This window comes from Python bivittatus, unplaced genomic scaffold (genome assembly GCF_059951505.1).
Source record: "Python bivittatus isolate LINGU-HERP-01145 unplaced genomic scaffold, Pbiv_v1 ctg000850_np1212, whole genome shotgun sequence".
NCBI classification, from domain to species: domain Eukaryota; kingdom Metazoa; phylum Chordata; class Lepidosauria; order Squamata; family Pythonidae; genus Python; species Python bivittatus.
Genome location: NW_028277112.1, coordinates 9280399 through 9424577, shown reverse-complemented (window position 1 = coordinate 9424577; position 144179 = coordinate 9280399). Strand labels below are relative to the sequence as shown.

The window sequence follows — 144179 nt, the reverse complement described above, 5'->3', positions numbered from 1 at the left end:
CTCTGGAATCCCATTTCCATACTCTTCTGAAGGGGATCTGAAACATACCCTATCTGGTAGAATGCACAGAACAGGCAGGCTCTATTCAGAAAGGATGCCCCCCAACATAATAAGGATCCAAGCCATACAGGTTCATGTATAGATCATTGTCAGTACCTTGAAGTGCAGTCAGAAATTGGAAGCCAAGGCAACACAGATGTTATCCTACTGAAATATCTCTCACCTGCCAGCAGGTGGAGTGCTGGGTTCTGCCCCAACTCAAGCTTCCAAATATTCAAGTAATCCAACCTTAGGTAATGAGGTCATGAGTTACTGTTGACAGGGCTTCCTGCTCCAAAAAGTGCACTAGCCAAATCTGGACCAAGACAGCCCTGGCCATAGCTTCCACTTGCTGATCAAGCAGAAGCTGGAAATCCATATTAACCCCCACTTGCTCCCTTATGGGGAATATGACTTCTAGGACCAGGTATAATGCCTAGTGGCTATGGGACAAACATCTTTTTCAGATTCATCATGACTTGTTTTGTCCCATCTCATAATCACCTCATGATTATCAAATATCAGATACAAATACCCATAATATCTCTTGCTTAACCCAGACTGTAGATTGTTTGTTTCTTTGCAGGGCTTAAAGGCCACACAGGCCACTCCAATCAGCCAACTTTGAGTGATGTAAATTCCCTAAATCCATACTTGGGGTTAAAACAAATAGATGGTAGTCAAACGTTGAAACCAAAAACATGCAATACAGTTATGTGCTCTGGGAATCAAATAATCCAAAAAACACCATTAAAAACTTAACAAAGATCACCACACCATTCCATCTTCTAAAAATGTACACAGTGAACCACCAAATGCAATCTAAAAACTATTGGACTGAGATTACTAAATGTTCATAGAAGCTTATTTAAGCATATTAAATGGCTTCTTTAAAAAGCGTTTGATTTCCATAAATATATATTTAAATTAGACTCTAAAGAAAATTATGAAAAGAGGAGAAATAGAATGTGGCAGCTTAGAAGACTTTGCCTGGCCATTTTATCCTTTTGCCAATCATGGAAAAATAAACTGCAAATAAAACTTACAGAAACAATTATGTAAAATAGCTTGATCAATTGATTATGTGCAATCAAGATGGTGTCAACTCTTACTGTAGATAGATTCTCTCCAGGAAGATCTGTCCCCAACCTGGTTCTCTGGGTCTGTCAACAATGCACCCATCACGGCTGTAATTGACTCCATCCACCTCATCCTCTTCTCTTTCCTTTCACCTTTCCTAGCATAATAGAATCCTTCAGAGGGCAAGGTCTTCCCATAGTGGGTCCAAAGTATAATCCTGGTCATTTGGGCTTTGAATGAGAAGTCTGGCTTGATCTGTTTGACAATCCATTAGTTTGTTCTTTTCACTATCCATGGTATTCTCGGGAATCTTCTCCAACATCAAAGTTCAAAAGTATAAATATTCTTCCTATCCTTCCTCTAGAAAGTCCAACTTTCATTTCCCTAGAGTGTCACGGAGAAAACTATTGTCTGCACAGTTCTGATCTTTGCTGGTATAGACACATCCCTATATCTGAGTATCTTTTCCAAGGCCTTCATTTTTACTCTTCTGAGTGCTAATCTGCAGTGTATTTCTTGACTGCTCATTCCTTTACTGATGATAATCAATCCTAAAAGGCAGAGGTTATCCACCATTTCAGTCTTCATTGTCAATTCTAAGGTTGGTTGCTATTGTCATTAGTTTGGTCTACTTTACATTTAATCTTAATCATATTTTTCACTGTGCACCTTGACTTTCATTACTATAGCTAGCAGATCATTTGCATTTTCATCAAAATGGTATCATTAACATAGTGCAGGTTATTGACATTTCTTCTTCCAATTTTGAAATCATGATCATCTTCTTCCAGTCCAGCTTCCCTCAATATATATTCCACAAACAGGTTGAATAACTAAGAGAAAGTATACAGACTTGTCTTACACCTCTGTCAAGCTTAAACTAGTCTGTTTTGCTATGTTCTGTCTGTTCTGTAGCTTCCTAACTTGTGTATAAATTGTGTATGAGGACAATAAGATGTTCTGGAATTCCCATTTTTCTAAGCACATTATACAGCTTGATATAATCAACACAATTGAAGGCCTTTTTATAATAAATAAAGTCCATACTGACTTCTTTTTGGTATTCTTTGGCTTTCTCAATTATTCAGAGTGCATCAGCAATAAGATATCATGTTTCTTGGCATTTTCTAAAGCCAGCTTGAACATTTGGTATCTACCTTTCCATGTAGGGCTCTAATCTGCTTTGGATAATCCATAATTTTGCTAGCATGTGAAATTAAGGATATTGTACAATAGTTTGCACACTCTGTTAATTCACATTTCTATGGTATTAGTATGTAGATTGACCTCTTCCAATCTGTTGGACCCTGTGTCATTCTCCAGATTTGCTAGCATAGCTTGATTAGAACTTTTACTGATTTCTTTTACTTGCCATATTTCTATAGATATTCCATCAATTCCTGTAGCCTTCCAAGCTGGTAATAACAGAGAGCTGATCTAACTTCATCTTGTATTATTAGAAGTTCTTGTAAGTAGGGAATATTTTCTAAGTTTTCTTGAATGTTGACATCTCTACTGTACTTTCAGTATATTCCTTTCATCTTTCTTTGAAATTCTTTGAATCAGTTGCTATCTGTCCATTGGCATTCTTTAGCACACCAATTCAAGATTAGAATCTCCTTCTGAGTTTGGAAATCTTTAGAAAGACTTTCCTTGTTTTTCCCTGTTTGTTTTCATCTTCAGTGTCATTACAGATGCTGTTGTAATGCTGCTTTTTGTCTGTTCTAAGACCTTTCTGAAATTCTTTATTAAGTTCCCTCCTGAGACCTTTAATTTCTTGATTTGGCTTCTCATCTTGACAATTTCCATGATTTGTTCTGACATCCCATTTGCTTTCTTCTGTTTCTTTGTCTTTGGTGGTCCCAGTTCACATTCTTCCTTAATAATTTATTTGATTTCATTCCACACTTTGTCTGCTTCCCAGTTAGAAAGGTTCAGGACTTAAAAGTGATGTCTAATGTTCTCCTTGAAAATGTATATACTCACATTCATATAGTAGAAACTTGTTGGCTTTCTTCTTCCACTTTACCTTAACTTGGAACTTGCACATAAGTAATTTGTGACCTGGTCCACAGTTAGACCCTGGCCATGTCACCATCCAGCACTATATCATCAATCATTTTATATTTTCTATCCATGTGGCATTCTTGGTGAAATACAGAAGCATTTTAACATTGTTTCCTTCAGCACAATATAAAACTATGCCTTGGCTGTTGTCAATAAAGTGATCTTCCACTCCCAACATCTTTCTATATTGTTGCTATCCAATATAGGTGCCTTCTTGCTTTAGCTTGGATCACCTTTATGCCCTGAATCACCATCCAGAAATTATGTACTCTTGGCATACATTCCTAACGTTCTTTGCTGAACCCTTTAAGGAACACATATGTGCCCACACAATCCACCACGATGAGGCAGCTCAGCAAGATTTGGGGGAAAGTAACTTAATGATTCCTCCCTCCCTCCCTCCCTCCCTCCCTTGGCAGGCAATAAAGTAGCCTTAAAATCTGTGTGGTACTAGATGCACGATGTCTGTTTTATTAAAAAGTTATTCAAGACACTCTCACTCAGAATATAGCCAGTGACTAAAGAAAATCCCAGTAGGATTTTCACTCACATGCTTGGCCTTCCTGCTTGGCCCTCAATTCTCTGGATAGATTTTGAGAATGGGCAAGAGATGAAAGGAAAGGGAAATTTCTCTTTCCTGTTCTTTTGATGGAACCAGTCCTTAATTGGATGCTGTAATCTTACTGGACATACCATACATAATGGGGCTTGGCAAATAGACTTCCTGTGACAACAAGCTAAAAGCATGTAGATAGAGAGACAGTGTGTGGCTGTGTGTGGCATACAGTATATATTTTTTCTTATCAAATAAATTACAGAGCTCAATCATGTCTCACATTCAAATCTGTCATCGAAGAATTAGGTTTATTTCTTGTATCTACTTTATAAAAAAATAATGATTGCCTAGAAATCTCTATTCTCACAAATCTCATTAATAGTCTGAGCACTGTGCACAATCTAAAAGGACTGAAAAAAGTTCAACAAAGGTCATTGTAAAATAAATATTGAGAAAACTGGAGATATCAAGGGCATTTTCAGTTGGTGATAGGTAGGTTTTCCTATCAGAAACAGATTCAAGCATTTCAACTGAATTATGCCTACAGTTTGCTTTTGTTTCTGTTTCCTTTGTTTTTGAAAAGTAAAGCTAAATAACTGAAATGAAATAATAAAATGTGCATTGATACCATCCAAGTTCAATTTTCAGGAGTTTCAGCTGATACTTACATTTCTGCCAATAGGAAGTGCTTAATTTTAGATGCTTAACTAAATCTTTAGCTTTTATCATCTAATATTATTTTTGGTCTCCTCGACACAAATAAAAATTCTTCTAATAGGGAATGTGGTAGAATGGGAGTGCCTTAAGGACAAATAACATCAAGATATGGCTTCCATCTAAACTTAATCTAAAGCATATTTACAGATTGCTCACTTAATGGTGGCATATAATGATCAATCACATCTGGTGGTTCTTGAATTCACATGATAAAGCACTGTCAGTTATAGGCAATTATGATACATGTATACTCCTCTGGGCTTGCATGAGTTTCAGACCTTTAAATGGTTTTTTTTAGCAAGTAGACCTGCAACATTAGTAATAATTTTAAAAACTTGTTGATTTAAACCATGAAAAATCAGAATATGCTTTAGGTAGATCCTAACTCATTCTGACTTTAAAATGGAGTGGAGCCATGACTTACTTTTGTCAGGCCATTCTCTACAAGCTAAGCCATGTGAAGAAATGTCCCCTTTCACATTGATGTATGAAAGTAAAACAGCTAAAACAAATGTTTCTCTTCACTTCAGTGGATACTTCAGGTTCAGCTTGCTTAGCTTTCGACAAGGGTATTTATTGTGGTATTCTTAAAATGCTTTTCCAGGATGTTCTGTACATCATTTGAAGCTATCACAAATCTACCACCACTGAACAAAGGATTGCTGCACTGAAAGACAGGAAGAATCTACGAACAAGTGCAAAATATTGCGGAATCAGCATGAAGTATGAATAGAATTCCAAGAAAAGACTTGAAGAATAATTGCGAAGAGGTTTGAAGGCTCTTTTGCAGGTGCTGAACACATTTTATGCTTGCTGATGTCAACTTCTGTGAGAGTTGTTTTCTCTGGGGCTTCCTGAAAAAAAGGATCCATATTTGGTTACAAGTCGGACTCATTAATTTTTTCAGTAGAATGTATTCTCAGACAGCAGATAAATGGCTTCCAGATTAAAGAATAAATGTCAGGTCCTGATGTTTTTATTGAATTCTTCATTAAGTGAATATGTTACTAAGAAGAAGCAGTAAAAGGAAACTTCTTCATTGTCTTTTATTTTTATCTCATGAAGATAATGATCAATAGTGATTAAGTCACAGTTGTCACAACTAATGCTATATAAGAGCTCTGCTGACAAAGAAACTATTCTATTATTTTTCAAATTTTTGGGGGGGGGGGATGATAAAAGTCATGTAAGAGAAAAGAGTGCAACATGTCTTTTCTGAAATGTTCACAACCATCAGTTTCTATTGTAGCTTAACTGACTGCTCAAGTCACCTGAATGGCTCACAGTGTTTGGCTGTTTATTCCAGCTTTTCTTCTTAAGCTATAAATAACTCATTTATTTCAGCTACCATTTTTATATGCTAAAAATAATTATAGGAATGACAAATTGTTTCTCTGCGTAGGTATTTTTTTTTTTTATAGGTGGTACAATGTACTTCTGGAACACTGGAAATTGTTTCATGTGTCGCCCCCAAATTGTTCTGGGTATTGAGCCTCTTTGTACATAAGTTCACTATATTAGGCCAATGTAGACTAGGAATCATTAACACAGTTTGAAAAAGTGGCATCGTACATTTTCTCCAAAGTATCCAGATAGTAATAGAGAGGAGATCACTGGTACTATCTTATGATATTAAGATTCAAGAAGTTATGTTTACTCTGTGAATTATGTTAATGATTCACATTAACTTCTGCCAGGCAAGGGCTGAGTAGCGCATGATCAGCACTGTAATCCCACTGTTTCTCTTTCAGATGCCACACTATGGCAGCAGAGATTTTTATACATCCTGTGCCTATTTGTTTCTTTCTTTCTTTCTTTCTTTCTTTCTTTCTTTCTTTCTTTCTTTCTTTCTTTCTTTCTTTCTTTCTTTCTTTCTTTCTTTCTTTAATAATGCTTCTTTTCCAAATATTAGATGAGCTTCCATTGTAAGGCCCAGGAAATCCAGATTTTTTGTCCTTGCTTTGGTCAAAAGTAGATTCAGTTAGTGGCTGTTGCAAAACGGGATAAGGTAGTTAGTACTGAATACTCTTAGTGTAAAGGGCTTTATGTTTTAAGTTAAAACTAGTGTGATATTGATTATGAAATTAACCATATAATTCAAGTAAGGTGTTACTGTGTTTTCCAAAGTACTGAGAAGTGCAATTAAAGCTTTCATTGCAACAGCACAGCAAATTACTTTTAGATTACAATATTGATGGGGGGGGGGGGCGCTATGAGTCATGCTGCTTTGGATAGCAGCTGCAAAACAGGGTTTAGTGTAGAACATATTGGCTATTTTACTCTGATTCAGCATAGTTACATAAGTATTTTACTGAACTGGCTTCAGATGGCTATAATAAAACAACATGGAAATTCCATCTATATTTCCTATAAAAGAAAAATGAGGCTTGGATCTATAGAACTTTATATTACATTGTTTAAGGAAGTAATCACATGGAACTTCAAGTTGAACAGCTTTGCTTTCAAGAAAAAATAAGAAATTCAGTAACTTGCTCAGTATGGCATAGGACTTTTAATTCCTCTAGATATAATGATGGACAAAAATAAGGTTTTCATTAAGATAACTATTTATAATAGGAAATAAAGCATTGGTATTCTACTGGAAATACAACATTAGGGCTGTGAAAAGCAACAAAGTGATTCAGCATGTGAAGTTGACATGATTTGCTTTTCCAGGCTGAAGCGGCCATCTGTTTTGCCTCAATAAAGCAATTTGGATGGCCTCAAAAAGCTTTGGATTAATACAGTGCCAGCAATACTGTAGCATCAGCTGAAACCTCTCATCCTGGAAGTATTCCAGGCAGCACAACAGGAGAAGATTCTTCTTTGTATTTTTCCAAAGTCCTCACCAAAGAAGGTTGAGAGAAGCTCCAAAGCTGAATGAAATGAGCCACCATGGTCAGTGGTGTCCACAGGAATTCATAGCTTTTATCAGAATGACAAAAACAATGTTGCACCTTAGCTCTCTCCATTTGGGGTGAACATGAGACAGCACAATGCATAGCAAAAGGACAGGTCTGGCACTGCAGCACTATGGATGTCAGTCTGTCATTGTTCTTTTCCACTTTGCTTCACTCTTAGACGCTGAGAGGTGAGTTGCTTCATGAGACAGCTTCTACCAGAGGCTTTATCTGAAGTTTCAGAGAAACAAAACTCCTTTCAAACTGTCACATGGTCCTAGAATATCACTGTTTACATGTACAACTTGACTGTGAAATATGCTGCTATAATTTCTAACATGTGAGGGAATCTAAACAAATTCAGAACTATTTTTCCGCCAATATATTTCCCTAATGTTAACTCCCCTAAGCCTTTATAGCCAAATGCAAATGTTTTACCTCTGTTTCAAGTTTCTGTTTCCAGGATAAATCAGGCCTCTTGAAAGGAAGGATAGGCAATAGTGTGCCTTTGGGCATCAGTGAATCCTAGGTATATTGATACTGTCAGACTCCCAGTTTCAGGTTTTAATTTAAATTCCCTTTAACTAGTACTTTTTTTGTTACTAACCATGCCCATAGAAGTAAATAATGTGTGCACAAGTTTTCTATGGCAGTCATTTGGAGAATGCATTCAACACATATTCTCAAAATAACCAAACCAGAAAGCTTGACTACTCCTGTCTTAAGAACTTGTTTCAGTTATGTCTAGTTAGACTTCTGACTGAAACTTTCTAGTGTTGGCTATCTTACTGGATTTTAGACTTCACTACAACCATAAGGAAAGCATGTCTTCCTGCTTTTCTCACTCACATACTCCAATTTGAAAATATTTTCCCAGTAGAAATCTGTCAAACAGCAAATCTTGAACCTTGTCTACCACCAGCATTGAAGGACTGACTCTGGTTATATTTTAATGAACTGTCACAAATTAATCTCCCCCTACTCAATTTTTAAAGCTGGCACCTTTAAGTTTCCCTACCATAGCAACCATACCTAAGCCAATCATAACTGGATTAAGCCTAATAAAGAATATTGAACATGGTAGGCCTGTATGGATCAGCAATGATCCATCCAAGAAGGTGCTTCATCTCATCAAAGAGAGATGAGAGGAAGGTATTCTACCTCAATTGGCTACTTCACAAGGAGGGCAAAATGACATGACTGCTTGTGTGGCTGATTAGGAATGTGGCATGGCTTCCCTCACTGCTATCACTTTGAATTGGTGCTTCACTCAAATATTTAACAAAGTGAACTACTGCTTCAAAAATCTGTACAGCCCTAAAAGGCAAGTACTAGACCTATCCGAATGTACTATATGCTCACATAGATTACTCACAGAAATATATATATATATATATATATATATATATATATATATATTTGTTTATATATTTATTTACAAGACTTCTATGATCTCATACAGTGACTCTAGGCAGCTCACAACAGTCCATAAAACATAGTTAAAAAGAAAGGTACCCTTCACCCCAGGCCCCAGACCAAACATCCTCACAGCTCAACCGCCATCCTAGCCCAATGCTTGGGGGAAGAGCCAGGCTTTCACAGCCCTCCAGAAGGCTAAAAGGGTGGGGGTCCAAAGGGCTGGGATGACCACCAAGAAGGCATACCCCTGAGATCCTATCAGGTGGCAACATTTAAAGGAGGGGACTTGGAGTGTACCCACCCTATCTAACCTAGTAGGATGGACAGATACCCTCAGGGAGAGACAATCCTGCAAGTAACCTGGCCCTGTGCCATGTGGGGATTTAAAGATGACACCTTGAATTGCACCTGGAAAGCAACTGGAAGCCAGTGCAGCTCACATAGCAGATGAACCGCAGGGCAACCAAAACTGCACATGCTGCTGCATTCTGGGCTAGTTACACTTTCAGATGGTCTTCAAGGGGAGCCCCATGTAGAATGCCTTGCAGTAATTCAAACAGTAGGTGACCAAGGTATGGGTGACTGTGAGCAAGGCTACCCGGTCCAGGAATGGGTGCAATTGGAGCATAAGATGGACTTGTGCAATGGCCCCCTGACTATGGCTGCCACTTGCTCTTTCAGCAAGAACTGTGAATACCAGAGAACCCCAAACTGCACACTGGATCTGTACGGGGAAGTGTTACCTGGTCCAGAGTCAGAGATGTCAACTCTTCTGCCATGAGAGGCCAAAGACCCACAACCACTCCATCTTGCTCAGTTGGGACACAGCCAGTTTCTCCCCAGCCAGGCCCTTAATGTAATGGTATGTGGGAATGACCTTGGGAGACAGGGCAACAATGCACAGCCAAGGTAATAGTCAGATAAAAGGCAGCTTAGCCCACAGCAGGAATGTGAATGGGGCAAGAGGCCCAGAAGAGACCAGCCCTAGTTTCTTGGGCTGTAAAGGAGAAAGGGAGAAAGAAGTACTTGCAAGTACTTTCAGACTTGCAAGATTCTGTTAATGTAACCTTACAATAAAGTACAGTTAGCTCATCTGGTTGTGTTTCCTGTCTGGTCTACCTCGTAAGACTGACACTTACAGCCTCCAGGCACTAAGCCAGCTCCTGAACAGAATCACTTCCCCAGCATGGGATAGAGATGTATAACTGGATATCGTCAGCATACTGATGATACTGAACCCCATGCCAGCGGATGACATCTCCCAGTGGGTAAAAGGAAAGGAGGCTTTCAGTCTTACAAGATTGATATTAGCCCTGCAAAGTACTCCAGAAAAGAAGCACAACCAGGAGTACTAGCTCTATCTTTACTGTAAGGTTACAATAACAAAATCTTGCAAGACTGAAAATATTTCTCCCCTCCATTCTTTTTACTCTTTGGAAAACTAGGGATGGACTCTTCTGAAACATTTCCCACACCCTCCCTCCTTCTATTGGCTGAGATATCTTTTACATGCTGGTTGTCCAATCTGCAGCATTCCCTCCTATCTCCCAAGGTCATTCCCACATACCATTACACAAACACAGAAAGAAGACAAGTACTATTTCTGATATGCATAACTAGGAAAGAACTCAGAACACCAAAACAGGCTTGTGATACATTATTTCAATACATTTTCCCCAAAGCATTGTATCTGGGCAATACCAATAAAATCATTTATTGTAATCAATCTGTTCTCTTTGTCACGGACTACTCTAATAAAATTTAGGTCCTGGAAAAGACGACATCAGCTTCCCAGATTTGCTCTCTATTTTATGGGGATGTTGAATCAAAGGGTGAGGGACCTGATCCATCAGGTTGTCAGCCTCAGGAGTCTGCAGACAATCAGTCACCTGAGGCTGAGACAGCAAGAGCAGGTGCAGGACTCAAGTGATGAGTGGCCAGATCCTGGCAGGGTGCCTAATCTAATGATTTATTAACAGCTTTGGAGAGCCAAACAGAGATAGTCTGTTCAGCTCCTGGAAAAAGAAAGATTCCAACACCTGTAACTGAGCCACACCTGAATCTGGTCTACTTAAAACCAACTGCCAATGTGTGCCCCTTTGCTGGAAATAACCTGCCAATCTCGGATCTAAATTGCTGTGTCCTTTCTTCCTGCTGTGTTCTTTGACTTGGACCGGCTAAATTTCTGATACTTGATCCCTGGGCTGTTGTGGCCATGTTTGCCTCTTTGTCACTGGCATGCCTCTTTTCTGTGGACATGTGCTCCATTTGTTTCCTACAGCTTGAGTCTTGACTGAACTCCAAGCCACCCATGCTATGCCTGGCTATCAGGTGAGACCTCCCTTCCCTGTTTTTTCTGGAGCATCTACACAGCCATTTCTCTGCCTCCTTTTGTAATTAACTGCTACACTACTCATCAGTAAATCACAAGGAAACTTGAGATGGTATGTTTGCTTAGCCTGCAGCAGGGCAGTAGTTTGCTTACATAAAAGGCTTTGGAAGAAAGCCTAAAAGTTTACAATCTCCTTTCTGTAATACTAATGGAGCTTTGGAAGGGTTCAGATAGGGCCTTGCTCTACTACGAAGAAGTCGGTTTTAATTCACAAATTCCCTGAATCAGTCTGATTTTGTAAGGTTAATTTAACATTCCAAGCTTAAAAAAAAGTTGTTTTAATTGAATCTGAAAATATGATAATTAATTAAACTCATATGCCACCTGACTCTCAACGATTCTAAGAGCTTTGGCTTCTTTGGCACATACAGGGTAACTTATTTCCTTCTTCTTCCTTGCTTCTTTTTTCATATGGCACTCATACTGTTTGACTCATATAAAACATAATACAGTTTCCAGGGGAAAGGCAAGGTATAATCTCCAGAAACAAACAGTAATCTTAAAGTAACTGTGGTATCTCCAGAGATATTTTAAGTTTATTGTTTGTTTATTTGCAACAGCACTTATGGGATCAACTGTCACCCTTGGACCTTATTCTTTATGCTTGCAGTGATCCTTTACTTCCTCCAGTTCTTCATTACACACTTTTTTTCACCCACAACTGTAGCAGGTCACACTGAAAAGGAAAACATTGACTTCCCACCTCTTGTTTTATGCTTCTGTAGAATGCCTCTGATCCAAGGAAGAAGGTAAGGACAATGGGAAGGCATTTTCCCCAATCAGCTTAAATTCTTCCAGAGGAAAGAAGAGATCCCAGTATGGCCTAATCAACTTTAGGCCCTGGAGAAGACTTTGCCAACTTCCCAGATTTGCTCTCTATTTTATGGGGATGTTGCCTAACGTGTATGAGTGTTTCCTGGCTTTTGTCTATTTGCTTGGGGTGGACAGAATTGCCCAGATTATGTCTATATGCTTAACTGAAGGGATCTGCTGGGTTTAAGAGAGGCTTGTAAGAGTTTTTTTTTTAATTACTTGTTACTAAAGATTTTAACAATAGTAAAAGATAAGACAATCTGAAATCAAAGAGAAAGAAAAGAATAGAAAGAAAAGAAAAAGTGGAAGGAAGGAAGGAAGGAAGGAAGGAAGGAAGGAAGGAAGGAAGGAAGGAAGGAAGGAAGGAAGGAAGGGAAGATTTAAAGAAGTGACTTCCAATCTTCTTTATAAGTATAAGCAAATTTAGTATTTCTCTATCCGCTTTGATACTACATTACATAAACTTCTTCCTATATCTCTACCCTTTTCCATTCACAAATCAAAAAATCATTAATGTTTCTGTCTAGCATCAGCAAAAATCCATAATTGGTTCCAGAACTTTATAAAAGTATTTTTAATCTTCAATCTGGTATTAAAATATTGTTGCAAATCCTGGTCTCTGGTCTTCTTCCTGACAAAGTGCACAAGAATATCCCTTGGCATTCTTGTCTCCTTTCTCTAAGTTTTGCTGCTTTCCTAATAGTCACCATTCTTTTATTTGTAATCCAGAAAGTGAAAGTGAGCAATTACAAAGGTGAAAGTAAAAGGGAGGCTTTCTCTCTCTTCCTCTCTGTTTTGCCTTTTCTGTATCCTTAAGGCTTTAGTTCTTTCTAGTACTCCATAGTTCTGGTCACATAGTCTGTCTCAAATTTCCTTTATCTCTTTATTTTATAAAATCCACCAATTGTCTTTTCACTGTAATTCTAAACAATCAACATTCCCATAAAGATATGGTTTATGTATGTAATTATTTCAAAAGTATGCCAAAAGCAGACTTCCTGGTGAGGAAATGGCAAATTAGATGACTCTGAAAGAGCAGAGATGACATGGCAACAACCGATGGACTGGCAACAGAACCTCTCCAGATAAGGAAAAGAGATTGCCCACTTGTGCTCCAGTCAGCTGTTTCTTGCAAAGAGATCATAGAAAGTGGTTGTCCCACAGGTCTGAGTACTAGGAGTTGAGAGAAGCCATCAAACTGTCAACTGCATCAGAGCCTTTAAAGGACACTGGGTTCATCTAATCTCACTTTCTAATTACTTTTGGATTTACAATTATTTCAAAGTTAAAAGAGATCTTCCAAATAACAAGTTTGAAAAGTAATCTGTGAGTAAAACTTCATCCCCAAAGGGAAGAAAAATTAACAGTTTAAAAAATTTAAAGAATATAAAATAAATGGCAAAAAGCTAAATAAGAATTTAAGAAAGTTTTAAGCAAATTAAGGGATCAGACAAATTTGGAATATTAGGGCTTTTGATAAGACTTTTGAAAAATTGAGTAAACAAAATATATTTGTGGAAGCGTGAATTGTTTAGTCTGTTAGGAAAGGAATCATTGGCTGAAAGTTGAAATTAGGAATAAAGAAACTTTGTGAATACAGAAATGGGACACCAGAGGGGACTAAAGCTCCAGACTGGGGGGCAGGGGGAGTGAAATTTACAAAATAATAAAGGTATGATGCTTGAGACATTTCAAAGGATCTTTGACAAACTGGGAGAAAAAGTTATAATTAAACTGACAGCAATAATTTCTGCACCTGTAAGTGCATTTTTGAATAAGAAAGATGTGACAGGCAACATCATGGAAGAATTTATAGACAGACAGGATGAAGAGGTGAAACAAATCCCAGCTGATATAGAAATATTGGAAAATAAATTGTGGATTATAAAACACAGATGATAATTAGAGTGGAATTACAAATAATAAACCAAGAGATGTAAATCCTGCTGGTCTGAAGATCTCTCTTTAACTTTAAAATTATTATATCCAGATGTGTTTAAGAAAGTGAGGTTTTGGTCAAACCCAGTGTCCTTAAAGGCTCTGCTGAGGCTGCATGATAGTTGTCTCTTCCTTGTCTCCAAGCCGCTTGACTCGTGATTCGATCACAAGAACCTTCAAATCCTGCAGTCTTCTCATGAGGAGCAGCCATCTGGAGTGCAGGTGGGCAATCTCTTGGTCTCTCCTTATCCAGAGAGGCTCTGCTAGCCCAGACTTATCACCTGGCCACTGGTCTGTGCTGCAATGTAGTCTCTGCTCCCTTGGAAACATTTTAGTTTGCTATAGTCCTCATCTGGAAACCAAGAGGCTTGCAAGCCTAATTTTTTTGGGAAGTGCATGTATTTTGTTTCTTCCTTTGGAAGATGTCTCAATGTACTTGTGTCTCCATGATCTGATGAGTTTGGGCTTGTAATTCTACACACACACACACACACACACACACACACACACACTCACTCACCTAGAAAGAAGTCCCACCAATATTAGAGGATTTTGTTTTTGAATAGACATGCACAGAATTGCATTCTAAACTGGAAATATATTGAAGGGTTTAATGTTACTGATGAACTGATATAATGCAATGGAATCAAATGTCTAATGGCTGATCTCCCTGAGTCCTTAATGCAAATCTAGTAGTCAGTTTAACTTTAATGATGTTGTTGTTGTTATTCAGTCGTTAAGTTGTGTCCGACTCTTCGTGACCCCATGAACCACATTGCGCCAGGCCTTCCTGTCCTTCACTGCCTCCCTGAGTTTGCTCAGTTTCATGCTCATTGCTTCAGTGATGCTATCTAACCATCTCATCCTCTGCTGTCCTCTTCTCCTTTTGCCTTCAATCTTTCCCAGCATCAGGGTCTTTTCCAAAGACTCCTCTCTTCGCATTAGGTGACCAAAGTATCTGAGCTTGAGCTTCATTATCAGTCCTTCCAATGAACAATCAGGGTTGATTTCCTTTAAGATTGACTGGTTTGACCTCCTAGCAGTCCAGGGGACTCTTAAGCGTCTTCTCCAGCACCACAGTTCAAAGGCATCAATTCTTCGGCGCTCAGCCTTCTTTATGGTCCAGCTCTCACAGCCATACATTACTACTGGAAAAACCATAGCTTTGACTATGCAGATCTTTGTTGGCAAGGTGACGTCTCTGCTTTTTAATATGCTATCTAGGTTTGCCATAGCTTTCCTCCCAAGGAGCAAGCGTCTTTTAATTTCATGGCTGCAGTCTCCGTATGCAGTGATCTTGGAGCCCAAATAAATGAAGTCTGTTACTGCTTCCATTTCTACTCCTTCTATTTGCCAGGAATTGATGGGTCCAGAGGCCATGATCTTAGTTTTTTTAATGTTGAGTTTCAAGCCAGCTTTCGCACTCTCCTCTTTCACCCTCATCAAGAGGCTCTTTAGTTCTTCTTCACTTTCTGCCATTAGGGTGGTATCGTCTGCATATCTTAGGTTATTGATGATTCTCCCTGCAATCTTAATTCCGGCTTGTGATTCTTCCAGCCTGGCATTTCTCATGATGTACTCTACATATAGGCTAAATAAGCAGGGTGACAGTATACAGCCTTGTCGTACTCCTTTCCCTATTTTGAACCAATCGGTTGTTCCGTGACTGGTTCTAACTGTTGCTTCTTGGCCCGCATACAGATTTCTCAGGAGACAGGTAAGGTGGTCTGGTATCCCCATCTCTTTAAGAATTTGCCACAGTTTGTTGTGATCCACACAATCAAAGGGTTTTGCAGAGTCAATGAAGCAGAAGTAGATGTTTTTCTGGAACTCTCGTGCTTTCTCCATGATCCAGCGAATGTTGGCAATTTGATCTCTAGTTCCTCTGCCTCTTTGAAACCCAGCTTGTACATCCGGTAGTTCTCGGTTCATGTACTGCTGAAGCCTAGCTTGTAGGATTTTGAGCATAACCTTGCTAGCTTGTGAAATGAGTGTAATTGTGCGATAGTTTGAGCATTCTTTGGCATTGCCCTTCTTTGGAATTGGAACGTAAACTGACCTTTTCCAATCCCGTGGCCACTGTTGCGTTTTCCAAACTTGCTGGCATATTGAGTGCAGCACTTTAACAGCATCATCTTTTAGTATTTTAAATAGCTCAGCTGGAATACTGTCATCTCCACTAGCTTTGTTGTTAGCAATGCTTCCTAAGGCCCACTTGACTTCACTCTTTAGGATGTCTGGCTCAAGGTCAGTGACCACACCAGAATGGACATCAGGGACATTAAGAACTTTCTTGTATAGTTCTTCTGTGTATTCTTGCCACCTCTTCTTAATCTCTTCTGCTTCTGTTAGGTCCCTGCCTTTTTTGTCCTTTATCATGCTCATCTTTGCACTAAAAGTTCCTTTGATATCTCCAATTTCCTTGAAGAGATCTCTAGTCTTCCCCATTCTATTGTTTTCCTCAATTTCTTTGCACTGTTCATTTAAGAAGGCCTTCTTATCTCTCCTTGCTATTCTCTGGAAATCTGCATTCAGTTGCTTATATCTTTCCCTTTCACCCTTGCTTTTCACATTCCTTCTTTCCACAGCTATTTGTAATGCCTCATCAGGCAGCCATTTTGCTTTCTTGCATTTCTTTTTCCTTGGGATGGTTTTAGTTGCTGCCTCCTGTACAATGTTACAGACCTCTGTCCATAGTTCTGTAGACAAAAATCTACATGAGGAAACAAAGTTTGGAGAGGAGGATTTTATTTTTTAATTGATGATTATATGGTTGTTTTTAACTAAATAATTGACAGTTTTATTCAAACAAATTGTTTGCAGTATAAATTGCTTTGGCAATTTGCAGTGTTTGAGGTATGATTAATTTACTATTTAAATTTAAAGAAACCTATGCCTATACAATGTATACAAATATAAATATGAAAATGAAAATAGAAATATTTCTTTCCTCTGGTGTCATATCAGAAATTCATTTTAGCAATAAAAAGCACATGAGGAAAATGACCATATTTTAAAGTTATACTGTCCTAGTAATTTTCATTCTGCTTAACTGTATGGAACAAGTTTTACTATTCACGATAAATAACTCTACCAAACTGTGAAAATGAATTCTATTTCCTTGGCAATTTGTTTTCTGAGATTATATCACCCCCATCTTTTTTTTTTTTTTTAATGTAGACAACTAGTTGCTCTATATTTCTGCTGGGATGAACAGAGAAGTCTCTACAAATCTAATGCAATAGCTGATATATGTAGCAAGATGAAAAATATTCCAACACTACATGAGTTACACGTTGATTTTTTAAAAAAAAAAATATTTCTCACATCCTTTAAAATAAATATACAGTTGGGCTTTGACTTTCTAGTCCTTATGAGGCTAAAGTTCATGACTATATAGTCCTTGTTTTGACTGATGGGATGCTGCTCATAAACATCAGATGTGTTTGAACACAAATGTAGAATTCAATGAATGTTAATGCTCAGCGAAAATAGGAATATTTTATTTTATGTATACAATAAATTCCATTTCCAAATGGAATCTTTAGGATGGTTCAGATCTTAGTTTAAAAATAACCTAAAAACAATATCTCTCTCTAAAAGAAACAATACCCATAACAAGTAATTCACACTTAATTCAACAGCACACATTATTAGTTCTAGGCAAAGAAAATTCAAGAGGGCTAAACAGTGTGTTAAGTATTGCAACCTATGACAAAACTATATTTGTCTAAAAAATTTCTCCAGCAAGGAAATATTAGAGAGAAAAATACAGTTTCTCTGTTTTGCTCAGTTTCTTTGCTTCATCAGTTAGGGTTGAAAAGTCCCACTGAAATTGTTTCCTCCAAAAAATGTGTGAATGTTATACATTGTATGTGTTTATGTATATGTTTATATGTGCGTTGGCCAGAGATCACATTCCAAAAAATGGTAGAGACCAGTGCAAAACTGTATGCAATGTTATAATAACTATTGATTAAATGCCTCCAAAGCAAGGCAACCAATTTGTAAAACTGCTCCCCTCATTTATAAATATGCCCCCAAACCATATTCTCACACAAATTACTCTCTTGCCTATACTCCATACAAGTGCATATGGATGAACACAGAGACTGCAAAAGCTCTACGTATACTTACACTGAGGTAAACATTTAGAGCCTCTTCCTCCCAGAAAAGTGTTTTTCTGAGAAAATAGTCTTCAAGCTCAAAGTGGCATTGGTAGGATTCCCTCCTCCAATTTTAATTTACAGCCCCTCTGTGAGGTAGGTTGGGCTGAGAGAAAGAGAGGCTGCCCAAAGCTAAACTGGGGAATACCTCTGTTTTGCCAAGCTTACTCTCAGTAATATGTGGATAGAAACTGAGGAAGTAGCCATTGATGAATTGAGGCTTGTTTGTTTAATTGTGTCAGCAAGCAAAGAGGCCTTTGTGCTGGCCTGCAATTACGAGATAGCCTATGTGTGCATGTTTACTCTGTAGTAAGACCCACTAACTCATTCCCAGATAAATATATTTCAGGCTAGTAGTCTTGTTCAATCAGTATGCCAGCCTCATTCTCAGAGGTGCCTACAGCAAGCTGAGATTTTGTCAAAATGGCAAAGGGTTCATCCTAATACCACAAGGCAAGCTCCACCCCTTATGTGCTTCTGTGTGACTGCCCCCATGCCCCCCCCCCATAATTACCCTTATTCCCCTCAATGTATTGAGTGGGTTTACAATGGATAGGTAATTATTTAGACCGGTGTTTCTCAGCCTTAGCCATTTCAAGATGTGTGGACTTGAAGTCCACACATGTTAAGTTGCTGACGTTGAGAAACGCTGATTTAGAGGAGAAAGAATTGTCTACCTTTCAGGTGAATGGGGTCTTTTATTAGATGCTGGTTTCTCCTCAGACAATGCCACCTGAGCCCTGATAAAATGGTTACTCATTTTGAACAATTGTTTTTTCTTGTTTATTGGATCAGGATCCATGCTTTGGCATGTCTACCTGTTCTTCCATATGTGGGTTTAGCAAATTTTAGGGCTTCCATGTAAAGATTATCTTACACATGTCAGTATAAAAACAGACATTCTGAAGTAGAATCTTAGAAAGTAGAAATTCCAACAAAAGGTTTTTCTTGCATAATTTTCTCAGCATTTCACTAGCTAACACTATAGAATATTACACTGAATCACTGGAGATCTACTTTGTTGCATATATATTTAACACTACTGGGAACTGGCTTAATTAAAAAAAAAAAACCAAGGTGATTCAATGTTTAATTATTATTGGGTTTCATGCCTTACCTGATAAGTCATCAAAACCAAGTAAATATGTACAGTACGTGGTTCTGTTTTCATTAGAAGATGCCTGACAAAGTAAGAGATGCCTTGTGCTTGGCTTCTAGCTTCTTCTGGAAGCATGGTGGCCCAGCCTGCATAGTATTAGGAAAATGTTAAAACACATGTTAAATGTTAATTCTCAATTTTACTGTTTTTAATCTTTTCAACCTTATATATTAATTTTAATAATAGTCATATTGAATGTACAAGGCCATTACATCCAAAGACACAACATAGTGGAGAGAGTTAAAACATCTTACAAATACACAAATATAATGCATTGGGAGAAAAAATGCAAATAGAGTTCCATCCACCCATCATCCGCCAGTTAGACTCACAAGACACTCTCATTTCTTGCCTTTTTAAAAAGCTAGGAAGTTAGAGTTTATTTGAAGGGCAGCATAGTCAACCCAGGGGATGATACTGCCGAGGGTGGGAGCCTCAACAGAGAAGACACAATTCCAGGGTCCCATACAATGGCAGTGTTCAACTGATATGTCCATCCTGTCCAATCTTATAAGATGGGAAATAAAGTGGAGGGAGGCAGTCCCATAAATAATGACCTAAATGTTGTCCACCTTGATGACTTATGTAAGAAGGAAGGAATAGTATGCATCTAATTAATTAAGCTATCTCTAAATTGCCAGCAGTATGAAAATACAGTAGCTGTATTTAGTAGGCACTCACTGTGATGTTAAAATAGCTAGACTAATTAACTTTTGAAATATTTCTGTTCTCTATTAACTGAATTCTTATGGGACAAAATGTAGACACTAAAAGAAGTTAATTTTAAACAATTATGGGTACAAACTGCAATTACTTGTTAGCAGAGATGGTGTATTTAATCTGATGTTGCCAGAAAAGAAATGTATCTCTGTACATTTCACTTCAGCAATCAAACAAAAATAGACATTTTTGTATTGTTTTTAGTTCCTTTGTTTACTGTCTAATTTGGAACTACCTTGACAGGAATGGACAGAGTCATCAGTTACAGTTTCTTTGCCTTTTTCAGGGGCTTTGTTCTTAATTTTTGGCTCTTTTTTATTTTATTTTATTTTATTTTATTAACTCATTGTTGTGTCTATTTCTTTAAATGGATGCATATTGAAAACAACTTTGGCTGATATTCAGGGATATCCATGGGGGAGTGAAAAATGTCAAGATGATGGCCTTAGCCATGCAACCAAAGCCCCACTCCATCATAATGCATGTGAAAAGGGATGGGGCTTCAATCACACAATTGTAGTTCCATCTTGATGTTTGGTCACCTTCCTGAAGACTCTTCTGCTGATATTCATATTTTCTGCCTATTTTCCCAGTATAATATTTTTTTATAACATATTTTGGTATCTTATTTTTTTATTGACACATTTTTGTTGCACTGCATTGTAAAATTTGGAGAATTGTGAATTTCTGGAAAGAGAACAATATTTCACATTGTATATTACAGGTAGTCCTTGCTTAATGAGCATACTCAGGACTGGGAACTCCATTGCTGAGCAACACAGTTGTTAAGTGAGATATCACAGGACAGCGATGGACTTACAGTCACATTTCCACTGTGGTCCTCCTTAAGTGAATCACCCGCAAATGTTAAGCAGGACATCATGTGACCATGACTTGTGATTTTACTGCTGGCTTCTCCATTGACTCTGCTTGTTGGATGCTGGCCGTGAAGGTCGCAAATGGTCATAAGTGCAAGGACTGGTTGTAAAGTTACTTTTTCAGGACTGTTGTAACTTCAAATAGTCACTAAACAGGGCAGTCATTAAGTGAGGACTACCTGTATTTGAAAGTGTAAAACTGGGTAAATATACATCAAATTGTTAAGCAGGTGATTTTCTTCCTCATACTTATGCTGGGCTATCAGTCACAGGTAGAACTTTCAAATCTTGTGTGTCCCAAAGAACCAGTCAGCTTGACTCATTGGTTGAGTCATTTGTCTTTCTTTAAAGCATATGGTTCGACTTCCTTTGCTCTTCTCTTCTTAATTTGTAGTGTGTTGCTGGGTGGGGACCTTGCCAAAAGCAGGCTCTGGGTCAGCTGACTCAACCTGCACCTATGTCCCATTGGGTTTACTTTCTTCAGCTAATTACTATGGTGCAGGAGGCTCAGACAGGGTCAAGCTCTACTGTTGCTGAATCTCAAGACTCAGACTGATCCCTAACATTTTTGCATGGGCAAATATAGGTAGTCTTAGACTTACAACAACAATTGGCAGTGGAATTTCCATCACTAAGGAATGCAGTCATAAAGCATGACCACATAGCTTAGCGATGGCAATCCCTGCAGTCCTGGTTGCTGTTGTTAACTGAATCTCACAGTTGCCGGTGAGACAACTTCCTTCTGGCTTCCCACAACCAAAGTCAGCGGGAAAGCCATCAGGAAGTTGCAAGTCCCACGCCGGCAGGCAGGTAAGTGGCTGCAGCCCAGTGGGGGAGTGTGGGTTGGCAAGGGTGTGTGGGGGTATGGGTGATGTGTGTGAAGTGCCATGCAGGTCAGGAAGGGTACCCAGGGTTGCGTGAATGGTCGATGCAGTGCAAATGCAAGGGGGCTCGGGAGGGTGAACAGGTGGGAAAACTTATCTCAGTGACTTGCGACCTTCCCTGCTGGCTTCCCCATTAAGTTTCTGAGGAAGCCGACAGGGAAGGTTGTAAATGGCATTCATAAGATTGTGGGGTGCTTGGCAACTGGTTGTAAGTGTGAACGGGTTGCCAAGCACCCAAATTGTGATCATATGACCATGGGGGCACTGCAATGGCAGTAACTTTGGGGACCGGTCATAAGTCCCTTGGTTCAGCACCATCATAACTGTGAATGGTCACTGAACAAATGGTCATAAGCTGAGGACTACCTGTAAGAATGCTTGCTAACAAATCACTGGGCTATACACTACTTTTATTTTTGCTGAATATATTGGGTTCAGAGGCATCCTTGAAAATAAAAATTCTTTCTTTGGCTGCAAGCTAATTTTAATTCAGAAAAAGCAATAATAATGTTCTGGATGATATTGTCATCATCATCATCATCATCATCATCATCATCAAACACTTTATTGCCATTGTGATGCAATCCCCCTAAACTTCCAAAAATAAGGAGTGTCTTTATAAAACAAAAATTAATTTCTTCAATTTAGCCTTAATTCAGAACTATCTTCTGCATAATTGTATTTATATTCCTCAAGTTCCTAGGAAAGGGAGAGGGAATGATGGAAACTAGATATTACACGAAGCTATCCTACCATGATTTTCCTTTTATAATCTAGCAGCATTCCTCTACACCAGCCTTTCTCTACTGGGGTTCGCTAGGCTTCCACAAGAGGTGGCTAGGGGTTATGCAAGTGAAAAAAAAATTTTTTGGGCTTCATGTGTGCCATGCAACGTTAGTGCTTGCTGTGGTAGGAATTTTTATCTTCTGTGATTCAGCTCCTGGCCTGCCACTTTGCAGTTCTAAATGTTAGAAGTGAATTGTATAGTGAAGTTTTTATATGTTTTGCAATTTTTATGCAGGGATTCCCTGAGACCTGAAAATTATTTCAAGGGCTCCTCCAGGGTAAAAAGATTGAAAAAGGCTGCTCTACACATTTGCCTCCAGTATACAATAAACTGCATTCACTCAGTTTCATTACATTAAACACACACACGCGCACACACACACAAACAAAAGCACTTGGAGCTATAGTTTGTGACTGAAAGCAATTAGCAAACCTCTACCCAATTTTGGTACACAAACATTAAAGCTGTGAAATAGCGTATGAATAAATGTATTTTAAAAAGCAATTCTAAGCTATGAGAAGATATATTTCCATTCATCCAGTACATATTATAATTACTCATATGGGCATTCTAGGAATTCAAGTATCCAAACAGATTAGAGAACTAGTTACCATGGAATTATCTGAGATGGAATTATACATAGGGCATCACACATTTTAATAACTTGAGGGCAAGTTATTATATTAGAAAGGCATACTGCAACTGTAGTAGGGAAAAAAAAGCCTAAATATTTTAAAGAAAAAACCAAAACAATGATTTCAAATAACAATAGCAAAATCTATAATTCTGACTGTTTGATGAAACTGATGTATGAGAAGATAGAGCGTTAACCCTCAGTGTTTCTTTTGTTATCAAGGGATGGTAAAAATAAACATTTATTTTTGTTCAGATTCTCAGTTTCCAACCACAAGTTTGTTTGAGATTTAGTTGTGCATCGGCTTCAGAATTTGGCAGAAAAAAACAACAAAAGTCTAGTTAAAAGTTTGTATTATATTTGTCTTCACCTCTTATATATACATTTTTGTATATGCTTTTCTTCACATGTATGCTTTTTTCAAGCAGCTTTCCCTCATATGATGCATTTATTTGCATTTTGTTAGGGTAGGTTGTACTTTCTCATAACATATGTACTTTTAGGCATATTGTTGAGTTACGGACAGTATCATAACATTTTGGAATTCCTAGAGTCCCTAAATGTGGGCTGAAGACGCTGAGATCACAGCTCTTGAAGCCTTTATTGAGGCAATAATGAAAAGTTACCTAGGAATTTCTGAACATACAAAATGAACATACCAAAGCCTGATGGCATCATTACAGACAGGCTTTGCTTTCTATTTTGCTTTAGTTACTATGGGAAAGGGGGAGGGTGACTTGCAGTCCTAGAGTTATACAGAGCTCTTGACTATTTCATGTGGGCTTTGGCATGATTTGAAAAACTTTCTGAAAGTCATCAGTTTATATCCTTCCATATGGTGTTGAACCAAAAATAGCTTTTACCCTAAGTCAATTTTTTGTTGAATTTTTCCCTCAGCCAAATTCAGTTTGATTGAATTTGCTTTCAAACTTTGCTTCAAGAGAGAAAAAGAACTTCAGTGGGGTGGATGTTCTTGCACACATTTAGTTAGGAGGTGCGCAAGAGATATCCGTAGGTCTTCTGCTTTGTTTTGTATAATCATGTCTCTGCCATCTCCTTCTTACACATGAATTAAATCATAAAGGAGCTCATCCCATTAGGGGTTTTCAGACTGGCAGGCGTGGACATCCAGGGAGATAAATGGAAAATGGTAGCAATGGTAGTAGGACTCTTTGCCATCTCCAGGTGGAAAGCAAAAGAAATTCAAATCACATTCTCTAGCACTGAGAATAAGGGAGGAAAACAGAAGAGGAAGAAAATTATGAGGCAGAGCATTATTTGCATGGATGCCAGAGAGAGAAGAAGTAGATGCTACCATCTGAGCCCCACCCCACAAATCACTTGCTTTGGTCTTAAGCACTGACTGGCAGGTGGTTTCCTACAGTTTGTTCCAGACAGAATGCAGCCATCGAAATAAAAAGACAATTTCCCAAAGTCCCCGCTTAAGAAGTTGTTTCTCTTTGCTGCCTTATTTTTTTGTTGTCCTATTTCAGCTGCAGCTCACTTGCCCTGTTGATAAAAGCAACAATTTTTGTTGTGATACTAAAGCAAACAATTTCTGAAGTCATTTCCAGAACAATTATTTGCTTTAGTATCATAACAAGCAATTGTTGCCAACTGGACAGAATCTGCATGTATGAAAATGGTTATTCTTTCCTGAGAATATAAACTGAATAAATGTTCTCTATTAAAATTCCTATCTATCTATCTATCTATCTATCTATCTATCTATCTATCTATCTATCTATCTATCTATCTAATTGCTAGGAGTTGAAAATGACTTGATGGCACATCATCAATCAAACAATTAAAATTCCTAATATTCAAAGTCTATAAGTTCCAAAATAAGAATATCAATGATGCAAAATATTAAACCACAAAAAATTGGGAAAAATATGAAACACAAAATAATTTGAAAATCCTTTAGATTTATGAAGCAAATGACAGTTGAAAGAAAAAGGAAATGAAATAAAAAGTTGAATCTATGTTCAGCCATGCATGCTTGGCAATAAGTGAAAATGAATGAACTATTCTTGCTTGTACACATTGATGTATGAATATGAAAAAAAGGAGTGGAACATCATTTGAATAAAAAGCAAGACTATTAAGTCATCCCAGGGTAGATTGTCCCTATGTATGCATAAGTGTGTGCACACAGACACAGACACAACAGCCATGCCAATATGAAGGACATAAGAGAGTCTGTATCCTACTTGATAGAGAATAGTCCTCTTCATAAGAAAATGCCCATTCTAAGTTTGGTTGAAAGAAAAAGAACTGTAAGTAAGAAAATAAAAAGGCACGGAGTTGCCATAACTAGCACATACGTTGGTTGATCTTTATCTTTTCAGTGGGCAGAACATAGGACAGAACAGTTCAGAGGAGCAGATAGGGAATAGAACAGGAAAAAAAACACTTATTTTACATTTTAATTTTCATTATATAATTTGCTCCATAAACTTCACAGCCTTTGTGCCATCCGTACCACAAATACTTCCTTTTTTGCACACACTCCTGTATTACAACCCATAATTATTCCCTCTCATTCTCTCCCCTTTCTTTTTTGATATGACACCACTGTTGTACTCAGTCTTCTTATTTTGGATTCTGCAGGAAGCAGGGCTATTCTACAGGCAAGAAAATTTCTCCTCCTTTGCAAGGTCCTGTCTAAAATTCTCTTTTTACCTAACTGGAAAAGGACACAATCTGTATTTTAAAAAACCTGGTGGCATAAATATTAATATATGGAAAGTATGAAGAAGTAAGTATAAGGCCATCATTTGTAAAAAAAAAAAAAAAAAGTCTGTCACAATAAATATGAAGCTTTATCCTGATATCTTTTTAGGTCAGTTGAAATTCTTTGTTGCTTGGAGCTTTGCCTCTAGTTTAAATCTGAGCCAGTGGGCTAAAGCTTATGATTCCTGCCATTACTGAGTTTTCCCGCAGCTGAAATCTGGCTCTGACCAGCTAGTTTCAAAGAAGGGATTTTCATGGCTGAAAAGAAAAAGAAGGGGGGTGGGGGTGGGGAAGAAAGATTACAGTTGAGCTTTCCTTTACTGGAAATAGGTACAAAGTGGATTTTACAGTTTCTGAATAGAGTAGCGCAATATGTATTACACTTGTTTTCTAGATAATTATCTTTACTGTAATTCAGTCTTTCTTGTTTTCATACTCACTTAAAAAATATATATATATAAGATTTAGATGTGTTTGAAATTATATCAATGAAGCAGATTTTTACTTGTCACTAAATAATTAATAGTGCTTTGGATGTGATTTATTGCAGAAATGTGAGGTAATTGAGGTATAACTAGAAATTATATTGACATTTCTGAAATATTTTGAAGTACTTATTTTCACCAGATATGAAAAAGAGGGCAACTGTATTCTAAATATTAGAGTTATGGAAAAATGCAAAGGAGAAAGCATTGCTAAGTGCCCCTTTTCAAAGTGTTAAGTAATTTCTACCTTGGGGCTGGCTGCATTGACCTTTCCCATCATCTCTGCATATGTGTCTGAATGCACACCTACTTTGTTTCACCAGCTGCCCGACACTTGTACGGCAATCTGGGGAAATCCTTGGAGCACCCCATCATGTCTTTCAGAGGACACATCTGCTTTAATGCTTCAAGGAGAAGGACTCTTAAAGCTTTGCACAGCCCTTCTGATTGTTCATCTCTGTGTGGGGCTCTGTGGGATGCCATTGAATGCCATCTCAACAATGTTCTAGAAGAGAGAAAATATGGGGCACTGTGATGGGTACAAAGCAAAAAATAGTACCAAAAAATACCAAAATGTACCCAACTGAAATGGAAAGGAAAAAACAGAATATAACATACAATAACAATCAAACAAAATAAAATCCTAGAGATGAAGAGAATAGCAGGAAATCATGCTAATAATGGGTTCAATCCATGATAAACAGAGAATTTCTCCACCTGGGAAAAGTCAGTAAAATAATCTCTTCCTACCCCCACCCGCACCTACCCCCAAAAATACTATAGAGAAATTTAACTGGCAGGTGGACATAATACCCTCCGATTTTGTACTGGGTAGCCGTTTCTAGATATTTCTTAGTATATTCAAGAAATTTAACAGACTGATTAGAACATTCTTTCTGAACATTCTAGAGTATGAGGCATTGTGGATGGAGTTTGTGATGGGTGTTTTACACATTATATGATAAAACCAGAGACACACCAGAAATCTGCTTTCAATCAGCATTCTTTGTGACATATAACTCTATTTTTAAGTACATCTTTCAAATGTTAATTTTGTAAAAATCACTCACTACTAGCCATGCTAATTAAGGCTCTGGGAACTTGTAGTTTAATAATATCTGAAGGGCTATATATGTTCTCCTCTCTGCTCTAAATTATTGTGACTGCCAACATTTGTGACAACTTCTAGGCCCCTGTATTATGACATATCTAATCTGAACTTTTTTGAGTCTAAGCATATGCCTTTTTTCATATAAGCCATTTCATTCCAGTCCTATGCATGTTTCCTTCTAAGCAAATCATGTTGTGTTCAACTGAGTTTATTCCCAGGTCAATGAAAACAATTGCAGCCCTAATTTTCCTATATATTTAAGCAATGCAATCTGAAATGTGCTTGCCTATTCTTTACATAGGATAATTACATGGCTTATGAGGTAGACAAACATTTTGTTTTTCATAGGCTTGTAAAGCAATTCTAATTAAAATCTTGTCAATTTGAACCATTTACTAAATATTCTTCAGTATCCCCAAGACTTAATTTAGAGCTCCAGCAATCTTCATGAAATAAACATGTGGAGTCTGCAACTATTCACATCTGGGCAGCTTACATTCTGAGCCTTCCAGTGTAATCACATCCAATATGTCTGATTCGAAGGCAGGGACTAATCTAAAATAAATGCCACAAAAGGAACAACATGATTATCTCTGAAAGGGGCCTTGGTTCCCTCCTCAAGAAGCCATTGCTGGACCCCACTATACTGGGCAATTTTCATCCAGTATCTAAGCTCCCCTTTTTGGGGAAGGTGATTGAGAAGGTGGTTGTGCAGCAGCTTCAGAGGACCTTGGATGAAGCAGATTCTCTGGATTCCTTTCAGTCAGGATTCAGGCCTGGGTATGGGACGGAAACAGCATTGGTCATGCTTTTGTATGATCTCTGGTGAGGGCAGGATGGCTTGTGCATCCATCCTTGCCCTACTTGACCTCTTGGTGGCTTTCAATACCACTGACCATGGTATCCGTTTGGATCAACTCAGACGATTGGGGGTGGGTGGCACTGTGTTATGTTCACCTCTTTACTCCGGGGTTGATTCCAGTCGGTGGTACCTGGGAACAGAAATCCCACCCTCAGCCCTTACTATGCAGGGCGCCACAGGATTTGGTGTTCTCTCTGCTCCTATTTAACATCTACATGAGGCCGCTGGATGATCTCTTCTGTTGCAGTTGGGTGAGGTATCATCAGTATGCTGATGATACCCAACTATATATCTCTGCCTCTGGTGAATTAAGCAATGCTGTGAATGTCCTATACCAGTGTCTGGAGGCTATAAGGGTTTGGATGGGGAACGGCTGAATGGCTTTGGGGTTTGGGACCTACTTGATGGGGTTGCACTGCCCAGACAGAGCTGATGTGCAATGGACTCATGACTCTTGCTCTAAGAGCGGGGGGCAGTCATGGCTAGGAGGGCCTTTGCTCAGCTTTGTGTTGTGTACCAGTTGCGCTCATTCCTGTATTGGAGGGCTCTACTCACAGTCACTCATGCCCTGGTCACGTCCCGATTTTATTATTGTGATGCACTCTACATAGGACTGCCCTTGAAGAGTATCAGGAAGCTTCAGCTGGTGTACAATGCAGTGGCACAAACAGTTGTGTGTACTTTTAGAACAGCACATGTTACACTTCTGCTCCATGAGCTGCATTGGTTGCCAGTCTGCTTCCAGGTCCAATTTAAGGTGCTGGTTTTGATCTTTAAAGACCTTCATGGCATGGGGCCAGATTATTTAAGAGGCCGCCTCTCCACAATTACATCTGCCCACCCCATCAGATCCAGTAGAAGAGGCTTGCTGTGGGTCCCATCTGTTAGAAAAACACACTTGGCAGGTCTAAGGAGGTAGTCCTTCTCTGCCATGGCACCTGCCTTATGGAACATTCTCCTACCCGAAGTAAGGTCATCTCAATCCCTACTTATTTTCTGGAAGTCCCTCTAGTCCTGGCTATGCCATCAGGCCTGGAGTCTCAGGGGACTGGTGAGATCTTGAGGTGGCTCCCTTGCTAATCTAATCACGTGTGTATTTTATGCTTTTTTAAACTGTTTAATAATGACTGTTTTTTGACATGTTTATTGTTTTATATGTATGTTGTATGCCCTCCAGAGTCACTTCTTGTGAGATGGGGGGCCATATAAATTTAACATATAAATAAATAAATAAATAAATAAATAATCAGAATTCCACTGTAAAATACGAAGTGATAGAATATCAAGCCCAGTTGAGGGAAAGCTGGTTTTGTATATAGTATATATGGATGTTTAATATGCTGCCAGCTCAGACAGCCATCACAGTCAATAATATAAGCTTTTATTAATTAAATATTAATTCACTATTGTTTGTATTCCATGCTATTATAGCAATTAATTGCTATAATACAATTTTACATTACTGTATGTAAAACAACAGTAGTTACATTTTATTATATGCACGCACCACAAAGAATAATCTAATTCTTAGCTTAAATTATATAAAATAAACATCAGAGACTTCATTGTTTAATTGCATCTTATAAAAATTCCTGCATGTGCTCAATATAAAATTTCCTCAATGACCATTCTTTAGGAAGTCTTACAATGTAGCATTTATATTTCCAGTATTTATCCAACATTCTGTTTCTTTTCAAGTTCTTTTTTCATTAAGAACTGTGTGATCAAATTAGTTGATTGAAGTATGCGAAAGACTAATCAGCATTGGATGAAGTAGACTGGCATTGTGATATTGCTCAGGACGTATGCTACTGAGCAGTGTAATGGTGATGCCAGTTTCACGAGTAAACTGAGGCAAGTTTGTAGTTTACCATGCCTAACTCTGGAGTTGGCAGCCTTCAGAACTCCAAAGCCTTTACCAGTTATAAGAAGTTGAGAGCTGCACACATGCACTTACCCCTCCAGCACATTTTCACACATATATCACCTAATCATGTGTAACAAATATATGCACTTTACATTCTAGACCACATGATAGTTGGAAAAATGCAGAAAACGTGGAGGAAATCGAAAACCAATCTTCTCCCTTTCTATGGCCATGTTCAGCTCCCACTTGACATATAACATCTAGCAAACCTTGAGCAGGGTTGCTGCGACAGTGATTTTCTTCTTTATCTTAGCAACCCTGTTTCAGATTCCTCTGCTTATGATGGTCCCCTGAAGTCTATCAATCCATCAGCACAAATGCTGGGTTGAATGAATTGGACCTTAGCTTCTAAAAATGACTGAATCCTCAAAATAACTATTATAGTAAATTAATTTTTAGAGAGAAGTATATTCAATTCGTCAAAATCTGAAGTGTGAAGAATAGATAATTAGACCATCAATTATAACTAAATAGGATGTATTTCTGCATCCTAAAGTTAGGATGCAGAAATACATTGCACACATACACACAAAACTGATTGAATTTCCTTGGTTGGGTTTCAGGTATAAATCGGTTTTTCTACTATAATTGAAGATGGTTTGTATGAATGATGCTAAATATATTTTAAATCAAAAGTAATCAGGCCTAATCTTTGCTTGATTATTTTATCACTGGTTTTTCTTTTAGTTGATAATGGAAAATATATTTAATATATCACCTCCTTTGCCTGAATGAGCTTATCACTATCTTTTCATTTGCTTCTGTGTGTATTTATAATTTAAGGTTCTCTTTAGGGAACATGGGATTTTTTTTTTTAATTTACACATACCTGTACACAGACAATATATTTCTTAGCTATTCTTAATCAAAGTAAATTCGTCCGTATATATATTTTAAAACATAACATAAAAATGCTATTTAAGTAAGTGTTTATTTAATATATATATTTATACAGAAGACTAAAAAATGTTTTTCAGATTAAAAGATAGGGGGGACATGATCTGGTCTGATTCCTACCCATTCAAGTTAACCTACTATGCTATGTCTCTGAAAAAGGATGGTGTGTTAGATCCCTCTACATCAGGGTTAGCTAGATCTCCTACTGTGAACAGAAAGGAACATAAAGCCCAGCTAAGAACAAGCAGGAATGTCTCAGTTCTTTTGAGTAGAAATGGTTGCGATTGCCCATATTGGGAAGAAAGTCATTGTTCTTTTGAGTTTTAACTACTGAACTATCAAAATAATCTTTTATTGCTGGCATAATATGAAATAGGCTCCAGAATTTGGGGTCAATTTAATTTGGAAGAGCTATGGGTAAACCCTTCATTTGCAGCAGAACAAATGTTCTAATTAAATTCTTTAAACTGTTAACAGACAGTCTAAACTCTGTTTTAATGGTTTTAAAGCAAAGCAGAGAGTTTGAAAGATGAGTTAATTATGTCTCAAAAATCGGAAATTACCCACAATTTCTTTAAAAGAAAGGTGTATTAAAAGGGATCAAATTAGTACAAAGTCAAACTATTAGAAGGAAATTATTTTTAAAAACCTGAAAGTTATAATTAAATAGAAAGTTACCTTTAAAAAGTTAATATCCTCAATGTTAAACTGCATAATAATTGTTAGACTGAGTTAAAATGGGAAAGGGTAGAAAAAGGTGTTTCATGGGGAAAAAAAATCCCTTTATAAAATAGTTTGATTTTGGCTATTGTGCAACTGTGGATTCCCTTTGAGGCCAAAAAAGTGAGATAACAACAATTTGCCCTTACCTGAATGTGATTTAAAGATATTATTTCAGAGTTAAACTTGATTGGGTGTTTCCTCACTAGCTAAAATTGCCCTGGGAAGAAGCTTCTATTGAAATAATTCTGATTATGAGATTCCCAAATGAGTTTGATCAAAGCAACACAGACCACAAGGTTTTAGAAAAAATAAACCAAGATACATGTTGCCCACCCCACAATGTAGGAATGGTTCAGTCCAGGAAAATCCACAGGAAGAGTAAAAAAAAGTCAAGATAGGATTCTTGTTCCTTTTTTGCCCCCAAAAAAGATTTTGCTCTCCAGTGAGTTTTGTGCACCAAATGATTATGTCCCCTTTTTTTCAGATGTTTTGTTTTTTGTTTTTTCCCTGCCAAATGGTTTAGGATTATTAATTGCTGGTTGATAATTATCTCTGTGAATTTAAGTGTCCATGCCTTAATCACAACACCAATCAATTATGTCTACGGCAAGCAAAACAATTTCAGACATGAGATTTTAACACTAGTGGTGGGCAAAAAAGGAACAAGAACCCAGGATGGTGGGTGCAACTGCATAATCCAAACTTCACCCCTTGTTTAATGTATGTTGCACATGCAACACATGGAGATCACACACACACACACACACACACACACACACAGAAGAGACTCCTGATTCAATTTGTTTTGAACCAGTTGTTGATCCATATGTTTATTTCCATCCCATTTCCATATGTGTCTTTGTTATATTTTTAAAATCTGCATGACATTTTTAGTGCTTTTTAGTTTATCTCAAAGCATTTTCAAATTCTATTCTGTCAGAATAGAGACACTGTTATATTTTTGTACTTTAAAAAAAAATTGAGAACATATGGTAGAACATTCAGGAAATGTAAAACTAGGGAATAAGTTGTGATCTATATATTTGAGCAGGAAACAAAGATATGTTTATACTGGAATCTGGCAAAGACTAACCCCTCAAACCTCCCTATTTGGAAGCATTACTCTTTTACTGAAAATATTCACAAGGCTATGATTATCTGATCCATTTGCAATAATAATATTTCCCTGCAGAATAACATTTCCCGTGGCATGCTTGAACAGTGAGATTTCATGCTAGCTATCCATATAAGTCCATTAGAAGGAATAGCTACTGGGGAATGAGTGATAGGCTAACCATGTTCTCTGTACTACGGGACTGATCCTGCTCATACAGTTCCCTCCAGGCATGAGCCTGAAAAAACGGTGCTGCTATTTTAAGAAAACAATTTCTTAAAAGTAATGAGAGTTAATTCATTAAAGTTAATGTGGTATCTGGTTTTCAGGCTTGGTCAGAAGCCTGAAAAAATTAGGCTGCAATAATGAATAGCAGACAGGTGCTGTGCTTGCAGAAGATCCAAAGCACTGCTTCCAAATAAAGTTTTAAGTAGGCTAGGTCTGTAGTCTGTCTCTCCCTCTTTCACACACACACTCACAGATATAGAAATCTATCTTATCTTTCTCTTCAAAACACTTTCAGATGAGGTCATGGAGAAAAAATCAAATATACTAAAGAGAAATACTTTAAAAAACTCTGTCGTATTGTACACATTCCATTATAATATATTTTACTGAGAATTGAACAGTGAAAATAAAAAAGCCTGGCTATTTCTAATCTTAAAATACATTTCATTTTATACAGAATTAGGTACTAAATTAAAGTTCTATTTCAGATTGCAGACGGAGAATCATATGCAAATGAATATGAGAGAAAGATACAGTATGAGTTGTTGTTTTCAGTAGAAGCAGCAGCATGATTAGAACCCCCCAATCTGCAATTTGAAGTTATATAATTCCAAAATGTCCCACTTCTGTTTCCAGACTCAGTCTGTAGAAACTAGTAAATTAGCTCTTAGGGCCTGTATGTAATTAGAGAGAATGAAGCGGTTGGGTTTTCAAGGTGACTGAAGGTCCTGGTGTGCCTTGTAGGAAGTCATTTAGCTGAAAGTTCTTCATGTGAAATACACATCTTCCACATTTGTGTTGGAAGCACAACTGCATATGAAGATGTCAGAGTTTAGCATGATGGAGTTCAATCTAGCTGACCCCCTTTCCATCAACTCATTTCAACTTTTACTTACTTTTTCTTTCAGGTTAATATTGTCCTTCTGTTACCAGGTATAAATTAAAATTAATTTAGGTACTGACCTACATTTATGTTAATATCTGACATATGATGATTAAGGGTTTATCTCAAGACATTCAATACATTACTATGAACATTTGTCCCGTAGTATATATCAGAAAAAAGTTCATCAGTATTGGAAATAGGCTTCTAGGAAAGTCTACTTTCAAGCACTTTGCTTCCAAAATTGATATGTTCATGAGTTCTCTGCTACTTTAAAGTTAATATTTTAAATACAATAAAGTTGATATTTATATAATATATTATATACATATAACAAAAATGTAGAACAATAAAAATATTACATGTATGCAAATATACATAAGAACAATATGAGGTGGACTCTAACAGAAGTTATAATTCATTTGGAATGTACCAAGGATGGAGAATTTCTCCAGAGAACAACAATAAAACAGTGAGACAAGCAGATGTGGGCATGAGGCAGTGTTTAATGGCAGATTAAATAGGCAAAAACACATTTTGATTATTTGATACATGTTACAATTCCTGGAAACATCTAAAAGTGCTGAGTGCATCTATTTATTCTGGATCCAATGAAGCCTGGGGTGAAGCACCTCTCCAGGGAATATTGCCAGAGAATTTCTGTACCCAGCTGTATAGTAAAAGGTTTGCTTAGACATTTCAATTTTTCAAGGCTGAGTAACAGCTGCCCAAGCAAGCAAGGAAGGAGTATCACTTAAACATAGGTTTTCCTGCCACCAGTGAATGCTGGCTAGGCTATTTCATTTTTCCTGTCCAGGCTTCTAGCACTCTTGGGTTCAAACATAACCTCACACTAGTTGAGTTAGCATCTAATGTGCAATTTGCTGGTTTTTAATACATATGCACCAGCTTCTCAGAAACCCTTTATCAAAGCAAAACACCCCTTCAAACTTTGCACAGCCCTGCAATTTAATAGTCAATGTGTCTGATGAGAATCACCTCCCTATTGTGTTGATCAATAAAGCCACTATAGACTATCATTAGGAAGATCCTCACAGCCAATTTGTCAATCCAGCAGTCATCTAAATTACCCCCTCGTTTTTCCTAAGCACATCTGCTACCATATTAAAGACAGCTGAGCTCACATCTGTGTTTTTGATTAGCAGAAATAGAAGGCATGGATCCCAAATTAAGCACTTACCTATCAAACAAATTATCAGTGCCAGCTGATTCTATCATATTTGTTTAAAGCTTTTTGATTGCATGGTTGCACTGAAATGGAGAAAAACATATATCCAACCTTTTTGCTCATATGCTTACATCTAAAACTATGAAAAAAGCTACTTGGAGAATGCCGACCTATCAGCAGCCATGGAGAAAGAAGAAAGGAAAAAGCTGTCATGGATCTACTTATGTGTTTCCCGTAAAATTGAGAACTCTGCACTGTTTTCTGGACTGCCTCCCTAACTCAGTGCCAGAACTAAATGCATGCTTGGGACTGTTTAGCAGGGTCTAGCCCTTCACATAGGATCCATTTTTCATCAACTCTTTCAAACTGCCTTAGGTCAAATTCAGCCCAGGCTCTTCATAATACATCCACTCTAGAGGAGATCACTAGACTGGGAGAATTTTAATGCAATAGCCTTGTGAACTGGACAAGCTGACTTGTTTCCCTTTGATGTACAGGCAGCTTGGAGGCACCAAGAGGGGAGGGAGTTATTTTATGCATCTACATAGCTTTGTAAGTTATGGCCAACAGCCAAGAATTTTGCTTGTACATCAGGCTCTATTAGTGATAAAATGTCATTCTTGGTTCTCCTTTTAAAAGTATTTCTTAACATAATTCTCCTTCAATAAGTATTAATTCACTAGCGGGCAAATAAGAAAATCTTTATTATGTCTTTGCTATTCTATATTTAGTGCAGAACTGTTGGTTCAGACTTAATCCTTCCTAGCTATGAGTGACTCTAGAAAGTAGGTGGGGTTACAAAAATGAATGTCTGTGTGTATGAATACATATGTAATCTCAAGGAGAGATATAAAAAACATGTAAATATTCATCCTCAAATTTCTATTCAGAACATTTTTACAAAGGAAGATAGAGAAATCAGAGTTAACATGGCTAAGAAATAGAGACCATTAATTAAAGCATGATCAAATCTCTTACACTGTTGTGTTTTGTTTGGCCAAATCTATTTTTCTCCATTTTGAAATGTTAACTGCACAGCCGCAGCTTGCTGCATTACAGCTTCAACACACCTTCATCTTTGGCTGTGCTGGTTGAGAAGATAGGAACTGGAGTCTAAGAACAAGGACTCATTATTTCTCTGGAGGGCAATAGTATGAAGAAGCCATGTAATCAGAGAGAGAGAGAGCATTTCAAAATGGGAGTTAAGTCTATGTGTGTAAGTTGTACGTTATACCAGTACATTATTTTATTTACTTCAGAAAGTAGTAAGTCAGCCCTGCTGCATCTGGAAGTTTTCTTCATCCTTCTGTTGAATGAGAAATTTAATTTCTGCCTTAAAATTTTGTCCTTATGGCAGAAGTATTGAGCAGCCCAACACAGCAAGTTACAGAGTAGGAAGTGTAGGTTTCATTTCTTTTCTTGTACAGAAAGTTCAACTCCACTTCTGCTTTGTATTAGAAAAAGAAATATGAGGGGTTAATAAAATTGCAGTCCGCTTGATTTAGTTCTCAAGATAGTCTTCAAGTATATGCAAGAGCAGTTTCAGCTTCTTTGACAATGATCTGCAGTCCCTTGGGAGACTAGCCTTAACCCTTGAAAATTACTGGTACAAAACACACAGCTTCTAATCATTTTGCAAAACAGCCAGTCACACCTACCAGGTAAATGTCATTTTTCCCTTACTCTGGTTCTGATTGTATAAAACTTTTCACAAAGACATCTCTCCTCAGAAAACTTTGTGTTAGGTGACACACTCCATTGTGACAACTATTTAAAGTATTTCTGTAATTTGTCATGAACAGTAAGAAAAATGTTCCAGGTGACATTCTGATAATCTTGAGTCCCTATGAAGCATGTTGCATAAATATGCATAATAGTAAAAGACAATTCTCTATCTCCCATCTTTTCTCAGAAATCCTACTGATCCTGCCCCAATTTATGCAGTTTTATCTCTTCTTCCTGCTTCCCCTATGGAGTGCATGCATGAGTTTATTTTGTTGTTTACTTTACATAGCAACATCAAACTGCTTAGAATTACATATTTTAATCAGTTGATGTGATCACTGTAGCTTCCCACTTTCTGTCACTCTCTTTGCTTCATTTGGTGAGCAACGGGAAAATGCCTGCATTGATTTTACATAGCAAGTATAATGCCCCTAAAAAGTGTGGAGTTTGTTCCTGTAAAATGAGTAGCGTCTATCAAAAGAAAATAATACATCAGTATTTATGCTACAGTGATAAAAACTAAAGATTAGGGGTGTGTAAAGCTTCAAAGGGGTGATTTGTTTTGATGATGCTTTGAGCAAAGCACCCTTTCCAAGCTGTTTAGAAAAGCAATAATTTCTACTTCAAGAAAATAGTTGTGTTGCTTTCTTTATGGTGTTCCAGTTGTATCAGTAGCCAGAGAAGGCATATGCGGAAGGAAGCACTCAGAGTGACACACAACATCTTGATGAGGCAACCAGCATCAACTCTGCAATGTTAAATACCTCACTGAGACAAACTACTACTACCTCACACAGGCCTACTAAATAGTAACCAGAGTTTCCAATCTATAAAAGCAAGTGAAATGATGCAATGATATGATATTACTATTACTTAGAGCCAGTTTGGTGTAGAGGTTAAGGCACCAGGCTAGAACCTGGGAGACTGTGTCTAGTCCCACCTTAGGCATAAAGCCACCTAGGTGACCATGGGCCAGTCACACCCTCTCAGCCATAGGAAGCAGGCAATGGCAAACCACTTCTGAAAACCTTGCCAAAAAAACCTTCAGGGCCTTGTCCAGGCAGTAACCAGGAGCCAAAAACTGACTTGAAGGCGTGCGCGCACACACACACACACACAAAATAAATAGCCACAATAAACAGAATGGTAATCATTCACTATTTCTTTTAGAGTCAGATCAGGCATGGAAATTCATTGGCTAACTTTGGCCTCTCTTTTTCATCCCAACCTACCTCACAGGAGTGATATTCTGAAGTAGTGATAAAATGGAGATCCCACATAAGATACCTCATGCTCTTGGAAGAAAAATGAGATACAAATCTAACTTGTAAATAAATGCATTTTTCTTCTTAATGCAGCCATAGAAAATTCCTATAGATTGAAGTATCGTGATTCTACTGTACTATTAAATAAGCAAAGCTGCTTTTTATGAATTTGTAAACTTAGTGGAAGAAGCCCTATATTTGGGCTGAAGTACACAAAAAGAACATTTTGTCATGAAACAGCAGAACGACAGTAGCAAAGAAGGATTTGCTGTTTTAGTTTCCAGCCTTGGATATATTGCCTCTTGACTTGAGGGTTGGTATTTGGAGTTGTCATTCTACCTTTTTCACCAAAATGACTTGAACTAGCCTGGTATTTATTTTGTAGTTTAGTAATTTTATTTGTATTTTACTCAAACAGAAGTAAAAAGAAAAAAAGGGAAGATAAAATCCACAAAGGCACTCATCTTTGTGTGTAATAATCAAAGAAATATAACTAAAAACTAAAATTATTTAGTTCACTTTTCATAGAAGAAAAAAGAAATGTAAGCCTAAGGAACAGGCTTTGCAATCCGAATTTGCAGTTTTCCAAATGGGATTCCTAGCAGTTAAATGCTTATAGTAAATGTAGTAAATGTAGTAAAATACTACACTCTTTAAACGATTGTATAATTGGTGGAGAAAGAATGTCTTTCCAACCTTATAATAGTAGTGAGCATTATCTATTTCTGTTGTCTGTATGATAGCTTCCAAACTGCCAATATGAAATGTTTAAAAAGTAGCATCTACAAAAACCAATGAATATTCCAGAACTAGTCTGCACTTAGACAAGAATTACCTATTCTTCCTGGGCTCTTCTCCATGTTTACCACTATGAGAAGATGAGTTATGGGGCCTTCTCAGTTTCTACTTGATGGGATTTGTTTTTCCTTCTATGCACAGACATCTTTGTTGTTTCAATTTTACATTGTTCTGTGGCTAACTTGCATTTGATCTAGTTTAGACTGTGGGAAAAAAATAGCCCATGTTTCATAAAAAGTAGTTGATTTACCATGGTAAGAACACTGAAACACTGAAATATCACAACATTCTAAAAGAATAAATGAATTTGTATAACATCCCCACCCCTTGAATAAAATGAATAGTCTCATTGGGGTTAGGGTAGGTCAAAAATAAATATACCATTTAACTTAATTATAAAATTTTAATCTATATATCGCAGTTTCCCAAACTTTTTCTTTTAAAAGAAAAAACTTCTTAAAAGAAGTTTCTTTTAAAACAAAATCTGTATTCTCCCAAGTTACTGTGATCCCAAACCATAGTTTGCGAAACCCCATAGTATGGCAAAAGCTTGGATGTGCTATATGGTGCACTGTGATAAACGACACTACAACCTTCAGAATAATCATGATGGCTATGAATTCAGCTGTGAAACAAGAGCTTTAAATGTGAAATAACTTGTTGTACAACTCATTGTACATAACAGTTTTCATTGCCCCAAAGTCTTTGAGCAAATTTTGCATGGACTGTGGTTAAACATCAAAGAAATGTTAATTATACTCAAATAACCAAACCCCATGCCATGAAGGGCTTTAGAGGTCATCACCAGCACCTTGAATTGAACCTGGCAGCATATTGGTAACCAGTGCAGCTCCTGGAGCAGAGTTGCAACTTGTGCTGATCAAGGAACACATATAATTGCCCATGCCATTGCATTCTGCACCAGCTGTAACTTACTCATGCTCTTCAAGGGCAGCCCTGTGTAAACCACATTGCAGTAGTAAATTTGGGAGGTGACCAAGGCAAGAATTACCATAAACAGAGCCTCCTGGACCAGGAATAGGCCCACTGGCATCCAACATGAAGTTGTGCAAAGGGTCTCCTGGCCATGGCTGCTACCTCTCAAACAGGAGCTGTGAGTCCAGAAGGACACCCAAATTGTGCACAGGTTCTATTTGGGATAGTGCACTTCATCTAGAACAAGACATAATAAGTCCCTGGAACCAGGAGGCTCAGCTTTGATCAGCCACTCAGTCTTGCTAAGGTTGAGCTGAAGTCTATTGTTCTCTATCCAAACCCATGCAGCCTCCAGACACTGTGACAGAATCTCCACAGCATCACTTAGTTGTGCCGATGATACCTCACTACATGCCATCAGATGACATCACCCAGTGGTTTTATGTAGATGTTAAACAGGAGCTGAGAGAGTACTGAACCCTTCTTCTTCTTCTTCTTCTTCTTCTTCTTCTTCTTCTTCTTCTTCTTCTTCTTCTTCTTCTTCTTCTTCTTCTTCTTCTTCTTCTTCTTCTTCTTCTTCTTCTTCTTCTTCTTCTTCTTCTTCTTCTTCTTCTTCTTCTTCTTCTTCTTCTGTCCAGGGCAAGCTTTTGGGCCTTTGGGGAGACAGATGGCAGGTGTTTACAAAAGGAAGAGACAATGGCAGGTGTTTACACTAACAAGGCAAAGACGACTTTGTTGGACTGACTACAGCAGGTTTGGAAGCAACACCATCCAAAATGTACATCAGCATTCAAATGGGCCATTCATAGTTCAAGTACCTGCTTGTAGCATCTCTTATATTTCTCTAGGTCTGCCATTCAGCTAAAGCAATCTGGGAATGTAATTCCATGCATGTCTACAAAGAATTAAATTCCAGTGAGTTCAACAGTAAATATGTATAGAATTAGAAGCTTTGTTGTTGAATTGTCTAACTCTGGGATGTCAGTGCTGATATTTTTAAAGCTTAACTTGATGAAAAACTAAGTCAGAATGGGATTACATTATTTTAATCCACATGCATTTGAATATACAAAAGTGAAATACTTATTTTCATATTTTTCTTTAAATGTTACATAACACATTCTAGCAGTCAGCTTATTAAAAAGTTGTTCTCATTAAGACAGAAGGAAAAATGACTCTTCAGGTGACAGGGACAACATTTGAAAGTCATACATTCTCCATATCTCAAGCACTTATAAAAATGATATTTTATAACAGCTTTTTGTTTGTTTGTTTGTTTGTTTGTTTGGTCAGCAGGGATAGACAAATTCAGTTGGTACTTTATAAAAATCACTCTCACATTCAGCTTGTTGCTTTAAAAGATCTCCCAGATTTACAAAGAAAATTGAAAATTTTCATAAGTTTTTTTATTTTTTTTATTTTAAACCCCATTACTTTCTGGACTATCCAGATAGGCACAATTATTCTCCCTAGGAAGAAAACTGAGTTTTAATCTGACTTTCATGAAGCTGTGAAAGATGAAAAACCTGTCAGAGAAAGAGGTGATAGCCATAATTCATCATTTCAAATCTGGCTGAAAACATGGAGATTCAAGGTGAGACTTCTAAGAACTAAGCCAGGCTTCCCCAATTTTCTGCCCTCCAGACATGTCTCGTAATCCCTTGGCAGGCATGGCCAATGACCATTGATAGTTACAGATTATGCAACCTGAAGCACCAATCCGAGGAAGACAGAGCTAAGCAGTCAAAACCTGGATAGAAGATTGATTGATAGATTGCTTTCACCTCCATTCTGTTCTTAATATGAATGATATCCATCTCATTTATGATGAAATTAGGATAAATCCTTAAAAAAAAAAAAAAGGAATTAGTGAAATTCTTACTTATCTCCATTCCTCGGAAACAGAGCAAACATTGCATAACATGACTTTTTTCTAATAGCATGTATAATGAATAACTTCTATCTAACATCAAATCTCTCCAGTGGTGATGCTCCTATTTCTTTTCTTCCTTTTTCTGATTGACTGAAGGGGCAATTGCTCCCTTTTAATTATTCCACAGTTGGAACTCAAGCAGTAATAAGTGATTATTGATTCAGCTGTCCTCTTTAACTAGCCTCAAATGTGGCAACAAGAGGTAATGCCGTTGCCCACCCTGTTGTTATTTGCAGCACCATAGTTGCAGCTTATGCAGAAGACCCACCATTGAATTTCATGAAGTTCTCATATATTTCAAACCATCACAGTATGAAATACTAACCATGACAACAGTTAAGGTACATACTGCTTTGATCCTCAAGGTAGGTTATTTGGAGGATGTTGCCTTACACTAAATTTGAGCATTTGTACATCTCTCAATATTGTCTACATTAGCCTTTGCAACCTGGCACCCTTCATAGCCCCAAAGAAGCATGTTGAGGAAGGCAGGTTTACTCTAACTTGCCCTCCAGGAGTCTTTCTAACTTTATCTGAAAGTGCAAGGCTTTCAGCTTGAAATGTCTTGCACTCTTTATTTTACTTCCCCTAAGAAATATAACTGTCTATTTTCATATTATGATATTGGTCAGAACAGGAAAATTTAGGGGATCAGCAAACTTTTCAATATATTTCTTTCAATTACTTTTTTAAAAGGAATATATTGCATGCTGAGTGTCTGCCAGTATACTGCATATAGCATACAGCACCTAGCTGGTTGAATGTGGCTACCGTGTGCTGGCTTGCAAGGTACTTCTGAGAATCATATCTTGCATAAAATAAAGTTAGCATACTTAGGAAAAAACTGAGCTTTGGTTACACTTGTTGCATACAGGTTAAAATGTATGCCAAAACTGACCAGTTGTGTCCTTACTTTCACAAGAAATGATGTGTTGTCACGGGTATGACTAAAACTCATAATAGAACCTAACCTTCACCTTCACTATCTTATTAAAAGCCTCGACTGACCTAAACCATGATCTGTGGGTTCATCTGTTCATGACCGTGGCATAAGAAAAATTGTGACTTGGAACATAAGAGGAATAATGGTAAAGAGCATGAATTAATCATTAGGAATAGGGAAGGAGGGAAGAAGAAGTTGTGTGTCTATAAAACTATAAGAAATGGGAAGGCTGTAAAATATGTTTGAATATTTCTGATCTGGTGGAGTGCAACTGAATACAAGGAAGCAGAACTATTGCTTTAATTATGATTGTTGTGGGTATGTATGAATCCATAGGTTAGTGTTAGTTGCATGTTATGTTCCAGTTAATGGTGATAATGAAAGAACCAGAGGTCAGTTCCGGTAAAAAAAAAAAAAAAGGAATATTCTGAATGATTTGGTTCATTGGGAACAAATGAATAAAAAGTATTGTATGAGTGGTAGACATGGTGGAAGTAAGACTAGTTTGTATGGACAGGTAGTACAAACATGTACAGTGAATGGGATTGAATTTAAAATATTTCCTTTCCTCATGCCATGCCTTTAATTTATTTAACTTACTATTTCTTGCTTCTTTTCTGTGCGCCACCTTGTTATTGTTGTTACCTACCTTGAAAAGAAGTGATATTATGAGCATTATATAGATGTAAATATTTAAAAATTATATGCCACCCACTCCTGCTTGTAACCCTAACTGGCTCACGTATATTTGTGACCATTAACATGATTAAAAGTTGTCTAAAAACTCTTAAATATTTCTACATAGAACTTAAATGTTTTAAGGCCCCATCTCAAGAATAACATCACACTGTTTTATACTCTAGATCTCATCAAGAAAAAGGCAGGTTTTACCCAATGGTGTTAATGCTGAAGGAGAAGGAGAATGCTGTCAGATTTTGGCATTCTAATCTGAAAACATGTAAGATCATATACAAGAATAGCAAAAATCACATGAGAGGGCAGTGCTTCTTTTTTGAAGAAATAACTTTGGATTCCAAGAACAACATTTAGGTGTCTTGAAATACTTTGATTCCTGCAGGTACTTTGTTGCCAATCTTTGATTCAGAAGCAAAGGCATAGTTCCCTTTTCAGAGTTCTCTATGGGTAAACCAATGAAAACACTTATAAAACATTGAGCAATATCCACGGTCATCTTGTGTGGACTTCCACTGATGTGATGAGATTTTTTTTCCTTGTTTCTTCTTTCATGTAGAGTTGAGCTTTTCATTCCCAGCAGATCAGTTGTGAGACAAAAGCAAGCAGGAATTTAATTCTAGGTGTCCTTTGTCCTTTTCTATTTCATGCGGTCATTCTGTAGCAGAAGTGACCTCTACAGAAATATGCCTGCTAATGTGAACATGTTCTGCAATGTTGTTGTTGTTGTTCCAAAAAAAGGAAAGGTCAATGAGACTTCCTTTAAGTATTTCAAAACTGAAATATACTACCCCATATTTTGGGAGCAATCAACATATGTATATCTGAATATTTTATGAAAAAGGCAGAAATACATCAGGCAAAGTGGAAAGTAAAGTAGTTTGGATTCTATAGTGATCCTCCCAGCTTCTCATGTTCTGATCTTCCAGGATGAGGGAGGAACAAAGAGTAAGATTTATTTACTTATTTATTGCAATATATTGTCTCTTGGCTGAGATTGAAACAGTTTTATACCTATAACAGAAAGTAGATTTATTTAAAGAAATATGTTATAGAGATAACAAAGCCTACCATTTCCTGTATCAGTAAGAGAGTCAGAAAAATGTGTTCCTATGTATGTGGGTGTGCCTGAGAACAAAGGCAGAAGGAAGTGACTGAGATTAGCAATCTCTCATACAAAGAGAAGGCAATGACAAAGAGAGAACATAGAGTAAACTCATAGCTCTATATACCCCTGCTGTCCCTTGTGGTCAGTAGGTCATGAGGTGCTAGTGCCACTGAAGTCACACTTGGTCCTTGGCTTTTCAGTATCTTTGTGACATTATGACACCTAATCCAGTGGCAATCTCAGTAGTTATGTGACGGGGGTGGAGAGAGAGAGAGAAAGAGAGAGCATGAGATTCATATGGTAGGGTTGCCAACTCTGGCCTGCAAAAATCAGTTATGAGTTTGACTTTCTTGTATCTCTTACCTAGTGGTCATCTGGATATTTTAAACCCATATCTGGAAGTCCTATATATAGGCTACAGATGTCTTGCATACATACATCTATACATACATGCATACATACATACATATTCTTCTCACAATAGAAAATAGATTAATTTTCTAACTAGAATTTGTAAGATTGCCTCTCAGTATTTGAATACCAATTAAGTTCAGGAAAAGGGCAAGTTTGTTAAATACTCTTTGTTGGTTTATGTTGCTGTGAAGCTTCAAGTGTTGCTGTTATCTGAATTCCACATTTCTCACCTTCTTAATCACTAGCTAACCACTAAACACCATATATAACGTTGGTTTGCTTTTTTCAAGTCTTTAGTGAAATGAATGATGGTCACTCTGACATGAATTGCAATCAGTTTTTCAAACAGAAGCATTTAGAAGAAATATGTGCTAAAACCCACATTTCTCCAATTGACCATAGAGCTGACATTTACACCAAATATAGCAAAGATGATTACAGAACCTATCAAGTATGGATTGAAGCATAAATAAAGGAATATATTAAATATACAGGCTTAAAAAATAAATTACAGGTGAGGTCCTTCTTTATTTCCAAGTAATAGAAAATCTCTCCCTTAAATTGTACGTTGCATCTATGCCTGGGTCCATGTAGTTATCTTGGCAACAGTATGGAAGTAGTTTGAGCGTTAACCCTGTCTGATCTTGCTTAGCTTTTTCAGGTCAGGTGGGTGCTGTCTGCTGTCAACTCTTTTCTGTTTCTTCTCCTTAAAAGAAAATACAGGCAGAAGTATTTGCAGCTTTAGCCAGATTTTGTTGGCCATTACCAACATATTATTAGAGAAAAGAGCTAAAACTGTCAGTAAAGAGTCCATGACAGACTTTCACAATACAATTCAGTGCATTACTATTCAGAAGTCATTTGCTAATCTCACTCAATGAACCAAAGTTAGTCTCCCTCAAGTTCAACTAATTTCCTGGCAAATATACTGAAACATTCATGTTGAGGTATCTTTGGGGAGGGGGGAGGGGAGGGAGCAGGGGGCATCAATATGGGCATGTTTTGCCATTTTGTTCTACTTTTTTAAAAAAAAAAAATTATTTCCCAGTCTAGTCCACAGTGCTGGGATTTCCTGGGGCCTCCCATCCAAGTATTAGCCAGGTCCAACCCTGCTTAAGGTTTTTGGTGTCAGTTAAGACCATCCAGGTGCTCTGGCTGTCCAGGTACTGCTGAACTGTAACTCCTTCACTTTTGGCCAGCATAGCCAATGGTGAGGAATACTGGGAGTTGTACTTGAACAGATGTTGTACTTGGAAGCTCAGTCCCAATGTATAGCCTTATCATTTCTTTCACCTGCTTACTAGAAGGTCCTACCAAAGTGCAGCCTTGATCTGCTTGCTTTGAACTTATTCATCATATATTCATCAAAACAGCATGCTTTTCATTATGGGCAACAGATCACAAATCCAAAAACCTTGCAAATATCAAAAATGTTGTTCAAAATGTTATGCATGGAACTGGAACGAAATGGATGTAAAAATAAAAAAAAAAAACCTGAGTGAAATATGAGTTTATAATTTGTAACTTAAAGTCACAAGATTCTGAATGAATGAATTCTGACTTCCAAGTATGAATTTGTCAGCTGCCAGTTCATTTAGGATTTATTTTTTGTTCCATTTACATCTCATTTTCTCAGGATCGTAAGGCAGCAGACATAGCATTCTCTTCTCTGTTTTTTTTCCCCAACAACAAGAAGAACCCAGTAAGGTAATTTGGGCTCAATAAAAATGACTGGCCCAAAAACTCCCACTGAGCTTTCACAGCTGAGTATAAACTTAAATATGGTAATCCTTAGTCCTAATTCAACAGTTTCACCAGTAATCAGACAGTTTGATGGATTCATAAGTAAATTCTTTCTTTCTCTTTGTTCATACAGTGTCTACTTAATCAAAGCTTTTAGGTTCTTTATATGACCCTGGCTGGCTTTTAAGATCAGCATTAGAGATCTATTACTTGGTGTCCCCAGCTTTTTGAGATACCCAGACAGAATCAGCTTTGGTACTTTTTCCTCTTATTGCTTCTCTTAATGGAAAAGAGCATGATGTAAGATGGTTGGTAAATACAATTTGGGGCCCTCGTTCACTCTTCACACTTAAAATAATCTAAAATTTAGTTTTGAAGATCATCTGCTGTTTCATATCAGCCACTCAATTCTCTATGGGGATATGTCCTTGCTGTGGATATTCAAATGGTGCCTTGAGCCCAGCATTGGGTTCACTCAACCCTAACATGGTATGTTTGGTTTTGGCCTAATGTGTAGTGTGAACCCTTTTAACTGGGGCTTTTTCAGCAACCATGGTCAAGCAAACCATGACTTAATGCAATGTCTCCAGATGCTGACTAACTGAAGCTGAATCCAGATAAGATTAAAGACTTGATGAATGAGAGCACTTTAACTGAGCACGGAAGTGGTATTCAACTTGAAATAGAAGGGATTGCCCTGTCTTTTAAAGGTCTGATTAGCAGCCTGGGGTTATTCCTAAATTCAGCATGACTTATGGATAGAAAAAGAAAAAAAAAGTACCTGTAGATCATAGAGCTTTTTTCCTAACATTTAATTGGTTGCAAATCAAAAGTATCCTTGCTGGCATGAAATGTTATTCCCAACATTATTTAATGCCTTTGTAACCTTCACATTTTAGAAAGTCATTGCATTTTACCTGGAGGTACCACCGAACCATATTTTGAATGCCCTAATTCAATATATGGCAGCCAAGTTGTTTACCAGGACCTACTGGAATAAGCATGTGATATGTATAACTTAACTGGCTTCCAGATTTGGGGTGCAGTTCAAGGTGTTGGCTTTAAAATAGAAAGTTATTCACAGGTTTCGTAACTGCCTGCCAAGGGAGGCCCGGCTAACTCCATTCTCCTTCCCTAGCAAACAAAGATGTTTTTATTCAGACAGACTTTTGGCATGGTAGCTGGCTTCTCTGCTGAGTTAGGCTTTAATTGGTTGGATGCTGTTTGCTTCTTCTTGATGGATTTTTAATTGTGTTTTGATTATGTTTTAATTGTGTGCTTAATTAATTGTTTTTATATTTAATTATAATTAAGTAAGCTCACGCAATGGGACTTCCTTCCTTGCTCTTCCCTTCTACAGTTCTCCCAGCCCCATGCCCCCTGAAATCACGCTCCAGAAGAATGGAGGATATGCCTGAGTGCTCTCCCCACCATTGTATTGGCAGAAATCACTTCTACTGGTATGAACATATCACTGGATTCAATCCTCTGTTACTCATTGCTGTTAGCCAGCTTAAGCATCACTTTTAGCAGAAAGGTGGGGCTTTAAAGTCTGTAAGTATAAATAAAACTCTAAACAATATGAGGCAAAAGTATCAAACAGGGTCCCATTCTTCCATAGCAGCTATTCTGGAGTGGAAATCATAATTGATGAGAATGCTCCAGCTGCCTCTGTTTTATGAGTTGGCCGCCGAAAGAGGCTCTTTTTAATGGTGAACCCCCACTATGAAACTCTATCTGAAGAAATAGTTTGCTCCTTCTGACCTCTTTTGTTGTGGGTAAGGAACAAGGAGCTGTCAAAACTTGAAGTATGATTTTGTTCTCTTTCAATTTTATTTTTTGCTTTGTGAAGTTAGTGTTATGTTTGCACTGTTTCATTAATATTTGTTCAGTTTCATCATTCTTTGCCTGCTAGAACAGTTTGTACTTGTTTTTATATACTATTTAAATGCTATGCTGTTCCCTATTTTTATTTGCTGTGTTTTTATTGAGAGTGTATTTACCATGTTACAACTGAAGGGTTTTTGAGAGCTGCCTTGAATATCATTCTTTCAGCAGAAAGTTATAAATAAATCAATCTTATGACTATTCCACAAAATAGGGAATATATTGTATTCCCAGTTTTGAGTGGATAATCTTTTCTTATTTGTTCTTATTTGCCATAACACACACACACACGCACAATATTGCTATGTTACTGTTATGTTTCCATCAGCAATTTAACTGGTGGTTGTGGAGAGGTGAAACGAGGTCAATATAGAACTTTTTGTTTTTTTTTGTTTTTGGTTTTGCCATCACAGACTATTTAATAACCCTAACCCTCCATTTAAATAATACTTTGATTGCTCTTGGCATGTATCCTGAATATGTGTGGTTCCACAGATAAACATATTCTTTAAAGCAGGGTTCCTCAACATTGGCAACTTTAAGATGGGTGGACTTCAACTCCCAGAATTCCCCAGCCAGCCTAACCCTAACCCTTCCTGGCTGCAGAATTCTGGAAGCTGAAGTCCACCCGTCTTAAAGTTGCCAAGGTTGAGGAACCCTGCTTTAAAGGGTGCCACATTTTACACCTAACACTGAATTTGCCACAGAACATTCCCAGCAAACTCAGTTGACAAATCAGTTTTTTTCCACACTGCTAACACTGTAAGCTCAACATAGTGTGTAAAAATCAAGCTGTGTCCTTTCTGCATCATATAATCTGCACAGTAAAGAATGTATTTTAATCAACACTCAGCAAGCTATTTTACTAATATTGGATATACAAAGTCAAAAAGACAATAGTGGTAATGATTCTGTTGGGCCATGCCACATCTTTTGGGTTTTATTATAAGCTATCAGACCGCTTCATCTGTTGAGCAGTTTGTTTTTTAAAAAATAATAAGCAAATAAATAAATGACAATTTGAGTCATATGGGCCTCTGTTGTTGCGACCATGACTTAGAAAGATTTGACCAAGATTTTCAATGTCTTTCTGTTCATCAACTATTCTAGCTTCCTTTGGGTAAGAAAAATCCCATAATCGTATTTACATGTTTCATATGTATATTATTCCAGTTAACATTGTGCAATACTAATTGAAAACTGAACTGGATGCCACATTCTGGAGAAAATCTATCTATGTGGTCGCTAAAAGTCAATACTGACTTAATGGCACATAACTGATCAATCAATCTGCCACAAGTTCAATCACTCAGTTCTGCATACCATTTATAGGTGCTCACAATATGTCAGATGATTTTTTTTAAAAAAAAAAATCATGCATGGAAAGATCCTGAATGCATAGAGCTGAGCTTCATTGTTAACTTTCCTAGATAAAAGGTGATACACATTTGGTTTGCTTTTACTTCAGCTTCATTTGATGTGGGAGGATATTTTCTTCTTAGAGCTTTCAAGATGTTGTCACAAGCTGACAGTCACTTTGACTGTGTTTGAAACTGACTAGTAACTTCCACTACATGAAATGGGTTAATGCCAGTGGGCAAAGCTTGCTACATTGTTCCCAATGTGCAAGTGCTTCCTATGTATGCTGAACAGCTTTGATGGTACTGTATAGATAACTGAAGAATGAGAGGCTGATTGGAAGAACATTGGGTTGTGGTGCAAAAGGCTGAAAGATGGGAGTGAAAATTGCATAATCCTGATGTACAGGCAAATGAACAGAGCACACATTTTAATTAATGCTCCCCCAGTTTTGAGGGAGAGAAGAAAAAAAAAAAGGATCTGTCTATGCTGTATTTGTGATTTTCTATTCAATTCATGATTATGTTTATCTCTGACATGTTTTCCCTTACTTCTATTTGCTCTAAGCTAAAAACTCCTAGAAATAAAGACTTTCTTGAAATCATTCCGAGCGACCATGTCCGCACTTTTCTTTCAATTTTCTATTATCCATTTTGAAGTATAGAGGGGAAGCTTGAGTCAGTTAGCTACTTGTAAATGCATGTTTTTGTTAGGAATCTGAATAAACTTTCTAGCAAATTTTCCAGTTCTGATTTGTACTGCATACATGATATATTTCAGCCTTTTAGTGAAAAATGTCAGGTTCTAAGTGCAAGTTATTCTGATATTATTCCCCTAGTTATTTGTCACAAGATACATGTTTTTTGATATATTTGTGTTTCCCTAAAAAGTCTTAGAACTTTTTCAGGAATTAGTGTTGTTCTGTAACACCCCCAGGTATTTCAGGAAACCTGAACATCTGTGTCTTTACACATTGTCAACTTTTTGAATCTTTCAAACTCCATTTTCATTTTCCAGGTATATAAACCTCAAATTGGGAATATTAAGTTTGCATGTGGGAGAAAAGTTACAGAGGTATGTTTTAAAGCATGGTCTTCTGTTACTTTGATAATCTTTTTGTGAAGCATGCCTTGGATCAAAACATCATCATCATCATCATCATCATCATCATCATCATCAATATTTAGTTTATTATCAGTATATTATCATCTCATAATTAATAGCAGTTTCAAGCTAAGAAATTATTGTTAGATACATAAGTTATTGAAGATCCTGATGTAAGGCAGAAGGACATTATACTGTATGTAGGATAACCTAACAAAAGACCCCGGCATATGATGTCAGATTGGAGAGTCTCTGGCCAATCATATCACTAATACAATCTGTAGCAAGGCTTCCAGGAACAGAGCACTTAATGGGATCTCTCTTCACTCCTAGGAAATGTAAGGCAAGCAGTAGATTCATTTTACAGGGAAGTAGGGATTGTACTGTCTGCTTGTCCACCCCCCCCAAAAAAAAACCCTTCCTCCCAGTAAGGTATTAGTATAGTTCAGACACTTTGCAATGTGGCTAGAAAAGCATACACTATCAACTCATGTCAAGATAGGTCATATATGATAATCTGGCTTGGAAAACTGTGTGTTAAACTAGGTCCCAAAGTGGGTGACCAAATGACTGGATTCAGCTGAATGCATCATGAAATCTTTGTTAGCTTTTTTGGGGGAGGGGAATTGTTGTTTTTAAGGCTGTAACTATTTAAAAACCATCACTTTGTCTTTTCTCTTCCATCTGCAGTAAGTGCTATTCATGCAAGAACATTGTTGCTTCCTTCTGGAAAATCTCCTTTTGCAAAACAGTTTTAAAGCTGGTCTGAACAATTTCATATTTGAAAATGGATGGTTATGCTAAAACATTTTTGCAACAGATGTTTATTCCCTATATACAAAATGTTAACCCTTTGACAAGTGTTATCTGAATTATTTAAAATGAACTCTGAAGATTTCCCGGTATCATGAATAATCCATTTCTATTTCCTAGAATAATCTTGGATGTTGTCCCCATGGTAAGTGCCAAAAATTCTAGGTGCTTAAGCATTTACTAATTGACATATGTATATCACCTCCAAATGTGATTGTAAATGATCCTTAAATGCTGTCTTTTCTGAGCATAATCAGCTTATGTCAAAAAGGATTTCATGTTTTCTCTTGCACTGTCCTCAGATCTGTCAAGGTCAATAATGCCAAAGCTGTACATTTGAGGTGGTTGTTCCAGAATATTTTACTTCTGAAAAAGAACAGGTATATGAGTGTGGAAGCAATCAGACAGCTTTTCAGCATGTTGTGTAATTAATCTTGAAAATGCTCTGTGTATCACATCAACTTTGAACCAATTTAAGTATGTACTTCACTAATGATTTGTAAGGAGAGGAAATAAAAATGAGAAAACATCAGCCGCAAGACCAGAGTTTGAGATAGTACTATAACACATGTGATTTTACTACAGTGTATTACAGTGCCTATTTGTGTTTCATTTCATTCCCTTCTCTTGATGAATACTAAGAGGGTTGGGTCTCTAGAGACTTTAAATTCAATCACACTACACATAAGAAGTAATTATTTGGGTTATTGTTGAAGAAAATAAGACTGAGATGGAGAGACAGCACATGCATTTGGTCTTTGTTTTCTGATTTTTGAAAATAGAGATATAATCACAGAAAGCTGCTTTTTATTGAGACAGTCTCCATTGACTAGCAATAAATCTCTTGCATTTCAAGCAGGATACTGTTTAGACTTACCTTCAGCTCAAAATATTTGACACCAAGTGTACTGTTCCAAAACTAAACAAAACTTGTTGATGATGTAAAATACCAGGGTGGAAAAGAGGGACAAGAGAGAATATTGTTCAATGGACTGGTAGATCTGCTGTCAGATCAAAGTGATCTGTGTGATCAAATCACTATTTGTGGTTTAGATGTTGACATTTGAAAGAGATCCTAAGTTTTAAGATTGTTTAACGTGATCTCATATTCTGAACAATTCTGTTAAGGTGTTTTGTAAGTTGTGTCAACTAGCTGACCTGGCCTAAATACCTGATAGTTTTTTTACAAAATATCCGTAGCTCATCTGCAACGTTTCTGCCTCAGCTCCCAACTGTCAGCTTCATGGCATTCAGACACAAGCATTGTTATTCCTTATAAGCATCCGTTCTGTTTAAAACCTCCTCAACTCCTGTTTTGGCATAAGTGCTTACCACTATAGTGGCTATGATTGCTTCAAATTTCATCATGCCATGTCCCAAAACAACAAAGTTGCAACATATATTGAAACAAGACTTTAAAAGAGTAAAGCACAAAAACTGCACTGGCTTATATGAAATTTGACAGACTATCCCAACTAATGTTGTAGCTTGCCTACACCAGTGAAAAAAGTCAACTGTTTGTGATGTCTGTTGGTGATTTTTTTCTATGCTAGGCTATAGGAGGATGGAAGTCTATCTCATCCCTTCCCCCCACACCCATATCTCAATCAATAACCAGTCATTAAGTCAGATTGAACTACCTCTACAGGGGGTAAACTGATCTAATCATTTCTAGAAGTCCAGATCAAGTACTAACTAGATTGTTTTCTGCAAAGACTTAGTTCCTATTTTATTATCCACTGTTAGCACTATATGAATCTTCAGCAGTGAAATGAATTACTATTTTAAAAAGTGTTGGAATTAATTGGCCTATGCTATCAACATCTCAGTTAGTAGTCAATGTACAACTAACAACTACAATTACAGATAACTAATAATAATTTGAAACTCTTTTTATCTAGTTGATTCTAATGGGAGGAAAACATAAGTCTACTAGTAACCTTTCCCTGTTTTGTCAAGAAATAAACTTGCTGTCATTTTAATAATCTCTCTGTTAAATTTGGTATTGTATATATGTCCTTGGCTCCCCTTAACACTCATAAAGTCATGTGCTATGGAGGAATACCTTCTGTGCTTCCCTTGGAATTTCTGGAATGGAGGGCAGGTGAGCAAAGAGAAGCACCTTTCCTTTGCAACTTGTACAGAGAATTCTGGTCCTTGAAAGCCAGTATTAGGTAAATCTTCCAACAGTTGGAAGGGTAGGGAATGTAAAGAAATTTAGAGATGACCTTAGTATGAAAGAACTGTTCAGGAGGGACTTGGAGAACCAATTACATAGTCCAGCAGTTGAAGCAAGTGGAGAAAGAAACTCAGAATAATCCTGCTTTGACTTTCTTTGTATAACCATCTTATGCAAGTTTTCAAGATTCTATTATTATACCTACAGTACAATAATAAAGCAGTATTCCTTGAATCCCTGAGGTGTCTGTGTCTTGACCTAGCCTACCTTAAAGGACTGACTTCAGTCTTGAAAGCCTCACTACTCTCTAATTAGAGAGGCATCTTACCTTTTGATCTTGGAGATGGCAACAGGTCCTCAGGGCACACCGCTGTGGGCAAAACAAGTTGCCAGCATTAACAGTAAGTGAAACTGGATCCACCCAACTCTAGCGTGCAACTTCCACAGAAATTGGGGCAAGGCTTGCTTCAGCCAAGAGCAGCTCAACAACTTGCAGCCCAATGGGTATTGCCTAGTTCTCATGGAAATTGGAGCAGAGTGGAAGCTCAGGAACAATTTCTGATTTTTATAACCCAATGTAAATTATTTTTGGCAGGCTAGCCAGATAAATTTTCTACAAATCACTGCACGGTTGCCATTCTTCTTACTCAGCTGAAAGAAGGGGCTGCCATTGGACAATGCTCCTCATTAAGGGCAATAATCCATGGTTGGATAATTACCAGAACTTCATGTAAAGGTTTAGAGCACCTTTTGATGATTTGGACAGGAAAGCAACAGCAAATCCATTATCATATAGTCCAGAGATTGAAAAATCTTGTTTTTGTTAGTATAAGAGGGGACAGGAAGCAACTTGGATGGGCTTTCAAGATTCTACTATTATACCCTACAGCAACCTGGCCTTTCTCAAAGAAGGATGAAGAGAGGGATGGGGTCCCTAAATAACTGCTTTGCAAGAGTTCTTTGGCTGGGTTGCTAATATGCTCCTTGACTGCCTAGAACCACAGTTATCCTGAAACTAGGAACTCATACCTGTTCAAAGAGTATTGGTAGACCACTCCTTTGTTTGATTAGAAAGACACAGCAATCAGTATTGAAAATTGGAAGAGTTGAACAGGATGTCTGCACAACATTACTTTGGAAAAATAATCCTTGGGCTCTTTGTAGTATCATTTTCATTACCCATTTCTACTAGAATTGTTATACCAGCGGCTCATGAAAGGGGCTATTGAAAGTGCTTTGAGTTTCTATTTTAATTCAAATTTACACAATATGCATGTTCTGAATGATTTATGATTTTGATTGTGTTTTTATAACATAAATTCTACTTTTTTCTGATTTTTACAATGGAATTCATAACCTAAAAGTATGAAAATATAAATATGTACATTAAAAGAGTATATTAGAAGAAAGGTACCAAAATAGTATTGAATAATATGTAAATTTTTAAAATTATGTACAAGAATATTTGAAAGCATCCTTATAGTAGCCATATCCAGTAGTCTTTTGTTGCAGAACACACTGGATTTATGACTCAAGTCTGACAGGTGAACATGTAACAAATATTGTCTAAAATCCTTTTAGAAGACTTACAATTTATTTAGGAATTTGTTATTATTAATTCTTATCAGACACCATGCTTCATTTTAAAAATTATTGAAAACCAACTTTAAAACCTTAATTACCAGAGACAGGTAACAATTTAAATTAGTAACAGCCAACTACAAATAAATTATAAATTAGGAATATATGTTTCTTACATTCCTGACACTAGTGCATAATTCATCAAAACTCAACGGCATCTCAAATGTTATTTTTCTGTACCTATTCAGGAGAGGAATAATTTCAAGTCATCCATCTTTGCTATTTGGTGGAATGCTTTCAGTATGACTGTTTGTTGCGTATGCAGACAACCAGCACTATTCATTCTGTGCCTGACAGGTTGAAAACTATGTTTACAGACTGTTCAATCATTTGGACCAACAAATGTAAGTATCAGGGAAAATTCTGGAGCATAAAACAACCATTTGGTGAAAGAGAATTTATCCATTTTTAGAAATGTGAGTAGTGTGAACAAATGTAGGTAAAACAAAGCTATTTATCATCCAATTAGCAAAATACCTCATCCAACCATTGTTAAGGACTCAAACCAATTGGTTTTAATTTCTGTTTCGGAGTGTATGTAGCTCATTGGCAGAGCTCTTATTTTTTCAGCTCACATTCTGTGCTTAATATCTCCAGGGAAGAGGATCATTTAACACCCTGGCAATATTTCTACCTAAAACCATGTGAAGAGCCACTACCGATTCAAAGAGCCAGTGCTGGGCTAAATGAATCAATGGTCTGCTTCAGTATAAACCAACTTCATATTTTCTTGCACTCTTTTTAACTTTCTCAGCAAAATCAAAGGGATGAATAGATGCAAATGAAATCAATGGGCTTACAAAGGAAATTAATTCAGTAGATTTTAAACAATGTAATTGTCAGAAAAAGTGCAGCTTTGGCAACTAAGATTTATGAACTGCAGTCATTTGTTGAAATATACCCTTAGCATTGTATAGATTTGCAAGTCCTAGTATACCATTTGATTTTGTTGCTACCAGAATCAACACAAAATTAAAACTGAGGATGAAATGTGAGGAAAAACAGAATTTGCTTTTCAGATACAGTAATTGCTGTGTTTAACACATTTTGCTTTAACAAAACTGCCTAGCGTACTATATCCTGTCTTAATCATTTTATATAATTTGTTAAGCAATTTATTTTTATACCTGGTATTTTAAACATTTGGCAAAATAATGAATTAGTGTATAGGTGATCAAGGCAAGAAGTTCATTTTATCTGACAGTAACACAAGTGCATTACCATGAAATTATGTGTGAAATAATTGGGCCACAACTTACACTGTGCCATGGATGAAAATACACTCAGCACTCTTATTAACTCAACCAGTTAATAAGCAGAGGATTTCGGTTTTATTCTGTGGATGGAAATTACACAATCCTATTTATGCTCAAAATCCAGAAGTTGTTTTAACAGCAAAAGTGAATATTTGATATTCAATTAAATATTTTAAGGAAATAGAGAAGAAAGCCATTAGTGAGATCTTACCATATTGTGACATTTTACATATGAAATTATATTCTCAATTATAATGGTGCTGAGATTAAGTTCTTGGTCAGGCATCATTGATGACTCATACCTATCCTGCATTTATAATGACATTCATTAGAGAGGAGCTTCCATTAATGAATTAATGAACCTAGCTAAACTTTTATTAAAGTGCTGACTGATAGTTTTCACCTTTCTGAAAACTACATATACTTATTGAAGATGATACTTAATTTTATTCACAATGTTATAATGCCTTTCCCCCCTACTCAGATCAAGGGACACGCTGCATACTTCATTTTGTAAAGTGCTTTGCCCTAAACGGTAAAAGAAATTTATATTCTAACACCATTTCTCTTCTCTGACCAAACCCCTAACTTAAAATATATGTATTGTTTATCAGATAATCAGTATGTGACCCAAAGTTCTTAATTAGTGACTATCCAGCTATCAATTTTATAAAACTGCATGCATGCACACACCCTACAAATATGCCTGCTGCCTATTTTGCAGTTCAGGCAAACCTGAACAGCAAACCAGCATAACTAATTAATAGTCTGACACCAGCTATCAGTGATATACTACTACTTCTGAAATAATAGGTAGTTAGATTCAAATTTCTTAAAGAAAAAAAAATGGAGGTATATCATGGCTTGGCAATCTTTTCAGGAACTAGATGTTACTATGTGATCATAGGTGCCACTTTTCTTTAAAAAAAAATGCTGAAAATCTCACAAGATCACCAACTTTCATGAGATTCTAAAATCCCTGAAATCCCATACGATCATATGTGAATGTTAAAAGTCAGTAAGAACTGGGCCATTTTAAAATTGTTTTTATTTAATGTTGGGGTTTTGTGGACAGTCTCTAGGGATGTCCTGAGTACCGTTGTGCCTGTAAGCCCATCTTTGAGAGTTATAAATGCCACATTTGTTTAACTCCCATTTTGAATTATGCGGATATATATATAAGCAGATCTGTCATGTTTACTGCTGATGAATCATTGGATGAGGATTAGAACAACTGCTGGACTGGAGCCAAGAAAAGCCACCTGGGAACAGCTTCCTGGCTAAGGTGAAATATCCAGTATATAGTACAATAATGTAAAATGATGTTTTTGTATATTTATTGATACTTCAAATTTAGACACCGCCCATCTCACGAGGAAGTGACTCTGGGTGGTTTACAATAAAAACAACAAATAAATATTAGTTAAAATACAATAAAAACAGTATAAAAGTACAATGAAATGAAATACGTGCATAAATAATAATATCATCCGAGATGCTGATGATCGAAAAGATATTAACTTGGCTTTCCTATTCCTACATTTATGAGAATGTTGAGAATGTTCTCAACTAGGCATAAGAATCACATAGTACTGGTGACTTAATTCCTGGATTTGTCAAAGGTGGCTGTGCTGAGCTCATTGCTGCATGCAAATCTATACAGTCTATTTCCAAAACAGAAAACTTTGCGTCAGCCTTCTTCTTTCATGCATGCTTTATTGTATGTTAGTCTCTGCCAGCATAGGACATGACAGCCACAGGCTACATATAGTATATGAGTATAAAGCCAGTTAGTACACTGTAGCAGGTCTCTATGCTACATGTATAGCAATCCATTTGACATTCTCAGGGCAGGTTGGGTGTTTTCGTTTTGTTTTCATTTGTCAGGGTAGTGCTTCATTAAACCCAAATTGCCTTGATGATGGATATAACACAGCATTATATTCCTGCTCATGTTCACACACCTGCTGTATTTGGCACTGAAGACCAGACATCATCTAGCAATCTATCCTACAGCAAACATCTAGACTTTATTCACTAGATTTTATAACACAGGCAAAACTGTATATATGTTGACAAGCATCTGCTCTTTTCCCTAAAATTGTCAGTAAATTGAGAAGATGTTGCCAGTACAATGGCACTGCTAGTGTCATTACTTTGCTAGATATTACAAAGACTACACTTGAACATCCAGTGCCAATAGATCACTATGCTAACACTATATTTTTCATTCTACAAATGGAAGAAGAAAGAGAGGCCCAGCATGGCTGATTCATCTTTCAAGAAAGCAGAGCTTTCTCCTTCAGGCAATAGAGTAAACTTATCTCAATTCAAATACATTTCAAGTTGTAAATCATTCATCCCCAAGATTTTCTACATTTTCTGCTAAATGTCAAAATGTTGTGTAATTTTGCATAAGTTGTGAGATTTTTTTTTAAATAAAACTTTGGGCTCCTATGGATGCCGTGTAGGGTACTTGCTTAACCTATAAAGATGACATATGCAAAGGCATATAAATATCAGTAGAGCATCAAGTCATACTAGAAATTTGGCTCCCTTATTATCAACAATAATTTAGAATTCTAATTGTATGTCATGTAAAGCCAGGGTGACCCATCGTGTAATACATTCAAGTTCAGTGGAATTACTTTTAGTGAATGTCACTCACTAGCCAAACTGATTCTGAAAGTAATTCCAATGAGCTCATAGAATGAATGATGGCTATATCTGAGCAGTAAGTCTTCAGAACTGATCTTTTTCATCTCACAGACATGTTGTACTTCAAAGGTCCGTTTTGAGTTATATAGCATTAGCAAGAATTTTGTTTCAAAGTGAACTTTTTAATCTGTTTATATTTGCTCAATCTTCTTGTGAACAACAGTGAACATCTATAATATTAATTTAGAGGATAATGATTTAAACTGATATGGAAGTGAAATACATTCTTTGGGCTCATCTATTTTTACATGACATATCCACATGGCATTGCCTTGCTCTTATCCTTAGCCCAAAGATGAAGCAGTTGTCCTTAGCTGTTCCAGTTTTAAACTACAGTTTTCCCTCTTCTCCTCATGCTATCTTTACCTTGATAAAATGCATACAGTTATCACATTTCATCAAAATGTATACATTTGTCACGTGGTTGTTGATGTGGTCAAAGCTGGAATCTGGGCACTGCATTCCGTGGCCATTTTGGCTTGGATTGCAAGAGATCTAGACATTGGCTTCCACACAGATATCTCCCTTCATACTTCCTTACTGCTGCTTCCTTGTCAGATCTTATGCAAGCTTCTTATATACACAGGTTTAGCATTCTTTTGAAAGAAGTAGACATTTTTTTCCCTAAAAAAGACATTCTTTGAGCATTAGATCTGTGTTTATGAAGCAGGACCCATGTTCTTTTGGAAGAGACCTGCATGGAGGATTGATTTCAATGGGAAAGAGAACTGGTCTCTGGCAGCGGTGTGTGGCTTGATTTGTCACCAGTGGGTCCATTTCTGGTTTTCTGTTGCTGCTGCCAACAAATGGTTTTTCATGGCCTTACTTTCTTTTGTTTTTATTACATTTATGAAGGAACCAGCCCTATTTTGCCTCCTCCATAGGCTACTTCCTTAATGGTGCCAGCCACAGCCACTATCAGCACTGCCTTTCCCTTGCAGCGCTAACAAAGAACCAAGCATGCTCACTATGTGCCTTACTACCTTACTGTGTCTGGTATTGGGTGATTTTGGAACACAGCTTGAGGGCTCATTTGAAAGTCCACCAAATATGAATCCAAAAATAGCTTGCCTGGCAGGCACAGAAGGGTACAGGATGAAGTGGGAGAGAGTTCTCCCAATGTTCTTGCAACCTGTCACTTGTGCTACTTGAAAGATGACTAAACCTTCCAGCCAAGCAGCTCATGCTAAATCCTGGTGATTCACAGACTGGAGGATAAAATGTTAATCTGGTTGTGAATATTGACTGTGAACATAAATTCTATGGTGGAGAATATACAGAATATCAGAGTAATAAACTTCATTTATTACTCTGAAGTTAATGAAGTTAAACAGAGTAATGAATTAAGTTTGGGGGCATATTTAGAAATGACACTTATATTAGTTTGTAATTTAAGGAATCTGTAATGTCCCTTGTAAACATCTACTAGCTGGTCTGTTTCTTATATCTTCTCTGATCAATCACATAGTAACAACACTTTCACATATAACATATTCTTTGGGCCCAGTAGTTGTCACTATGATCAGATTTCCTAGAGTCTTTTTTAGTGCAAAGGTGAGAGAGGGCTTGGGACTATTGTGTGTAAAAAAGGATGCCCTTCCACATAATTCTTACTTAATTTGCCTCCCATCCAAAGCTGCTGCAGAGGGCAAAACAAATAATGATATCTTAGTTAACATGTGTTGCTAGTAACAACTTTGGGCTGGTGAAATTGAATTGAAATTGAGATCAGTTGGAGAGAGAGACAGTTGTGCTGAAGTCCCCTTTCCCCCAAGTAGCCAAGCAATATCTGTGGAAATCCACACTATCAGAAGTACAAAAAGCTTCCTTTTGCAAAGTTAAATCATTAGTTTATAGGTCTAGTGCTATCAACACTAATTACCAAAGTCTCTCCAAGCTTTTAGACTGTCTGCTTTCTAAACCTCCTTGGAGCTGTGGAAATAAAACCTCTCACTTGGTTGTAGAGAATGAAGGGAACAGTCCCATATTGTTTCCCAGAACCTCAGATACATACTCATAGGCATCCAGAGAAACAACTGGTCCCTCAGTAGCACCACAGGACCAATTCAATGGCTTCAGAAATGGAAAATAAGTGAGAGAAGGAAAAAAAAGAAGCCTGCAAAACAGAATTGGAGAATATTTTGGCCCTAAGCATCATATGGAGTTCTGATGCTGGGTTATAGCCATATGTATGCAGACACAAATACACAAACTTTTTCTCTCTTTTTTGGTGATATGGTAGAGAAAGAAATCTTCATCTGCCCAGCACAGAGAGATTATGCTTCTGCCACCCCACCAACTAGAAGAAGTCTGATGGGCTTTAGATGGGATTGCTGATAGGGCTGGGGTTATTACTGAATGTTTCTTTCTCTATATGCCAGGGATTTGATCCAGATTATTTTTCTCGTGCTTACTTATGAACACAAACTACTATACTTAATTCAGGAGTGTCCAACATTTTCAGGCTAAGAGCTGAAGGCTAAAAGGCTGAAATCAATTTTTGAGCAATATACTAGGGCTATACTCTAAAAAGTAGTAAGCGGAGACCAAACTAAAACTAATTTGATCTGATTTTAATTTGAGTTAAAATTAATGTCAATTGAATTAAAGTTAAATATAACTAATATGATTATTTTTAGCCTATATTTAATAATTTCCCTTTCTGTACCATTAAGTATTATAATTTGATATTTCAGTCTTTGCATGGTACATCCAAAGGTTTTGATTGCTTCATGTCTCCTGTGGCCTCCTCAGATACGGATGTTAAGTTTTGGATGTGAAGCCAAAAAGGAAATATCCACAGGATACAACAAGGTGCTGGAGAAGGCATGTTAGGAATGCTTCCTTAACTCAAATGCTTCTTTTCCTAGGATTGCACAGCTAATAAATAACCTCAGAAAAAGATGTAGATTCTATGAACAGATGCCAACAGTATAGGATACATGTACTGTACACCCACTCTGAAATATCTTTTCTGTTTTGGATCTGAAGGGCTGCACATCCTAAGCTTCAGGCTGTGTACCTCTGACTCAATGGATTGTTTAAAGTGAACCAATGAGAACAAAGCATCAATTTCCCAACCCAAGCATCTGAAGGATGACTTTCTCTACTTCAGTGTTTTTCAAACTTGGCCGCTTTAAGACGTGTGCACTTCAACTCCCAGAATTCCCAGCTGGCTAGGGAATTCTGGGAGATGAAGTCCACACATCTTAAGGCAGCCAAGTTTGAAAAACATTGTTCTACTTCATAGCTAAACATATACAACCTGAAAGTAAACTACCCCTACATTTACTCTATTAATCTACCCTAGGTTTTTATGTCACCTCTGAAAGATACCATATTTTTCCATATATAAGACGGTACTTTTTTATAAAATCATTACACTAAAAATTGAAGGGTGTCTTATGCAAGGAAGTAAGCTGAGGAGAGAACCGCATGGTTGCAAAACTGCCCATACTTTGTCTCTGCAAACAGGCTTCCTCCTATCACTAGCCTCCAATCACAAGTGAAATAGCTTGTCTCCCAAACAGACTTCCTCCAATCACGAGCCTGATGTAACTGACATCAGCTGATGGTGAACAAACCAATTGGAGGAAGTCTGTTTGCAGAGACAAACTATCGGCAGTTTCACTCGTGATTGAATGTAATCAGTTATGCAAAAGAGCCTGGAAATAGAGCTGCAGAGAGACGGTTTGGACCTCCTCCCACCGAGTGTATCAGGTCAATGTTACCTAGTTACTAAATAAAAATGTGTTCTGCTTTATCTTTAAAATATTGATTTCTTAATTTTGGTTGGAAAAGTGGGGGTCATCTTATACATGGGGACGTCTTATAGATGGAAAAATACAGTAACTACTCTGCTGTCAAGAGTGGTGATGGGTACATTAATATGCAAGTCTAAACTCTGCACTAGTGGTTTGACTTTTAGGTATATAATTTATATCAGATTTATACAGACAGCCCATGTTTATTAGCACTAAGCTAAGAAGAACTAATGAGAAAACAATATTGGAAAAGAAAATTAAAGTTAAACAAGACAAGCCTGAAATCAAATTAAGTGTAACTGAAAGCAAAGCAAACCAGATTCAAAGATAACTAAAGGCTACAGCAATCCACCTGGAAAAGAGAAATCCAGGAGTACATCCAAGGTAAAGTAGGAAATAAGTTGCAACTTTTAATTAATTCCCTTTTCATCTTCATTCATTTGTATCTGTCAGAACTATCCTAATCAGGGTTCCTGTAGTGACCAAGCCAAAAACATACAGTACATCTGAGCCAAATCTTCTCCAGCAAATATTTTCTCTGCAGATCAGCAGGGAGAAAGGTGGATCTACTCCGACTCTCCTAAAGCTTATTTTTAATGCCAATTGACTGATATTTATAGACTCAGTTAACTATAATTCCTGTGCATGCCTTCATGTGCTAAAAATAGTCATTCATAGGACTAACACAGTTCCTAATATGCTTCCTGGAATGTTTGTAAGCTTATAACAGATCCCATACCTTATAAGCAGGTGATCTCAAGTCTGATACTAAGCACCTTTTAAAGAAGCAGATGGTTGGAAAGGGCTCTCTCTTCATGAAAACCTGAAAAGCCACTGTCAGCCAGTATAGACTAGCACCTCTCAACCTTGGCAACTTTAAGATGTGTGGACTTCAACTCCCAGAATCATGCTGGCTGGGGAATTCTAGGAGTTGAAGTCCACACATCTTAAAGTTGCCAAGGCTGAGAAACTCTGGTATAGACAATCCTAACTAGATAGAGAAATAGAGCATATTTGCTTGTCACATTAAGCCATACTATTTTTAGGCTTAGCATATTGGCTGAAGTCAGACTATGGTTGAGGTTTTGGGAAAAGCAGAAAGCTTTAAGCACAGACTGAAAACATGATTTGCAGTATTGCTGTTATTTACATTTATTACCTGCCTTTCCTTCCATTTCCTTCACCACAAAAGCAACCTAAGGTGGGTTTAGCTGAGAGGTAGTGACTGTTCAAATCTCTTAAATGAATTCCAGGCTGCAGGTAGAATTTATCTAGAACTTCCTATTCCTAATACCATTTTCAAGCTGCTTAGATTCACCTGGTTGAAGCAGCATAAAACTGCTTATAAATAAATTCCTTAACCATTACATGCTGTCTTCTTCAACCATAGTAGGTCACTTGAGCTTCTATGACAGTTGAACTCTTTTAGTCTCTGGACATACAGCCATTTGATTTCAAGCCCTTCTGCTCCAGTCTATTTTGCAACCCTTGTGGTTGTGCTGGTAAAGGCCCACTCCTCCTAAAAAGAAAGCCTTTTTTCACATTGCACCCAGTTATTCCAGTCAGATAGAAACAGAAGTTTTGCACAGTGAGAAATCTATGTACTCCTGAAGGGAAAAGTCTTCCTATCCAAAACACAGACTCTTTTCTAATCAATCTTAGCTTTGTTATCTTCAGCTGGGCCACTGAATGGGGGGTGAGTTTGGTTAATGTCAGAATTTCAACAATCTATTCACTGCTTTAATTGTAAATTAGTGACTCCATCACTAAGCCTGGATTAAAGAGCAACCACTTTGATCAAAGAGGGGGGAAAATCCTATTGCTCCCTAATGAATGTAATTTGTTCTAATCAAGTTGATTTGTATTATTCAGGGAATTGCAATTTTAACCATTGTTACCACAAGTGATGTATTTCCTTACTGCTTCAACCAGGCTTCAAAGATAAGAGACTTTAAAAGTTTAATTAGAGGTGTGGGGATTTTTTTTTAATTATTATTATTCTTAAAAGTACACAAAGAAGATTGCTACCTGAAGGCTTGATAGATAAATGTGAACTGTGACAACAACTTCTACCTTCAGGCTGGATACTTGTCTTCCAACTCAAATGAACAATGTTCAAAGAATTTGGAAATAACTTTTCCATGATTTCTCAAAGAACATTAATGCCAATTTATTTGGCACACATTCTATATTGTGGATATTGCTCAGGTTATACGTCTTTGAGTTACAGCCAGTTCCAAGTGTAAGTTCAGCAGAAGAAGGTGGGTGGCATGGACTGCTGGATAAAGTGCAACAAGGGAAATGGCAGTGCTAAAAGCAGCAATGTGCAGCTGCAATAAATACGGGAAAGAAGAGACATTTCAGTCTTCTATCACTATTGACAAGGGGCCATGGCTCATTGTTAGGGCACATGTTTTGTATACAAAAGGCTGGAAAGAAACTTCTGTTTAAGCTTTTGTGAATCAGGACCAACAGAACTGTGTTGAATAGACCAACAATCTGACTCAGTATGATGTTGTTTCCTGTTCCAAAATGGTAGCTCCCTCCTTTCCTTAAAAATTGCTTGTTGTCCTCTCAGAACTTGGCAATTTTTGCTTCAACCATCCAGATGGCAAGGGGGGGTGGTGGTTTCAAAGTATACCATCTGGCCCACAATTGGATGGACTGGTTGGGTCCCCCCCCCCCTTTCTCTCTTACTACCCATCTGGGGCTGAGAAAAATAATGGAATGGTAGTAGGGAGTGAGCAAGGGAGACATCATTGAATGCTTCCCAGTATTTCTAATGTGGATGCATTTTGAGATTTATCAGGAAGGATGATTATGTTGTACATTTTGGGGTTGAATTGAAAATGACATTTCTTTTTGTTTTCTTTCTTTTCTTTCACCACAGCTGCTTGTTTCTGTTGGTGCTAGGCAGCAAGTAACTTTTTTAAAAAGGTAGGGAGCACCCAGATGATTGTTCAGGTTGGTATAAGTGAAGCTGGGCTTTACTGAGGCCTCTGGATTTGTTGAAGAAGACCATTTGTTGATGCCAGGTACATCTCTATCACAGCACATTTTTCACTAGATGCAAGCAATGAAAACTAAGCATCTTACATAAAATCTTACTGTGGAAGAGCCACAATCATGTTAGCTGGAATTATCACTGATACTGTCCAAAACTCAGAAATTCAATCAGCAGAGAGCTAGCCACTATTATGCATGGCGAAAAGCCAGCTGAAATAGGAGAACAAAGAAGGCAATCCCATAGCTAGGACTACATTTTAAGACCAACTTCAATGCCTGAGTCAAATTCTATTAAGCAAAACCACCTTTACCCAATGAAGTTCATGCTTCAGAGATATCTCTAGTTCATGCTTCAGAAATACCTCTTAGCAATGCAACCATATGTCCAGTGAAACATTTTTCTGTTAAGGAACTTCACTCCCTCAACAAAAAGAGCCTGAGACTTGCAAGTAGGGACAGGAACTTCATAATGATTCAGTTGACTAAAGTCCTTGACAGAGTTGGGTCTTCATAGATCTCCAAAGTTTTGTTGCCCATCCACTAGCTCTGTAAGGTGCTTCTGCTTATGGTCAGGACAGATAAAGGGAGCAAGTGAAAACTGGACATATTGGAGACCACAGATCGTTATTTCGTTAGGGTTGCTAACTCTTAAGAGAAAACTGGCCAAGAGATGTGGCCAGGGGAGAAAGGTAGAACCCAGATATTGGAGTAGGAGAGCAGAGTCCATTGTACAGGCAGAGGGATGATTTCCAATATTTGTTAAACTTAATTTGTTGATAATTTCAGAGGCAGTCAGTGAATATTTGGAGCTAAATCCCAATGTAAATGAGAGGAAGCCCTTAGATCAGGGATTCTCAAACTATGGCCCGTGGGCTGAATACGGCCCGCCAGGGTCATTTATCTGGCCTGCCCGCCTGATTGGCCACCGCTGCTGTCTCTCAGAAGCGGAAGTGTCGGGGCTGTATCGGGAGCTGCAGGCGAGGCACGAGGAGGGAGATCGCAGAGCTGGACTCTTCTACATTACAGGTATACCGGGCCGTCCGGTGGCTCTCCTCCTCTCCTCGTACTCCGCGGGAGGGATCCTCCGTGCAGGGTGATTGGTGTGTCGTTCTCCAAGCTGCTTGTGTCATTCTGTATCCCAATTGCCCACCCCGTTCTTGCAATCCCTCGGAAACCATCTGGTCTTCCGCAGCTCTCATGAGTACAGGCGCCTTATTTGGAGATAGGCAGGAGCCCCGTTCTCATGGTGCTTCATGTTTGCATTTTATGTTCCTTCCTGTTTTACCCACACAATGGATTTCATTGGGAATGTCATTAAAATATTCCCAATAACCTGCTGCCATGACTAGGTTTTAGTCAACTGAAGGCACTATCAGTGCCTGAAACTTATTTCCAAGATTAAATTCCAGTTTTACAGGGACAGTCCTGATTTTGGGGAAGGCATCCTCGAACTAATGGGAGGGCTCAAGGTAGAGCAGGCAGAACAGTATGGGAACAAGTAGCCAAAGAAATGATGTCTTTCCATTACTCATCAAGTCTCGGGGTACCTTATGATGGAAGGGAACATGGGAATGAAGCTATTCCATTATCCATTTTACTGGCTGCTTGATTAGTACTAGTCTGCAGAAATCCAGAATAAGAAGCAAAGTTAGTGTTTCCTGTATCTCTTTGCTGACAACTAATGGATTTTTGCAGATCAGGTCTGATAGCCTTATGATAGAGAGAGTGGTCAATTGATTGTTAGCCATTTATTAAATTAATTTGGCCTGTAAATAATGTTTCACAGAGTGTAAAAGCACAACAGGGAACAGGAATGTTTGGAACTGCTTAAAGTTGCTTCATTCTAGAGAAGCTCTTCTAAACATCTTTGTGTCCTTTTTTTTCTGGTAAGTTTTGCCTGTGTCTTTGGGGAAATTGACTTGTAGATTTGTATACATGTATGTATTTTTTAATATTCGTATATCCAAGTTTTTATTTTTGGAAATCAGGTCAGCCTACTTCTTTGCAAATTATCAGGACTGCAGAAAGCATTGTACTCTGTTTCTGTTTCACTTTTTCTTCTCTTCTGTTCCTTGCATTTATATCCAAACTCCTCTTCCTTGCCTAGACCTGTTCCATCATCTCAAATTCTTTATACAGGTAGTCATCACTTAGCAACCATTCATTCAGTAGTTATGCTCAGTCCCCAAAGTTACAGCTGTTGCAGCAACCCTGCAGTCACATGATCAAAATTTGGGCACTTGGCAGCCCGTCCACACTTACAACCACAGGGGCACTTCAACTCATACTTCCTCATACTCCGTGGGAGGGATCCTCTGTGGAGGGTGATCGGTGGGGTCCAGGGCGCCCTATTACTTTCTCCATTTGGACTGTGTGGTTGCTCCTCAAGTAGGAGAATGGCCACTGGCACTGACCAATAATGTGGGGGCAGGGGGCAGAGGGATGGGATGGGGGGAGGATAACATTTACTGACACTGACCAGCAATGCAGGGTGGGGTTTATGTTGGTTAAAATTGTTCTTTATTTTAATTATTGTATTGTTTTTTTCCTGTGTTTTTTTTTTTTTGTACTACAAATAAAATATGTGCAGTGTGCATAAGAATTTATTCATGTTTTTTTCAAACTATTATTGTGAGCCGCCCAGAGTCACCCATTGGGGGAGATAGGCAGCATACAAGCTTAATAATACATAAATAAACAAACAAACAAATAAATAGTCCGCCCCCCCAACATTCTGAGGGACTGTGAACTGGCCCCCTGTTTAAAAAGTTTGAGGACCCCTGCCTTACATAAACACTTGGTGAAAATTGGAGGACAGTTTGGGGCAAATCTTAATTTACAAAAGGAAAAGAAAAAAAAAATAACTGTACTGGCCACATACATGAGATCAAGTATATCAGCACATCCGGTGGAGGGTCATGTGTATCAGCAACCAGATGGAAGACAGTGACTATGGGGAAAATTAACGTTTTGGTAAAATAAACAATAATATTCCATGGAAGAGTTTGGACTTTGTTTTCTAATGGAAAAAATAGGATATGAAAGAGCACAAGGAGTCTGTTCCACTAAACATTTACTTTCCGAAAGAAGAATGTTCTGAAACAAGCCTTTGTTTTCTGTTCTACATGCAGAAGGAGAGTAGGCAATCCTTTTGAATGGTGAGAGATAACTACCAAGGAAATGGTCGCTTCACAAGGCATCACAGAAGTTATTTTGCAGTGATGTTTTTAAAAAGCTGCCCAAACTGAGTGGCTATGCAGTAAAGAAACACATTTTCTTGTCCTGTTTTTCACCAGCCAGTTCTCTTTTCATTCATTTTCAGCTTCAGTTGCTTTCCTTTTTCAACTTGCATGAGAAATACTTTTCCACTGTTTGTTTGCTGTCTAATAGCTATTAAATTCAGTTTTGAAAATCTGCAATAGAAACAAAGGATTGGCATGGGGAATTCAGGACAGAGGCTCAATGAAATATGCATAGTGTATGAAAAAGATCAATATTTTCTTCCTTGATGTAAGATGAAACTTGCAGGAAAAGGCTACAGCAGGGCTTCTCAACATTGACAATTTTAAGATGTGTGGACTTCAACTTCCCCAGCCAGCATAATTTGAGAAACCCTGGGCTACAGTGATCCTTTAGAGCAGGGGTATTCAAATTTTTCAGGCAATGGAACCTGTCAGGTTTTTTTTTTTTTTTTAAGTCCTGGAACCTCTGATTAAGAGGTAAATCACTAATGATAATAAATCGGTCAGAAAACAAAAGCAAATTAACATTTTCAAGGTACAAAAACAAACAAACTTGAATTTCACAATTATTTGGGAGATTAATGTTTTAACCAATAAGTCACTGTTCAATGACTGAAATGTGATTGCTTGCCTTTGAAACAGTTAATATTACTGATAAGCACTGTTCTGGTCCAAGACTGGAGATCAAGAGAGGATTAGGAATCTCTGTCAGAAGACAATTACAGTTAGGTGTGAGACAATCAACTTGATTACCCTGAAATCTCCGCTATCAGAAATCTCCAGAGCTGCACCAAAGTGTCTAATTAACACAGCTTTGCTGTCCCTGCCCTACAAACTGTTGCTTCTGCAACAAACTGCCGTGTTGTTCTGTGTGCTGCAGCACAGTCTTCCTATCCCTTGTCTCAAGTCCATCTAAACAGTGGAACTCTCTGCTTCAGAAATCCAGGTTGATACCCTCTTTAGTGATATTTGGCCAATGGGACAAGACTGTTAGCAGCTCCTTAAAGCAACTGTGATTTTTTCCAGGGATTGTCCCGCACGGCTGCAGTGCAATCCTTGGAAAAGATGCATGTAATTTAAGAATTTGGCCACTGATGCTACACACACCTACTGTATTCTGAAGCATCTTTTTCTCTTCAAATCTGAAATTCTGCAGAGCATTGGTAATTGTTCCATAGGCCGTATAACTAAACACTGTCTGCTGTCTATCAATTTTATTTACATGGTTCATAGGCCACTCCAATCAACTGTTTTCATTGGATTTCTTTGGTAATTATGTTTACTCTTCTTGCTTTTCTCCAATGAGCTTAATTTTGAAATTTTGCTTATTCTTTTTGTACAACATATATGGACTAAGTGAGCAGGCCACCTCACTCTCCAGTTCAGCTTGCATAACAAAAAGGAATCTCCAGGACCTGGGCAAAGAAGGGGAAGAACAGAGTTAGGGTGGGGACATCTGTGTTTGTATCAGTTTAGTCTGATAGATTCAAGCATGATAAGAAGCATCTCAGTGAGGAAAGGGAGGAAGGCAGGAAGAATTTTATTTAGAGAAAGGGGAATAATGAACAATGGGAAACTTTCCATTTTAGGAATGGATCAAATCTGTTTAGAGATGAGTAGATGAAAAAGGAAGAAATTTCATATGGGAATAGATTTTGTGTAAGTCTGGTCTGTATAGAATATGCCATAGAAAACACAATTCCACCTTAATGCTTCTTGAATTTTCTTTCCAAGAAAAATAATTGGAGAAATGCCTCCCATAGTAATAACTATATTACTCATCCTTGTTCGGAAAATAAATTAGCACTGATTATTTTATATTACTATTAAAATCTATTATTATACACTATTAGAATAATCCAGACAGGTAAATTAAAATAATATAGATAGCATTTAATAAACAGTATTAATTATTTAGCTAAAATATTTCAGCCTTGCTCATTCCTCTTTAAAACAATTGTATTTAGAACACTATTATAAGGAAAATAAGAGGATTAAAGCTGCCCTTAACTGTTTACAAAATGACTATTTTGGGGGGCAATACTAGCCAAAGAAGCACTTGTGCAGTCTCCGTGGCAACAGAGCCTGGTTCAGACAATTATCTAAAATGGTGTAGAACTTCTCTGGAAGCCAAGGGTCACACTTAGCTTTTGAGTAGCTTGTTCCACGCTGCACTCTAAGAAGTGGGAGGGCAAAATGTAAGGGAGAGAAAAAAAAGTGATATTATACAGCAGAGAACATCCATAGGCACCTGGTATAACCTGCAGTGTCATAAAAATTGTGTTGTGTGCATCATGACATCATCATTCAAATGACATACTTGCATTATTTGGCAATTAGAAGCTAGGGGCATCTTGTGTCTCGGTTCCCACATATGCCCTTGGGCATATCTTAGCATCCAAATGTCTGTTTCAGTAGAACTTGAATGACATGAAATGTTGTTCATCCATCATTGTCAATGAAGACCTCAACACCATTAGTCACATTAAAACTAAATGTGGTGTGTCTGAAGATGACTAGTCAGGCCAATTTGGGCATGGGATGCCCTGGCACATGTTGGACAAACGTGTAGATAATGCAGCTGTTGCACTGATGACTCTAGACTTGTGCAGATCATGCTTATATTGTGCTTCCACAGTGGGCCTTACTTTGTAAGCTTGACAGCACTTATGGATGAAGCCATGCCAGCTAGAGGGATTTTGTGCCAATATTTCTCAGGTGGTCGTGTCTATGTCAGGCAACTTCAGGGAGGCCTTTAATGTATCTTTATAATATTTGTTCTGCCCTTCATGCAAGTGTTTTCCAGCAAAGAGTTCCCCAAAAACGAGCTGCTTCGGCATACATATGACATGACCTGTCCACAGGTCTGTACTCACATAAGCAGTGTGTGGACTGATGGTAGACTTCCTTTAGAGAGATCTTCAGGGTCTGGTGCTTTATCAAGCCATCTGATGCCTAATATTCTGTGAAGACAAGCCAAGTGGAAATGGTTGAGCTGTCTTGCTGCCTTCGATACACAGTCCATGTTTCACAGGCATACAGTAGGATAGTGAGTACTACAGCTCTGTAGACCTTCAGTTTTGTTGCTGGACTAATTCCTTGACATTCCCACACAGTGGAGCACAGTCTACCGAAACCAGAACTTGCCTTTGCTATTCTGCAGTTAACTTCTATATCAATGGTTACTCCTCAGGAGAGGGTATTACCAAGGTAATTGAACTGGTCCACTGCCTGTACTTTCTGCCTTTTGATTGTGATTTTGGGTCCTATGTATGGTGCATGAGGAGCAGGCTGGTGCATGACTTCAGTCTTTTGAATATTTATGGTGAATCCAAAGTTGTTACAAGCTGTAGAGAATTTGTCTGTACTGACTTGTATCTCTGGCTCTGAGCCAGCATTCAGGGCACAGTTATTGGCAAAGAGGAAGTCTCTCAGAACAGTTTCCTTCACTTTGGTAACAGCTTGAAGCCTCTTCAGGTTGAACAGCTTCCATCCACTGTATATGAGGCTAATTCTAGCATCACTGTCCTGAAAGGCATCATTCATCATGGCAGTAAACATCATGCTGAACAGTGTGGATACAAGCACACACCCCTCTTTAACATCATTGGTGACTGGGAATGCCTTAGAGGATTCTCCGCTGTCCAGCACTCTGGCCATCATGCCATCATGTACTTACCATCTGAATGAATTTGGTGGGGCAGCCAAATTTTGACATGATCCTCCACAGGTCTTGTTGGCTGACAGTACTGAAGGCTTTTGTGAGGTCAACAAAGGTTGTATAGAGCTCACAATTCTGTGCCTGACATTTCTACTGAAGTTGGCACATGGCAAAAATCATGTCAGTAGTCCCACAACCTTTGCAGAAGCCACACTGTGACTCTGGCAGCAAGCCCAGCTCCGCATTTGTTTTTTGTTTTGTTTTTAAAAATTACTGAACTATAGTTTTGTTGAGTAGGATGAAACATTATTGCTATTTTATTTATTATTATTGTCATTCATATCCTGTCTTAAATCATTTGTAGGTAGTTTACATAGTTGTGCTGCTTAGCTATGAATTAAACTAGTGTTTGTTAACCTTGGCAACTTTAAGATGCTTGGACTTCAACTCCCAGAATTCCAACAACGTTTTAAAGTTGCCAAGGTTCAGAAACACTGAGTTAAACACTGTTATGCCTGTGAAAGCAGAGGGGAGGGAAGTAGGAAGAGCTGAGGATTCCTGGTATAATTTATTGCATTTATTATAGAAAGATTCAATATGCAAAGTAAATGGGGGATTCTCCATAGCAATAGTTTCCAAGTTGGGTTATGCAAATATTGTATGATGTTATAAAAGATTCAGAATATTCTTAAAATCCTTCTTATCAATGTATACTGTGTACAGTATACAATGCTGATAGAATACCGAGAAAATAAATGAGATATTCCCATAGTAAACATAGGCTAGTGGTTCTCAAATTGTATGCAATCATAGACCATTAAATGTTCAGAGAAATACATGGGAATTATTCAGTTAAATGAGCATCCTACTTCCTATGTTTCTTTAAAAGCATGGCAGTATACCTTTTTCAGCAACCATATTAATGACTGTAGTTGCAATTGTGCATGCTTTCCAATACCCTCTGTTTTTAAGGCCTGTGAAGATGGGTGCATGGCAGCAGAAATGTCAGCACCCTTCCTGTCACTTAAGGGCCTTGGCCTTCAAAAAATGAAGCTTCCTGATTGAGTCTGTTGTCATCCCCAAAGTGAACCTGCAACAAGGCCTTTTTAAACAAAATTTTATACCAAAAAATTCAATCCCAAATTAAATACTAATTGGATTCTTATTTGTACCATAAGATGTCTTAGCACAAATTTGCTGATCAAGAATGTTCTTCAGAAAAAGTCTCTGAATGCTGAGCACATAGGGAAGAATTCTCCAATGAAATCCAATTTTTATATATCATCATTGTATTCTCTGTTTGCACTTTTCTTTTGGGGATGCTTCTGCAAAATTATTGTTCCACTAAGCATAGCATAGGAGAACTCACTGTAAATAATTGCATTCAAGATCTGTTCATTATGGTCCATTTTCACAGTATAGAATACACTTTTCCTCATCTCCTCAGGGGGCAAGGCAACTGGAAATAGAACTCCTAAACAGACCTATATTCTAAGTCAGTGTTTGTCAACCTCAGCAACTTTAAGATGTATAGACTCCAACTCCCAGAATTTCCCAGCCAGCTGGCTGGGGAATTCTGGGAGTTGAAATCCACACATCTTAAAGTTGCTGAGGTTGACAAACACTGTTCTAAGAGACTTCTGCTACTTTCTTCTTAAAAGATTAAAAAAAAAAATCTTTCAGCAGATCCTCACTTCCATCTTACCCCAACTCAAGCAGAAGCCATCATTTCTGTGGGACAGGAATATATGATATCATCTTCAGCTGACCTCCAGCCAGCTGCTAAGGCAACTTCTGATTATTTTTCTGGCTCCTGCCAAAAGTAGCGGTTTCTAACTTTTAGCTCAACCAGTTATGTTGCACTTCAATTCCTTGTAAGCTGCAATTCTTTGTAAGCAAAGACCTTTGCCCCAATTCTAATTGACTACTGTAGTCTATTGTGAGAAGTCTCCTCCCTACCAGTTACTGGTCACTGCCCTCCATTGCCTTTACTTTTTGAACATTGAAACTGTGAAAAGCTCGCTTTAAAAAACAACAACAACAATTTCATTGATGGAACAGTGTGATGCACAGTCTTTTTGGTCTCTTTTTTAAGCAAGTAAAATTTATAGGAATTCTTCCACTTTCCCCTTTTAGCCCAAATGATAGAAAAATGATAAAAATGTTGAATGTGGCATTTCCTTTTTCTTTTTTACCAATCTAGGAAGGGAATAAAGCAGGGGAGTCCATCAATCAGGGGTGATGGTAAACACAATCTGGACAGAACATCAAACCATTACAATGGCCAAAATGAAGGAAAAACTTGAAATCTGGAAAAGGATTTTTTAAAAATGGCTTTGTTTCCAGATGTTTTATATAAAGGAGATAAGCAGCTGAAGGCTACAGTGTGGAAAAGCCCTTACTTTGTGTTGTCTTGGTGTGATTCCCTACTATTGATCAATGCACAAGGTTCATCTCTTTCAAGAGTTGAGTTGTAGTTGGAGTTACTTGGAATGCAGCAATATAGTCAACAATTCTCTCTTTGGGTTCAGAATTATATACATGCTGATTGAGTCTGACTTTGCATGATGTGTTACAGGAGTCTAGCCTATTTGTTGTCCAAAAAGAACTGCTGAGAATGTATAGCACCGAATCTTGTAGCCATTTTATGGTATCACCCAAGATAGTTTTTCAAAATTCCAAAGGTACCCACTAGCCTAAAAAGGTTACAGACACCTTGATTGTACCATAGTAGCCATTAGTTTTCTGAGGATCTTAGGTGGAAAGTATTGTTTTATCATTCCTTTATTGTTTTGTATTGATTTTAAAACACAGTTAGCCACCTAGAGTCATACTTTCAAGAGAGGCAGCCATGTAAATCTACTGAAATAAATAAGTGTTAGATGAGGGTTTTGTTTAGTTCATCTTTTTAGATCTACTTTCTCAAAAAAGTGTACTTTTGGGACATTCAAAGAACTCAAGGATTGTTAAAAGTGTAATATGCAAGTAAGCAAAACAGACAGATTCTGTCCCTCCCCAGTTAACAGTGGGAATTACTTTACCTGAGAATAATCCCACTGCCTACTTTCTGAGCAATTCACTTATGGCCCTGTGACTGAAAAGAAACAAGTTCAAAGGACTGAGTCATTCGCAGATGGGGAACAAACAAACAAAGGAAGCATTCTCTGAGAATTGGAGTAATTCTACTGCATAGGCCATAGCTTGACTGGAGTTTATTGAATGCTGCTGACACACTTGGTGAAGAGAAAAAGCAGAATTATCCACTTCCAATGAAAACAGTGTTGGTCAAAGAGAGATGTAGTATAGAGACTCCTTTGGAGAGTTTATAAATGTATAATTACTTCATTTTTCCTGAAAGACTATCAGTTCTGCCAGGGCACATTGATTTACCACAGCACACAGTTGATGATAATACTATATCAGAGTATATAATAATCCTTAAAAAGGCAACCAGCAGGATTTTCTTAAAAAAACAAACAAACCATCATACACTGGGGTAAATTTGAATGTTTGACCTCTGGTGTGTTTTATCTTTATTTCTGAAAGTCAAGATATGAATTTACACAATGTTTATAAACAAGCACTACACCAGCTGAGCTGGTAGATAAATCTTGTCTGAGATTTGAACTATTTATCAAAGACATAGTTGGACTGAAAGCAGTTGACAGTTGCCAAGCAATTAATATTTCAAAGCAATCCTCTGGAAATTGCAGACGCCCGAGCCTCTCTAGTATCTTTGTTTAGGAGAAAAGCATCTGTCTCTTGGAAAAGTCACTTTTCTGTTTAGATATTCTGCCACATCTGAAAAAGGATGAAGAACAATATATTCCTCAATATTTATTCAACCGTTCCAAATTATTTTGCAACCAAAGTTAGCATGAAATAGACATTACATAAATCTGGATCTTTAACAGAGTGTTCTGGAACTTTGAAACACCTTGAAATTTTCAGAGGTGGCTGGGTGGGGAATTCTGGGAGTTGAAGTCCACTCATCTTAAAGTGGCCAAGTTTGGACAACACTGCCCTAAGGCAAGAGACCAGCAAAAGGAACATTATGAGCTTGAAGCTTGGATTTCTAGGCTTCCTAGTAGTAGAAATTCTAAGACAAGGAAATATGGTCCAGGAGTAGGAGGTAGAAAGAGAATCTGACATCACTTTCTTTCTTCTGACACCAGAGTTCTGCATAGGACCTACTATGAGAAAAATAAGCCAGTCCCAAGGACCTTGGGACTGCACCTAAAACTGGAACAGAATCAGCCCATTCTTAGTGTTATATTCATATTCATGACCATGGGAAAGAACTTCTGGGTTTTGTTGTTTTCCTCACTGCACCATTAAAATGCACATAGGATGTATCAACATCTATCCTATCGGATTTCAAGATAGCACACAACCTGCTGTATCACCGTCTACATTTCTACAAGATTATTTAAATTATAAGTTATATGCATCAGCAACGATTTTTGCCTGATAGTAAAAAGATTACAGTGTAGGCACCAAATGGCTTTCTTTAGATGGGTAATTATGCATTTCCTTCCTAATGTAATTAATGTGTAGTTCCAGTATGTAGGAACTACACATTAACTACCTAATGCTCTTTAATTAACTGATGTTCATTAATAGAGTTCAAGGAAGAATAGGGAGATTTAATTCTGCTTTGTCCTTCCCTACAATGATTCTTGAGGGCAGATACCAACAAAACAAAACAAAAAATCCCATATGAGCTAAGATTGTGCCCCTGTGGCAAAGGATCTATGGAAACCATCGCCCATGTCCTGCTGTATTATATTCTTGATAAGGATGCAGGGTCCATCTTATCACTCCTTATTTAAAAAGTACCAAGGCAATTCTGAATAATTCTATGTACATCTGTTATTATCAGAACAATATGGTTCAGTTTCTATGATCATGGCCAAATGTTGCTATACTGCTTTGTAAAACTAGACACAGTTTGATTGCATCAATGATCTAGTCGTAAACTCTACTATTTCATTCTGTTCCATCTGCTATTGATTGTTGTACTCTGGTTAGTGACCGTAATAAAGAACTGAAATTCTGTTTTGTTTTGAGGGTTTTTACTACATTTTTTACACAGATTAATAAAGGGGAAATATTTGGCTCTAGTTTTCATTATTATTCTAAATATATATTTCCAATAAAATGTCAGTATCTAAACATGTTTGCTAAGAAGCAATATTACTTACATATGATCATTCCTATATGATCTTAATAGTTCAGTAGAAGAGGCGTTCTGTTTTGCTTTTTTCAAATCAAGTATTATTATCTCAGCCATATGCAAAGGACAATTACTAGGTACATAGACAGGAACTTATACATTTTTACTTTAGTTTATCCATATGCTGCCTTTCTGCCAAATGTTAATGTCTCCTATTATCTCCAAATGCCCATAAATTAGGTCCACATTCAAACTATATTAGCACTTAACATATTAACATATTAAATGGACCCATTAAATAAAGTGTTTATCCATTTTTTAAACTTTTAACTCTACTTGAATATAGGTATATCAAGATTATACATATTCCTTAAAACAAAATTGATTGGCTGTCAATTATTAACCATTACATTAATGGAAGCAAAAGTTAGGCTTTGAAGAAGCAGGATAGGGATAGTATTGATGCTTTTGAACTTTGGTGCTAGAGGAGTTTCCTGAGAATACCACGGACACCTAAGAATACAAACAAATGGATCATCGACCAAATCAACCCACTTGAGGCACAAATGACCAGGCTCCAATAATCCTACTTGAGCTATATTATGTGAAGTCCTAACTCTGGAGATAGTTTTAATGCCAGGAAAGGTGGAGGAAAAGGGAAGAAGAGGATAAGTAGCAGCAAGGTGGATGGATTCAGTTACAGTGGTGATGGGTGCATGTTTGGAAGATCTGAAAGACCGGGTTAAGGACAGATCATCATGGAGAAAATTTGTGTGGTTGCCAGGAGTCAACAATGACATGATGGCACATAATCAATCAATCAATCAATTTGAATTATATATTGACAATCTAACAAATGTTTTTCCTCAAATTACTTTTTGACCCAGTGGATTTAATTTTAGCTCAACACTCTTTCTGTAAATTATTTGAACTATATCATTAATTTGTATTATATTAGTTATACAGAAGTCACTGTGAACTTCTGTCTTTCTAAACAATCACTATAGTTTTATCTCTCAAATGTTAATTATTTCTTATTAAGATTCTTCAAATTTTCCTCACTTGACATTTCATAACAAAGCAGATGATAACATTTTGAGAGAACTCAATAATTCTCCAGTAACTTCAATAACACTCATCAACTCAGACAGAAACACAAATTAAAGGTTAGTCTTCACCCTATATAGAAACCTAGTTAAAACTAGTTTCTCATGATTCATGTCAGGGCATTTCATTTCTAAGGTACAGTTGCTGATAGTCCTTTCCTTTGCAGTTAAAGTGTGCAGCAATAATATAGAAGCTACCTGAAGAAGCAGTTCATCAACAGGTCTTAAGGTTCAAAAGTGGTACTCTTTCAGGATTTAAATCCCAAGATAATCCAGGTATTAAAGGTAAGTATCAATGTCCTATGAAGGTAAATATGCCACCAATGAAATTATTTTAAATTTGGTAGGAGCAAAAAAGTGGTCATAACAGTCCAAACATTGGTGAATGTAGGCTTCATCAATTAAAGCTTTTGAGTTATCTTAAATGGTACCTACATCTACATAGTATATATTGAAATAATACATCTCAGTGAATAACAACATGAATCAACATGCCAGAAAATTATTGTTAGAAAGAATCATATTTGAGAAACTTGCAGAAACTGGTGAAAGGCAGTGATGCTACCTGAACTTCTGACAGTAATGCTTGATATAATGTAATTTGTAGACTGCCCATGACTTTTTTCCCTCTTTAAACACATTTTCCCAGACCTAGAACTATCTACTGAATAGGAATCAATGTATGCAGACACTAGTTCAGCAGTTTTTCATTATCACCTGAGTCAGGTGACAAGGAGATTTTATGTAATATTTGGTTCCCTCTCTAAAGGACAGAAGTTGGGAATCACTTGCTCATAGATTGGATCCAGTGCACAGAGCCCCTCCATCCTGCCTTGCCATTACATGTTTTTTTTTTAGATTTTTTATCGCGCCTTTAGTATTTTTATAAATAACTCGAGGCGACAAACATACCTAATACTTCCTCCTCCTCCTGTTTGCCCCACAACAACAAACTTGTGAGGTGAGTTGGACTGAGAGAGACTGACTGGCCCAAAGTCACTCAGCTGGCTTTCATGCCTAAGGTGGGACTAGAACTCACAGTCTTCTGGTTTCTAGCCTGGTGCCTTAACCACTAGACCTAAACTGGCTCTCATTTAACACCAAAAAGGGTCCTTGGTTATTTGTGAAGAGGCAACTATGAGAAAACTGAGGTGTATATCCTGCCTCCAAATTTCCCATCCGATGCTGCAGTTATGTTTGAGAGAAAAAAAAGTGAATCTATGTGATACATGAGAATAGATGTAGGTAAGAGCAAGAAAGCAGAGGAATGGTCTAGCCACTTGGAATTGGCCCCATTCATTTTTGAAGGTGAATTCTCCATTTCAATCATGCATACCCATGTTCTTTTCCAAAATATAAGCTCAGGTCAGAGCATTCCAACTCCGTTCTCAAAGAAAGAATGGGAAAGGGAAGGGAAGGGAAGGGAAGGGAAGGGAAGGGAAGGGAAGGGAAGGGAAAGGAAAGGAACGGAAAGGAAAGGAAAGGAAAGGAAAGGAAAGGAAAGGAAAGGAAAGGAAAGGAAAGGAAAGGAAAGGAAAGGAAAGGAAAGGAAAGGAAAGGAAAGGAAAGGCTGATCTAGCTTAAGAGAAATAGTTCCTGGAATCTTATAGACTTGGAGAGAAATGACCAAATGATGAACTTGTTTCATCATCCTCCCTGTAAATTCAGTGTAAATAATTTGCATCCTGTATTCCTCAGCAGTAGGCACTAGCTTATCATGGGAGCTTATCAATCATTTTGATCAGTGGCAATCATCAAAATAAAAAAACCCAAACCCATGTAGTGTGGATGGAACTAGGTCATGGGATATGAACCCAACCCTCAGGATATTAACCCAACCCTCTAGCAAGCAAGAAAAAAATTAACATACCAAGCAAACCCTATTTGGAGCCTTTGTCTTTAAGGCAAAATAAGTAGGCAGAGCTTTAAAAGTTCTTTTTTTCCTCTGCATTTAATTCAGTGTATGTGTTTGAGTGTTTCCAATTAAACTTTGCAAAAATATATGTCTGTATTTAACTTTCAGAAAAGACAGAAAAGGAGATTGCAACTATTAAGGTGCTACTTTAAAAACTCAACAAAAAAAATTAAAAAATGATTAGAGCTTTATTTATTTCAATAGTCAAAATAGGCTTAGCTTCAAAATAGGAGTTTTCAACATAGTCTAGCCCTAGAGTTACCAGAAGTCAGTGCAATTAAGGGGAGGGTTATGGTAATCATTAGCTTTAGGGCTGGAAATCAGACTTTACTGGTGGATTTTTGTTGTATGTCACATCTGGTAGGTTCATGAACTGATGACATCTGCACCATGTGGGTTTTGTCTACTCTGATGAGGTCACTAATTAGAACTATGAGCTCTCAATATAGTTTAGTATAACTACTGCCAACTATTCCATTCTTTCAGATAAAGCATGGCTTCCAGTGATACTTGCCATAGGATTGCCCAGCAAGGTGGATCTCAACATGCTGGGCCTGGAAACATAAGTCAGCAGTTAATATAATTTACAAGCCTGGGTGTACTTTATACCATTTTGTCTAAGGTGCCATTATTGGCAAAAAGCAGATAAGTAATTTCTCTGCAATTTGCTTAGCTGCATGAAGATTTCCACATATTTTCCTCCCTCCCTTCCTCCCTCCTAAAGGCTGCCTCACTCAGGATGACTTACACTTTAAGCAGTAAAGTGGCTGTGGGTTTCAGTCTCACAAGTCCTGGATCTGGAGAGATTTTGTCTGACTCTGAGTGGGGTTGCCCTACTCTGCTCAGTGTGCAATTTGGGGCTCCTCCTGGGTCATGAATGCAGGGCATGGAGCAGTTATGGATGTTTCTCATTACTCCCCTGTAACAGTTCTCCACAAGCTAAATTGACTCCCTATAGGCTTCCTGGCACAATTCAAGATGCTAGTTATCACACATAAAACCCTGCATGGCATAGGGCTGGGTTATTTGCAGGACCGCTTTCTCCCAAGGATATATGCCTTGATGTGCTTCAACAGGGAGGGCATATTCTAGGTGCCTTCTCTAAAACCATGTCACCCTGTGGAATCCAGAAAGCATGCCTTCTCAGTGGTGGTCCCTGCCCTTTGAAACAATCTCTCCCCTGATATATGGTTGGCTGTGACCCTGCAGGCCTTTAGAAAGGGAGTTGAGACCTGGGGTATTGGGTCATGATAACTGGAGTTCCCAGTTGGTGAAATATAGTACATTTTAGTCCTGATTGCCATTTAATTGTTTAAGTTTGCTTTAGCGATATGTGTTATTCTTCTGTGGTACGTTTGTTTAATGATTTTGTATGCTACAAAGAGTCATGTTGTTGGAGTTCAGCAGCCATATAAATGTCCTAAAGAAATTAAAAGACAGACACCCTACTCCAAGATGTAAGAGAACAGTCAGGTTTTCAAGGACTTTCAGTATATCATCAGGTTGGGAGCCATACGGATCTCTGGGAGGATGATTTTCCAGAAGGCAGGTGCCATAAAAATTCATCTCACTTTAAAACTCTACTTTTCTTCCATATTATTGTTTTTTGGTAAGTAGACAAAAATCCTTTGACTTTGAACTGTATCTTTCAATAGAATATTTGTTAAATCATAGCATCTTTTTACTGTGATTTCTTTTTATTATAGCAAAATATTTGCCATATTAGCCCATTGTGTCATGTACATCTAAGAAAGAATTTCACTTCCTGGTTTCCTTTTTTTTGGTTTCCTATGCTCATTGGCCTTGCTTAAAAGGCTCTTTTCTTCAAAGGTTAGACTATTGAATAGTACAACTAAGTATATATTAAAAAAAGCAAGATTTATCATTCTGATCCCCTGGCAATTGTGCTGTAAGTGCATTTATGGTGTGAATGCATTAGGCATTAGACAGTTCAGTGGAAGACACTCCTTCACCAAGTTGGTGAATAATGTCAAAGATTTGAAGAGCTTTACAGTGGCAACAGCAGAACTCTGTGTACATCAAATGTCAATCCTAGTGCAGTTTTTGAAGAATTTTCATACATCAGGTTATAATATAAATACAAAAATGGATTTACATTTGTTTGTGGTGAATTCAACGGGAGAGGGTGGGAGGACATGTGAGAATGCCAGATTTTAATTTAGAAGAAAATATAATTGTGGTTGCAGCTACACACAATGGAATTGGATTTCTTTCTCTGAAGCATATGCATATACTTTTGCATTATGTATGCATTGGATATGAATGCAAGATCATTTCCACCCAATTAATGTTTTCTATTTTATACAGTTGATAATGTATTGCACAGTTGGACCCCCCATTTTCTGAATATTTTCTGCATATTGCAGCTTCCAGCACTCATTCTGTGATTTCAAGACTCTCTCATTACGCCAAATGGGACAAGGTAAAGCATGAGTATTAAGCCACCCATTTCACACATTTAGCCATCCATGGGCCAATTCTTTTTCTATTTTGAATTTTAAAAAAGAAGGGAAAAATAACTCAGTTTTGCTCCTTTAAGCCCTCCCAAGCCCTTCACATGAGCTACCTCACTGGCCACATTCCCTGCATTTTGGGGAGTCATTTTTAAGACAAACAATGCAGTCCTGGCCCAAAAGTTGTTTCCCTAATTTATTAATGAATACCAATTCAAATGACACTCAACTTATAGAACCCACATCATCCCTTCACATCCCAACACCTTTCAAAGTCCAAAACTGATTCTAGCCAGTATGGTGTAGTAGTCAACATCTTGGACTAGTACAGGGAGACCTGGGTTCAAGTCGATCCTTAGCAATGGAAACTCACTGGAAAGCTTCAGGCCAAACACTCTCTCAGTTAAACCCACCTTACAGGGTTGCTGTTGTGGAGATTAAAATGAAAAAAGATCCCCATGAAAACTACCTTAAACCCTTGAAGGAAAAGCAGGGTATACATCTAACAAACACACAACAACAAAAATGTAATTTGAAGGGGCAGGCTTTCACAAGATCCACAAAAATAGGTTTCCGCTTTACAATTTTGTTATTTGCATGTGCAAGAAAAAAAGAAAGAAGTAGACATACCTGTTTAAACAATTAAAATGGGATAGAAAGAGGCAGGACTGGGGATAGCTCTTTAATACACTTTAGGATTCACTCATTAAATGCAATCCTGTGGGCTTTAACAAATGCATAAAGTGTGACCTCATTTTGATATAACCTATTCACAACAGTAATCAGCAATGAAATGAATGAAAGCAAGACAGTAAGCAGTAGGACCTCTTTTAGTTAACATTTATATTTAATATAATTATTGAAAATCTTTTAATGAGCTGCAGCTATTACCCTGTATCTTTTTCTTAACTTGCTATCTTTGCTGTTTTACACTGTTTTTGCATCCTGTTTTATTGCATTATGTTGTTTGATTATTCCAAACTTTCTTGAGACCATCAGTGGTGAGGAGTGAAGAGGGCAGGAGACTGGGGATTCTCAGTTTCAAGTACAGATTCCATCATGATTGGGTGACTTTGACTGGTTACTCTTCATCAACCCAATCAACCACACAGAATTGTGTTGGGTCTGAGGGAAGGAGAAAGGGCTATATATGGAACAGAGTCACCCATGAGATCCAGAGGGCCCCAACTCTCTTAGCCTTCTCTGAAGACCTTCCTTGGCATGGGAGTGCTATGGCACCTTGGTTGTGTGTGCTGATTTTAGTTCTGTGGGGTTCTTGCTTTATTTTCTGTGCTGCCGAGTTGCCAGACAGGGTTATATGGTATAAGATGGATGTCCATATAAAATTTTAAATACATAAATATTTGTTTAATCTCCTAAAGGAAAGATGGGAGATAAATCAAATCAATCAATAAATGACAACATGTCTTCTATAAAGGCTAAAAAACACTTATTAGAGAACAAGCACTCACCACCACAGATGTCACAAGCAGGCCACAACTAGAGCTGCCCTTTATCCTGTACTGAAATAAGAATGAAATATCTACTGGCTGGCCATTAAATATGAAAAACATACATTGTGTGTAAGCAAATATTCACGCTCTTTGTAGCACTCCCTTTCTCTCTCTCTCTCCCCATCCAGCCAGCTTTTATTAAAACTTGTCATTTCACTGCTAGATAAATGTGGCAGACAAACAAATAATGCTATCTTTCTTCCTCTGAACCCATGTAAATCCAGTTATCCTGAAAATCTGAGGGAAGAAGAGGAGACAGAGAAAACAAAACTTATTTGTGTATGAAGTCAACTACAGTTCAGAATGTCTCACTCACCATTGTCTCCTTTTGAGAAGATTGGCAGTTGGTGAATTAACATAGGTGAAACCAATTAAAAATAATTTTCTTCCCATTCTTCTTCTTTGCATTTAAATAAAACCAACCAACCAAAGAAATAATCAAACAAAATTAAAATACTGTCTAGATACCATTTGCGCATTGTTAATATTTTTATGAATATGAAGTAAAATTAGATGCAGGAGGCATTGTGCTCTGATGAAAATCTGACCTCACAAAGAACCTGATGGGACCCACATTTGCACAGTTCCAATTCAAACATTTATTTTCAGACTCAATATGTGTATTCACTTCTATACTGAAATCAGAAATGAAATGTCAACCAGTGGCCATTAAATATGAAAAACACACATTATGTGTAAGCATGTAGAATCGATAATAGCTCTAATGAGACTGGCCTCATGCACATTATGGTAGCCTTAAGCATGAAGTTATATTTTATGTTCCTTTTATTGCAACATAATTGATGTGCACACACATGCAACCCACACACACACACAGAAAGTTTAAGAATTTATACTGGGCTCAAATCCTCTGCAGATTATTAAATGAGAAAATATTCATTGTTTCAGTAGATTGCATCTAATATAAGTGAGTATAAGGACCCTGATGAATTAGGTTCTCTTAAAATATAAACTGTCAATGTTTTGCTTGATAGCCATGGTGAAAATTCTTTTTTTAATCTCCAGGAAAAAAAAAATAATGATCCCACCCTTAATGTCCTCCTAGCTGTCCAAGCAAAACATATTATTGTTATTGATGGGCCATATAGGTGTGCTAAACTGCTTACAGTGGCACCATTTCTATTCCCTCAGGCTGCTACATCTGTTGAGAACAATATAAAGGTTGAAGGGGTGGAAATATTAAGCTGAGACTGAAAGAATGCTTTCAGAAATGGTGCTCTGGAAAACCCGGAGTTCTATTTAAATGGCTGTTTTGTCAATTGCAATTTCCTCAAATTTTTGTCTCCAACAGAGAAATGTTAATACAGTTCCACAATAGTGGGAATATGCAAAGTCATATGTTCTGATTCAGATCAACATGCTTTTTGTCAGAAGTTTTTTTTATAATTATTCAGTAGCTTAGAAGTGGGTCTATTTCTTTGTTAGTATAATCGAATGCATGTCCGTTCTCTGCAATGGAATTTGCTGGTAGATAAATGCATGTAGACTTATAGCCCATAGAGATATTCTTTAGCTGTATGTGGTTAATAGCTTTTTAAAATGGATTTGAGATAATACCACAATAGTGTATGTTTATAAGAAAATCCTACAGCTAGGCTTGTTGAGGCTTACTTGTAATTTATAGCATCATCCAGAAATCACTATGGTGATATATCACTAATGCAGACGGTCTTTATATCACCACACTTATAGCTGGATGATGCTGTAAATTGTTGATATGGGTAGCCTTAAAAAGCCCATGTGAAGAGTGATTTGAAGACTTAATCAGATTTAATGATGACCCATGACCTTCATGGAAAACTAAGATAACAAGGAGTAAACTTACATTTAAGCAGAATGTGTAGGACAAATAGAACACTGACATGGCTGGTAAAATAATTATTTGCCTGGCCCAATCAATTGTAGCTATAAATGTTTTATTTCTTCCAGTGTTGTAATACTTTATCACTTTTCCCAGTTGGTAGCAATCTTTATCACTTTAGCAAAACTATATCAATTCTCCCAGTTTGAAAGAAACAACTATCTGAAAAGGCACAAGAAGCAAACAAAAGACAATCATAACATCTCTTTGGATATGGATTTTAATCCTAAAGGATTAAACATAACATTTGGATATCCGTTTGTGAATCACATACGACAGATAACGTAAACTGAAAAGGTAATTGTCTTGAAGCTAAATTGCAAAATTAAGGGACTCTGAATTATCCACACCCTAAAGTCTTTCAATGATAACATTGATAAATTGGAAAAGAAGGATATATAGCATTTCACTTCTGAATTAAAGGTTTGTTCATAAAAATAATCGAAGTAACTATTATAACATAGTAGTACTTTATTAAAGTTAAGAGCAACTACTGTAAATAATTAATAGATAAGTATCAGCCCTTCTCCAACTTCCCCATTTTGGGAAAGGTTGTTGAGAAAGTGGTGGGATAACAATGACAAGACATGCTGGAATATGTGGGTTATCTAGACCTGTGATAGCCTGGATTCAGACCTCGTCATGGGATGGAAATTGCATTTGTCACTCTCATGGGTAGCTTGTGGTGGACTTGGATAGCAGGAATGTGACAATCCTTGTTCTACTGTCAACCACAGTATCCTATGTGCCTGTTTATGAGGTTTAGGAATTGAAAGCACCATTTTGCAAATCCCTCCTCCTCCAAGGTCCTATTGGTGGTGTCAGGAAGAGAGAAGTTGTATCTCCAGGCACTCTGTTACAAGGCTTAGCCTTTTGTCCAATCCTGTTTATCATCTACATGAAGCCATTGGAAGAAGACCTGCAGTAGAAGTCTTGAGCCAGTACCTGGAGTCTGTCATGGTCTAGATGGGGAGAAACAGGCTCAGACTGAATTGAGTCTGCTGTCAGTTGAGAACTCTAGTGATTCTAGCATAGCATCAATGTTGACTCCCCCAGAGGGAGTAGGCTCATGATTTACAGCTTCTGCTGGAAGAACAATTGGAAGCTATAGGCAAGAGGATCCTTTATGTAGATCTGGCTGGTGCACTATTTCCAGCATGATTATTCATGCCCTTGCTTTATTGCAAATTAAGTCCTGTACTTTCTTCTACAGTGGGCTACCCCCATATTAGTTCCTGGAGTGTATCCATTCAAGGTGATGTTCTTAGCATCAGATTGGTTATTGTCATTTTGTATCATCTTATATATTCTGTTGTGTATCACCTAGTGTCCCTCAGGACTGAGGCATTCAAGACATTTTATAAATAAATGTCTCTTGTATACAAAGTCTCCGCTTTGACGTTACTGTTTTGCAAAAGTGGCCTCCTGCAGTAAGTTTTAAAGTAATACTTCCCAAACTTAAGTTCCTATTTTATCAGGAACCTCTGGTCCAGACTTGTATCCAATTCCCAAAGGAAATGAGCACTTTTACTTTCCTTCCTTAAAGATGTAAATTTCACTGTTCAAATGGCCTATCCCCAATATCATTGTAATGTTATGTGGGAATGACCTTGAAAGACAGAGGGAAGAGCCACAAAATGAATGTGGATAAGCGGCAAAATGAATGTAGGCATGGCAGAACATCTCAGAAGGGATCCTCCCTAGTTTCTTGGGCTGTAAAGGTGACAAGATCCGCATAGTCAAAGCTATGGTTTTTCCAGTAGTAATGTATGGCTGTGAGAGCTGGACCATAAAGAAGGCTGAGCGCCGAAGAATTGATGCCTTTGAACTATGGTGCTGGAGAAGACTCTTAAGAGTCCCCTGGACTGCTAGGAGGTCAAACCAGTCAATCTTAAAGGAAATCAACCCTGATTCCTCATTGGAAGGACTGATAATGAAGCTCAAGCTCAGATACTTTGGTCACCTAATGCGAAGAGAGGAGTCTTTGGAAAAGACCCTGATGCTGGGAAAGATTGAAGGCAAAAGAAGAAGAGGACGGCAGAGGATGAGATGGTTAGATAGCATCACTGAAGCAATGAGCATGAAACTGAGCAAACTCAGGGAGGCAGTGAAGGACAGGAAGGCCTGGCGCAATATGGTTCATGGGGTCACGAAGAGTCGGACATGACTTAACGACTGAACAACAATAACAACAAAAGGTGACAAAGGAGAAATGTACTTTCAGACTTGCAGGATTGTGTTAATGAAACCTTACAGTAAAGTAGAGCTAGTACTTCTGGGTGTGCTTCTTGCCTGGACTACCTTACAGGGCTGGCAATAACTTACGTAGTCTTTTTGTTGATCATTTCCAGCTTTCTGTGTTTTCACACTGCATATATTGATAAGTACAATTTCATTTTAATATTTTGTGATAATATACTGTAAATGACAGGAAATTAAACAGAGTATGAATGCAAATCAAATTGCATCATACCCAACAATATCATATGATGCTTCTTTCTGAATAATGTTGTCATGGAAATTCAGCAAGATGGAGATTGACAGTCATGACATACTGTATGTTCTGCATTAATATATGGATCAGAACATACTATCCAAATAGTGTGATGTTGTATCATTGTCTTCCATCTTTTATTTGAGAACTCAGAGTGGCTTACATGGGCAGAGGTCCTCAACTATTTTTACTCCAACACAGATTCTTTTGAGGAATGGCCACACCATAGGCCAGAGTTGAAAATTAGTTTCATTTAATTTGCGGGAAAGTTTATTGTAGAAAAATAAAGGATTGTTCTATCAATGCAGTTATAGTTTTTCTGGTTATTAATGTAGCTCTGTTCAATGTCTATGTCTATATTTTTTTATTATTATTATTTTTAGTGCCTTTGAGTCACTCATGACTCCTGGTGACTGCCTGGACTAGTCCCTGCAGTTTTCTTGGCAAGACTTCAAAAGTGGTTTGCCATTGCCTCCTTCCCAGGGCTGAGAGAGAGTGACTGGCCCAAGGTCACCCAGCTGGCTTTGTGTCTAGGGTGGGACTGGAACTCACAGTCTCCTGGTTTACAGCCTGGTGCCTTAACTGCTACAACAAACTAGCTTTCTAGTTCTTTATACTGGTCAGTATAACTAGATACACCACACACTGTATAAAAATAGAGAAATTTTCACCCCACTCCAAGAAAAGGAGGTGGAAGTCATGTAGAAGTTTGTACACAGGGACATGACATAAACTAACATCCAAATCTCTCTGCTCTGAGAGCTTAAGGGAAAGTGAACTATATATACCATTCTGATAGTTTCTATGTCTATTTCTATTATTCTTTTCCTTATTCCTATACTGACATCTTATCCCTATACATCCTCTCTATGTATCTGATTCCTATCATTATAATTTATTTCTATCTATTGTTTCTATTTTTATTATATTTATTTTTTATGTTTTTATATTCCTTATTTGTAATATATCTATATATTTTCTATTTCTTATATTTCTAGGGTTTCTCTAACTTTTGTAATCTTCATAAGTGCTTAACATTAATCCTTACTGCTATACATTTCTTGTTTTATGATTCTGACCTTTCCTCCTGTACCCAGGTAATCCTAACCTACCTCCCTTGTGGCAGTGAAGACTGAAGCCCAGTGTAATGATATGTGGGAATGACCTTGGGGGACAGAGCAAAAATGGCAACCAAGGGTAAATAAATAAATCAGATAAAAGACAGCTGAGCCCAGAGCAGGAATGTGGGCAAGACAAGAGGCTCCGAAGAGATCTTCCCTGGTTTCTTGGGGTGTAAAGGAAATGGGGGGGGGGGAGAAATGTACTTTCAGACTTGCAAGATTCTGTTAAAGTAGCTTTACCAGAAAGAAGAATGAGCTCATCTGCTCATGTTTCCTGTCTGGTCTACCTTGTAAGGCTGACACCTAGACTGAGATGTATTCTTAGCTATCTTTTTATTTCCTTTGATAGCTACCAAACCCCCAGAGAGACTGGAACTGTGCTGCTTCCTGAGTTTGGATTCTAGATGGTCCTAGCTTGCTCTTCCTCTCATTGCATCTGGCTCCAGCTCTGGCTGGCTATGGGGCTGGAACTCTCTGGTATCCTCTCCCACCTGCCTGTGCATGCACCCATACACTCACCAATGTCTTATTCTAATAAATCCACTCTGAGACCAGTTTTATAGCCAAGGCTTCCCTTATTTGGGAAAGGTGGAGAGTTTGAAGCTTCAGTCCTTGGGTAAACTGAAGACCTAATAAAAAGGAGGAGAAGGTCTGGTTTCCACCAGCCACCACAAGGCTCTCTTTCCACAATCCCCATGAAAACAACTGTAGGAGGTGGGCTAATGTCAGAACATGACTAGCCGCAAAGCACTCAGTGAGCTCCTTGATGTAGTGGAGCCTTGACACTGGGTCTCCCAGCCCACGTCCAACAACTTAACCTTGGGTGGGATATAGTGGGCAAAAACTAATTGGGCCAGGGACCTGATTAGGGGATGGTTGTAATATTTTTAAAGACTAATATGAGTGCTATAAGACTCTGTCATGGTTCAAAGCATCCATTTCACCATTAAATCCACTATCAATGAAACAAAAGCAGGGGGCAAAATTTTGGCTCTGCCCACACTGGATGCAATTCTAAAACTTATTCAAATGAGTTTTAAAAAGTGTATTTTATGGTAAAATGTTTAGAAAGGCATGCCTTAAGACAAAATATGTTTAGAAGTGAATACTTTTGAGGCAAATATATATTTAGAAACACATATTTTTTCTGTAAGTATATCTCTTTCAATAATATTGTAATATTATTTTAATGCAGATTTTTAAAAGGCAGAAAATGCTGGAACAGGTTGGGATATACTTATATAAAGCATGTTAAAAATGACACAAAGTTGCCAAAAAAATTCATCCTGTATTTTTGTTTGGTTGTAATAGAGTGAAATCTATGTGCGAGTGCAGAGTCACCATAAGCTAAACTTCATGGAAATCAGAGTAGGGTTTTTGTTTTTTGTTTTTTTCCAGAACAGGTTTCTTTAATACAGTATCCATTGTTGTTTTTAAATTTAAAAAGCATGTAATTCTGTTGTTTGGGGAAAATTAAAATACAGTCTAAATTACCTCATTCTGAAATATGGGCTTTCCACATAGCTATAATTATAAGGCTTTACTGACGCTTTTTGGGAATTGCAAAGTAAGAGTAATATTTTGATTTGATTAGAATTTGTATTCAGTACAAAGCCACAGTCATTTGGTGAACAAGCATCCTGAAGTAAATTGTTTTATGTTTATACCACAATAATGGATTATTTTGTATAATTTTTCAAAACTCATTGCAATCATTTTCAACTGGAATCAGAACAAAAATACACCAGGCATTTTTTAAAGTACTTTTCTTATCCAAAGGAGAGAAAAAAAGTAACTACTAAAGTATTTTAAAATACTTCTAGAAATAGAAAATGACACATTATCCACTACTTTGTGAGAAACATAATAAAATAATGCTTTGTTTAATGATAATCTAAGCCTTTCTTGATAAATCAAATTAAGCTGTTAGAACCTATAACTGTCTAGCATAGCAATCCTAGTAAGATCAGATGAGGAGAACCAAATTCACTTTCTTCCAGACTATGCTGACAGAGAAGGAAGGATTTAAAAAGGAAAAGGGGGGGGGAAACACCTGGTTTTGTAATATTTTAATTTTCCTCCAATAGGTAGGAATGGTTTAATTTTCCTCCAAATGGTAGGAATTTGTCAATTCTAGTTACTTTTCAGTTCTCTTTTACTCAATCTGATATGTGTTTTAAAATTTGGCGAGGAAGACATTTGCATGAACATCTTTGTACATATTTCCCTAACTGGTGCATTTTTAATAACATTTTTCCTCGTATGCACCTTTCCAGTTGTTGATTCTTCTCTCAGACATGTTTTTGTGCCTTCTTTTCTGTCATATGGTTTTTTGCTAGGGTGTATTTTGAGTTGTTAACTGTGTCAAAAAAAAATGGTAAGTATTACACAAAATTCTGAAAAGTATGTCAGCTTGACAACATTTCTACTCCAAAGCAGAGAATTTTCCATCCCTATACATCATTTTGTATGATGAGGAACTACAATAAGCTATAAGACTGAAGCTTACCCCCAGTTCTACCTCCTCCCCCACCCATTTTGGCAAGTGTGGATTCTAAGGATTCCTTCAACCATTAATGATATCTCCCAAAACATCAATTTGCTATTGGAGGATTGAGGGCCTGGCAGGGGGACAATTGTGCAAAGATTAATCTATCTTACCAAAGGGACTTTCTATGGTGCAGTGTCTCCTCCCACTGTGGACCACCTCTATGTCCATAAAAAGGGAGATCCACAATATGCTATAGTTCCAGTGACTGCAGTATTCTAATTTAAACTTGCAGTCCTATGTATACTTACATGACATTAATGCATTTTGATGTTTATTTTCGTATTTTTTATCTGTTGTTAGCTGTCCAGAGTTGCTACAAACCAGCAGGAAAATAAATTTTGATCCTGTTCATACTTCATATGGACATTTCTATTATGAATACATGCATGTGTAAGGATTCTGATTAGGCCTGTGTGTGGAGGCTTGGCTTTGTTCTGAGGATACTGTGGAGAGTTAATAATATGTACATTGCATCGATCTTCAAACACTTTGGTTCCTTAAGTGTGCATTTTTTCCCACCACAGCCTGGCATAGTTGGCAGGATTGGAAGGTCAAAAGCCAGATTCCTGCATTTGATGTACCCGTGCCATTTTTGCAGGTTCATGGTTTCTGCCCATTTTGTTTTTTTACAACATTTCTTAAAAAAGGGAAATCCTAACTCTAACTTCACAAAATTTCAAGTGAAAAAGTATATCATGGATATTACTTCAGGAAAAAAAATATTAACCATAATATAAAGATAAAGATAGCTCTTTGATTATTTATAAATCTTTATGGTATTATTTCCACGCTCTGTACTAGAGAGACTCATGACCAAATCCACACTCATCTGTGGATGTGTAATGATATGTGGAAATGACCATGGGAGACAGGGCAAAGAGATGCAGCCAAGGGAACACTCAGATAAAAGGCAACTTAGCCCACAGCAGGAATGCGGACAGGGCAAGTGGCTCAGAAGGTACCCTCTCTAGTCTCCTGGGATATAAAGGGGATGGGGGGAGAAATGTACTTTCAGACTTGCAAGATTCTGTTAATGCAACCTTACAATAAAGTAGAATTATCTCCACAACATCCCAAGGAAGGATGGAGGACTAAAAATAACTGACTGAACCAAAGTTACCCAGGAAGCATCCTGTCAGCCTTGCGAGATATACCAGACAGGAAGCACAGCCAGATCTCGGGATGTTGTGGAGATAAAATTGAAGGACGTAGTATTATGTACATTGCTTTGAGGTTTTACAGACACTTGGCATACTCGTCAGTCGGTAACATATCTGCAAATCAAAATTTTATTATTGCCTACAGGACCCAACTGACCTGTATATATTTATCTCTTTTGCATAAGCAAAACAATTTTTGTTACATATAGCATCTCCAGTATGCTGGGGTTCTTCCTGATGTGCCATTAGGTTTCTGGAAGTATGAAATATTGGAACTATATGCTGCTGAATGCAGTTATGATTTTTCTTCAGATTTTAGCTTATAATTCTTCAGTAATGCTTATCACATAAAAGCACTCTCAGTGTTTCTCAACCATGGGAACTTTAAGATGTGTAGACTGCAACTCCCAGAATTCCCCAGCCAAGCATGCTGGCTAGGGAATTCTGGGAGTTGAAGTCCACATATCTTAAAATTCCCAAGGTTGAGAAACACCGATCTATAAGCCCTGCTGCCCCATCATCACTTAAGTGATTATTTATCTATTATTTTTAGTTATTGATTACATTGATTTATATACCTGCCCATCACACTATAGTGATTCTAAATGATGTCATTAACGTCAACTTATCTCCGAATACAGTAGAAAAATCTGCATGGAGAAAGCCTTATGTGAGTGATTTTAATACTGAATCAAAGGACATTTTACCTGGTGGTTACTCCTACTTTCTAAAAGCCTAAATACAGCTCTTCTATTCCATATGGCAAATTTAGGATGAAAGGAATGAGATCATCTTGCACATCTCATCTTCCTTGTATGTTTATGAATTCTAATCATCTGAACCTGAGTCATATCTTGATGCTAACTGAATTACTACTTAGCTGTCTCGCTTTCATAATGCCCCCTTTTCCTCACAGATCAGAGAGGAAGAAGAAATCTTGTGTCACTTTTGTCTGCTATGAAGTATGAAAGCGCATCTCAGCATAAGTGAAACAAGTTGTTTTTATGACATTTGGAAAATCAGAAGGTGTTTTTTTTTTAACCCTTTTGTATTTCTTCTCCCCTTCTCTATTCTAAAGTCCTTAAAGTAATTTTCTTAGTATTATAAACAGTGGAAAGAAATTAAATGTGTGAACTTTTCCTTACTCACTAGAGAACTGTTAAAGCCCATCTGACATCCTGACTTTTTTGATATTTTAGCCTGACAGGAAACTGATAGACAATTTGCCCCATGAAAGCAGTATTTAAGAAGAAATGGAACACCAACTGAAATGTCAAGGATTGATTAAATCATTTGTGCCATATCAAGCAAGGGAAAATGTGTCCCTTTACTGTATCAGTCTCCTCCTGTTCCCATGGTTCTCATTCACCTAAGGGATGATTCTAAGCTACAAAATAAAACCAATTTCAGCATCAACAGGGAATATCTCTGTTATAATTCTACTTTTCTTATCTCCAAAGAAAGCCCTGAACTGCCAGCAGATGTATTTTAGAAAATATGAAGTTAGCCATGGTGTTCAGACTAACTAAAATGAGTCTTCAGATGAAGATAATTAACTGTGCCTCCCTTCAGATAGAAACTATATCTTACCATCTGGCGCAAAACAAAATATATTCTTCAATTAATTCAGCTTAGAAATATCACACAATATATTTTATATATTCAACTATAGCTGTATTCATACTTTGTAAATGTTGCAGGTCTTGAGTTAAATGTTTAAATAGCTTCTTTTCATCTATTGTCACTGAAAACTCTATTTGTTCACAAGATTCTCAGAAACAGAACAAAAATATACAAAAATAATCAGCAAGTATATTAAGTAAATTCATTCTAGAATAACCTACAGAGAAGGAAGCTCTCTTGTCTACAGACTGGTTTGCAATTTATTGATTTACAGTATCAATCTATTGTGCTTTCAGAAATGGTTTGCACACAAAACTGACTTTGAAAATGGACCAAACATTTCAGCATGTGCAAAGCACATTTGTGAATGCTTTGCCTGGGATTAAGCAATATATTGACTGTAGTCCTCTTCTATCTAAATTGGGGCTCAGTTAATTTCCAGGCATTTTTGAAACTGTGGTTATAACTTATAAAGATCTGATAGCACGGGATCTCACCACCTGACAGAATGTCTCTTCTCATACTCACATTTTGAATTAATCTACGCATGGCCTTCTTCAAGGACTTCATCCTTTAGTGGCTTGGAGGGTTGTGACAAAAGAAAACTTTTTAAATTGTTATTCACTAGTTCTAGAATGTTTTTATAAGTTCATCAGGCACCTTAGTGCTATATTTATAGTCCTCAGTGCAAATGTTTCTGTTCTGCCAGGTATTTTTAAATGCATTTTATAATTTAATATTAATTATTTTATTTAGTTAAAATCTATTATTTTGGTCCCTGATATTTTACTTTTTTTAAAAATGTACTCATTCATCATTTTTTTAAATTGTGAATTTCTTTCATGCAGATTTTATTATGGAAATCACAAAAGCATATAGATTTTTAAAATCATGTGTAATGAAACTAAGTTATTAAATAATAAACTGTATAAATAAACACTAACATGTACATTATTAACAAAATCTGGGAATTGGGTACAGTGTAGCATTTTCTATTGCTAGCTGCAACTCAACCCCTTACTTTTATGTTCAAGGACCTGGAATACATACAATCAGAAGTCCTGTTCAGGCAGTAAGTCTGACCAGGATATGTAATTATGTGTGAAAGGTATGAACTTTGCTGTTCAATCCAGGAAGGACTAAATAGGAAGGGGAATATTGGGGAGCAAAGTTCTGACATGAATTTATATATACTGTTCAAGCTGAATAGGATTTTAATGAAATCAGTTTTGGGACGGGTTACACTTTCCACTAGTTCTTGCTACTATGGACCACTTCTCAGAACTTTTGTGCTGATTCAGAACATAAATCTGAATGTTTTCCTCCACTTTTATGAGTTTTTATGCCCATGAATGATGCTGTGAAGAATTTATGAGGGTAGAAATCTTCACTAACTACAGGTTTATTGCCTTTTCCAAAGGAATAAATCCATGCTACTTAAAAGTAAAAGATATAAAGTTCTCTTTGTTGAAAGATTCACAACTGACAGACACAGTCCCAGGGATTTCTAACTGCAGAAAATGTGCAGGGTTGTAAAAGACATAAATGGAATATAGAATAAAGATTAACAGAGCTCTTCTATAGTTACACAAAATATGCACAGGAGTATATCACCTTTCTCATCTTAAAAGACTTGAACAGGTGAGTGTATGCTTTCAGCTAAGAATTTTATTCCCAGTTTTATCAAACTTGTATACTGTCTTAAGTAGAATGATAAATTAAGCACATGATGTTAGGAAAGTAGGAACAGCGGTATCCGTTTTGCCTTGGAATTAGCTCATGCTCGACAGTGCGTATTGTAATGATGGCACCTTTCTCTGTTTAGCTGTTTAGACACTATGCTTCTTTGGCTCTTTCTCTTTCCCTAAGAGAGGAATGGGGTCTCGTAGTAGCAATCCTTTAATACTTAGTAGTACTGAAGTACTTTACTACTTAGTAGTAATTCTTAAATAATTAAAGGATTAAATAGCAATCATATGGCTGCTTTCCTTAACAGGTTCATGCAAAACAGATCGATGGATCACATGCAGGGAACAACATTAACTACAGGATTAGTAATATTATATATATTCTTCCTTGTTTATGTCATGCCTAGCATTTGAGATTTTGCTGCATAAAATATGGGAGAGGTCACGCACCCTACCAACAGTGCTTTCTTGTAATACCCAAAAGTAGAAACATGGTGTGGTGGATAGCAACAGAGAGCATGACTATCAGGAAGGAGGGGGTGCATCCCAGGAAGAGGAAAGAGACAAAAAACAACACAATCTGCAGGGGAAGCATGAGAAACATGAGCATCTCAGGATAGCTACTCCCTAGAATCTCTCAGGGTATATCCACTAGATGCAGTAGTATAGATTTAGTCTGGCAAGATTCTGTCTATATGATGTAAGCAAATAAAGGAACTTAACTCAGTTGTGTTACTGTTGTTCTTGGGCTGGGCCTGACACCTGGGATGTACATACAACCTTGTCTTCCCACAATCTTTATGTGAATTTTCTCTGAACATTAGAAAGAACGTCACCCATAGAAGTTACACATCATATATATGGTGCTTTCTAAATAAATGCACTAAACTTGCATTCTGCTTCTGAAAGGTGCTACACCTCCCTTAAGCAGCCTAATCTGGAAATTCTAGGGATAGAAACTCCATTATATTTAATAGTATGTTTTGTGCTGGATTAGATCAACAATTTAATTGCCTCAGGTTCACACCTAACATTATAGTCCTTGTGACAGCCAGTTTGGTGCAGTGGTTAAAGGAGACTGTGAGTTCTAGTTCTAGTTCTAGTTCTGCCTTAGGGTGACTTTGGGCTGGTCATGCTCTCTCAGCACAAGGGAGAAGGCAATGGCAAACAACCTTTGAAAATATTGCCAGGAAACTAAAGGGACTTGTCCATGTAAACAACAGGAATCAAGATTGACTCAGGAGCAACAACAACAAAAAATGAGACTCCTTGTAGGGTTATCAAGGTAAAATATAGATCTCTTTACATAAAGAAAGTTACAGTCTAACAGACACAATTGAAAAAGAGAAATGGGGAAAGATAGTTAAGAGGAAGAATGGGAGAAAACATATATGTATAGCAATCATGGATACTCCATGTAATATGGACTGCTACAACATATGGATCAGAAATGTTCACCAAAATATCAACAATAAACTCTGCATGCTTTCCAACTGCATAGATAAAAATGAAATAGTTTTAATTTTTAGAGTGAGACATTTCATTCCAATATTAAATAAGTCTGATTATTTAATATATATATGACTTTATATGACTTTATATATATATGACTTTATATATATATATGACTTATACTGAAGTGCTGGAAATTCAATCTACATGATTGCTATGATGAGAATATTGCCAGCATGACTTTACTAACCATTAAAAAATAAATAAATAAATAAATAAATAATAAAATGTTTTCGTGCTCACCATCTTTGTGTAGTTCAAAGTGCATGATTTGTCCAGCCAGAAAGTACTGGGGTTCTGTTGGACTCTTAAAGCTAAAATTATAAACTTGCATAATTAATAATAAATAATAAAAATTTTATTATAAAAGGACGAGTGCAGTTTGATTTACAGAAGTAGCTTTGAACAGAAACCTATAATGTATTATTTAGTGGTAACAATATACTACGGTGCACTGTACAATCTTGTTATTTCTTTATACATTACTTTAAATTCATTTATTATATTCCACTTAATAAATAAACAAGCATACAAATAAAAGCTATGCTGTTAAAATTATACACACACACAAACATAAAATTTGGTGTTGCCTAAGAAAAACAACCTGGTCTTTCAATTCACTGATATCTAAAGCATTTTTTAAAATGTCTACACTTCAATGGACATTTTCAATTATGATATGGAGCATGGGCTGGTAAAAGCAAATTTAAATAGCTGAACTTGTGACATTGCATAGACACACGTACAACTCTGAGAAACCTAGTTTTTCTATAAGGATTCACACAATCTTTCTGGCTTCGTATATTTACTTCTTTCTTCGTATAAACTCATTTTCATATATACTGAAAGGGCTTCAGATCTGGTTAGTAATATCTGGATACACCAAATAATGAATTTAATAACTGCAAGCTGGTGACTGTTGTGAAGGATGAGTGATTGGTAACGAAATCCTATTCTGAAGCAGTACTGAACTTTTTAGGACCTATTTCCAGGAAAGTGGCCATAAGATTAAAGCCTTTGATGGGGAATTATATGATTAGTGAATGCATTTTACCATTGTTTTGTACAGCTCCACATTAAGAAAGAAAGGTGGCATTATAGAGTTTATAAAAATAAGTTGTGCATTTTACAATGTGGCTGCAAAATGAAACAGCTGGATGCCGTGAAATACCTGTAGATTATCCAGGTTCTTGAATGCTATCATGCTGATTCTAGCTGTACAGAAAAAAATATAATTTTGTCTTATGTGAGTTGATTGAAAGTAGAATTTTGTGATAGTTCCTGCACAGTTCCAGAACTTTCCAGAAAGTTTACTATAGAACGCGAAAAAAGATTTCAATTAATAAAGACATGAATGTGGCTTCCTTCCATATGCTTTAGTTGCAAGTATTATATAGAAAGAAGTTTCCTTTAGTAATATTGCATTCTCATAAATGTATATTTTGAATTGTGGTGGGGGTAATTATTTTAATTGCCAGGTGACAAACAGGAATGCCTGTAAATGTCCTGTCTTTCACTGAATCATTATCTCTCCATTGTTTGCACCTCCCAGGGCTTCCCATGCCTCAGTTAAATCTGAAATAAAGATGTCAAAATAAAAAGTTTTCCATTTTTTTTGCAGACTAGAACAGGTGGGCTGTCATGGAGGTTGCAGAATTGATGGAAAATCAGTAATGGAAATGAATATCAAGAGCAATATTCTCCGACCCTCCATTGAAATAATGCTTTTTTTTCCCCCAATCATTCAAAAAAAGAAAAAAAAGTTAAAAAACTCTAAAGCATACTAGAAATGAGGTAGTTACATGAACCACCAAGAGGCATCACATAATAAGTTTCATCCTATTGGGACTCATCAGAAGTATGTATGGAGTTCAAACCCTCTACTGAGAATTGAATTTAAGGACCACTGCACTTTAGATTTTATATAGTATTGTCAATGGGAAAGTTGTGTAATCTTATATGTTGTAATTCATGTTTTGTGGGCTATGAAATTGATTATAAGGTTATGAAACCTCTCGGAGGAAAAAAAAACATGTTCTGAAGGGATATCTCCCAGGGGAAAACTGAGCAAGCAAAACACCTAGAGCAGGGTTTCTGAACCTTGGCAGCTTTCAGATGGGTGGACTTCAACTCCCAGAATTCCCCAGCCAGCTGGCTGGGGAATTCTGGGAGTTGAAGTCCACCCATCTGAAAGCTGCCAAGGTTCAGACACACTGATCTAGAGTATGAGAAATCCACTTCCATAGCACTGGGCTCTTTTGCCAACTAAGAGCAAAAGAGTTCCTCAAGAGGACAAGAGTCCCCCCCCTTTTCTCTCTCTCTCTCTTGCATAATCTTCACAATCTTGCACAGGTTAGTAGAAGAAATTCTGCACAGTTAAGAGCAGGCTTATTTCTGCATGCTAATTTTACAGTGGATATTGCAAATGGTGATTTTTCAAATGTAAAACCATTTTTTGTAGGTTTGGAAGTACCCAACAATCACAGTTCCTGCACTGGGCTTTAATCACTGTTTTAAAGGTCAAAAGGAGTTCTTTTCCACACAAGTGCCAAACTAGACAAAGCTTTATTTCTGCTGACCGCTTAAGAGGTTGTCATTTTTAAAAGATTTAACGTGTAAAACCAAATTTTAAGAAAAGGAAGTTTGTTGATAGATAATGTACCAGCTGTCACTGTGAAGAGTTTTATGTACTGATAGAAGAAGACGGTTCTGGCTCGTGGCAGTTTTATCCTTAGATTGTGATTGATCAATGTTGATGTGTATCTCTGAACAGAATTTAAAGAGCAAGCCATGAACTTTCAGGATGGCAATGACCACTCTACTACAATAATCAAGCAAAAAAATGGGGTCCATCTCATTTCCATGGTGACTAACAGACACCCTTACATTAATGGAAACAACATAAAGTCATTAGGGAGAAAAATTGAAAAACAATTTTACAGTATAATTTATATACTGTAAATTATATGACATTTTAAACACTCAACATGTGCTAGCTCTTTCTATGATAGTGGAAATGCCAGCTGGGGTCAACCCTAAGCACTGCCACTTAGACAAGTCTATTGACACTATTACACTAGGGAAGGGATGGGCAGGCAGTTGGTTAGCTGGGTACTTTTCCTAGTACTCGTGTTTGCTATTAATGACTTTTTGATGTTATTACCCTTTTAGTTTGGGTTTTAAGTTCACTATCAAGGTATATATGCCTCTCAGTTGTTGGTTAGAGCAGCATATAAATCTAGTAAGTCAGTCAGCAAGGCCCCAAAGCTGATTTTTCTGTTTGTGGGAATATCCTTGGAATATCCTCTAATAAGATTGTAAAAACATCAGTTGCAGTCTCCTGTAGCTTTGAAAAACTCACCAAAAATGTGCTGGGAACCCTAAAATAGTTTTATCACATACTTTTTTAAAAAGTCCCCTAAATTCCACTCAAAAGTTCATGGTACAAGAGAAAGAAATTGGGGAGACACTGAACGATCACATATGAAAGATCTACTAGGATAACATTCATTCAAATTCTTTTCAACAGTAGTTTGAAAAATAAACTGCATTTTTAATTTTCGCAACATCCCTAACAGAATAGTAGATATTCTAGTTGCATTATCATTGAAATAAGATAATTATGTTACGAGATAAGTCAAGCTATCTGCAAATAATGAGATAAGCCAGTATATAATTAGTCTGCCTTGGTAACAAAACTTGGAAATTTAGTAGCTTGATATAATGTAACCACTGCATTTTTAATTTTCGCAACATCCGTAACAGAATAGTAGATATTCTAGTTGCATTATCATTGAAATAAGATAATTATGTTACGAGATAAGTCAAGCTATCTGCAAATAATGAGATAAGCCAGTATATAATTAGTCTGCCTCGGTAACAAAACTTGGAAATTTAGTTGCTTGATATAATGTAACCACAGCATTGCTTTGAAAGAAACAGGTGGAAAAGAAAGGAATAATACAAGTTGTGTAGAACTCCATGGTAACAAAACACAGTCACTATTACAATAACATCATTCTGTATTCTATAGCTCTGTACAGTTGGTGGAAGCGCAATCCTCTTTTCAGATTTATAGTTCTTTAGTAATTCTGCTCTTAAGCAGGACTCAAAACCTTGTAGTATATCCCAATGATAGAATCTCACCAATGAGACAGTAATGATGCCAAAAATATTTACTTTTTCTTGCATTTGAATTGAAAAAAATTGCAAAAACATTACTGGGGGCTAGTGGCTTAGGTACTAGACCCTGAATGGAGGGCTCTAGATCCTGAATTGGAGGGGTGCTAGACCCTGAATTGGAGGTCCTTGGGCCATTTACTCTTCCTTTGTCACAATCTCTGATTTCAGAGTCTTATGAATGACAGGTTCAGTTCTTATATTAACAGCCTGGCAACAAGTACTGTTTTTGTAAAAACCTGATTCATGAATATCTGTACAGAAATATTAGATAGAAATACAAATAGAAAAGTGGAACAGATGTGACTGACAAAAAAAATTAAAGAAAGATTTTTAAGACAAACCCACTGATCAATGAATGTTCCATTTTATTTCCATCATTTAAAAAATAAATAACGCTACAATTGTATTCTAGGAATAAGTTCTATTGGAACACAATGAAACATAATTCTGAATAACCAAGCACAGAATTAAGCTATTAGGTTGTCATCTATGAGAGCACCTTAGAGTTTGACTTTTTCTGTAAACAGTAGGTTTGGGGGCTTTATTGTTTATTATATTTGGGCATGCTGTGAACCATTTGACCAGTGTTAATTATTTTCCTGGTACATTAATACTGTAGTTTAAACTCATTGAAATAAATTGAGTTTACGTTACTCATACTAACTTGTATTCCACTCTCTTCAATCAAATAGATTTTACATATAGTTGATTTAGTACTTTCCCAATTATTATAACCATGCAAAGACCTGAAGGACCAGGTTGGAGACAGGTCATCATAGAGAAAATCCATGTGTGTAGTGGCTAAGAGTTGGCACTGGTTTGATGGCACATAATTAATCAGTTGTTATTATTTAACAAGTATCTTTTGACTATTCCACAATTCAACTTCCACAATCTCTGCCCAAGAAACTGAGAACTCTCCATCCTGGTTTGGACATACTAAAGACCAATCATACACTCTGACTTGCTTTCAAGAAATTGCAAGTTACTGGTAAGCAACAAGTTGTGTGTGTGTGTGTGTTTTACTGTTTCCTCTTTAAGGAAATGTAAGGATGTTTTCCCAAAAAGCAACTCCTAATACTACATAATATTTTCTTACTTTACTGGATGCTGTCTTTTGTATGTCTAGAGAGGTTTATATGTCACCAAGCACTCATGTGTATGATATTTCTATATCAGAGAAATATCATTTAGACCAAGGTTTCTCAACCTTGGCTACTTTAAGACATGTGGACTTCAACTCCCAGAATTCCCTAGCCAACATATGCTGGCTGCGGAATTCTGGGAATTGAAGTCCATATGTCTCAAAGTTGTCAAGGTTGAGAAACCCTGATTTAGACAGTAGACATGCATATAGAGAGTAAATGCTTTTAATCTGATAAATGTTGGCATTAATATTTGTATATTGATCAAATCCATCTTAGTGCCAAATCAGACAAGTTTTTGCTTAATATGTTCTCTCAAATAATTTACCTTTAAAATAAAAGGGTTGTCTTCAATACATTGGAATCTGGTAAAGGAAGCAAATATGTTTTTCTGTCTAATCTTCCTTAGGGGATGCATCCTAGATTTGAAACAATCTGCCTTATGAGTAAATACAGTATGTTCTGACAGGCTTGAGTCTGTTATAAAACAGACAAGAGAGGATCTTCTGATAAATGGACTCATAATTCACCTCTTCTAGCACCTCATCTCTCCATATTCTGCTACCTTTTTTTTCTTTCTTCAGTCTGTGAGACTAAAGATGGGACAGGTATGGGAAAAAATATTTCTATTCAATATGGGATGGTTGGAATGGAGACAGTGATGCCAATGTTTGCAAGGATGCTGGGAGTCAGATCATTTAAGGTACCCTGGACCTCCTGCATGAATTTCCTATTAGGGCTACTATAGTTGAGGTGAAAAAAATCCATGTGACAACTAGATGGCAGCAACAAAATTAAAAGAAAAACAACAACTCTGTTTCCTGCCATCCAGTGGATGTTTGGATTTTTGCAGCCCAGATTTGGGAGCCCTGTTATTAGAGATAACAACAAAAAATGGTTATTGCATCTCAGAATGTGAGTGTTGTTCTGTAAATACCTTGCAGCAATTCTGCTTAACAAGAAGGCTATTTTTCCCCCTCAAAAGTCAAGAACACAAACACTGTTTAGCATTCTAAATCTCCACGTCTGCTACCATTTATTTAAGAAAACTAATCTCTTTTCTTGGACCTGTTCTTGTTCATTAGACTGAGTAACACTGACCTTCTGACTACAGCTGTGATAGATTGGTATTTCCAGCACAAGTGCTTTGTTAACTAAACAGATTCTCTATTAGTTCCTTGGGTACTTTGACTGATGATAAATTAACTGACTATATTAAATGACCACCACCAGACTAACAATATCTATTTAACCACTGTTGATAGTAACCATTGGCATTAACAACAAAGATGGCTTGTAGTGGAAGTCCTACTAAGCTCTTGAGTACTGCCTTAGTGGGACGTAGCACTGTGTTCTCCAAAGTAAGACCCACAGGGTCCAAACTGCACCTGTGTCCAATTAATTGGGGTGCCAAGGGCAGTGGCAAGCTCAGAGAAGCAGTGGAGGGTGGGGAGGGACCCCTGTGCCTCTGAGCAATCTAAGCAGTGCTGGTAAGGCAATGCAATACATCATCTACCAATAGCATCATGATTTGTAATGAACAATGATACTGTTAGCAGCACACCATGTGTGTCACTGGAATATTTGCTCTACAGTGGCTCCAGAGAAGGCATTGGGAACCATGGATATTCTTGGCTCTTGTTCCTTTGTTGCCCACCAAAATGTTTTAGTAATTTTTACCCATGTCCTCTTTTTTCTATCTCAAGAGAAATTCCTGGAATCAGAAATAAGTATAAATTGATATTTCATACTGGCATAAATGAAGAAGTGAAAAGTGAAATTCAGGCTAAGGCCTTTTTAAGAGATGTTGGGGCAGCTTCCACTGACCCAGAGATTCATAGATTGTACTCAGTGGCTATTGGTAACCTCAATTAAGGTAAATTATGGAAATGCTGTGGAACAATCAAGAATGTCTATATTCAAGTTGTTTCTTCTTCTTCTTCTTCTTCTTCTTCTTCTTCTTCTTCTTCTTCTTCTTCTTCTTCTTCTTCTTCTTCTTCTTCTTCTTCTTCTTCTTCTTCTTCTTCTTCGTTAGTTAAGACTGTTCCATATTGTTGGTTTGTCTTGACCTATATTTTTTTAATATAATACTGTTGAAGATGATGTCAATCTTGAAAAAAAAATTAAACTAGATGTAAATTATATGCTTCAATTAGTAGGATTCAGAAGCAATTATCATTTTTTAAATGATCCATTGGGAAAAAAAAGAGAATTAAAATAAAAGAAGTTTCTGATATGGGCACTTGATGTTTGAAATATTCAGCCAAGTATTTGAAAAAGCTATCACTACACAGTGATTCTGAAGTGGCAAGACAAGATGCTAGATTTATATACATAGAAAATATCTTGTTCTATGAGGTCTCAAGAGTACACTGAAAGTCATGTAGACTTAATATCCATTACTGTTCATTCAGTTGTCAATTACTCATATGAACTAATTAGTACATTGCTTGGTTTGTTTTTTAGACATCTGTGCCTATAGTATATATCTCTTTTTTTCTCCTTTCTTTTCCACAGATTGTATTTTCCATTTTTATAATGACCTTTTATTTAAATAGTATGAATGTCAAAATCATAGGATGTAAATTTTCTGTAAGTAATCATATAAATTCTGTCTAGGAATTCAGTGGCAATAACAATGTATAGAAAAAAAAATACTGTTATATGAAAGGACTCAAAATGGCAACAAGCAAATGTTACTTTAAACCATGTATTTATTTTATTATTGTTTATTTTATTATTTAAAGTAACTTTTCCTCACTGCACTATATATGAAATATAAATGGGTTTAGCTTCCATGTACATTCAGAATGTAATGAATCCAATTTAAAATCTTTTCAGAACCTGTAAAGTACAGTTTAGAAACTCAGAAAGATTTTGTATACCTAGGCAAATTATTAGTCAATCTTGCTCTATATTGCATATTTCAACTGAGCTGCCCAAGATTTCACTTAGGGATTTCTCTCTACTCACAACCTGACCTTTTAAAATTAAAGACAAGGGCTCTGGAAAGGTTGCAGCAAATGAAGAAAGAGAAACCAGTGGTTCCCAGGTCAGACATAGTTATTATGTAAGCATTCAGCAATCTCTTAGCTTCAGGGCCACTGAGTGCTTTGTCAAGTGTCTGAAAATTTAGAAGAGTGTGAAGAAAAAATTTAATCCCCTGAGGGTATAAATGTCATTTCACCTCAGTACTGGCTGTAGACAATCAACTGTTGTGTATTCATTCTTGTCTACACTCAAGATTCTAATCAAGACAAGCTGTGCCAATGAATCTTCTGCCTAGTCAAACCAAGAAGTCAACCTGGGTCATAAAGTGTCAGGCAGTCTGCAGTTTACTACTGAGTCCTGGTGTGGAGAGCTTAGCAGGATTAATCTTTGATTTCTATCCTTGAAATGCTTTGTGGAAAGCATTTTCCCCCCACCTTTTATTTTATTTTTATTTTATTTTATTTATTGGATTTCTCCACCACCCGTCTCCCCCACAATAGGGGACTCTGGGCGGCTTACAAAGACATTAAAACTATAAATATATATAAAATGCATAATATATATAAAATATATATTTTTTGCTGAACAGAGCCACCCTTCTCTTATTGTAAGGTTGAAAACCGTAAGGAATTAATTCCTTTAATAGTACATGGTGATTGGGAGGACAGATAACTTACTCCATCAGTGAAGTGTACATAGGGGAAACTGAAATAAGTTATCACTCAACATAATTTGCCTCTTTCACTGTTGTAGTTGAAGTGCATAAGTCATGCAACTCGTTTGTGTATTTTATATCTAGCTTCATTTTTATAGTGGTGGTTATGGCATCCGTGTGCATATACATGATCCAGAGGTTTGGTCTTACTCCACACTATACTGAAGCTTTTTGCAGAAGGCTAGATCTCTGATTTCATTTACTTGGCTTTCATCTTTCAGTAGCAATATAAGAGCACAGTTACCACTAATTATCCCAGTAAAATACCATGCAAACAGTACTGTGATCCAGCTGTCATTAACAGATGCAAGGTCCACTCTTTGTAGGTTCAAATGACTTCCAATAAGCCACTGTGTCAGAAACCACTCAAAGAAAATCCTTCCAATATGTTTATACACTCTGAATAAGACGGTGTGATTTGCAGCTGTGTTGGGTTATATTTTATTCAGTTTTCCAGTGATTGTTAACAATAGTGACTGATTTTTATATTTTATCAAAAATAATAACATGCCACATTACATACATTTATCCAAAAGAGCAATTACACCTTATCAAGGAACAATTATCCTTCTTTCTTTGCAAATTGAGGCTTATTGACATGTTTTAGCAGCACATAAGTACATTTTTTCAAAGTAGATAGGTAGATAGATAGATAGATAGATAGATAGATAGATAGATAGATAGATAGACAGACAGACAGACAGACAGACAGACAGACAGACAGACATGATCACAGCTACTCTTCTGTGGTGAACTGGATTAATCAGCCTAAATGAGAAACTGCTGACAAGTCTGCTAACTTATAGAGCCATTTCAAATGAGCAATGCAGCCCTCTTGAGGAAAAATCAGTAAGGAATGTGTTACCATACATATTCCCAACACTGAGAATAATAATTGTACAATACTTGCTTTGGATAATATATAATTTCATTTTCCTTTCACTGTCCTAATAAGCTCCAGTCCAAGGAAAAACTTCACAGTAGCACTGAACGTAACATCTCCATGTTGCTTTGCATTTTTAGACACTTGGGAGATGAATCTAGGACTTCAATCACTGACTCAGATTCCTCTAAAATAAACATGTGGCACTGGGAGAACTCTAAATAGTAATTTCTTTATGCTATCAGTCCAGGTGGGAATGTATAGCACAATCTGCTTGGAGTGCAAATAGACTGACAAAGTCTGATGCACTAACTTAAGGTTTTGTATGATTTCTGATAGGTTGGATGGCAAATAGCCATTGAAAATATAGGTATCTTATCATACTGAATGACATAATAATCATATCCTAAAGTTGGAAAAAGCCGTTGAAGCTGCTGAGTTAAACCCTCTGCTCAGGGTTCATAAATGTAAATGTAAATATAAATTCAAGCTTACCGAACAGTTCTTTGTCTAGCCTCACTTCAAAGCTGAAGAGGTAACTCACTACTTTTCTGAGTAATTGGTTTCACTGTGGAAAAGCTCTCACTGTTTGGAAAGCTCTCACTGTCTCTCTATCTCCCAACTTCCTGCCATCCTGTAGTATGAATCCATTGTTTTGTGTACTGGACTCTGCAGTGATACATACATTTCCTCGTTCCCTCTGATATATGTGCCTGCCATTTTCATACTGCCCTTGCAATGGTATGGTATTAATTTTTGTCACAGATCTAGCATAGCTTTTGATGCAGAATATCACGAAGAGAAATATGCTAATACTGTATACTGTAGCAAAATTTCAGATGTGTGGCTGAATAAGGCTGAATATCCTTCTCAAGCAAATTCAAAGTAACAAACTATAATTTATATGCTCATCATTTCTTTAGCCTTCCACTGTCCCCACCTCCCAGTTAATATGTACAGTTCTGGAATACAAAGGTGTTGAGGCATAACTGTGTGCATTGTATTGTGCTCCAAGTCTCATGTAGCTGGCAGACCAAAGATGTAAGAACTACACAGATCTCACACATAAATTGATGTTTTATGTATTTATATATATTTATGGTTTTAATGTTTTGTGTAAGTCACCCAGAGTTCCCCCACTGGGGGGAGATGGGCGGGGGAGAAATTTAATAAATAATAATAATAATCTTTAATGCTGTTGATTGATTATGTCATCAAGTCATTTTCGACTTTTAGTGCCCACATAGGTAGATTGTCTCTATGACAATTGTCCTAAACTGTTTTTTTCAGGTCTTCCAACAGTGTACCCATCCCCATTGTAATTTGATTCCATCCACCTTGCTGATGATCACCCTTTTCTTCTCTTTCCTTCCACCTTTCCCAGAGACAGAGCCTTCTCCAGAGACTTAGGTCTTTCCATTATGAGCCAAAAGTAGGATAATTTGAGCCTGGTCATTTGTGCCTTAAGTTGAAAACTCTGGATTGATTCACTCGATAATCCATTTTTTTTTTCTTGTCTGCCCATGGTATTCTCAGGAGTCTTCTCTTTAATGCTAGTCAAGGGTAAAATTACAATCTTGAGAACCTTAAGAATAAATTCCCAGATAGGCTTAGAACGTCAGTCAAGGCATAATATTTTTGAAATGCTTCCTTCCCATGGCCCCCATTTCTGGCCATATTGCCTGTTTTCACATGAACTGAACGTCTCCTTCCCCAACTCTTCCTGTAGTCTCTTCCATGGGCTGAATCCTGAATCAGATTGTTTTAGACAGATTTAGATGTCCAAATCAAAGTGGAAATCCTCCAAATCAGAGTAAAGTTGAATCTAATCATGCCTCAACATTTATTAGTGATTTTGAGTTGGATGGACACATGCACACAAATTCTGTCTGCAAACATTGATAGGTATCTCCCCAAGGTCATCATACCTTGTTGTAAAAATTACTAGAGTGGGGAAAGGGAGGAGGAGGTATAGTTTTCTTATTGGCAGCTGTAACTTATAATCACAATGATTTTTTTTTAAGGAAAGTTGCTGACTGCACTTGGATTGTCCCCATGTTCAGTACTTTTTTGCTTGTTTGTTTCTTTGTTTTTTTCCCTTGAAAATAGGAAAGGTGTAGGTGTTGATGGAGACTAAAGACTCTAGGAGGACACAGCATCCTGTAACATTAGCACCAATTTAACACAACATGGAAAAAAATCATAAACTGTTTTAATTCATCGTGTGTCCCTATCCCATGTATATAGCCTTTAACAAAATGGGAAATTGATATTCAAACTGATTTCCCTTCTACAAGAACTGTCTCACCGTTCCAAAAATGGAAAACAAAAGCATTGTAAATACTGTTGTGAAATAATCTTTAGGCATGATTACATGTCATTGTCATAAGAATTGCCCACAAAAACATAGAGGACTGGATATTTTTTTGAGAGAAGGGGAATCTTCCTTAACATATTAATAATACAATCTGTGCATGGCTACTTAGCTACAAATCCCACTGAGTTCAAAGTGCTTCCAAGAAAATGTCAGCAGTATTACTTAGAGATGAAAACTTATAGTTACTTACTTGAAAGTATGTTTGATTTAACTGAGTAGGGCCTTTCTTCTGAACATAACCACATATAATGGCATGTCTTGGGCAAAGGCAATCCATTCATTTCATTACCGTATGTTCATCTTCAGATCCACAGTTCATAGTATTCATGGCTGCTGTGAATTAGTCTCTTGAATTTGATGAAATGAGTCCTATCTTTGTGCAGACCAACTACTGTTTCCTGCTGGAAATCATGCAATTTTTGTTGCTATCAAAGGAGGATGCTGGTGTGATGAATATGTAGAGAGAAAAGTGGTTGAAGAGGTAGTTGTGTCTTGGATGACACCAAGGTCAAAGTGATGTGACTACTAGATCCTGCCCATGTATTTAGCATAGCATATTGTATGCTGTTCTTTCCAGTGCTTTTCTATTTTGAAACAAGAAAAGAAATCAATGAATCCCTGCAAACTTTTCGATTTAAAGTTAGCATTTCTGATTTGAAGCGAGTGCTCAGCAATGCTAATGAAGGTTTAATAGAAATTATTCACACTTACTCCAAGGTAAAATGTTCTTCATAGAAGTTGAAAATGACAAAGATACCCAAATCATACATTTAAGTAACAATTTTATCTGTCTTTCATATTGGCCTAATATAAGAGACACAGAGGCATATTTATGAAGTCTAACTTTATGAGACATATTTTGTTGTAATCTTATGTCCTCTTCGGCTTATTCAAAATTATATATCTGCCTAGTCATTCCAGAAATTATTTTAAACTAATCTGCAACAGCACAAAATTATAGAAATAAGCTTTTGTAAAATTGAAATCTTATGATGACCACAGAGGCCTTGCTTAAGGCAATATTCGCACAGCTGTTTCCATGAAAACATACATTTTGTAAGAATAATTCCAGAGGGAAAGAAAAAAATATGAGGAATAAAGACCCTTGTGTTCTCTCCTTTGTCCTTTTACTTGCTAAGAATACTACAAAGAAATCTTGCTTGTCTGTTTAAGATGCTAAGTCCTTCCTGGAAGCAATCTCCTTTCAAAGCTATTAATTCAACAATTTTTTAAAAATGATGTACAATACCAAGTACAAAAAGGCACTGAAAGTCAATTTAACTTTGAAATATTAATTGACTAAAAACCATGGAAGACTGTAGCAGTTTGCAGTCCTTTTTCTTCTTCACCAACAGTTGTTTCATAAATGGTGATATTTATCATGTTCAATTTCACTCTATTTATGATTTGTTTCTAGTGTTAAATTCTTTCCATCGCACTACCATCTCAATTTTTCACTTTTTATTAAAATCCAATGCAACATTTTGCATATTTGTTCTAATTATGTGGCACTTTTTAGAAACATTTTTTTAAAAAAAAAATACTGTCTGGGTTTGTACTTTTTCATCTATATATCTAGTTTTGTTCTTCATTTTCCTGATCTGTGCTTGTTAGATGCATTTTTGCTTCAGAAGCCTCTATCAAATGTTTAAAAAAATGCAAGTAGCAATGAACAATTTGCTTTAGTTCACATATTCATTCCGAAAGAGAGAGAGAGAGAGAGAGGGAAAATTAGGTAAATTCATACTAAAATGTGAATTGAATAAATTGTTCACAGGAGCCTAATTTCAGCATTCCTTTTATGTACAGACATGCACACACACACACAAACATACATACGTGAGTAATATCTAGAATAGCTTCCATGCAAATTTCCACACCCCTTCTTACTTCATCCTATGTATAGGTGATGTGTCTCAGCTAAATCAGTGTATTATCATATAGATTGTATTCTTAAGATTCTGGCCAGTTCTTGTATATTGTGGAGTGTAGCTCTGGATTTATATTTTGCTACATTATTTGCAATACATGACCTGGCATAACTGGGATTTTCAGAGAAAATGTTCTGAATTACTTTCAGAAATGTAATTATCTGTTAACACCAAGTCACACTTCATAATGTGATCTTTAATCACTGTTGTGCTTGTAATTTTCTTCTATATTACAGGCTGAGAGGGAGGGTTACATTTTTGCCCAAACAGAGGAAATCAAGTGCTGCCTTCAAGCAAACTTTGAAGAGTGAATTCGAATTACGAGTGCCAACAGAAATCAAGCCACACTGAGAGAAGAGAAGGCAATGCTGACATACTAAGACAGGCTTTCTGACATGTTGTCTTCCTGATATGTTAGTCTTCATTTCTCAGCCATCATGGCCCTTCTGGGAATTCTGTAAGAAGAAATCCAGCACATCTTAGCTGTACTAAGAGAAACCATGACATTTGCAGAAGTCCTAAATAAATTACTCCAAGATGGGCCCATGAGGCCTCTCCTCAGAAATAACAGATATGAGAGAAGGACCCACAATGCTTGACGTTAAACTCAGCGAGAAGTGGTACTTTGGGCATAATTTACCCCATGGACGCATTCTTTGCTTTCCAGTGATATATTAAATCTTTGCTGGGGATAGGGGTGGGGTGGGGGAAGTCACAGACTAGTGAATTACCATGGGAAAATGAATTAGTCACAATGCTTTGCCATCTCTCTCTCTCTCTCTCTCTCTCTCTCTTTCTCTCTCTCTCAAAATATGTGTTTGATTCTCCCTTTTGATGAAGAGGAAAGGAATAGCTGAAAAATGGGATTCACAAATATTCATATTGATCATGTAAAAAGTTTCTTAGGGAGTAACCAGAATGGAACGTGCAAGATATCAAATGTATTATAAGCTCGAGTCATATAAATGGATATAGTGGCTAATATGAAGTAATGGGCTTTTAAAAATAATTGTTTAACTTTTGCCATATATCTAACAAATCTAATTTTTAACTGGAGAAGTTTGCTGTAATATTTTATGACTCTTGAAATTTAAAATAACTTCCCAGCCCTGTAGATTCATTGCAACCCATCTTAATTCAACGAGTTTCTGTCCTCAGAACAATTTTAAATACCGTTCTGGAATAAAGCTACACAGTCTTTGTACTTAAAGCAGATAGATAGCTCTGAAAGATTACACCATAGTGCAGAAGTAATTCAGTTAAAATGACCAAATGCCCCTATTTTTAATGGACTGTATCAGCCTCCAAGGGATTTTCACCGGAACATTAACTTGTCCCTTTTATAGCTATGTCCTCAAATAGTATTATGTTTACTGACTTTGTAAAAGAGGACAGGCTAAAGCATAGTTTTCTCTGACCCTCTTGTCAGTTCACAAAAGAAAATTATAAGATCCAGCACAGTTTTTTTCTTTTTTTTAAGGGGAAGCTGTAACTGAATAACATCCCTTATACCACCAGGGTGCATTCCCTGAATTTTAAAACCTAAGATTCTGAGCTGCCAGTTTCAGGAATAGGAACTTTTCCTTGTGAAAAGTAGGCTGGCATGTAATGAAAGAGTTGCAGTAATACATTAGGGGGCCATCTCTCAGGCTTTGCATGATATGATTAGTTTGCAAATGATTATCCAAATCTAGAACTATGTTTGTATGCAGAAGGTTTCATATTCAGCCTTATGAGATGAAAACTCATAAGGTCTGTAGCCTTTTTAGGGGTAATTGTAGGCTCCTTGCAGAGAATTGGTGTAATAAAGAGTTGAAACTCTGGACAGCCATAATTTAGAAAAATATATACTTTACATCAATCTGGTTTAAAAAAAAAACATACTAAGGATAGTACAATGTAGTGGTTATGGGGAATTCTGGGAGTGGAAGTCCACTCATCTTAAAGTGGCCAAGTTTGGACAACACTGCTCTAGATCAAGCATTCTAGCTTGCATAGAATTGTGTGAACATGACTGGGATAAAACTAAGATTCCACTTGTGGCATACTGTTTCAAATGTGCCAAAAGTGAACACCACTGTCCTTGCCATTAATTAATGCTGTAGGTGGAATGCATGTATCTGTGCCTGATGACTGGAAGGATGCCATAATTATTTTCATTTACAAAAGTAATGGTACCAATAGGAAGTTAAACAAATTACAGAAGGATTGGTTTTTTAAATATGCTGTGGCAGGTGCCTGGTGGAATTTTGACTGAAACAGCACAAGAAGTGACAATAAAATTTGGTAGCTGTGATACGGCCAAGAGTGCACAGATTTGATGTTTGTTCCTCAGCACCTGAAAATAGAGGAATGTGAGAAATCTGTTATGTTTATTGACATAGATAAAATGTATGATAGAGGAATTATGGAGTGTTTTACACCAACATGGAGTTGAAGGTTGGTTGCTGTCTGATTCTGTACCAAACCTAGCAATAAATCTCCTTTCTTCAGAAAGTAGGTAATTGCAGAAGCCTCAAGAACACAGCATGGCATCATAATAGCTTTTATTGTAGGTACTAAGGAAGTTTCATGCAGAAGATCAGCCTGCTATAGCACACAGGAAATACGTCCATCAGTTTCTATGATGTCCTATACTTAACAAGTTTTGGGAGAAAGTAGTGGACTGTATAAATATGATTATGCGACAAAAACTAAAATTTTCAGAGGATAATATTCTTTTCAGCTGTATACCTAGCACATGGAACTTGACAACTGGACAATGTGAATGGAATCTCCATGCCCTTAATGTGGCTAAAAGACTGATATTGCAGCATTGGAAAGATAACTGTATACCCTATTTATTCAATGGATTGAAGACCTGATTGCACGTGCTACTTACAAGCAAATTGCCTATAGTCGTAGACTTTGTATGGACAAATACAATGAAATATGGGACTCATTTATACAAAATACAGTAGGTTAAAAAAATACAATAGTCATATAAATGTATTAGAAATATATACGTAATTGAATACTTTTTACGTTAAATATATATAGAATTGTAATTGTTTACTGTTATGACATATTGACATTTTTTTTCTTTGTTATATTTCTTTCACTTTTTTGTTAAATTGCTTTCTATGTGTCTTTTTTCCTTCTTTTCAATGATAATAAATAAACAAAGAGATAAATAAATAAATACATAAAAATATTTTATTTTATAATAAAAATTTTCTCCCAAGTCAACAGATTTTAGCCATTCAGCCATTTAGCTGTGAAGATCACATCTGTTCTGTATTTAACAGTGGTTCTAACTGTTCTTAGTTTCTGCTCAGACATTGTAGCTGCTGAATGATAAAAAAGGCATGCATGAGAATAAATTGAATGCTTAATGAATTATTTGGTGCTAAGCAAGCAGTAAAACAAGGATGCCCGATATCCCTTTGGTTGTTTTGTATATTTATAGATAATTATGTAAGGAAGGCCTGTGGGTATTTTAGAAGTGTGTTGATTGGGAGTATGATTATATGTGTTGTTTTGTAAGGAGATAATGCCATTTTGTTGGCTGGGAATTCAAATGGTTGACAGCAAATATGAGATCATATGGTACAATATGGATCTGAAAGTTAATGTATTAAAGAACAAGGTAGTTATGTTTTACAGGAAAAATTGAGTGAATGACTGAAAATTATATATAAATGAGAAAACCAAAATGAATCTCTGGACCTTCATAGAATGTTTACTAAAGAATGAGAAAATGGAAAAAAGTTAATATGTGCAAATGATAGTAGAAAGTTAGTGGGTACTATGTGATTTGTTGCACAGAATAATTGTTGAAAGAAGAAAAAAGTAGAAAGTCATAACAGGACAGAGCTGATAAGATCCTTAAAAAGAGAGGAATAAAACATTTAAAAAACAGAAACATTCCAAATTACAGCGGTGCTGAAAAAAATGGATGCATGACCAGTCCTCAAAGTTCTGGCCATCGCAGCACCCCCACGGTCATGTGATCGTGATCCAGGTGCTTGGGGGCCTAGCTCGCAATCATGATGTTGCAGGGAGCTACAGTCACATGATTGTCATTTGCAACCTTCCCTGCCAGCTTCCCACAAGCAAAGTCAATGGGAAGCTAGCAGGGAAGGCTGCACGTTGCTCCGGTAAGTCACTCTGGATTTTTCTCCCATCTGCAGCACATACTCTGCCCACACATGGCCTGCACCAGCCCTCCCAGGGCCTCCCCCAGGCTGTCCCACCCCCCTGCAGTTCCCCCACCCCCCTGCAGCAGCCCCACACTACTTGCCTGGGACTCCTGCCTCTTTCTGCTTAATGACCAATGCATCTTGGAGTTATGATGGCAACTGGGACTGCCAGGACTGGCACCGCTAAGTGATGCGGTCACGTTACGTTGTGTTTTACAACCGTATTGCTTAGCGATGGCAATCCCGGTCCCAATTGCCATGGGAACCCGAAAATTATCTGTAGTACTAGTGGTCCTTGAAAATATGGAATATCTTCTAAAGTATATTGGATAGTGAATGGTATTGATGTAAATTAGTTTTAGCTATGTTTTCTTTAAAAAAAATCAGGCCCTTAATTTCTTTAGCTTACCATTTTTTACTTGTTTTCTACTCGGCATAATATTATCTCAAAAGAGAATAATGGGATGTATATGCTGTATGGATCGTATTCCAGTGTCATTTTACGTATGTAATTGCATCTGTGACAGAGAGTCATTTGAGAAGGACATGTATTCTTGTACCTCTGTGGTCAATTCTAAAATCCTAGAGAAGCAAATCTGAGAGAAGCAAACTTGGAATATGTATGAGAGTGAAAGTGAAGGATAATGCCATTGCTCAAGTCTCATGTAACAACGTATGTGTGACTCTCATGCTTTGTTATTAAAATATTCATTTTATTGATTTCCACAATTATCTGCAACTGTTTTTAAAAGAATAAACTGCCTAAAAAAACAGCCCTTCATGGGCCTACTATTGTCTCTCATGAAACCAGTGAACATGTAAGAAAGAAAATTTAACTGAAAGAAATATAGTTTGACAATGATAAAATACAGCTTCCTCAAAGAATGAAGGATGAACGTAACAGAAAAGCTGCACATATGTCTACAAAACAGCTGGGTTTGGATCCCTGATACATTAATCACTAAGTTTATTTACTCAGAAGTTCATTTAACGTTCCAAGCTAGAATATTCTGGGAAGATGTAAGGTACTAGAAAAAATTGTACATTGAACCATATAATTATAATTGTTGATGTCACTGATAGTGATAAGTGGAACGCCTTTGTAAAGCCTGTATTCATTAGGGAACAATCGAGTGAATGAGGTTTTTGTTTGTTTCTTAGGCTTGAACCAATCTGTCAGTTTTACTTTCTCACTATTTTTTCTAAATTAGTATTCATCCTATCTTCTTTTTTATGTTAATTACTGGAAAATCATGCGAGAAATTTCTGTGAATTTTTGTGCACATACTCCTTAATATTCTTATTTTGGCTAACAATTCTCAATAATATAAAACAGGCCTGTATGCTTTTCCCAATGATTATATATATTTTAATTCACAGTTTTCCACAATACATGCATTTTGTACACTTGGTTTTGTTAAAATAATTATACTGAAGAATTCAGAGAAGTGTAAAGAATGATATTGATAAAGAAAATGATTCACAAAAATAAAAATGATATATTCAAAATTAAAGCAAGCCAACTTCCCCAGTCCCTATTTTGACCTAGATTTATAGAGGAGAAAAGAAAGCAGAAGTGAACTGAGACATCACTGGCATGTTTACATGGCACCCTAAGGACAGAGATGTAAACTTGTCTATCCAATCCCATCACACTTTTGCCACTGGCTTTCCATCTGGCTATCATTTGTCAAAGCTCATGCTATAATAAATCAATAATCCTATCAGATTAAGCTCATGTCATCACTCTATTACATTTCTGTTGGCAGAAACAAAAACAAGATATCTTAAAGACAGCAACAATATTAAGATCATCTGACAAGAAGCTCCTCAATAAAAAATATTATGGTGAACTTCTCTAATGTTAGTTTCTGGGACAATCCCCAAAGAAAAGAGATTTAACCCCTTGGTGGCTTCAGCTGACATAGAGGGTATACTGTCAGAAAACATCAGGGGACAATTTTGTTTCATAATTTCTTTCAGCTAAAAAATGTGTATGCATTTATGCCTCTTAAATACTCTGAAACAAGAATACTCCCTTGTCACCTCCGACTCATTCCAGATATTGTGCTGTTCATGACAAACAGCATGCCATAGTCTTACTCAGGAGACCTGAGTGAGGAGCATAATAATCAACTGGGGGAGTATTTTTCCTGCATATGCATTATCCTGTTGAAATGAGAAGGGAGGAGAAGGAAGATAAAGAATTAAGTCCAAAAAATTAAGAAAAAGAAAGTCAAAGTGAGTTGGATAAAATGTTGGAAATAGCATAGCAATCAGGAATGACTCTAAACACCCATATACACAGAAGGCAGAGCAAAACTTTCTTTCTTTCTTTCTTTCTTTCTTTCTTTCTTTCTTTCTTTCTTTCTTTCTTTCTTTCTTTCTTTCTTTCTTTCTTTCTTTCTTTCTTTCTTTCTTCCAAAGCTGATATCAGTGGCAACACGGGTATGGAAAAAGATAGATAGATAGATAGATAGATAGATAGATAGATAGATAGATAGATAGATAGATAGATAGATAGATAAAGTCTCCTTCAAGCCAAGACTCATTCCTGGTTACTTCATATATTTGTCCATGTAGCTTTCTTGTCAACAATATGGAAGTTATTTGCTATTGTCTTATTCCAGGAAGTTCTGTTGATTTTCCAATCTAGCCTACGGCACTGAATTTCCTGGAGGAATCTTTCCATGTACTAATGAGGCCCAACCCTAATTAGTGTCCAAATCCATCATTGTTGACCAGGTGCCATTACTTGCTAAGATTTATTGAAAGTCTGGGTGTTTTTACCTTTACTATTATATCTGAAATATAAACAACCATCCCCCCATTATTTTTCTTATAGTTAAACTGCAGTGTAGATTCTTCAGGTTAATGCCTGCATGCACTGATGCATATTTATATAACTATATGAACGTATATGTATGTGATTCTTCCCAATGCCAGTATTCCCTGATCAGCTGGCAAACATGAATTAAGTATTAAAATACAGCAGTTTGCAATAGCAGTATAAGTTTGTCAGCAAAACTGATATATGCCATAACTGCATTCACACTATTCCCTTTTGGGGGTAAGCAACATTATGTGAAATGCAGGAGAGGAGTAAGAAATACTCAAGGGGCTTAAACAGGGGTGGGCAGTTCTATTTCTATTGCCACTAGAGCCTCCAAGTCTGTACCAATGAAATTCTGTGGCAGACCGCAAAAGAATTGCCCAACCGTGGAAGTCAAAAGTCCTAACTGCAGTTTATGTAATGTTCTAGTGATATCAATCTGGAGGTCTTATTTTCTACTTAATAGAAAATAACCCTTTATTGAACAGATTCTCAGTGTAAGAGTCATGAAACCATTTTTTGTCCAGGAGCCATACTTACTTATGAAATATTTTCCAGCCTATAGGCAGGATGCTTTGAGCTGCTTTCTTTGCAGCTGTAGAGAACTGAATTATGGATGGAGAACTAATGTGTAGAATCAAAGTGTACTGAAAGATTCAGTGGAGAAAGAATTAAACAGTGAAATGAATTTGCTACAGAATATTCTTTAATCTCATATTTGATACAGGAACCCTGTGAAAGATACTAAGAGGAATGTTTTTGGTCTACTGGAAATGCCACTGGAAATAACCTATCAATGACTAGCAATGAGACCCAAAGTCTAAGAATTAAAAGCAAAATTTGAATAGCAAAACCCTTCATGTGTTGGACTGGAATTGTTACCCACTCCTATAGAGATGAGTAAAAGTCTGTCAGTTCATGGCAGAGACTATAACTTTCCCGTTAAAAATGGTGATTTTATTTTTAACATTTCTGAGGACCTTGGGCATAGGCAGAACCAAATTGTTAGGCCTGTTTTTTTAGTTGGGCACCTAGTCAACCTCAAAAATATAGAAGTGATGAAAGAACTTGACAGGATTACTATTATGGACTCAGACCCCTTAGAACCAGAGACTGAAGGCCTGATTCATCAAGCTGCCAGTCTCAGGATTTAGCAGATAATTACCCACCTTTGGCTGATTCAACAAAAAATCAGTAGGAGTAGTAGTGTGAGGAGTGAGGACCATAACTTGGCAGAGCTCTATGGAAGTGAAAGTTGGACTTTGAAGAAGCAGGATAGAAAGAATATTGATGCTTTTGAACTTCAGTGATGGAGAAGACCCCTGAGAAGGGTGGAGGGAAACAGAAGAAGAGGACAACTGGCAGGAAGGTGAATGGACGATGGATGCACTGTGGGAGAACAGGTTAGGGACAGATTGTCATGGAGAAAATCTATGCGGTTGCTAGGAATTAACAATGACTTGATAACATATTATCAATCTTTTTTTTTTTTTTTGAATGACTGTTTTGGCTTGAGATTAGAAGGAGATCATCATGGAGAAAATCTAAATGGTTTTCATGAGTTGACACTGACTGAATGGCATATAATTTAAAAACAAACAAACATATATTTGTGCTATATTTAAAGTGGTAAGTTAAAAATAATTATTAAAATATAATAAAGTATTAATTATGTATATTTATATTTTGTACCAATTATCACACAATTTGGGGGCCACTTTAAAAAAAAAGATGAAAAAGGTACTGTTTCAATTATTTTCTTGTATACTGTAATAGCATATATTAAGCAAAGCTATAATTACCCCTCATTTTATCTGCAGTTCCTTTGAATTTATTAGGGAGATCTTTTTCATATGTTAAAAGATATGTATTCACTTGCATTCTGGATATTATCACCAGAAACATTAATCCAATTATTATGAATGGGAATGGCTGAGATTTTCTTAATCAACCCTGAACTCAGACATCAAAGCCAGTAACCATAAGTCATGAAGAAAAACATCTTTAGTGACTGCTATTAAGCTGAGCAGACCACTAGAAAAGGGGTCATTTTCTTTATATCGATGGGAAATTATACTGCCAGTTACTTTTAAATAATCATGGAACTTTTTAAAATGAAATACTGTTAATTTTCTTCCTTCATTTTCTGTCTTTTTTTTTAACATGAAACTCTTCTTAATTACAGGAAGATACGCTTTACTTTCACTTCTGGAGTTCTATATATTCAAGAATTTAAATATTTTGGGACGTCAAATTTTAATCTATTTTGAGAGACGAAGCCATCTGACTTGATGACATACATGCATGTTAGTTGCAATTCCGTCTTCAGCTATGAAGAATCTCTGCCCTGCCACCAGATTGTATCTAGTATTACCTAGCCCATATTTTACCATTTGATTGATAAAATTATCATGAGGCATTCTGATGAAGTCTTTGGTCAGATCCAGATATATTATGTATGAAGCATTCCCCAGTCAATTAGATTAGTAACTCTATCAAAGAAGGAGATAAGTTTAGTCTGGTATGATTGATCTGCAACAAACCCATGCTGTTCTGTTAATTATAGCATGCCTATCCAAGTGTTGCTGCTTTGTAGTATGTTCAAAGACTTTGTCCAGTATACATCTTTAAGTTGACAGGTCTGTAGTCTCCCGAGTCCTCATTTTTTCCCTTTTTGAATATGAGGGAAAACATGTCTATTCTTCTGGGACATGATCAGTCCCCCAGGAATTCCAAAGGTTACAATCACCTCCACTATTTCCTTTAGCAGTTTGGGATATAATCCGTCTGCCACTGGAAATTTGAATTTGTTTCAATTACCCTCTCCTTGTCTATTCTACGATGCAGTTCTTCATTCCCCTAAGGTCCCAGAGGGCTCCATTTCCCTTCAGAAAGAAGATAGACACACAATCTCATCTTCACCCACAAAATGTCACCAATTTACTACTTTCTGTTCACACTTTCTGATTTTCCTCAGATTTCTGACATTTCCAAAGAATCTTCTTAAAATTATTTTCAGTATCTCTCACAAGCCTCCACTCATTTGGCATTTTTGCTTTTCTGACGGGGTTCCTACAGTTTCTGGAGATGCCCGGTGAGCAGTCTTACCCAATTATCTGGGGATGGTTTGATCCTGTTGGCCCTGAGGAAGTGGACGGGATCCTCGGGGCTGTTAGTGCGGCTACCTGTATTTTAGATCCCTGTCCCTCCTGGTTGGTCAAAGCCACCAAGGAGGTGACATTTGGGTGGGTACTGGTGGTAGTCAATTCATCCTTGTAGGAGGGGTGTTTCTGAAGCCTTTTAAGGAGGCTTTGGTCCACCCCCCTCCCCAAGAAACCATCGCTAGATCCCAGGTGGTGGAAAAGGTGGTCACGCAGTAGCTTCAGAAGATCTGGGAGGAAACGGATTATCTGGACCCCTATCAGTCAGGTTTCAGGCCTGGTTATGGGACAGAAACAGCATTGGTCGCACTTTTAGCATCGCATCCATCCTTGCTCTTCTTGACCTCTCAGCAGCTTTTGATACCATCAACCATGGTATCCTTTTGGGTCGGCTGCAGGAGTTGGGGCTGGGTGGCAGAGTTCTGTGCTGGTTCATCTCCTTTCTCCAAGGCCAAACCCAACTGGTGTTGATAGGGAGCGAGAGCTCCAACCCACAGCCCCTACTTTGTGGGGTGCCTCTCTCACTGCTCCTATTTATCTACATGAAACCATTGGGTGAGATCATCTGGCACCATGGGATGAGGTATCATCAGTATGCTGATGATACTTAATTTTATACCTCTATCCCGGGTGACCTAAGCGATGCTGTGGCTACCCTTTTGCGATGCCTGGAGGCTGTAGGGGCCTGGATGGGGGACAATAGGCTTCAACTGAACCCTGGTAAGACGGAGTGGCTGTGGGTATGGGGAGCCTCAAGATCTGGGAGTTTATCATCTTTGGTTCTAGATGGGGTTGCACAACCCCAGACAGACCCAGTGCGTAATTTGGGGGCCCTCCTGGACTCACAACTCCTGTTCGAAGAGCAATTGGCAGTCATGGCTAGGAGGGCCTTTGCACAACTTCGTATTGTGCATCAGTTATGCCCCTTCCTCGATTGGGAGGCCCTCTGAATGGTCACTCATGCCTTGGTCACCTCCTGGTTGGATTACTGCAATGTACTGTACATGGGGCTACCATTGAAGAGTATCTGGAAGCTACAGCTGGCGCAGAATGCAGCAGTGCGGACAATTCTGAATGCCCCTAGGTGGGCCCATATAACACTGCTGTTACATGAGCTGCATTGGTTACTGATTTGCTTCCCGGTCCAATTCAAGGTGTTGGTTATCACCTTTAAAGCCCTTCATGGCACAGGACCAGGTTATCTGAGGAGCTGCCTCGCCCCTATTATATCAGCCCGCCCCACTTGGTCCGGCAGAAGAGGCATGTTGCAGACTCCACCAGTAAAGGAATTTCAACTGGTGGGATCTAGGAAGAGGGCCTTTTCTGCCATGGCCCCCGCTCTCTGGAATAAGGTACCACCCAAGGTGCAGTGTGCCCCCACTCTCATGGCCTTCAGGAAGACCGTGAAATCTTGGCTATGCCAGATGGCCTGGGGGCCAGATGGGGGCTCACACCAGTGGAACTGGCTTGTGGGGTAACTGATTGTACTCCCCCATCATCTGGAATTTTTTTTAGTTTTTATGCGCAGGGCTTGTTTTTGTAGTTTGACTTTTTAATTAATCAATCAATTAATTAAAGGGTCAAACTACCAAAAAAATTAATTAATTAATGGGGGTATTTATTTTTTACCTGTTTGTGGCTTTTACTTTCATTGTGAGCCACCCAGAGTCACCCACTGGGGGAGATGGGCGGCATACAAATTCAATAAATAAATAAATAAATAAATAAATAAATAAATACCCTTGAATCCTCTTCTTCCTTTCCCTATACATACCCCTTTTTCTCTTCATCATCCTTTAGAGCACTGTCCTCTTTATATTTCCCCCTTTTTTTTCTTGTGGAGTTTATTTGCAATTGGCCTTCAGTGTATCATCTCATAAAATTTCCCAACTTTCCTGGATGCTCTTTTTCTTCAGGTCTTCAAACCATTGGGTCTGACATACTTTTCCTCCAGATCCACTATTCTGAAATCTGGTATGCAGTCTGAGTCTTCTCAGTTCCTCCTTCCCTAGTTATCACACATTCTAGGATCACATGGTAACTTTTCCCCAAGGTGCCAGTCACCTTAACTTTTTCCACCAATTCTTCTCTTTCGAAGCAGATGAGATCCAGGAAGCAGACCTCCTTGTTCTGTCTTCCACTTTCTCATACTATCGCATATGCATTTGCTCTCTATGTGATGATTGAAACAGGACTGAAATGTTATCTTAATCTCTGAAGACATTATCAGATCATGATTTCTGACATAGCAGAAAGTAAAATTATTCAATATGTTCTGAGCTAGAGGTAACTGACTGGGAAAGGAAATATTAAAGTCGTGCCATCTATTAAACAGTTAAATTTCATGCTTGGGTTTATTAGAAAAGAATTGAAAATGAAATGGATAACGTAATACCTTTGTGCAAATATATGGTGCAGTCACACTTGAAGTGCTATGTATTGTCTGCTTATTGCAACTTAAGAAGGCTATCATATAGCTGTGAAGAATGGGAGAAGCAAAATGATCAGATGTCTTGAAGAGTACCTTTTAATATGGATTGTTTCACTGGTTTATGCTTACCATGTCAATTGCTTAGGAACTACATAAAGTATAAAGTATAAATACAAACACTTCAATAAATAAACAAAATAATAGGGCTTTTTAGCACAAGGGAAAAAAGAGAAGCAAGGAGGGACATAATATAGTTTTATAAAACTAAGCCTATAAGTAGTTGGAGAGCTGCTTTTCTTGTGATACTGAACGGGTTCTATCCAAAGATTAAAGATTTTTTCCACAAGACTAGTGATGATCAGACAAATCTGTGGAACAGCAACCTTATCTACAGTATATCTATTAGTAACGATGGCCAGGAGAAGAATATCTCTAGTCCTATATAAGAGAGAGAGTACTTCTGAACAGTAGTTATGGAGGAATACCGTTGATACTCTGACTACCCCCTGGACTTCTCATTGACATCTGGTTGGTCACTAGGAGAACAGAATATTGCATTTCTGTTTCACTTGGGCTCTTCTTATATTCTCTGATATGAAGTATTGCCACTTGAAAGAAGCTTGCTGTGGCTTCTTGAGAAGGAATTGGCATCTGATTTACCCTACTCATTACAATATATGGTATCCATTATTATTTTCAGCCTAATGCATCTGCAGTCTTTCCACCAACTGTACAAATCTGCTGATGATGTACTAAGAAGGCACCAAGAGCTCCTGATTTACTTGCAGAGCAATCTGAGTAGCTAATTCCAATAGAATTGAACTTATAATGACTTCTTTGCTTATAATGTATTAGACTACTCAAAAATGTATATCACATTCACATCACAGTCAGTGTTTCTAAAATATTCATGTGTTTACAAATCCATCTCCCTGAATGTAGTGTTATCCATCTGATATTGACAACACATATATTATTAGCAGTCAGCATTATTTACTGGGAAATAGGACTGGACTAGACTAGGACTAGAAATGGAAGAATTAGGACTGATTATTCTTGCAAGGAAAAAAAAATCCTGATTGCTTTTACAGGACATCACATAAGATGCATTGCAGATGTTTAAAATATAAATGCATTCCATATTTTTCATAAGCTTATTTTTTTTTATTACTTCTTATCAGAGAAAAGGTTAGAAATAACCTCTAGCTCAATTTAAGCTGTTAAAATTAGGATGTATGATTTTCCATTAACAAATTTAAAGGCAGGGAAAAATACTTTATGGTCCACTAGCTCTAGTAATATGAAATGGAAGATGTCTTCCTTATTTTATTTTATTTAGCAAAATTAAAAATATGATCTGCCTATTGATACGGCCTACTTGATTCTGAAGAACTGTCTTCTCCTGGTTAAACTTCCCAAAGGTTGTGCCCATGTGGGAGACCCTCACTGGTTATCTATGGAATTTGGCAGGTTGCAACTGTGACATCTTGTATTCTGAAACACCTTTTAACTAAGGTTTATCATATGTTAAATCCAATGTATTCCTAGTGCCACCTAAAGAAATGTTACATATCCAGTATATCAACTGGTTTATTTTAATTTGGCAATTTGTACTCATTCTACTGGTTTGATAGTTCTGTTCCATTTATATATTCTGTTAAATTAAATTATATTGTTTTCCTACCAGCTCTGACAGCAACATATACTGTACATTTTAAAACAAACAAGCAAACAAGCAAATAAGCAAAAGTCCATGCTTTAACACCAAATGTTTTAAAACAAACACTTAGCAAAATTCTCTGCTATATGATTTCAGTTGTATAAGCTAATAGAAATCCATACTTGGGGACTTTAATTAAATCCTTACAGTTTGGAATGGCAAACTGCAAGATCTTTAATAAGTTTTGCAAAGCTGTTCATCAGAACAAATATACATATGTTGTGCCCTGGGAAAGATTGGTTGCATTTACAGTTTGTTGACTAAAAAAATACAACACACCAATTAAATTATATATTTTTCAATGTTGCCTTATTTGAATCTGGAAAGATGAGCAATGCATACAGCTGTGAACAATAATTATTATATAGCTCTCATTAAAATGAATGGTTAGAGAGCAGCATTTTGAAGGGGTTATAGGGTCTCATGTAACACTCAGCCTTATTTCAAAGTAAGTTATTCTGGTCTCTCCCCTGGCAGTCCACTATATGTGGAACAGAGTTTAAAAAAGGGAGAATGACAGAGAGAAACAGAGAAAAAGGAGAGACATGTTACAAGGAAAGGAGAGAGAAAAATAGAAGAGGAAGGGGTTCTAAATAAGAGAAAAATATATCTACAAGAAAGAAATGTGCCCTCTCTTCACTTCACTGGCCTAGAACAAAAGACCAAGCAACTCGGACACTCTCCCAGGGGAAATAAAAGATGGATATCTATTCTGCAGGGAATACAAAGGCCACTCACCTATGGCCTCATAAAACATAAGACAAAACAAGTGGATGAAAAGATTAACTCTCAAGAAAAGTTAAGAAGTCAGTCATTGGGTTTCATGTGGGGACAGGGGTTCACCAGCTCAGTTCCATTTCTTCCTCAGCTGCCTCCCCAGATAGTGTGCACAAATAAATATATGCATTTCCATGCATACTTCTCTCTCTCTTCCTCTCCTTGCACACACACACTTTTCATATTCTTTGGACCAGTCACCTTGAGGCCAACCCACCTCCCAAGGTTGTTCTGGTGGGGAAAAGAGGAAGAAGAAGCATTATATATGCCAGTCTGAGTTTTTCAAAAGAAAGGTGAGATATACTGTAAATCAAATCAATCAATCAATAAAATATTTACTGCTTCTAAATTTTCATGTGCACATTGTTCTAGGCTATGCAGTTTTACAAACTAAAACAAGTTTTCAGTAATCTGTAAATGCTGTGATTTCAGCATTTGTCTATATATTTGGAAGACTGGAAATTAGTATATTTGTATACAAATTCTGATGGAATGAAATTTGTCACCCATCCAGATGTATGAATGCTTCATACAGAGGACATCATAGGTGCTGAACCTCAAACTATGTATTCATTGGAATAGATAGATTTGTAGGAATCTGATTTTTCTGAAAGTTATGGCAAAATAATTTTGCCCACGCCTTCTGGATTAAAGTGCATACTGAAAATTGAAACTGATCTTTGTTCACCTCAAATAGTCTGACATGTTTCTCAGCTCAAAAAAATCAGAATGTATTACATATACATATTTCAATTGTTTAAAAATATGTATTTAAATAATATGCAAAATTGGAGAAAGATTTTTTTTTTCTTAACTCGAAGATTAATGCATAATTGAGCAGAAATGAACTTCCCAATGAGCACAAGTGGAATTGTCTGGAAATTGTACCATTCAGTTGCCCCTGGTTGAGGAACTGTGTCTTTCTGTAACTTAAAATCGTATAATTTTATGAAACAGAGGTATTTATGCCTGTCTGTGATGGCAGGACTTTGTGGATGGAACAGGCACTACATTGAGATTAATTAGCAGCCAATTTGATGCTCATGGGACATAGATACAAAAACGCAGTTGGCCCGTCTGCCTAGGAAAGACTGATGAGATATGTCTGACAGGTTCTCTGCTGAAAGCCTTCTCAGCTTTGGAAGATGACAGTGAAGATTTAGATGCCTTTATGCCTTTGGATGAAAGAAATGACATTCAATTCACAGAAGAAGGTTTGAAATGCTCTTGAGACATTTGTATGCAAGAGGTGCTCACAGATATCTACAGCAAGGGCAGTGAAGGACCTGAGCAAGAGAGAGAAAGAGAAAGGGGGGAAAAAAAGTTGATGCAAGTGAATACAGATAGCCAAAATGTGCCCTAAATATATGTGGTACAGAATTCAGTCATTTTGAATAGGTAACATTGGGAAGCTCAGCTGTATTTTCTGGTACCAAGTCAATTCTATTTATGGTGTAATGGGAGACTAATTGCAAATCTGTTTGCCAAGGACTCATTCTGAATAGGACTAAATTTGTCAATAAGTCTGTCTGCCTATACAAAACATGATGGGACATCATAAATATAATGTGGCTACTTGAGGTTTGCTCATATTTAATTTCATATCTTTGTAGATATTAACATTGCTGAACATTTGCTTTAATGTACTTCCTTCTGCTCCCTCTGCATATTTTCTTGTTTGCTTCCAGAAATTCATTATTTGACTCTCTGTCTCTTTCATTTTATATATTTCCTTTTAATGAATGTCCTGATACCTGATCTAAAATACAAATTTTGGTAACTCACTGTGTTTACTCACAATATTATTTTCCATGTTTCTTCTTTTCCAGCTTGATTTGTAATCCAACTTAAAGAAATCCTTCTTTCAGCTACTGATCTACCTTTACAAGTACCTGATGTCCCAGAAATTACAATGCATTAACTGAAAGAGCTTTCAAAAGGCTTCCCCTTTTTTCTAAAGTTTTTCTTATGATAATATCTCATTTGTCAGGGACATTGGGAAATATCCTTTTATAGAACTCTATATCCCCCTCAGGTACCTCTGATAATGCAATCTTTATCGAACATCAGGAACTGGAGCCACATTGCTGGCCTATCCCCATGTTCTATGGTTATAAGAATATTTGTCAAGACATAAAGTGCCCAGGGAAAAATTTATTTTCCAAAATCCCTGGATCCTGGCATCCTTTCATTCAATGAGGGGGGAAGGGAACATAAAAGCAAATTGAGAATTGGGCACAAGATGGGAATAATCATGAGGTTGAAAGAGATAATGAAATTCTACCATGCTCCCAGTATGATGGTCTGGATTTAGTCTTGATCTAAAAATAAATCCAAGCATCATCATCATCAATATCATCATTATCATCTCTATCATCCTATGGAGCTAAATTCCAAGCAGTTCCAGGATGAATTAATCCGTCATCAATTTTACATCTTCTATAATGGCAGAGGCCACTTGAAAATGCATTTGTCTGGAAGCACTTTCATTTCATTATCTGCTATTCATAAAAGAAATTAAACAAACAATGGCCTTGAGGTGAATCTGACATGTAATATAGCTGAATGTGCATCCCAGGGAGATTGTATGAACAGGCTGCTGTTTGATCAATTCTGAATCACCTAATCATGATAGAAAATCCATTTGCCATACTATACCCAGGCAGCTTAGACAAAAATTTAAAAACAAATGTGTTGCCTGCCACACCGTTTTTGCTTATATAAATTGTCCCTAACTTTGTGGGAAAATGGGGCACTGCAATGCAAATTAAGAGATTAGAAAGAAGTATGTGGCTATAGAAACTAATACTCTGCCAAGCAAGATCTAGTCCAGTTAGAGCAAGCTAACTGGAACTTAGCTGCTCTACTGGAAGAAAACATGCAGCCAAGGATCTTGGTATATAAGGTCCTACACTGTCCAAATGAGATATTTGATGCCAGTACAACATCAGCATGGATTTAAACCAACATAATTATTAAATAATAAATAAGGTATCCTGTGCTTAATTTTCAAGATAAGGGTGAATAATTCCAGGATAAAATGGACTTACCACCTGACCATGGCCAGTATCATACAGCCTCTTGTTGTTAACTCATTTATTTAGAGTGAATTCCTATTGGGGCTAAATTAACTGATTTAGATTTTTTTGTTGCTCAAGGAACTGCCTCTCCTGGGGCTGTCATCAGAAATTCTGTGGAATTCTTTCCCTTTCCCCATCATGAGTGCTCAAACATTTAGCAGCATCTTTTAAACATACTTTTTTTTATGGGCTTAGAATTAAAGTTTGCACTCTGCTTCACTGCTGCTTGGAAGCTTGGAAATAAAGTTGACAATCTTTCTGGATTCAGCTTGGATTCAAGAAGTATTGGAAACCTTATTTTTTTACTCACAACCAAGGATCTTGATATAAAACAATAAAATGCTGGATTTGTGCTCTGATGTGTTTCCTAGTAGATATGATAATCCACTTTGGCAGAGCAGGGTACTTCAGACCCAGGTAATTATTTTAAGTTTTTTGTTTGTTTGTTGAAATCTTAAGAAATATTTGGCAGACCATGTGGAAAATGTCTGAAGGATTTATTAAAATCTATTTAAAACTCTAGCATCTTCCCCTTGTCTGGCACTTCCAGACAGGTAATGTTGATCTTCTCATGGTCATTCCTGAAAGAACCAGAGAAGAAAAAATACATTTCTCGGAAAAAATCTGAGGTTCTCTAGATGTTCTGGGCTTCTTAAAGTTAATAAAGGAGCAATTCCTTAGATCACCTGAGATGTTTTTAAAAAGTAAGTGCAATCCCAAAACATCTGTCAGAATCCTTGCAAATTTACTCATGCTAATTGCTAGGGTTTTTTTTTTTTTTTTTTTTTTGCTTGCTTCGGTTCTGCCATTGAAGGACATGGGGGGGGGACCTCAAAGACTTTGGTAAGATTGGTGAAAGAACAGACCAAGAGAGGCAGATGGCCTCTTATCAGAGATGGTGTAGTGTTCAAGGTTGTACCAGAAGGAGAATGTGAGAAGAAGGGGGCGGTAGGGGGGTGAAGGGGGAGAGAAGGAAAAAAGGTAAAAACAACTTTTGGCACACATGGGCTCAGTCTTACCAATGCTTTGGAACTGTGCACTTATTCTCAATAAATGAGCTTTCTTTTGAACCATGACTGGCAGCAAAGAGAGTTACTGGAATTGGGAGCTGTGAGTGTCAGGTTGTTACATCTGTATGGGAGAGAAAGGAGGGAAAGAAGGAGGAAGATGGTGTGGGCTGTAATACAGTTTTAAAAACTGTGAATTGACTTTTTATTATAGGGATACAACAAAAATGGGCAATGGCCCCCAGATGCCCATCCTTCCTTCTAGCTTTTTCAAACTTGGGCATACCAATTACCAATACATATGTGAATAAGTGGAGGTTATGGTTCTCAGAATTGGAGAAACACAAGTTGTACATATGCATACTGTATCATCAGAGTGACAGTATGGATACCCAAAAGCCCCCTTAGCCCTCACATACGTATCCCAAGCTGGTTTGTGCCTTGATGCCAAGAGTTTGAGCAAATGATTTAATATTCATCTGCAAGTTCAGCCATGCCTGCAGCCCAGTTCATTATCCGAGCACTGTCATAGACTTATTTCTAGCTTTTTGTTTCTTCTTGCCTATGTTTGAGGATTCTCTGCTAATTTTTCTTTTTGCTGTATAATTTGAATGGTGTGTTCAGCCTATCAGTTCTGAGCTGACTTGAATTGTTGGCCTTTCGACTGTTGGTTTTCTGAAACTTTCTTTCATCCTTGGTGTGTCTTGGGTCTTTTAATCAGCCCAGAGGAGATTGAGAAGACCTGCAACTTTCCAGGTCTCTTTGGACAAAATATATTGACACTGAAATCAGTGCTATTTTATTTATCAATAGAAAAAACAAAGGAAAAAAGAGGTGCCTTTAGAAAATGTGCTTAATTTTGTAAGATTGTTTCAACCTGTACATGTTCTTCAATCCTTATTAAATAAAGTTCCTTTTCCCCAAAGCAATTATCTTTTTAAGCAAAAGATTCTTACAGCAGTAATGGTCCCTTGCCTCCTTTAAAATGTTGTTTGATGATGATGATGTTCTTACTTATCTTCTCTAGTAAAAGATACAGTCCTTTTATACACTTTCCTTAAACCTGCATTACACTGCAGAGACCAGTTAAATCACAAAGTAAGCAAAGCCAATTCAGTGATGAATGAACAACCACAGTATTAAAAACTGAAACTGAACACAGTTTCACTTTACCAACTAATTTACTTAGGTATCACCCTAAGGCATCAACACTGTTTATTGCTATCACTCCAGTCCGGCTTGTCTGATCCATCATCACCAGCAGAATTAGATTGTAAAGAATAAACCAACAATTAATTCCTGGCTGGACTTTTTTTTTTTTTTTTAATATTTATCCAAACCATTAAAAATGTGTTTGCTTCTGTTTCACTGTAGAGAATCTCTTCTATTTAGAAGAAAAGACATACCACAAGAATTTATTAGCAAGAAAACTGGAATAGTGTGTTCATGTAATAAAGATATTTACAAAGGTCCTTGTAGAGGTAAAATCTGTCAAAATAAAGGCATCAGATCTGAAAATTACCCTCTCTAACCTGTTGTCTGTTAGCATGGCCATGCTGCTTAAGGATCTTGGGAATTGTATAATAAGTACTTCTCTGTCATTGCATCCGTGGCTTGCCATCCCACGGTCCTATTTCGGATGACACTTGCCCTCTTGGGTAGAGGGGGCTTTGAGAACTTCTTGCAGGGACACGTGGAAGAATTTATTCAAAATCTATCAGACAAAGTTGTTAGAATTCACTCAGAGTTGGACACTGGCCTTCTTGACAGTCTGGAGGAAATGCATGGGAAGAAGTCTTACCTGATTATCTGGGGTTGGTTTGAACCTGTTGGGCCTGAGGAAGTGGACAGGGTCCTTAGGACTGTGAGCACAGCTACCTGCATCTTAGATCCATGCCCCTCCTGGCTTGTTAAAGTGGCCTGGGGGTGTGGTGTGAGTGGGTTCTAGTGATTGTGAACTCTTCCTTGAGTGAAGGGTTTGTTCCTTTACCTCTGAAAGAGGCCTTGGTTTGCCCCCTCCTCAAGAAGCCATCACTGCATCCCACAATACTGGACATTTTTTGTCTGGTATCTAACTTCTCCTTTCTGGGGAAGGTGATTGAGAAGGAGATTGGGTAGCAGTTGCAAAGAACCTTAGATGAAGCAGATTATCTGGATCTCTTTCAGTTGGAATTCAGACCTGGATATGGGACAGAAATGGCATTGGTCGTGCTTTTGGGTGATCTTTGGCAAGGGCGGGATGGGGTTTGTTTATCTATCCTTGTTCTCTGTAGCTTTCAATACCATCGACCATGGTATCCTCTGGATCATCTTAGGGGATTTGGGGTGGGCAGCACTGTGTTGTGTTGGTTCACCTCCTTTCTCCAGCATCAGTTCCAGTCAGTGGTGATCAGAGAGGAGAGATCCTGTCCCCAGCCCCTACTATGTGGGGTGCCACAGGGTTTTGTGCTCTCTCTACTCCTATTCAACATTTACATGAGGCTTCTGGGTGAGATCATCCATTGCCATGGGGTGAGGTAACATCAGTACACTGATTATACCCAATTATACATCTCTGCCCCTGGCAAATTAAGCAATGCTGTGGATGTCTTATCCTGGTGCCTGGAGGCTGTGAGGGTCTGGATGGGGAACCACAGGATTCAGCTGAACCCTGGCAAGACTGATTGGCTTTGGGTTTTGGGTCTTGCTGGTTTCATGCCACCTTTGGTGCAGGAGTGGTTGTATGGACCCAGACAGACCCTGTATGCAATCTGGGAGTCCTCCTGGACATACGATTCCTACTCAAAGAGCAGGTGGCAGTCATGGCTAAGAGGGCCTTTGCACAGCTTTGTGTTGTGCATCTGTTGTACCCACTCCTGGATCAGGAGGCTGTGTTCACAGTCACCTCCCAATTGGATTACTGTAATGTGCTCTATATGGGGCTGCCCTTGAAGAGTATCCTGAAGCTTCAGCTGGTGCAAAATGCAGCAGTGTGGGCGTTTATATGTGCTTCTAGAACAGTTGTTACAACTTTGCTTTGCAAGCTGCATTGGTTGCCAGTCTGCTCCCAGTTCCAAATCAAGGTGCTGGTTTTGACCTTTAAAGACCTTCATGGCATGGGACCAGGTTATTTGAGGGACCACCTTTCCCCGAGGCAGAGCAAGAAAGGCATGCTATGGGTCCCATCAGTCAGGGAACAACACTTGGTGGTCCCAAGGAGATGGGGCTTCTCTGCCATGGCACCTGCCTTATGGAACATTCTCCCCAACTGAAATAAGGTCACCTCCATCCCTACTTTTTTTCCAGAAGTCCCTCAAGACTTGGCTATGTCATCTGGCCTGGGTATCTCAGGGGACCAGTGAAATCTTGAGGTGGCTCCCTTGCTGATCTAATCTCTTGTGTGTCTTATGCTTTTTTTAAAAAAAAAAAACTTTTTAGTGTGACTGCTTTTGACATGTTTATTGTGTGTGTATATGGTTTTGACATGTTTTCTTTTATATTTTTTGCTGTACATGGCCCAGACTCTCTTCTTATGCAATGGGCGGCCATATACATTTGATGAATAAATATCTCGGAACAAGAAGTCAGGGAAGCTTGCTCTAATATAAGAACGATCTTTTTCTGGATGGAAACAATTAAACATCCATTCTTTCTTGTTCAATGTTTTCAGTGGTTTTTAATGCAATGCAAGTATCCAACCCAACAAAAAGTACTGAACATACATTTAAACTGCCCCACCGATTCCAGTGGCAAACTGACTACTGAATTTCAAAGATGAAGATGATGGTGGGATCCACAGATGACATACAAGAAAATGGGAGCTGCAAACTATGCATATACCAGCAGCTGCTTATCCCTGCTTTTTGGGGTTGTAAGCAGTTTTAGGAAAAGGTTTGGGTGAGGTGCATCTAAAGTCAAACAGGAATGAAAGATCATTTCCACCCAACACCTAAATGGTAATTGTTTAACACGTGTTATTTTAATGCAGTTCATTTATGATTGTGCACTGATCCCTGCAAAGTGAAGGGAAACTCTCTAGCCTCACTCATAGTCAGCTATTTTCTGTTTGTTTCCCCTTTTATATTATTTTATTTCTTAAGTATAAACTATTAACAACCCACAGAATATAGGAGCATAAGACATAAAAAGAACAAAAACAGAAAATTAGTTTTTTTTTTAAAAAAACACATTAAATTTTGAGTGCACAAAAGGAAAATGGTCCCTTATTTCCACTGATGAAGAGACAATTCCTAGGCAATCCAATTGTTTTCTGTAACTGCTTTTTAAGTAGCAGTGAGAATGAAAATTCCCATACCTCAGGCATACATACATTGTCAGCAATGGAACTGGAGAAGTTTAGAGAAACTGGTAAGTTTCCTTCATCTGCTCCAGGTATTAGGGATTTATTGCAGGGTCTTGAAAAGTCTTGACAATTCTTCCAATGCTTCAAAAGTAATTAAAACTGTAAATTCCATTGCTGATGTGCACACTTAGAAAAATTAAAGATTCCACAAAATGGCGGGGGGGGCTTGGTTGTTAGTATCTAGAACGGATTATAATGTCAATATTTTGGGGGAATCAAAATGGTGGTTTTACCCACATCATCTCTGGAAATAGTGCCAAGAACTCTAACAGACCTTGGTGTTTTTATATGAATATTGAGCAAACGGTGGATTTATCAGAGAAAGTCTGGAAGTTTCCCGGTCATCCTTGTTACTAAAAACTTCAGGAAATGTCACTGTGATTGATTGAAAAATGCAACGCGATTTCTTAAAATCTTGTCTAACCTCCCAAATATAAAAACTTAAGTTGGGGGAGGGGGGGACCTTGGTTGACTGTTAGTATCTAGAATAGATTATCATGCCAATATTTTTTGGGAATGAAAATCAAATAATCTGATTGAGCAGTGACAGAATGTGATTAAACAAAAACCATCTAGAATATATGTATAATAAAATATCATATGGAATTTATTTTTGGCATTTACAGTACATGTATATAGCATTTAAAACACATTCCCTTTTATTAAATTCCATGAAATTGGGAAGGACAGGAATGGCTTATATCTCTATAGGATTATTTTAAAAGGCTGGTAACTTCAGTAATGTGGGAGAAAGGACACAGTTTGTACAATAGAAATATTAAGATTACAAATTTCCTCAACTGTCTACTTACAGTTGTAAAGTCAAAACAGTAAGAAAAGGGAACTCTCTGAGGATTAAGTGAATCATGCATTTAATCCTGTGGGATTTCGGAAGTAATAAGTCTAAGCAGGAAAAGAAAATTTTTTCCTACCAGTTCTTATTCAGTTTGAATTGCTTCGTAATTGTAATTAATGAATTAATTATAATTAATTATAATTTTTACTGTAGGATTCTTTCACCTAATTATGAGATGCCAAGGCTATGTATGCATGTTCTGTCTTTTTGTACAATCAATTTTCCAGCAATTATCTGTAGACCCTCTGATTTCCCACATTTTAATTAAATCACCAGGAAGACATAATGAAGGAATTCCTTATTTTTTTCAGTAATGGTGTTGCCCTGGAGATGTTTTGGGGAAAATTCTTCTTCCTTTGGAGAAATTTAGTGAAATAATTTGCCCAGCTTCTCTGCCGACAAATCTGATAAAGTTTCAAAGGACCATTTTTGTCCAGTTCTCCACTCAGGAAAGACCCCATTAGTCTCTAAAAAAAATAGCTATACACCTGATTCCCAAAGAGATGGCTAGAGGCCACTTCTCAATAATGTATGGTCTCCAGTTTAGGAAAGTCGCCCAATTTGGAGATGGCTTATCATTTCAGGTGCATTCTTGCGTTGCTAAAGTTTGCTGCTTTTATCTGATGTAAATAGTGATAGTTACAGATAAGCTCTTCAGTCTTGCATTATAATTCCTATTTTGGGTGGAAATAGGTAAAAGATAGTGAGGAAGCTAAGTCCAGTGTCATCATAAACAAATGGAGGACCCCTTTTGGTCCTTCATTATAGAAACACCTTGATGAACTAAGTACCCTTGTTTAACAATTTAGGATAACCATGGTTTTAGTATCTTATAACTACTACTACTACTATTACAATTACAATTTATGTTAATTAGCATCCTTTCTAAAATTCACACAAGAACTGGCTACTGCCAGTTTTTTTTAGGACCAATTTTGCATTCAAAATCAAATTTCAGATTTCTTAAAGGATAATGCAGTAATGTCACCATAAACATCTGGTAAAAATAATGGCCTTCCAGCCCATGGAGTGTTTCAAACTAACTTATGTGGATTCACTACATTGAGGTTCTACTGTTAAGATAATTGGATTCTTCTTGAGCTGTTGCATTACTGACACAGTGGTGTCTTAACCAAAACTAAAAGTGCGATGTTCTTAGTACTACATATAAATAGAAAGCGATTCTTCCTGCTCTGAAAAGTTTTTCTAGCTAAACCATCTGTATCTTGATCAGCTGTCTTAATTATTAACCTTGTTATGTAAGAATTCTGTTCTTATGCTACGATTAACTATGACAAACTACAAGAATGAACCCTGTTGACAGTCAGTGTCCAATTTCTTATCTTAGTAGTTTTAACCTGGATTTTGAAAGAGAACATAATATTTTATTAGCAGTTTGGCTGCTACAATTTTTAGTGTATGAAAAAGCCTGAGGGGTTAGCAGATCTAATTTAAAGGTTGTTTCTGTTTTTAGTCACTAGTAATAAAGTTAATGGATTGTAGTTGGGGCAAAATGAAATAGATTGGATTTTATGTATCTGTTACTTGTTTCATGTAGCAATGAATAACTGATGTTTTTGTGTGTGTAGGGGAAGATTAGAAAGCATACTAACAAATGCTTTGTACTTTTTTTATTTTTAAATTTAATTGTTTAATGTAAACTAATCTCTCTACATTTTCATGAAGAACAAGTATACAAATTGTTACTGCATAGGATTATGGATTAAGAATGTAGCTCCGTGTTGGCTTAGGGGCTGATTAGTGCAGTTCTCATCAGTGTCTTTCCTCATTAGACTAAAATAGCACGAATAATCTTGTTAAGTCTATAAACATTACATATAGGTTTGCCCATTTTGAGGATTAGTGTAGATCATGTTTGCTGTCTCCTGTCATACATCTTCTATCCTTTTTTTCCATTTGGTCTCTCCTTGGGTCTCTTCTGCTCAGCTTCCTCATTCACTCTCGTCTCAACCATCCTTTCTGTACGTTCTATCTCCCCTGCATGCTTGGTGCTCCTAATAGTCCCCTTTCTTGATCTCTGATTCTCCTTCTTTTTGTCTCACCAGTTCATCCCTTATCCCCTTGCATTCTTGCCACAGCCATAGCTTTTTGTCTCTCTCCATCCTGTGCTGATTTACCTTCCTGTCAGTGACTTCCATAGCTTCTCTTTTGAAATTATTTATTTTATCACCACTCACTTTTCTCTCTTCCTCCTTCCATGCTACACTCACTCCTCTCTCCCTCCTCCATAATCCAATTCCAATTTTTATTCTCTAACTCTGTGGCTTTCATGTCTTTGTCATTCCATCACTTCTTGTCTCTCTCTCTCTTTTCCTTGCTTGCCTCTTGCACTTTTTATTCTTGATGTTTCCTTCTGTCTCTCCCTACTTCCATTTCTCTTCCTAGCATCTCTCATTTTCTCATACTAATCTCTGTCAAGCCCCACACAGCTGAGCAAGATGAAGCAAGCAAGAACTCGCTAAGGTATTTTTAATGGTAGTCTAGGGTAGGTACAGACACTTTGAACTGCAAGAGGAATTTACAATCCTCATTTGTAGTGAGTTCATTAAGTCTCTTTGAATTATTTGAAATGTTTATTCCCAGGTTTCCTGACACTTGGACTGAGTTGTTTATAAGCTGCCAATGAATTTTCCTTTCATCTATTGAATGTTTATGTTTACTCTTTCTTCCATTACTTTCCCAGCCTCCCCGCAATCTCTCATACTCTTTCTAGTTTTAAGAAAATGTCATCTGTTACTTAAAAAAAACCCTTTCATATTTGCTGACCCTTCCTTCCTGCTAAATTCCCTTTCTCCAAAATGAAAGAAAAGTTCTTCACAATACCCTTAATGAGGGTTGTATCTTCTTCTGACTAAATCTGTTGTCCTAAACAAGCCATCCTCTGCTTCTAAAACTTTCTTTAAAATAAAGTTTTTAGACAGCCTGGCCCTTCATAGGTCATTATTAACTTGCTGGTATGGCTGGTGATCCTGTCAATTCTCTGATTGTTCCATGAATACAAAGTTGTTCCAGGCACCTGACATGATCACTCCTAAGCACCTTCTCCTTGGCTACAGAGATGGAGCAGCACTTTGGAACATGTCTGAGTTGAGGGGTATGAAGCAAGCAAAGTGTCATCTAAAGTGCTAGTGGAGGAAAATGTGTACCAAATGTGACTAAATACAGCTTACAGCCCACTATCAGGCCTATTCAGTGGTGGTGGTAAGAACCCATGTTGTGGGTCCTTCAACTACTTTTAAGCACTGATCAAGTATATCTTCACTCAGTTCTGCCTGCATGGTAAATGTGACTAGTGGGCATTTCCTAAGAAAGGTTTGTTGTGTAAGTTCCTGTGAAGAAATCTTCAGAGTTGGTGTTTTTTTGTAAAACCCTGCAATGGATATTAAATTATTCTTACACATAGTTTTAGTAAGCCCTCCTTTACCTTCCAGTTCCTGTGAAGAAAGCTCCAGTTTTTTTTTTAAATCCTCCAATAGATAGCAAATGGTTCCTACATGTAGTTTTAGTAAGCCCCCTTTGCTTTTAGTTTTGATTTCCTAAAGTTGTGCAGTGTTTCCTGTGCTACTCCAGCTCCAACTCCTCCAACTCGTTTTTCGACTCTCCTCTTTCCCTCCTTCCATCACTTCTTGTGCCTCCTTCATTCTCAAATCTTTCCTTGTTTGCCTTTCTAGTCTTTTATTCCCAACTCTTCCTTCTACTTTTGTTTTCACACAAAATTAAAAAAATAAATCTTCCTTCCTAAAATTACTTTTCTTGCTTTTTTAAAAAAAAATAAACTTTCTTCCTCCTAGAAACTTTTCACAATATTCTTCAGAAATAAACAACCTTCCCTTATTCCTCTGATTTAAAATAAGTTTGAAAGCAGATGCCAGTCAGAGGAAAATGGGTGGGATTCTTAATAGAATCATAACAGAAACTTAGGACTGATTAACTCTGCTTTGTTGCCCCATTTCCAGAATGAGACAGCAATCATTTTTAAAGGACAGAAACAGATGATGTCAGCCTTTACTCACTTCCCTTCCATTATAGAATGGCCTCCAGTCATTGTGTTTTGCTGTGGTTTGAAAATAGTCTTTTCTTCTCATGTCATCTCAAATGTTCTTGTCCATTTTGGCTGGAGCACTTTGTTTTCTTGCATGCTAATGCCAGACACTTCACAGAGGTAGAAACACTTTTTAGCTCAGCCAACATGTAAGAGATTCTGAGATCTTGTCTTTACCATTAATTTTAAAATAACTCAATGGCTGAGTTTTGCTTAGTATGTAAGACATTGCTTGTTTGAAACCCAGCAGAAATAATTTAAAAAAAAATACTAATTCCCTGACAGCTTAAAAAATGTGCCAGATTCCACCATTCCCTCTTTTCTCCAGAAATATAAATTTAATTTTACTCTGTGTTGGGGGGTGTATATGCATGTATCTGTATACAAAGAAGACCCACCCATAGAGAGGAAAATAATTGGCCAGTGCTTTTCTGACGCCCAGACTGAATACCCTGAAGCGGTTGCCAAAGTGCTCAGTCCAGCATGGTTTTCTTAAGTTGGAATACACTTAACCTGCAATAAAAACAGGACAGCTTAAATGATTGTGTGAATATGCCCCTAGGCTTTGTTGAAAATAGTATGAAACAGAATCATGACTAATTTAATTTTAATGAGAACTAAAGGCAGTTTTGAAAGCACCCAAGAGTTAAAACACAACAGTTTATTAAGCAATGCCAAATGGAATCATGGAAGAAAAAAAAAAGCCAAAGGAATAAATACAAAAAAATAACAAACCATGTATAAATTGTCAATTAAGGGCATTTTTGGTGGAGCATGTAGCATTAATTTTCCATTGAGTACCTTCAGTGGATTTTCAGATCTGTGAGGCTGGGGCCATCTTTCAGGGCCAAAGAGAATGACAGAGATATACAAAATACCCAGGCCAACATGTGAAATGAAGTTGATCCCATTTTACAAGATATAGATCACCATTATAGAAAGGATGAAGGCCATTAGCTTACCTAGAAAAAATTCTGTAAAGTAGCAAAGTGGTACTCAGACTGATAGATTTCAGTATTTAACACAAATAAGAAAGTTCTTTTTACAGAACTTTGAATTGGAAAAAATGGTAATCTTGGGAGCATTTTGGCTCTGGCAAGAATAGAAAGTGATTCTTTAGACACTTTTCTCTCCTCCTTCTATTCCTCCTCTGCCTGACAGAACAAACAATGCTTTTTCCATCTTTTAAATTAAGATTTATAGCGACTTCCTCTCCTCCTGTCTACTGAATAGAGCATAGTTTCTTCTGAGGAGCATGATTTCTTCTGAGGAGGTTTTTCTATGGCTCAGAAGAACCAGTCATTTGGAGGAGTAGGTTGCCAAGTCCTTGGTGATTTTTAATATTTTATTATTTTACCTGCTAGAAGTATAAACAAATCCTCTCTCTCTCTCTCTCTCTCTCATACACACACACACATACGTAGAATTTGCTTAGTTTTGTTCTTCCACTTCCTTTGTAGCTTCTTTTCTCACTTACCTTCATCCCTTGCTTTGTCATGGCCTCTGTTCCTGAGATTTTTGGCAAAAAGGAGGTATCTTCAGTTCCCCTTATTTTGGAAATACTTTGGCTTAATGGAAAACTGATGTACAGTGCCCAGCATCAGGTAACTTGTAAAAGTTGTTGTGGAGACTCTGACATTTTTTAAAAAATTATGTACTGTTGGTATACGACTCCAGAAAAATTATCTAGAATGTATAATGGTACTTCAAATTTATGTTGGAAATGTGGAAAACACAAAGGGTCATTTTTATCATGTTAAACAGCCAGAAATTTCTGGGTTCAAATACATATAATG

At 37.2% G+C, this 144179-nt stretch overlaps 1 long non-coding RNA gene across 1 annotated transcript; it reads left to right on the top strand.

The window, feature by feature from the left end:
- The first annotated feature begins 67554 nt into the window (after nt 1-67554).
- Nucleotides 67555-117041, top strand: LOC148213760 (uncharacterized). Its single transcript, XR_015793727.1, has 3 exons — nt 67555-67615; nt 79942-80059; nt 114169-117041. It is a non-coding gene; the product is annotated as an uncharacterized LOC148213760 (long non-coding RNA).
- The last annotated feature ends 27138 nt before the right edge of the window (nt 117042-144179 follow it).